This window comes from Gavia stellata, chromosome 19, assembly GCF_030936135.1.
Source record: "Gavia stellata isolate bGavSte3 chromosome 19, bGavSte3.hap2, whole genome shotgun sequence".
Classification (NCBI taxonomy): Eukaryota; Metazoa; Chordata; class Aves; order Gaviiformes; family Gaviidae; genus Gavia; species Gavia stellata.
This window is the reverse complement of record NC_082612.1, coordinates 19157136-19296142: the sequence shown is the minus strand read 5'-3', so window position 1 is coordinate 19296142 and position 139007 is coordinate 19157136. Positions and strand designations below refer to the sequence as shown.

Sequence of the window (139007 nt, the reverse complement as noted above, 5' to 3'; positions counted from 1 at the left end):
TAGCTCAGGCTTCAGGCCGCCCAGAAGTTTTACTAGGCGTAGAAGCTGAGATGCGCCTGCGTGGGTTTGTTCTGTAGAGTAAGCGTGCGTTCGCGTAACTGGGAATCAAGCGCTTAAAAAAATAAGGCAATTGCAAATACTTCTGCACTTTATCGTGTCATGTCCATATCCATTTTTATTCCTGTACTGTGCCTCTGCATTCTGCATGGGGCTGCCGATAGGATTTAAGTAGACCTGCACATCAGATTCCAACTTACGACGAGTCATACAGCCATGCTGTGCTTTGGTTTTCCTTCTGTAAAATAACGATGCCAGAATTCACTTTGTTGATAGCACCCTGAGATTTTCTGGTGGAAAGCCCTGTGGGAGCTCTGTCTTCCTACATTTCAATTTACAACATGTTTTACTTCAACATTAAGTAATTAGTCCTGTTTCTGAAGACACTGCTGGAGCTAATTGTTAGTATCCACATTTTACGCATGCCACGTCACTATTTCAAGGCTGCGGTCGGTGTCATTGTCGCAAGACTGAGGGACCAATATAGTAGAGTCTCTTCAAGTCAACCAGATTTGAAGACACATCTTTGAGAGCATAAGCTCCTAATCAGAAAGGTCCTGTGCTGCTTCGGAAAGCAAACAATACCTTCTTTTGGTGGTATCAGGCCGTTCTCAATGGTTACGGCTCTCTGTGAGAGACTCTCTATGTGACAGCAGAGGAATGTCTTGACGAGCAGTCATTAGATGCTTTCCCGGTTCTTGCAAAGCTCCTTTTGTGGGGTCATGCCTGCGACATTTCCGGTAGAACAGAAAGAATAGAACTTACAGAAATGAAAACATGAAATCTGGGGAGTCTTCACATTCCGTGAAGCAAGTTTTCAGTATCTTCTGAATTTGCAGCCATTCCGGACAATGTAGCTTTGTGGCTCATCTTCTCCATAGGTATTGTCTTGGGAGAAAGGTGCTTACTAAGACCCATATAACAGTAAAAATGAGTCCAAACCAAATCAATTCATATCCTAATTAGCATAAAGCGGAGCCTGAGACATAGATCTGTAACTTGGATCTTAGAATCACCAACAGTACTTAAGCCTATTGTGTTGCGTTGTTAAACTCTGAGAACAGAAAGAATTTTCTACATATATTCGCTGTTATCTTTCTGGCTCCTGGAAAAGATTTGGAGAAACTAAATTATTTATGTGCACAAGAGTCCCTGCTCATATGCACGCTGCAGGGCTCAGAGAAGTTTGATTCATCTTCATAAACATCTTGGGTACTGTTATGTCTCCCCGAGTGCCGCTCTTGATTTAAATATTCTTTGAATACAGCTGCTGGCTTAGCAGTGATGGTGAGGGACTGGCTCCAGAGGCTTATGGAATTCTTCCAGTCCCAGGCCCCCTCCCGTCACCCCATTTGCAAATGCAGGGAACAGAGGCGTTGGGATCCTCAGTCTGCGTTCTCAGGGTTGGCTCCTGTCTCCCACTCACTTTCACTAACGTGAGGCACCTACGTCCTTTTTGAGGACAGGACTCAGGATTCCTGATAACTGAGGAACAAGGTAGATTTCATCACGTGAGCCTGGTGTCCGCGGTCATGTCACAGTCACTGGAGGCCTAGTCGCATCAGTGAAGTAACTGAAAATGAAGACAACCAAAATTAAGGCTCTCTAGTAAGAACTTGTAGTTGAGAAATCATGCAGTCGATTCAGACGATACAGAATTGAATGATTTTTTTTTTTTCTTACTTCTACTTTTTATATATGTTTAATCGTGGTGGGCTTTATTCTTGGTGGGCTTAGGTGTTTGGTGGGGTTTTTTTTAGCGTTTGCCATTACATATGATTTGCCATTATATCTTACATGTGTTGGAGTGTGTTTTAGCACTCTTCACTGGCTAACTTCCTGGCATTAGCAAGCCAAAAACTCCCCTTCCGTGATTCTGACACTCAAAAGAGTGTGAAGGGTCACCAGGAATGGTGAGCAAGAAGCTGCCATCGTTGGTGTCCTTGTCTTAGTAGTGTTGCTGTCTTTCTGCCCGGACGAGGGAAAATCATCTCCCTGCCTTTTTCCTGTTCTCTTTTTGGTTGAGTATTTTTATATACGTCTTAGGCTACTTGAACTCTCTCTTTTATCATGTGTTTGGATGCTGCTCAACACTTTTGAGTCACGGTCTCATCATGACTAGTGATTAATATAATAGAGCAGTATAAAGAACAACGTTGTGCTGCGCTGAATGTCCTCTTTCTTCTGTAAATTGTATTCCGTATTCTGCACCTAATGAAATTCACTTCTGTAGATGTGGCAAAAACCAAAGTAAATGGCCGCCTTTTCCTCAGTGCCCACCTACAAAATGAGTTCCTATCAGCTTGAAGGCCCATTCTGCCTGCTATTTTACTTAGCTCCTTTTTTTTTTTTTAACTACCTGATTCTGAACGCACCATCAAGAGAAGAATGAATAAACTTTCTAATCCCAACTTCAATTTTGCTCATATATATTCTGCATACATAAAAGGAAAACTGACTCTTAGGCTTGATGAAAGGCTAAAAGAGTCGATGAAAATCTTTTCTCCTAAATCCAGTGGGCCTGCATTGGGCTGTCTTGATCTAGAATGCTTAGGTTACAGCAGGGAGAACAGAACAACATGGAAAATTGCACAAAAGACACCAGGAGAGAGTTTTCTTAGGCTCCTTGAGTTGAAAACCATGTGCTGCCCCGTCCTTTCCTGGAATTGGCCTCTACAGAGAATTTGGAGAAATGTTTGTAAATGGAAAAAATAGTTCAGATTACTTTTTTTTTTTTTAGTTTCCAAGTAATAAAATGCATCTGTGTTTCACTTGTCACATGTGGGGTTTTTTTCCCCAGATGCCTGCTGTCCCTTTTCACTTGGAAACTATGGCTATGGTAAATTAAAGTCTTTGTTTAATTTTTATTTGAAAGAATCAGGAAATACTAGCGGTTTAATGATTGCAAAGGATTTGTTATTTGGACAATATAGTGCCTTGGGAGCAGTTGGAATCTTTTGGACCATAGAATAGAGTAGAATCATTGAGGTTGGAAAAGACCTTTAAGATCATCAAGTCCAACCGTTAACCTAACCCTGCCAAGTCCACCACTAAACCATGTCCCTGAGCGCCTCATCCACACGTCTTTTAAATACCCCCAGGGATGGTGACTCCACCACCTCCCTGGGCAGCCTGGTCCAGTGTCTGACAACCCTTTTGGTGAAGAAGTTTTTTCCAAATACCCAACCTAGAACTCCCCTGACGCAACCTGTGGCCATTTCCTCTTGTCCTGTCAAGACGTTGTGGGTAAAAAGTAGTTGTGCTACAGACCAGTGCGTGAAATACAGTGCGTGCAGATCAGAGCTGGAGGGGCATTAGGGGTATGTGTCTTAGTCATTGCACAAAAGCTTTGCTAACCCACACAGCTGGGAGAAATGAGCCTTTTACTTTGAATATATTCAGTGTTAATTGGAATAGTAAGCTGAGTGCAAGGTAATAAGTTAGAGTAAACAGTCTGGCTCAGTTTAAAGGTGAAGAGAAATCTGCAGATCACAGACACAGCATTTATTTTGGCACATTAAACCTGCTTCTAGACACCCGGTGGGTTTTCTATGATGGTTATTAAACAAGAGGGAAACAGTTCATAAAAGCAAACAGTTCATAGTATTTATGCTGCTAGTAGAGGAAAAGAAGCACGACAGACAGAAGCATTACTTTGCCCTGCTGTTTTTTTATGCAAGAGCAAGATTTGCCCTGGAAAAGATGAAAATCACACATTGCAATTTGGTAGCTAGAACTGCCATGGTACAGTGCGGACACCTTACTGGCGCGTAAACTGCCTGTTGTTGCTCTCCGGTGATTCCGTAGGACTGTGTGAAGGGGAGAGACCATGCAGTGTAAGTGAGCAAGGACTGGTGATAACTGGGAAACAGCAAGCTTGTTTGCGAAAACATTTGTGAAGAAATAAATGTGGATTTCTATTTTTTTTTTTTAAATACTGCAAGGGCAAAATGAAATACCTCTTAATTCTCCTCCTAACTCGAGCATTAAGCACGGGAAAATGGGACATGGGAGCTTATCTCCTTTGAAGCAAAATTGCACATTCAAAGCTGAGGAAGTAGAAAATTTTGTAACAAAACTAAAATAATGTGAAGTGAAATTAAGCAGTGACTGTAGAAGTTCAGGCTGGGAAACTGGGCTAGGTGGAGAGAGGCTGGGCAACAGCTATTGTGTCTCTGATCAGTACAGGCAGCAAAAAGGTCCTTTGGGCTTTCAAGTTGGAAATGATAGTGCAGTTTTGCTTCTGAATTCAGTGCTGTTTGATGCTCAAGTCTCTTGAAGGAAGTGGTGTACTGAAGATGAACTGCTCCATAATCAACTACAGGTTAAACTGTGCACCGAAATGACATCATTCAGGCAGTACGTTTTGGTTAAAGAATCTAATGACTGTGGCTTGCTCAGAAAAATGTGAAGGAATGTCGATTCGGGTGCGGGGAGATTCAAAACAAGCAGCTGAGCACGTTGCGTGAGCCAGACATCTTACACTAATCTCCCACGGAAAAGGCTGGAAGCCTGACAGCTTGTTTCATTGTGTGCGCAGGTCATGGAGAGAAAGACGTAGAATATTCTTGTTAATTTGTTTAAATGATATCATTTTTATGACATAAAAGCATTTCATTCCTGTTGGGTTCCGGAGCAGGAGGACAACGCTCCCTCTGGAGACCAGTTAATCACCTAACACGCCGAGACCTCTTCCAGCAAAGCTGTGTTGTAAGAGATTAGACTTTAAGTGCTGTTTCTCTTGCGATTGAAAGCTATCCTAAATAGGAATTTGATTCAGGAGTCCCTCTTTCCACAGAAAAATTTCTGACATAGAGTTGCCGTGTGGCAATCGAAACTAAAAGAAGATTGTGCAGCTGGCAGGTAATTAGAGCGATTGAGCTGCGTGAATCAGTTCTCATAAAAAAAAATCATCTGATAAGTATTTTTCAGCGTAGAGGTGAGCAAATCATCTCCTTCATTTGTTCAGCAAATTAGGAATTCTTTGAATTGATGATTGGTACCTTATTGGTGATCTGTTAATTTTGAAATTTTTTTAGATTAATAGTGTATATTTGACTGAGATGATCTAACACTACATTCACAATCTGATGGGGTTACTCGGGAAGGTGTGCAGAAACCTTTTCTCATATTAAGTCGTTCAAGAATTAGCTGTACTTGAAGAAAACGTAAAGTATCTGTGAATTGTACAGCCCTGCTCAAAGTTGGGTTGCTGTGGTGTTTCACTGGCTACAGAACGCCAATGTAGTTTTATTTTTCTTACTCCATTAATAAAGAATTTATATCTGAACTTCCTGTTGCAAAGGACCCGGTCCAGTAGTTAGCCTATCTAGACTGGTGAATACAGCCTCCTTGCATTTCCGTCACTGCGCGGGCCCACACAAAATGCGCAAGTCGCATCATGTAATCTTGCCGCCTTTCTTTTTTCATTTAATCCCTCTGAGGCTGCAGCCTTTGGAAAAAGAAGCTGCATGACTGGTCCTGGTACTTCAAGGTTCCTTAAATGGCTTTTTATCAGCTTCGGGGCAGGGGGTTGGGAGGTTCTGCCATACAGGTCTGTGCTGTATTACTGCCGCAGCGACATGCCTTTGTCCTGATGTTCGGCAGTGCTGAGTTTCCTCCAACTTCAGCTGGGTTTCTGGAGCGGGCCAGCCTTGCCAACCTGCCCCTGGGTCGCTGGCCCCACGGGGCGGCCCCACGCAGCTCGGCACAGCCCTAGCAACGCCTTTATGGCATCCTGGCTCCCGGGCACGTGGGGACGTAGCACCAGTTCTTTAGGCAGAGCTAGAAGGTATGCATGGCAGTATGTCTCCCCTTAGGTCTTCAATTTTTTTTTAAGCATTCCTTGTCTGGAAAGCCTATTTGTGCATCAGGGAATAGGGACTCCAAGGAAATTGTCTACTTATCTGATAGGGGGGAAAAAAGGGCAGGCACTTAAATCTCATCTCCCTAAATCTCATCTCCCTTCCAGCAGTGTAGATCAACAGGAACCCAGAAGATAGCTGTGCAGCCAGGCCAGCACCTGCAAGTTCCAAGTCAGATGCTCTGTATTTGGTCATGGACAATCCGGTATGAACCTTCAGGAAAGACCATCCACAGTTGTCCGTTGCCTTGGCTTGTATTGTCACAGCATTCATTGCTGTGAGCAGCATAGTGGGGATGACACCAAAGCGTACGTACGCCATCAGGTGCTGCTGCCTGCAGGGTTGAAAGCTAGCAGGGTGAAGGAACTTGGGTTTCTTGGTTTCTCTTCTTGTAGAGAATACAGAAAAGGAAGAAATTTAATGTCATGAGAAGAGGTGGAAAGGATCAGGAGACTGGGGAATACAAGGGCTTGAAAAGGCTTAATTACCTTATGGGGCCGTGTGATGCACTGCTTTGTCAGTACCCCCCTTAAAAGTCATGCCATCGTCCACCTGCCGATCAGAATCACGCAGCTCACTTGAAAATTAAGGCCTCAAAAACAGTCGTAAATGCTGGGTTTGCTGTATTTGCCTACTTAAATTTTAGGTTGTGTTTCTTAGAAATATGGTAAAATCGTGACCTCTCCAGCATTAACTTCTGGAAGATTTCAGAAGCTGTAAACAACTCCCACAAGTTCAGCTGTATCCATCGTCTCAAATATTCCTTTTACAGGCGGCTTGGGAAATGCTCACAGGCTTAGCTTTGCAGTGCCGTCCCTTAGTTGCCATTGACAGAAAAGATAGACAGTATCTTTGACCCGATCTCTGTGCATACAATATGGAGCATAAGGGACACTGAACCTGGTGACTCTTTGCTGTTCTTCCAGCAGTCCTGGATTTCTTTTTTTTTTTTCCTTTTTAGAAGAGAAAAATGCTACGGCAGCTTTAACTCCAGATTCTAACTACTTTGCTCTGCAAGCTGGATGCTGCGAAGCGTTTTCTCTGCAAGAAGTCACCTCACCATACAAACTGTGGGTAAGGCCATTTTTATGGATTTTTTTTTTATTATTATTATTATTTAACATCCTGCAGTGTGTCAAATTAATTTCAAGTGGAGAGGGTAAGGTTCCAGGAGGGCTTGCTGCTGATTAAGCTTTAAACATAAGTCTTTTTGAGGAGTAGGATAGCCATGCAATCCCTCTTGTTTGAGTGCTCCGTAGTGATAGTTTTGTGCTGTAACCCTAAGTCTCTACCGTGTAGCAAGTAGCCTGGCCAAGTACAAATTCTGTGTCGTGTGCATGATAGTTCTCTGTTAGGGGAAGGGTAGACAAAAAAGACTCCCAGAGGTGTGACTTTTGGCAGAAAGAACACATCTCCACCATAAAACTGCCCCTTTTAACTTGGGTTGCCAACTTGGCAGCATCTTTCCCCGTAGAGTTGTCTGGCTGGTGTGAGCAAGGTCGGCCAAGGTCAACACCCGGCAGAGCAGAAGTGTATCAAAGCAAGAGACCAAGGGCTCGCACGTGGTTAGGAAGTAGCGCTGCCACTGGGGCAGTTATTGATTCTAAAAGTAGCTTTTTTGGGATTACTCGAAGTTTTTCCTCTGAATCCGCTGCCCCCAGCAAGCAATGGAAACAAGATCAGACGGAGGAGCGGCATGAGCTGATGCAGCAGTTGCAATGTGTCAGGCCCAGCAAACCAGCATGCAGACATTGCACACACCAGTCACCACGCTTCTGTAAAACTCTTAGAAACAGAAGGCATTTCAAAGTGTTATGATGTGGAGGGCATCTGTCCTTTTCTCCTTCTTACCTCACGCCTTGAGAGTTAGGACAAATAAAATGTGTTCCCAAAATTATGAGCCTGTCTAACAGTCCTGTTAGACAATCTGCTGACGCTTTAATTTTGAACTTAGAATGGAGAGTCTTATACAATCAATGTTTAAATAAAGTTGGAAAAAGCAGCTTTGAGACACTGACTAGCACTAAACTCACATTTTAACTCCAGTGAGTCTGAATTTAGACTTGGAACATCCTAGGATACACAGGTGTTACTAAATGAATTACTTATCTTCCTGCTCTTCCGTACATTCCCAACTAGTAGCTGCCGCTAAAATAGTAGTTGTTGCTAGGAAATAATTTCTGCTGAAGAAATACTTCTCCACTGGAACAAAGGTTTTGTTAGACGTTGTCTTCCTAACTGTAAGACCTCACAGTGGTGTCTTGCTATTATATTTCCTGAAAGTTGCTATTTGCTCACAGTTACTTGACTGTAGGACCCAGGTGCCTAGGCACTGGCCAATGCCTTCGTCTAGTGTTTTCCAGCCTGGGGTAGCTTTGCTGCAGGCTCTGTGATGAGATAAATTTTCTATTCTATTTAGTTATTGGCTTAACCTGTTCAGTAAATCAAGAGGGCCTACAGGAAGCTGTGTGAAGCAGAGAGTATTGTGGAAGTGGTTTCTCCGCTGAGGTTTCTCTCCTGTCTGCAGGATCTGGCACAGCTTTTATGACCACCTCTCAGCCTGCCTGTGTGTGTGTGTGTTGAGGGAGCTCTCTCGTAGTCTGGTATGAGTCACGTGGTGAAAATGTTTCTTTGCTCGTTGAGAAAAATAAAGGAAGATGGCAAGAGAATATTTATGGCCAAGAGGCTTCTCAGTCAGTCAGCTCTCCCAGTGTTTCTGTTGCTACTGTTTTGCTTCCTACACTAATGAACTCCTTAGGAACGCACAACATCTTTGAAGATAAGATAACATCCTCCTCACTTGCTTCTGGAATTTGAGCAGAAATACAAGACAAGAACTCACAAGGCTTGCACACATACTTGTGTGATGATAGGAAAGCACGTCTATGATTTGTCTATGACACTTCATTGCATTTTGCTTGTGTGTATGAAAATTGACTAGCTAATTGGAAAGAGTTTGGTCAGGTAAGGTCGGCATGGCTGAACCTTTAATGTAGGTATCAGGCAGTCGTTGAGGCAGAGGAGAGCATAGGCATCCAGCAGCCCTTGGACTCCACAGCAGCCCTTCTTGCCTGAACCCTACAGTGACATGGAAGAGCCAAGGGGCCTTTTATTTCCCTCCCACCGAGTACACTTCTCTTCCCAGGGAGAACAGCACGTTCTCCCCTCCCCTCTTGGTTTATTTCTTACCTAGGTAACACCTTTCTGAGCTCTATCTTTTCTTTCACAGCCTATTAATAGTGTAGTAAAGGGGGAATGATACTGGCAGCGCAAAGCAGGCTTGTTTCTGGCCTTTGTGCTGCCAAAAGGTCACACCGCTGACAAAGAGAAGGTTGAGAGAAGACAACCCGATACGTGGAAAGAGCAACTCTTTGCACCCTTTTCTGTGACAAGACCTACAGCAGCTCCTCTGTGCTTTTATTAAGCGATGCCCTTAAGCCGGTACCATCAACTTCAGTGGGTTGGAAGCTGGTTAGGAGTCCTGGTCAAGTGTAGAGCTGGGTAAAACCGGCAGTGCCTGAGAATCACAGAATGGTTAAGGTTGGAAAAGACCTGTAAGACCCTCAAGGCCAACCCCCAACCCAACCCCACCATGCCCACTAAACCATGTCCCGCAGTGCCACGGCCACACGTTCCTTGAACCCCTCCAGGGAGGCCGCGCTCCCCGTGAGGTGAGCACCCGTCGGGGTGGCTCGGGGCTGTTGCGTGAGGCACTGTGGGGGTTGCATTGCTCCAGGGCCCGAAGGAGAAAGCGGGGTGGTTAGTCCTGGCAGAAGCAGGGTTTCTTGCTGTTGGGCTGCTGTAACCTTCCTTGGAGCCGTGCTCTCCTCTTGCCTTTTGCTAGGGCGACTGAGGGGGAATTTGCCTTTTCGAGCCCCGAACAGGACGGGAAGCGGGGAGGTTTATTTCGGCCCGCTCAGCAGGATTTCATCTCTGCGGCTCCCCGGGATTTTATGCCGTTTGTCAACTCCATTCCTCACCCAGATGTCAACAAAGCGCAACGCCTCCGGCCTTCGGCTGCTTCCGGAACCCTTCGGGCGCCTCCGGAACCCCTCGGGCGCCTCCGGAACCCCTCGGCTGGGCGGGGCGGCCCGGCGCCGCTCACCTTGCTGCACTGCGGCGGTAGGGGGCGGCCCAGGGCTCCGCGCAACAGGTCCGGGCGGGGGGGGGGGAGGTGGAGCGGCGGCGGTGCTGAGGCGAGGCGGACCGGGGGGCGGCGGCTTCCCTTGCGGGCTCCGGTCTCTACCAGGGACTGCCCGCGGAGAAGGAGCGGGCGGTACCCCGGCAAGCAGCAGCCGGTTCTCCCCTCCGCCGTCTATATTTTTTTTTTTATGGATGGGCCCGTCTCGCGGCTGATAGGCGGGGCGGTGTCCGGGGCGGTTTGTAACCGCCTGCGCGAGCGCTCGCCGCGTCCTGAGGGGCGTCGCGTCGTGTCGTGTCGCGTCGCCTGGCGACGCGGCAGCGTACCGGGCGCAGCGTACCGGGCGGGAAGGTGAGGGTCACCCGGGCGGCGCTGGGTCCGGTCAAGAGGGCGATGAGTCGGAGCGCGGCTCCTTTGCAGGGAGGCGTTGGACCGGGCTGCCTGTACCCGCCCTCCCCGACAGTTTTCCTGGCCGGCCGCGCGGGCTGGCCTGGCTCTCCGCCCCCCCCCCCCCCCGCTGGGCGGGTGGGATCTCCTTCCCTTGGGATCTGCCCGGGCGGGATCTCCTTCCCTTGGGATCTGCCCGGGCGGGATCTCCTTCCCTTGGGATCTGCCCGGGCGGGAGCTTGTCCTGGGTGGGTGTTTTCACTCAGGTGAGTAACACCGCTGCGCTCGCTCGGGTCTTACAGCTGAGCCGCAGCACTCTCCGGCCCTGAGGGAAGGTGGTAAAGCGTACGTGGAGAAACCCCAATTGCAGAAGTACAGTCAAAACTACTGATTTTTTTTTATTATTTTTATTTTTATTTATAATAATCCGAAGCCTTCTGTGACTGTACATCGAGATATCCCTTCATATAACTTTATGTATGCAAATACATCAAGTTTTGCCCCGTAATAATATCACCCCTCTATTAGTAATGACAGGGTTGAGGGGGAGGGAAGCTCTTGAGAGGGGTTAGGTAAGGTTTAACTTGCCAAGCAGCTCCCGTCTTCCCTCAGAGCAGCTCTTTGCCCGTGGCTCGGCGGAGAAAGGCAGAAAGAAGAGGAATTACGAATACGTCCAGCTACAGGATACAGAAAGGAGTTTTGCCAAATACAGCACTGTAAGAAACTTGTCAAAATTCAGATAAGGGCTACTTGGGTGCCTGCTTTCAGCTCGGTTGTGTGCTGCGGCTGGCTGTGACAGCAGCTTTTTAAAAATGAGAAAGTCATGATGAAGAGCTCGGCTTCTTTACCAACAAGCAGCCTTGCACTTCCTTCTGGGATCCATGGGAGGTAGAAACGAATAACGGGCAGCAATAGAAAACCGAGAGCTGCAAATAGCCTATTCGGGGGTAGCACGGGTGGAACAGATGACTCCTACTACTCCTCATGACAACGCTTTTTGCGGTTCCTGGGATACAGAGTCAGAGCTTTCTAGACGCAGCTCTAACAGTCTTTTCTGTTCGTCAATACTAGTTGCAGCGTTCAAAACTATTTTAGATGATAAGGCAGGGACATGTGCATCTCACCTGGTTTTTCATTATTAGTAAATTTTAAGCCATGGTACTAGATGTATGTTTTGTACTTGTTTCTGGATGGTTTGATGGGAAACAGAAAATAACATGAAATTTGGATATGTTTTCTGGTAGATTGGTAGAAAATGACTTACTGGTGGCAAACTTAACCCAATATTCAGCTAAGAAGCCCACCTGCATCCATGAGCTCTGCAATCCATTCAGAAGTTTTGCAGCTTGCAGAACTATGTTGCCTTCGTTTCATAAAAGTCTGAGCTGCAGAGTCAGTTTAGGAGTGTTTCTGTCACCCCTCAGTACATAAAACTACCTTCCACAGCTAAATCCTTGAATCCACACGTCTTTATCTGTTGAAGACGCACAAGGTACGCTTGATCTATCTCCCTGTGGATTGTATTGTTAACTTAGGGAGGCTTCTCTTTTAAAGGCAGTACTGGTGTGGTTTTTATTAAAAAGGGGGGGTTTAATGCTAATGGTTTCAATGCTAATGATCTAGCTAGTCACAAAGCAGTCTTAATCTTGGTTGGGTTGTGATGAGGAATCTAGAAGCTTCTGAATATCTGCTATTTTCCTGACTTTGGGGAGAGTCTTTGGAAAAGAAACTGCTTGGTTTGGGTTTCTGATGGCTGTTTTGCTGGGGTATGCAGCTCAGGTGTTGGCATTTGAGTAATGAGCCCCCCAACTGCCCTCAGCCCCATGGATTAGGAGGCATGGTTGGCTCACCTGGGCTTAGGGGCAGATGTGGACAGTTTCTTCCCCCGGCAGCTCTCCACTTCCTCAGCTTTAGCTAATCTCTTGATTAATCTGTACCCAAACACGTAAACCAGAGCTTGGCTCACCCGGGTACGGTGCAGGTGGATCAGGAGCCGCAAGTTCATGGTCCGGAGGTGGTGCACTGTCTCCACGCAGCGTGGCCACAGAGACAGGGTAATTTTGTTTCATCCTCCAGGTGCCCTCAGGCGCTTATTGGTAGTATTTTCAGGTATGCTCTGAAGTGTAGTGCTAATCTTTCTTCTTTCTCATTTAAGAGTTACGATGTAGCCTAAGTAGCGTTAGAATTGCTATTTCTGAGCCTTCAGTAGAGCAAATAGTAAAAATGGGACTTTTTCCCATCTAGCAAACTCGGTCTGTCTCCTTTTGCATTGCCTCATTTTTTGCATGACTGTTAGTGGCACCATTTTTGGAGGACAAGTTAGCAGCTTGTATAAATGCGCACAGGTATTCATTTCTATTTTCAATGTGGACTTCTTGAAGAATGAAACAAACCAACCACTGAAGAAGCAAGCTTTACAATAATGGTTAGCATTTTTCATATCTAAAAAGCGATTTCCACCAGTCTTTTGCACGGGTGCGTCCTGACTGACTCGGAAGGAAAACCCTGGCATCCTAGAGTCCCTGAAACATCAGGGAGGTGCGTGTGGGGCTGCAGGGCAAGAAGCAACACACGTCGCTGAAAATTTTAAGCTTTTTGAGCAAAAAGCACTGTCAATAACAGAACAGTTGCTTTTAGAACAAGAAAAGGCATCCTAACTAAATTAGCCAGCTAGGCTAATTGACATCAGAGAGGAAAGCTTGTGTTTATAAACATAGCTTGGTTGCAGAAAATAAAAGCAAAAGCATTTGCAACTTGTTGAAGTATGTCAGATTAATAATGCCCGCGCAGCCTTGAATCCATGCTGCATCGGTACGGTTGAAAACCTGGCGCTGTCAAAGGCATTTGCAAAACCTGTAGGTTGTTTAGTGAAATCTAGATTTTACTGCTGGACGCTCAGATGCTTTGTAGCCGTGTTAAGGATAAGCTGGCGACAGAGCAGGCTTCCGCACAGCCCTGTTTAGTCAAATGTGAGCACGCATCTCTACCTGCCTATGTTTTTAAGGTGGGAGGTCCGTGCGTTGGCTGAGGAAACTCCTCTGAACATTTGAAGACCAGGAGCGTAGTGTTAAATAAACAAAAGTTGAAAGAAAATTGGAATGACTTTTTTCAGTACGTGCTTCCTACTTCTCCCACCTTCGTTTATTTTTAAATTCAAGTGGGCACCTTGTTCTTTTAAGGCTGTTTATTTACTAGCAAAGGTTACGGTTTTCATGATCCTTAGGAGGGAACAAATACTAAGGGTTGGTTTACTTTCGGATCTGTACTCTGAACTTAGTATGAGTGTCTATTACTTGGTCTTCCTAGCTGCAGGTTGAGGTGGGTGTCTGACTGGATTCCGTCTTTAGTGGCCTGTGTTTTTCTGTGGCTTGCAGAATGGTTTTCTGATGGTATCTTACCTGGGATTAAAACCATGACCTAGAGGTCAGCTGCTGCTTCTAATCATCAAAGCATCTGTGCTCCTGTTTAGTATCAGTTGCTCTAAGTGGGTTCACAAGGCTTCACGTAATGCTACTGTAGCCTGCCCCCCAGCCATGAATCATTTGCTCCCTCAGGAACGTTAGACGCTGCAAATGAATGTCACAAATGGAAATGTAAACATTTTCAGTCATATTTCTTCTTGTTGGAGATATTTTTTGCTTCTGCTGAGGTGATCTTGCACTTGAATTAATTTAGGCTTGCTTACCGTGTCTTTGTGTTTCCAGGCATGTTTCTTTTCTTTGCAAGTCTTTTGCAGACCACGTCTTAGCCGCACAGGGCACCCACCTGGCAGGCATCACGAAAGCTATTTTGATGCCATCAGTTCTGCACACGCTTTGTCTGCACTACTGTGAACTAAAGACAAGTTTGGGGCAGACACAGGGGATGCTGAGAAATAGGTGTTGGCCATAGAGTGAGCGAAGAGCTTTTTGTGAGAGCGTGCTCTGAGCTCAACTCTTTTGTGTGGACATAAGCAAGGGGAAAATTTTTTTTAATTTTTTTCTTATTGTGATCAGCCAAAATGGCACTAGTTATGTAGTGGCTGAAACTCAGCTGTCTCTGAGGGCCCTGCTAGGTGGAACTGCTGTTACAGTGACACAAATGCTGTAAATGCTGCAATGTCCTTCCCCTTCTGTTTCCTCCTTGATTCCTGAGCACTGCTGCTTTGAATTTTTATCCAGTGCTACCTTTTAATCTATAGCTGTACTTTTAATGCTTGTTTTTTCACTTCTCTCCTTCCCCTTTCCACTAATATTTCCATTCATCAGAGGGCTGTTTGGTTGTCTGAAGGGAGTGCCTTAATGGCGTATTTATTCTTAAAATTGAACTGAATATCCTGGAGCCTGTAGCAATAGCCTGGTTTGTCATGCTCTTGGCCAAGCCTGTAATTCTCTTTAAAAGCCGACCTGAAATGCAGCATCACTGCTGGGGGAAGGGGAAAATGGGTATCTTGGTTCTCCCATTCTTAGCTGCATGTGATCCATGTGTTTGGATCGTGTATGTTTAGGAGCACTGCAGTGACTGCCAAGCGGACGTGCCAGGCTCTTTGCATAGCACGTCCCTGGAGACGTCGACCCAGTCTCCCTGCTTTAGGCAGGTACTCGTCCAGCTGCAGTTCAGCTCCCTGTTTTGAATGCTGAAGAGCTCAGCAGAGATTGGCACGGATGCCAGCTTAGGTAGCTGCTAGTCCTTTGAAAAACCTGCCGTGAGAGCCGATGTCACATGGCAGCTCCGGCAGCCTTGCTCTTCCAGACAGGGGATTACTAAACGTATTTTGTTGTTCCTAGACCGTTAAGGCCAATTTCTGCAAACGCTTATTGCGATATAGTAAGGAGAGTTTGTGGCTCTAACAGGCCTCTTTGAAACCAAGACAAGTGTTTACAAGAGCGTTCCCAGCATTTACAAGCTTTTCCACAACTCAGTTTCTTGAACTGCAAGTGTGTTTGATGCAGAGACTGTACCTCAGCCTAGCAGTATTGAGGATTGTGGAGAAAGCTGTCAACCTAGCGAACAGCAAAAATTCAAATGATTTGCTGCCTTGGGTAAGCAACCTATTCTTTAGGTTGCATTGAACCTTCCTGTTGTGTAGTATTTCACATGATCACCCTGAACGTAATTGAAAGATGATTTAGACTGCTAGGGAGAATTGAGGGATTCACACAACTCTGAAAATATCTGTGGGAGAGTGTTGGGGGTGAGTATTGCATGCAAAATTTAATTTGAAATGGAGATTTCGGATATAACACTCATAAAAACCTAAATGTGGAGTGCATGTACAGGCATACATACAGAAAGGATATAAACATTTAGATTTCACTTTCTGTTCGCTGTCACAAACATTCTAGACATCACTATACTGTAATGACTTGCTGCTTTGGAAACTGAAGGTTTTTCGTGTTTGTGTATTTGACTCTCCCTTTTTTCCCCTCTGCTGACTCTGAGGAAGGACATTCCGGGGTTGGTCTTTGTGACTGTTGAAGCAAAGCTTGGGTGGCATCTACTGGGTACAGTGTGCCTTTTGTAAAAGAGATGTTGAATATCTGTTTTTTCTCTTCCAGATGAGCTGACTCAAATGGAAACATCATAATGGAACCTACAAACAACCAGAGCAGCAACAATGGGTAGGAATTAATTTGATGTAATCCTGGCTTCCCAGGTGCCGTGACAAATTTTGAGATGGTTTAAAAAAAAAAAAAAGAATCCCCCCTTCAATGCAAGAATCGTAATGACTGAGTGGGAGAGGAGGAGTTTCAAATCGAACATGCTGTCTTTTACCAAAGAATTGATGCCTTCCGTAACTTGAATCTGTTGTGAAATGAACAGTGTTTGACACCGGGTCTCAGTGGGGACGTGGTCTCACGTAGGCGTGGTGCTTAGGGACATGGTTTAGTGGTGGACTTGGCAGTGTTAGGTTAACGGTTGGACTTGATGATCTTAAGGGTCGTTTCCAACCTAAATGATTCTATGATTCTCACTGGTGAGAGTGGCCCCTTGTCCTGTGGAAACTCTACTCCTCACAGGGAGGGGAGGTGTTTGCATCATGCCTTGATCTCTAGTGCGCCAGCCCTGTTGCTTCAGATCCTGCCCTGTTCGCAGCCTCAGCGTAGCGAGGAGCGACATTGCCACCCCAGTGATCTGCATGAGGCAACCCAGCCCTTAAAACAAGCATTTCTGCACTCTTAACGCATTTGAATTGAGAAGGGCAATCCTGGCCCGACGCAGGGCTCCGAGTCTTGCAGGTACACATCTTTGGAAGTTTGGGCAATGAGGGTTTTTACACTTAAGAGTCCTAACTTGCAAAATTCATTTTCCCCACCCCCCGCCGGGGGTCGTTTTTCTGCACTTCCCATTTCTTTTTCATTTAGCTCTTTACAACCACCATTTATCTTTATCCTCATACCCCAGGTCAGTGTTCTTTTCCTCTATTATACATGCCATCCTGAGGCATTGAAAGGACAGTGATCACTGCACAATCCCATCAAGGGGGGAGGCGTGGGTGGACAGAGATATTGCAAAGACATCCAAACTCTCTACTGCACCTCCTCTGCTATCGCTCTCCAAAGTACATCTAACTTCATAATTTTTATTGGTTTTTTGGCAATACATCTGCAAAGAATGGACCTTAAAAAAATATCTGTTTTCTGGCTGGCTTCTGATTGGAATACTGTATATAGCAGCCTGATCAAAAAGCAAACCAAAATCACGGACATTTACTTGCTCAGTGTCTTACATACCTCTCTGCCTCATCTAGGGATTGGATATCGCCACAAAATGAACCTGACAGCTGTAGTGAATCTGAAGGGTACATTGTGTTCAGTACATAGATGTTATCTTGCTTCAACTGGAATATAAATCAGGATATTTAACACTCTTCACAGTGTGGTTTCTGACAGCTCCAGTGCCAAAGCCAACAAGGACTATAAACTTCTTTCTGTTGTTTTTAACTGTTTGTGAAAGTTCATACTGGTTATGGAACATTTTAAGGCATTCAGAGTGGTGAGTGAGTAATGCCAAGGAAGATGATGGAAATTGTTCCTGATGGGTGCCAAAAGCTAGTAGGGTGCAGCTTCTAGTGCAGTCTGGTTCCTGGGAGAAGGTGGTTTCTTTTTTAAATCTGTTTCCTTCAGTTTACATATTGAAGGACGAAGGATTGTTTTCCTCTCTTTTCTCAGAAATGTTTGATTCCTAACATCTGTAGAGCAATTGCTTTCACAACAGGCTGCATCCAACTTAGTCTTCTGCTGTTAAAGTCAAATATCCTTTTGGTTATATACTTCCCTGCCCTTTTTTTCCAGTGTTGTACTCGGCTCAGCTTCTTTCCTTTGCCCTGCTGCTCCTCTGGCCTCACTGTAGGTATGCTGTGTGGGTCAGACCCGGTGAAATCTAAGTGCTTTTCATGAATTACCCAGCAAGGATGTGCTGCTGGCAGTCAGCTTTGGTTCTGGAAAGTGCTAAGTTTAAAAAGGTGCTATAAAGCCAGCCTATGGAGAAGCGTTTTGCTGAATCAGGGTCAAGAGAGTGAGTTTTGCTGTCTCAGCCTTCTTCAGGCTTGCCATTGCTTACGGCTTCGTTTACCTTGTTAAACTGGTTTTTGTGTGCGCTTGCCTGTATGGGTTTCTGAATTTTGCTTGCTTTCCATCTGTACTTTAGAGACGGGAGTTTGGGGATAAGATTAATCTCTCTCCTTTCCTCCAAATACGTGGTGCCCTTGAAATTCTTTGTTTTATGGTTGTAGCCTGTGCTTTACAGTAGCAATGTATGTCTTTGTTGTGTGGCTAGTTCCTCGACTACTGGTGGAGAAAGACACGAAAGTATCAAGCCCTTGACAGGTTTGTGTAGGGTTTGGGATTGCCAGAACATAAGCAACTCTTCAAGGATTAACCTCTCCGCAGGCATGCGGCCTCTGGTTTTCTGTAGAGGTAGCGAGGAGATGCAAGGAAGAAGGCTGCTGACAGCCGGGGAGGCTGGTGGGGCTGAGAGGTGTGGAATTGTCCTGCTGGTCTGGGGCAGCAGAGCCTTCATGGAGCATGGTCCCTGCCTTCTGACCTGGTGCAGAAGTCCCCTTTGCAAATGAAAAGGCTACCAGCGCTGTTTCTGGCTGGGAATCACAATATCCATTTGACCCTTTTCACCTCCAAATGCGAAGGGCTCATCAGTGGCAATAAATGGCAGTGGTAAGATGGATTTCTTGTCAACAGAGCTGGCAGAACACATTTTAATTAAAGGACAGCAGTGACTCTTGAAGACTGAAAGTAAGGGTGTGTGTCTGTTTAAAAAACCTGATGCGGTACAGTGCAATGAGATGTTTTGAAAAGCTTGGTAAGGGCATGAATTTGACCTATTTCTGGGTATAAACAAATACAAGTTTTACTTTACAGCCAATATATTTCAGGAAAGCTTACTGGCTGTGTATTTAATCTAATGATTTTAATATAGCTTGGTATCTATTCCTTCTTGATTGGTACTCTATCCTTGATTAATTGTTTCACGATACTGTAAGCTTCTGGGATTTGTCCCACAAGCTTAATGGATTATCATATGTTTACCAGTATAATGTCATATTGCGTTTTTTTCCTGAGTTAAGGGATGCTGTATTCCCCTTTCAACGGTCCCTGATTCGAATTTGTTGGAATCTTGCAACAAAAGCTAGGTACTGATTGCTGCTGTTAACATTTTTTTATTTTTTTACTTAACACTTCTTGAAAACAAAGATGTGCAAAGATTTCTTTAATAATACCACCCCCATGCATGCCCACCCAACCCCCTAAATAGCATTGTAACAGAAGAAACCCAGGAGCAACTAAATTTCATAGCAGGTGAAAAATTACTAACTTAAAGAACGGCTTCCTCAAGCTCTGTGGAGATGTGGAAAACTTTCAGGTGCTTCAGGAGGAATAAGTTGGATAGATGAACAAGGCTGGAGATGAAATACCATATGATTACTTTGAAAATCCATGGGTGTGTGTACTGAGTAGCACTGAACCAACACTCAGGTATGGCAGGCATTGTTAGTGGTGAGCAAAGAGATACCCTCTTCCTTCTGCAGGAGTGCCAGACCCTGTGGTAGGTGCTGTAGGTACTGGCTTTGGCCATGTGTCGGCATCGGCACCTTATCTGAAAACGGTGTCGCTTTATGCTTGAAACTTCTGAGTCTTTTTCTTCCTTGTAAATCTCACCTTCCTTTTGGTCAACATGTTCGGGTATGGGTAGGTATATGGCCAGGCGAGATGCTGCTGCGTAGGTAAAATGCACATGCTGTACCCACATCCTGTGCTTTACCACTGATGCCTGAGGTCAGTAGTCTGGCATTTTCGGGAATTCAAAATTAAGGAACAATGGCATCCAGGTTGCCTGCACACCTTCGTTTGTTTTTTCGGTTAGATTTGCATTTCTATGCAGTGTTTAAATCACAGGCTTAGTCTCGGGAGAGCTCCATTCTCATTCAATGCATAGGTAGATAAGAATGGATCTTCTAAAATTAAAATGCTCATAAATAGCTTAAATACGTTTGGAATTATGATCACCTATAGGAAGCTTTTCCTGTTAGGTTTTTAGGAAGTATTACTTTAGTAATCCTCTTTAGCTCAGGAGTGCATTTCTCGGCTTACGATGAGCTGAAGGGTACAAAAAGCTTATTTTATTGATTCGTTTTGTTTGCGTTTTACTTAATGGAGAGAGTTTTCTTCATTTGCAACACATCTTTCAGAGACAAGGATCTGAAAAAGGGGAAACTTGTATCCCTGATCACTGAATAAAAAAACAGGTGGGAAAAGCTGCAGTCTGCTAATCTTGAAAACAGATGTAAGGGAGGGGCCTACAGCTGACAGGATATATTCTGACCGAAAGCTTTCTTCAGGGAGACACTGATTTGTCAGGCTCAAAATGTTCCACAGGAGCTTATCAGTTTTCATCAAATCTTCCAACAAAAATGGCACAATTTTGTTCTGAGGGCAGCTGGTGAGCCAGAAACCAGAGGCGGGGAACGCGAGGCCTCTTGGCTGTTCCCGTGGTTGTGAAACTTTAAAAAAAGCATCAGAATGGCATTTGCTTCACGTGAAACGTTTGTGGCATAGGATTTCTGAGGCTTTATTCTGGGTGGGATGTTCAATGCTCTGCCCCCGCCCCCTCCTTCCTTTAAAAATGGAAAGTGGCTGCCAGCACAGCTCAGGAATTATTACTTATCTTTGTCAGGAGAAAGCAGGCACCTGCCTGCCTTGGCTCTTTGGAAAACCCCAGTAAGTAAGTGGGATTGTTGGGACGTTTTAGAAAATCTGAAAGTAATAACAGTGTTGTTGTTCAGTTCGTTATCTTCCTTGTTAAAGTTTTGACAGAGGGAATGCTCAGCTTTATTTTAAAATTCCTTTTACATCTTCAGCAAACTTGAGATGCTGTTTTCCACACGTGACACTTCCAGTGTTCTTTGCCTTTTCTTTCCCTGAAGATACCTTCCCAGGAAAGGAGAACAAAAAAAGCCCTGCAATTCAGCCGCAGTATGTTGTTATATCACTGTGAGCAGCACCAGGGCAAACCTAGTCCTAGTGTCCTAGCCTCCCAGTCCTTTCCTGCTTCGATTCCTGATGCTGGTTTTCCCCTCTTCCAGTAGTTGGCAGAATCTTGATATTCTGCACCTCTGTGGTGTGATTTTTTTTTTTTTTTTTTTTTTTTTTTTTGCACTAAGGTTTCAAACGATTTGAGTATTGATTTTACTTACAAGCTCTTTCCAGGGGGTATGGGTAGCATGACGTTATGGTGACTTTGTTCATCTTTTTTAACAACTGATATTAATCCACTTTTTATTTGAATTCACTATTAAACCAAACCCAGTTTGACACAAATTGGGGGAAGCGAGGAGACCCATTAGGTACAGAATACCATATATCAAGATTTAGACAATTTAAGTAAGGTTCGGGTAAAAATTTAGTGACAAAGGCAGGATTTTGCAGGGTGCTTGCCCTTTACCCATCCCTTGGTTTCTCTACCAGCTTCACCACTAAATGCCGTTCTGTAAATACGGCAGGGTCCCTAGAAGTCAGGACTCGCAGGCAGTGAGGCACAGAGACTGGGAGATGAGTAGAAGGTAATGACTTCTGCTGCATTTGTTGCTTGGATACTGTCTAATAAAATAGCCTTTCTGCCAGTACAGCCCTGGGTGTCAGGGGCTGGAGCACAGCGTCACCGCTGCAGGGGCCTCTCGGACCAGCCCCGTGCTTTTCCTGACGCTCTGGGGAGGCCGTGTCTGGGACCCGCTCGGGACAGCGCTGCTGCTGCAAGAAGCCCAGCTGAGCTGTGGACTGAGAGGAATGAGGTAGAAGCTTCAGGAACAAGGCCCCAGGAGCTTGTTATGAACATTAAGTCCCATTCTTCCGTAAGCAGGTGTTTCACTCGCAGGATGGGTTTGTCCTGAGAACTAACAGTGGTTTCTAGGTGGTTCGTAGTCACATCTTGAAAGACAGTATCATCACTGCCTGGGTGTCAGTGATGTTAATATTTCTTAATTTTTGAGTGCTTGCCTCTGCAAAAATAATAGCGTCCTTTTCATCACAGTGTATCTGCGTTTAAGGGGTATGTGAAAAGAAAAAAAAATCAAAAAAAAACCCCCCAAGCCAGCAGCTATTTCTGTGCCACAGTTTTATTTGGTCATCCTTTTGATTTACCTGCAGGTTTGTAACCTCTTCAGAGCCTCGGCGGAGGTCTCTGCTGTGTGCTTTGAAGAAATTGATGGTAGGCAGCCTTCACCTGGCAGCGTGAAGCGGGGTTGGGTTTCCTTTTACTGTCTCAGAGAGTTTTGTAGGCATTTGTGAGATGCGCGCTGAAATACAGAAGTTGAATAACGACATGGAGGTTTGTCTCCTTCAGCCCTGTTTCCTGACAGTCCTTGTTCTCTTGGAAAGCCTCTGTGCTTCCAGTGCAGGTGCCTTGCCTTGGCACAGCCTTGTATACCTTGGGTCAGTGCAGAAGGCCTTGCCATAAAGCCAACACCCTGTTAAACATCAATCCCTTTTCACGATACTGGAATCAAGAGGCACTTGAACAAGTGCTTTTCAAGGGGCGGGAGTGGGGGGAACTGCTAGAAACTTTTGATGCAAACAAAGCATGTTTTTCTTGACATTTTTTCCCAGAGAAAGCTTAGGTGTTGTGGCAAGTCTATATATTTTTTTCCCACTATATTTATTGTTCTGCCTGAAAGAACAGAGATTAATTTTACTTAATCTTCAGGGAGATAACCTGTATGGAAATCTCCAGTCTGAGCTATCTGGATTAAGAAAATTTGTATGATCAGCTGGAGAGGGTTTTAAAACGGAAAGCAGCTCTGCCTGTTATTTGTTTATCCCTTTTCCTTGGCCTTTTTTGCCACTGGACAAGAGCAATGTCTATGTGTTAGTATGTATGGAGACAAGTGGAGCTACACTTGCAGCTGATGTCATCTTAGGCACTGCTGTACTATAATAAACAACAGATATTAAGCTAGTGATAAGTCAGATTAATGCTGTAAGAGGGGGAAAATAATACATTTTGTGGTGACAAGTGACTGAATACCATAGAGTCATGAAAGAGATGGGAGGAGGTAAGGAATGGAAGTGGGTGGTGTTTTCTGATCTTCTCTTACCTTTTTTTCCACCTTGCAAATTCTTTCCAACTGTGAAAGTACTTACATGACCTAGAGAACCTCCTCCTCCTGCCTAATTTAAGCATTCCTAAAACAGAATAAAACCTACATATGTTGCATAAATATATCCCCATACGTTAGGGGTTTTCACTATGTTCTCTCCTTCTCACATCCCAGGGAGGAGGTAGCAGTGATCTCTTACTGCTTATTGATCCTGAAACTAGCAAATAAAAAATTAATTGCATTCAGTATCATATTCAAAATGCTGGCTTCTCCCATGACGACGTGGTTGTGTATACAAGGGAAATATCTTATTAAAGCTTTGAGTCATTAAGAGAATGTGTGTTTAAACCTCAGATCACATAGCAAATGCAAGACTGCTGCATACATCACGTGTGTGTCGATGTATATTAAGTTGGCTCACTGTGTTTCACAGCATAAACTTTTAAATGCCGTGATGTTAGATGGTGGTCCACATCTAGCAATGGAACCTGCTTCCAGCCAGAAGATGACAAATCACATTCCTTAAAGTTTCCGAAGTAGTGTATCTGCGCAGCCTGTACAGACAAAAGCTTTGTTTAGTATTGGAGACGAGGAAGAAGTCTGGAAGTATATAATTCTTAAAGTTTTCTTGAATGGAGAGCAGGTTCCAGCCTGGTTAAGTGCAGGCAAAGGGCTGAAGATAGCCGGTACTGCTCTGTTAGTCTCTTCATACTGGCCCGAAGCATCCAGGCATGTCTTTAGAAACTTTGAAACTGATCTCATGAAAAGGAAACCGACCCTTTTATGTAATGATTTTTCCGGGTGTTACACAACTGGAAATGTAGTCTGGACTGCAGGCCCTGGTCCAAATTAATTTCTAGTCAAGCAGCAGGTTTGACGTGGGGTCAAAGTCTTGATATTTACCCAAGTGCTTTGGGAGCCTGGAGCACTTAGCATTCCCTTCACCGGGGGAGGTGGGGTGGAATTAGTTGAAGTGTAGCTCTTGGAGAGAGAAATGCTGAATATCATTTCTGTCACAGGATTTCTGCAGGGTAGACATGAAGTAATTTGATTGCCTGCTTTGTGCATACGCTTACCCATCTATACAATGGGAGGAGTTTGCTATGTTTAGCAGTATTTTGTAGCAGCTTTGATTCAAGTGCAAAATCTCCTGTAACATAATAGGAAGTAGCTACAGCCTGTGTGTTTGAGCAGCCGTGGAAAACACCAGTTAGCAGGTTCTCAGGGAAGTGTGGATTCCACAGGTCTTGGCAAGATATGGGAACTGTGGGGTAGCCAGAAGTGTCATTCCCCACGTCGGTATTCTGCGTTTGCAGCGCTGGACGTGCACAGTGTTTAACTTAGCAGAGCAGTGCGTTTTTGTCTCTTTGCTTAAACCGCAGAATGGCATGTTGGAGGAACCTTAAATTCGCTAGCTTGCTAGAGCTTTCTTCCTATCAATAGCTTACAAATCTTCGAAAGTACTGGAACGGTCTAGATAGATACAGGGAAAGAAACCCCAAACTTGATGATGGAACTTTGAGATAGAGGCATAGATTTCAACTCGTTTCCTTCCTTTGCACAGTATCCCTTCTTTCAAACAGGAGAGTTTTGTTATTGCTTGCATAAAAGATATACATGAAGAAGACTAAGTCTTAATTACTTTCCTTAAAAATAAGCAGATAGTCTTAATTAAATGCAGATAGTCTTTCCTTTTTCCTTGTTTTCCAGTATCTTCAGTTGAAATTGCAGAAGATGATTATGTACATAACTCTCCAGGGCAAATAGGGTCTTTGCTTTTCTTTGGAAAACCCCTCCAAAATGTTGGCTGGATATGCGGGTTTGGTGCTGGTACTAGTATGTTTAATTATCAGTGCTTTTGGTTATACTTAGTAAGAACTTTCTAGCAGCAGTTCAGTATATTCTCTTTTCTGAAGCTTCCAGACTCTCAGCATTATTATTTTCCACAGCTTTTCGTAGGGAGAAGAATCAAGTTCCTTGGAGCGATGTGTGAGCTTGAGGGAGGATGTGGGATTTTTTTTTTTCGAAGTCATGATTTAAAATGCTATCATTAAGCCCTAAGAAGAAAAGAAACACACATTTTGAAAGCTGCAGTTACTCTTACTTTTCTTTTTGGTACCACACATTGCACTGAATCCCAGACTTTGCTATGGAAGGCAGGCTGAGTGATTCGGTGAACAGTATGAACAGGAGTCACCAGTGTGCCCTTGCAGCAAACCATTGCCTGGGCTGCGTTAGCAGGAGGGTGGCTGGCAGGACGAGGGAAGGGATTCCTCCCCTCTGCCTGATGCTGGGGAGACCGCGCTCCCTAGTAGAGAAGAGACACTGAGATGCTGCGGGAAATGCAGCGCAGAGTGACCAGGACAACCCGTGGAGAGGCTGAGAGTGCTGGGTTTGTTTTCCTGGGCAAGAGAAGGACAAGGGGGAGTTTATTCTTGTCTGTTGCTACCTTCTCTCAGACCTGAACAGCGAAGGGATGGGAGGTAACTGATGCGTTTTGCAACACCGGAAATAACAATTAGTAAGAGCAGGGGCCCAGAGAGGTTGTAGGATCTCCAGCCTCAGTACAACTTGATGTAAGTTGGGTGTGCTTTGAGGGCAGAAGTTGGATTAACTGATGTCTGGATATCCCAGGCACCTAAATTATTCTGTGATTCCGTCTTGCGAAATAAAAAAATGGGGGGGGGGGAAAACCCAAACCAAACACCCAAAATCCACAAACTTTTTAAGACCTGTTGTGAATTTATATTTTGTTTAAATCAAATCTTTGGAAATATTTGTTTAAGAAGCTTCAGTTTCTTGTGCCCCCAAGTGACAGCCTGGTTATCCTAAGTCTCTCTTCCGTCCCTCATCGCTATCTAATAACTCATCAAAATGTGACAGCTGATTAGGAGAGACCAGCAGTGGTCCAAGGACTGGGGTACTCGTCTTGGGATCTGAAACTTTTTTTATAGGGTTGGGGAGAGGGGAGATATTTCACCTGAGAAGACTTAGCCGTTTGTGAATCCAGCTCCAGCAGTGGTAGTCCCCACAGCAGTGGGTTGTGGTTTTTTTTTCCGGACTGTAAAGTGCTGTAACCCTTCCTGCTTAAGCTGCTCTCCTCATGACAAAGGCTTGCACGTCGTGTATCTGCACAGCATTCCTGCCTCGCTATTGCTTGCTTTGTTCCTTTGGCCCTTTCCTGGTAGAAAAGGGGCTTGAGGGTAGGGTGTGTTTCCTTGGGGTTGTGTCTTATCTGAAAATGATAAAAATCCCCTGATTAGAAAATCAATGAGTTCAGCTTCAACAAAATAAAAACACTTAAGCAAAAAGCCCCCTCCAGGTTATGACACGGTTGAAGGCAACAGCAAGAGGATGTAGACAGGAATTTTCCAGCTTGTTTTTCTGTAGTACCTCACAGAAGAGTTTTAATTCGTACAATGCAGTGAATGGCAGAATGGTCAGCTCCAGACCTGGAGTTGAGATAACTGGAGCCGTTCTTCAAATAAAGCCAAGGGGAAAAAAAAGACAAAACTATCATGTTTACCATGTGGGGTAAACTGCATGTTATAAACCTGGCTGAAAGGTCTTGTGGTTACTGGTATCTAGTTATCAGAGTTAAGAGCCTGGATTAGGCTTCTAGGGAAAAGAGAGATGCTCTGCTTCCTTCTTGACCGAGCTCTAATACTTCCCCAGTGCTGTGAATTTATAAAATGCTGCGAAGTAAGAAGTGTTAGCTACCAACGTTAGCAACGCTAATACTAGTAGTTTGCCTCTTTGAAGACCCCCGCTGCAATCGGGATGCTTGTCTTCCCTCCTCGGCCTTGCTGTTGGCCACCCGGGTGATGCTGGGCAAGTCAGGGCACCCCTCTTCCCTACCCCGTTCGTAACCTGATGAGACTGGTACCGGTCTCTTTGGAGATGCCCTTATTAAAAAGTCTCGTATGAGGATTTCATGTTAATCTTGTTACCCTCGCCCCACAGGACATACACAGGAATCATCTCTCGCTGCCTTCTGTACTACCTCATTTACATAGGAAATTTGCACTAAACAGCTACTTCTGCAGGCTTAGTTTTAAGTTAGAAAACGTGTATGCGGGTGAGCGTTTGCGTAAGTGTGAAACGTATGCTTTGCTGGGAGTCGGGGGTTTTGTGTTACAGTTACCGTTTCCAGTGATGGATGTCTGCTGCTTGGATAACTTGTTCTGTCGGTATTTTGTCCAGCCGTGGTGGGTTTCCTGATTTGCTAATCGCTGTGGAATTGTCGTCTTGTCTTCAGAGGTGATAGTGCTTTTACCGGCACTTTCAGGACTTTGAACTATTCCCCAAAATGCTGGGTGTGGGTTTTGGTTTTGATGGCGTGTGTTTGTTTGGGTTGGGTTTTGAGGGTGTTGTTTTTTTTTTTTTCTGGAGTTCATCATAGACATTGTCCGTTATCAAGGTGATGCCTCAAATCCCTAGTCACTTATGAGCAGTTGAGTCCATGATTATCTGATATAACAATGGTATTATCTGCTTCCTTTGTAATCAGAGCCACTCATTCTTTGGCGGTTTTCTATTTACGATCTTTCCTTTTTGGGCAAAGACAAGGAAAAGGAAAAAAAACCCAAACATTTTCTGATTGTTTTTATATTTTTAAACTACGTACTTAAAACTATACGCTTGTAGAAGCTTTATATAAATGGCCTTTTAAAATTATCATTTATTGTGTGCCATGAATGGGGTATAAACTCTTCCCCTGGTATCTGCCGAGTACTTTGACACAAGTTGTGCTTTAAAACAGAGGATTAGGAGGAATGTCATGTTGTTGCAGTGTTGGTAGGAATCTTAGCTATATATAGTCTGCTGAGAAGAGCTGAAGGGATCTTGGATGAATGTTTTTGCCTGCTGAATACCTGGTTAATTACTGGTTGAAAGGAGTTGCAGGAGTAGTTTGTTTTTATAATTGTGCCAGGGAACACCCAGAGCAAAGGACAGGTATTGCTGCTTTCTGAGTGAGTCTACAAACCGCGCTCAGGCCTGGAGCCCAGAAGAAATTGCGTAATATTTTTTTTTTTTTTTAAAGTTTCTTAGCCTGCAATTTCAAGCATGGGCACCTGCAAGTTTAGTCGTACACTCAGGTTTTCATTTGCTACATCTGCGTGGCCAGGTGGGATTCATGCTTACGTCTGGGGTTCTCTATTTGTCTTGAAAATTCTGAAAAGGATGTGAGCCATTTTTTTTCTTGTTTCTCCACAAAACCAAACATAAAACCCCACCGCCCCTGGGAAGGGGCAGAGGGCGGGGGGCTGGTACTCGCAGCAGCATCCGCAGCCACCACATCTCCCGGTTTTCTCACCTGTCTGCTCTTTCCTCCCCCCTTCTCCTGCCCCCTCGGTCCCCCCGAGCCCGGGCAGGGCCTCCCGGGGCGCGCAGGGCCTCCCGGGGCGCGCAGGGCCTCCCGGGGGTGGGGGGGGCGGCCAGGCCGCGGAGAGCTGCGGGCGCCGGGCACGGGCCGTCAGTGAGCGCGTGGGCGTGGTCGCGGGCCGGGAACCCCCGCCCACCCCGCGGTGCCGCGCCAGCGATAGGCTGCGGCGGCAGCGCCCGCGCGCTTCTGAGCCAATCCTGCCGTGTTCCTGCCCTGACAGCACAAGATGGCCATTTAAGGAGGTTGGGTCGTACCATGAAGACTTGGCCGAAAAGGGGTAGGTGCGCGCACGGTGAGGGCACCTGGGGCGGGTGAACGGCTGTAAGACCCGCTCGCTAAAAAGCGGCAGAGGACCGCAAGAGCGGCGGGCCCCGGCGGCGTGCGGCGCTGACCCTCGCAACCTGCGAGCCAGCCCGTGTCTTTTCAGCGGGGCTGTGTCCCCCCCCCGCCCCAGCTGCAAGTGCGAGGGCCGCATCCCCCTCCCCGCCGGCCGGGAGTGCGTGGGGCCGGGGGCGGTCCCGGGTGCCCGGATGTCGATCAAGATGAGCGTAACCCAACCCTGCGGGAGGCAGCCCGGGCTGGGGAGCCTGGGGCTCGGGGAGCCGCGGCCTCGGTGACATCTTGGAGGGGCACGTTCACGGGGACCGGGGACCGGGCAGGAAGGCGGCCGGCAGATGGAAGAGAAGCTTTTGGCAGGGGGGTAGAGCCTGGACAGCTGGGGAAAGAGCTCATGGAGAGAGGACGCTTGGCAGTATAAACTTCACCATGGCTGCCCAGTCGAGGTACGGCACTAAATAACTTTTATCGCTCTTGGTGGGTTTCTCTGAGGGCTTCTCCTGGTCCGGTGCTGTTAATGATGCCCTCGCTCCTTTTGAGGCAGAGTTTGCGGTTGGTTTTTACACCGTGTTTCACAGATACGTGTCCGGAGACGCGTCCTGGATAGGCTCTGTTCGGGTATTTTGTTCCCTGAAGTGTCCACTACCTCCTCTCAGCATAAACTTTCTTCTAACAGGAAAACCAAAGTCTTAATTGCTCCCTGTCAAGTCTCTCCCAATCCAACAAGCTAATAGCAATTTGAAACTGATTTTCTTCTCCCTTGTGGACTTGTCTGGGGGGGGTGTGTGTGTTTATTTTGTTTTATTTTTTCCCCTGTAACCCGCCTAGTGTAAACAGGTTTTTGCGATTGCTTACAGCAGTATTTTAAAAGGTAAATGGTTTATATTTGGTTGGACCGAAGAGCTGGCTCTATAAAATGGAAGCGGGTTGTGTCTGCTTGTGTGCCTGGATGGGGGGGGTAGAAAATGGTTGGAGAGAAGAGTATGAAAAAGGGTGATCCCAAGTAGTTGCTGTCAAGCAAATATACCAATCCTGGTTAAATGCTTTTCAACTGTTTTTAAAGAAACAACTTCTTGCCTGCCTTTTTTTTTTGGGGGGGGTATCCTGTCTAAAGTAAATATCTCACTCAGCATGGGAGAGGCAGCTTTCCTTAAGTCATAGTAGTTGATGAAGCAGTGCTATTTAAGGTACCTGTTAAATGCCTTTTAGCTTTTACGATGCTTTAATGGGCATTTCAGAAATGCCAAAGAGAGAAACTCCTCTTTTTGCTCTTTAGTCCCATACCAAACAGTCACCCTGCTCCCCTTTCCTCCAGGCAGGGGGAAAAAAAAAATAAAAAATTAAAATGGTGGCATATCCTATAGAGAAGTTTGGCACTCGCGGTGTATTTTCACGGTGGTGCGTTTCTGCAGGTTTGAAGCCAAGAGTTGGCTTTAAATTACAAACAGCAAAATGACAGAGCCCTGAGGTTTGGGGAGGAAGGACAGGAAGATTGATTGCTTCGTTAACAGCTGAACTCTTCCCTAGCTCCGACTGCGGACTGCGTGTGGGGCGGCTGGGAGTGCTTAATAAGGAGGCAAAGGTTTAATTTTTCAGCATCTTTTCTTCCTTTGTATGATCACTTATTCGTGTGATTTACTGGCCTGCATTATCAGCGCCTTGCTTTAATAGGCCGCATGCTAAGAGAGCATACAGCATAAATCTTAGTGCTGCTGGCTGGCCTTGAAGCTTGGCTTGGCTCCAAGGGACATGCTTGATGTCTCGGAGGTCGCACAGCCATTTTCTTGGGTGGCAGGAGGGCAGGTGGGAGCCGGGTCCCAGCAGCGCAGCCCCCAGCCTCCGCAAACTGGCCGAGCAAGGGCAAGGCTGGCACCGGGGTCAGCGAACCGCATCCCTAACCTGTAAGGCGGACGGCACAGAGAATAAAGTTTTCTACGTTCAGCGGTTCAAACTGAAAGCAAGGAAGATGGACCAAGGGCTGGGTCCATGGGGCTGAGTACCGCGGGGTAGGTGAAAGGACCGTGCCCCACACCTGCCGTTTGAGACGGGCGCGGAGACAAGATGTGCGCCTGCCATTCCGTACCCTCCCTTCTCCATCGCGTGCGTTGGCTTTTGCGGTTGTCAGGATGCTGTAAGGCGCTCAAGCTGTAAAACTGCGTCAGAGCATTTCAGCATCGTGAGTAAGAAGGTAACCTCCGTATGCTTCAAGATCAGTGTTATAGTCTCTGATTATTGCTCATTTTAAGACATTCAAAAGAGAGTAGGAGTGAATATGAGCAGCAGAAATTAATCTCCTGCAGGAGAGAGGTTACATTTGCCAGAAAGCCTGGTGCTCGTGGTATTTCTGTTTTGGTGGCACAGGTCAGCAGGGGTATCCATATCAGTCCAAGAGATTTGTGCTTTGCGGGTGTGTAGAAGCTTTTATTCAACAGTGAAGGATGAATTAATATTCACAATAATTTAACTGGAGTTATACTGCGTGGGACTGAGAGGCCACATGTCTCCAGAATTCATTTGCCAAAACATGTCAGAGGGTTTACTCTGCTAGGTAGCTGACAAAAGATGTGGGTGAGATTTCTATGTTCTTTTCTCCTTTGTAAAAAAAAAAAAAAAAAAAAAAATTAAAAAAAAAAAAAATACAGTTAATTTCTGCAAGCTCATTAAATTACTGATGAGGCGGTACGATACAGAGCACTGTAGCGTTTTGGGTATGGCTCTGTGCGAGGCCTTCGGGCATTCCTCCATCTGCTTGGGTTTGCTATTTCACACACGCTGTATGTTTCAGCTAGTGAAAGGGATGCGACATTGGGGATGATGCTCGTTTGTAACAAGAAAATCCTGCATCCTTCAGCTTCAGTGCTGTGATCCTGGGCAGCTCACCTAGCATTTGGGTTTCACTGTTTCGAAGGGTGGAAGGGTAAGGAAAACAAGGGGGTTAAAACATGCCTGTTGCTGCTCTTCGGCATTTTAAAACCTGTAATAGTGATGACTGAGAAACTGATGTGCTAATGGATGCCGTAACATTGGTTAAAATAGTAAATCTTAAGAAATGATTACGTGGTGAGTTGGGTATGTTGTTTGAGAATGATCAGCTTCTACTAATGGCTGCTGTAAATAGCTTATATCTAGAGCCATTAGGTGGAGAAACTATCCTCCAGTTAGCGTTGTTTTGTGTATAATGTAGATTTTCTTTTTTTTTTTTTAAAGTTGCTAGCTGAGCTCTAGGTTTGTAGCTGTAGCTTTCTATGCACTCGCTTCTGGAACGCACGGATGATCTGATGCCTGTAGTGTCCCCGGGCAACAGCGCTCGTGTCAGGTTTTTAGGGTATATTCAGGAACGTGCGAGCAGAAGCAGAATCGATCTGAATGAGGACAAGTTTACTTTCTTGTTAAACGTGGTATGATATTCCTCACGTGCCGTTCAGCTGCTGTGAGGTACGGCAGGGCCCCAGGAGGTGTGTGGGGCAGGCTGGCACCTGCGCTCGCTGCCGGCCATCGGTGAGGCATGAGGATCTGGCTCCTTAACTGAGCGGCGGAGCCCATCTCTCTCCTGCTTCCTTCTTCACTAAAACGTGTGCTGTACCGCAGCAGTTGCAAGCTGAGGATCTTTAGATGAATAGCTGCTTTTTTGAAGATGTAGGCTGCTTTTCTCACGCTGGTTGGGATCATTTAAAATCATCTGTAGACCCTGTTGATTACACTTACTTTATTTAAAATTGGTGGATAAATAAATACTTTGTTGTTATGGCTGCTGAGTATTTCCAATTGTGATATAACTTGCCTTTCGAAGTGGTCATGATTGGTATGATTGCTGGTATGCAGAATGAATGCAATTTCCTAATCTTTGTACGTAGGCGAATACAGTAGCACAGTCAGAGCAACATGAAATCCGAGTGTTGTGCTGTCATCTCTGCTGGGATCAGCGTGCTCTTTCTCCCGAGTCAGCCCTGCAGGGAAGGGCGATGATGGACAGCAGTCTGGAAAGCCCTCTGTTTCCACATCCTACAGCCAAGTCGTACCAGCTAAACCCAGAAGTCTTGAAACAAGGCCGTACCGCTCATTTCGGTAGAAAAAGAAGGTGACGCTGGGCAGAAATAAAATGTGGCCCTATCTGCATTTAAAACACGGTAAACGAGCAAACCGGTTTCTTCGAAAGGGAATAACACCGAGGCTTTTCCCAGAGAAGAAGCTACGTTGAATGATGCAGCTTGATTTCGTTCCCTGTCGTTTCACAGCTTTCCAGGCCAGATCTAAAGACAGGTTTCGTAACTCATTTGTTTCGTGGGTCCTGTCGATACAGGCAAATGCCAGTATTGGTGATGCTGCATTCCAGTCAGCTGATGTAGGCGAAGAAGGGCTGAAACAATGTCTTGTTGGAGTTTACCTGTCTATTGAAAGCTAAAACATCCTGTGAACCCGTCAGTTTTGCTCGTACGCTGCTACTAGCCCTGCGTCTAGAAATACAACCCTATTTTCTCCAGAACAAAATGCCGAGCTGATCCACAGCATGTTTTGCTGGCTGCTGGGGATTTTCAGTTCACCGCTCCTTATTGCCTGGAGTCTATTGCTTTGGGGCAGGCCTGCAGCTGAAGCTCCCCCGCAGAGAAGAGATGCTCACGGGGAAGTGGATTTTTCAAGTAGGTTTGTTGGGGTTTGTTTTTGTCTTTGTGGGTTTTTTTGCTTGTGGTTTGGGTTTGTTTGGGGTTTTTTTTTTTTATTCTTCTTTTTTTTCTTTGCAGTGCAGGTTCCAAGTTGTGATAGTCCCTTGAAAACTTTGAAATTCTACTGTCATGGTATACCTGAGCTGATACGGAAATAAATGTTTCCTTAGATCACGTAATTTTCCTGGGTCTGAGTCTGTATTGTAGAGAGAGGCATCTTCTCACTGCTTTTTATGACAAAATCATTTGCTAGTTGAACTGCAAGATGCAGCACGAATAGCAGGAAACAAGCTTTTAATGAAGTGCATAAATTCTCCTCAGCGCTTTCCTTCTGAGCGTAGTCATAGTGAATGACGGCATGAAGCGTTTAAATGCCTTTAAAATATAATAGAAAAGCTGTCTCAGTAAAGTACGTGGGGAATACCATGAAGACATTGCTCTTCGTGAGGCGGACTACAGTGAAGCGAGGAAGAGTTCTCCACCGAGCGTAGGGTGTCTTAGGCCTGGCTCAGGCGCAGGGTGGTCGGGAGCTCAGAGCCTGGTTTACTGCCCAGCTTGTGAGCAACACGATGCAAGAGTTAACTTTAACGTAGAGGTGCGTGAGCCTCCAAAAAAATGCGAAAGTACTCATCCTGTTCAGGCTTGAACACAGCATGGAGATGTTTTGGTGTTTTTTTTTTCCTCCCTGTGGTGTTTTATGGTGAAAGAAGTACTGGCTATGTTACGTTTTGCAGTTTTGGCTGCTGCAGTTCATCTGAGTCCATGATAAAAACGAGGAGACACACGTAGCGCTGGCTGGGGTGGAGCAACTGGCTGGGGCAGATATCGCTCCAAAATGCAGTGTTATCATAGGTGGATTAAGATAGAACTGCATTGCTCCAGCAGAATGCTTTTATGGGGGACAGACAAGAGCTACTGCATGTGCTGTGAGCAGATTTTCCACAGTTGCATATTCACAGACAATTCGGGGAAGAGAAGTTGCATTCTCGAACTGTACAGAATCAAGCGAGAGGCAGAATCCTTCCTGCCCGGCTTTCCTCTCGGCTGTGGTGGCCGCTTTGTGCGGAGCTAGCCCCCAGCTCTCACGTATGCTGCTGAGGTGCAGAAACACCTTATTTTACTGCACAGATTTGAGAAAGTGCATTTCTTTTGCTGCCTGATTCCTGTTAGGGGAAGGGAGAGGTGGCAGGCAGGGAGCAAAAGCCAGGTGTACGGGCACAAACCTGCATTTGAGGAGCCGCTCTGCTGCTGTTAATACTGCTTTCAGCATTGTCAAGCTGAGGTGTCCGGGCAGGTTTGAATAGGTAACCTTCATCACCCGTGCCGTATGCTTCATGAAGACATTTGTCTTCTGGATTAGTTTAGGCTTAGATATTGTTTAGCATGTCGAGTTGTCATTTTTGGTTGTACTAGTGTTTATTGTACAGTTGACCTACAGTTTTCCTTTAGTGCTGTTTTTGCAACGCTACCCATCAGAGAAAAGAGTGTCCCCGCTTTAATTTTTAAAGTTCAACGAGATTGTTAATATTTAACCTCAGAGACAACAGTAAAGCTCATTCTCAGAACTGTAAAAAATGTGGCTTTCGTTTTTGTTCTTCAAAAAAAAAAAAAAGGTGACAAAAGCAACGAAGAACAACAAACAACAAAACACCCCTACCCCCAAATCACCAAAACCTCAGCAGGAAGAGTACGGCAGAAGCCCTTTTTAAAACGAAACAAAAGAGCAAACTCGCAAGCGTACGGTAGTATTTTTATTCTAGGCATTTTTTGCTTAGAATACCGTATACTGTGTAATCTATAAGCAGCAAATGATGTATTCATCGATGTATGAACAGCTCCTTCGTGGCACAGTAGCGTTCAGCAGCTGGTGTGCGTATGTGAGGTATGTGGGAGAGCACGACCGCATGTGCCTCTTCCCTGAGCTGAGTTAGGGGCATTACTGTTCGAAATATGGGTATCTGCTAGCATCTGAAATTGAAAGGAATTATTCCAATGTATAGCAGTAAAGGGATATTTACATCTTTGGAGAGTTGTGGACGTATGGTAAGAAATGGCTTTCAGTATTCTTGTGCTTCTGCGGTTTGATAGATTGTGCTTAAAAAGATACTACCGAGATAATATGTCTGTGCAAACACAGCTTAGAAACTCTCTCTTGTAACTGGTCTGCAGCTATTTCTCAAGAATCCTCTCCCCCCAGTAGGCTGTTTTGGAAAAATCATCCTAATTTGAAGGCAGGGAATACACTGGCAGTTTAGAAGTGCTTTGGTGAAACGCTGCTCTCTTTTCCCTGTCCCCGCAGCCCTCGGCAGAACAAGCTGTTCCAGTAGAAGTTGTTTTCCCGGTGCCAGTAAGCCTGTGGTTCTGCTGAGAACAGGCTGTCAGGCTAGGGACCTATTTCTTCATACCTTTGCTAAAATAACATGTGCTAACAGAAAGATAGCACGGGCTAGCCGCGCTGCGGAGCAGGGAGGTTTGCTTGGGTTTTTTTAAAGGCTCCCGCGGCGTTGCCATTACCTAGAGGCCCCCGTCCCTGACGGCTACCGTGTCTGTTTGTCACTGCAGCTTCGAGGCTTACCCTGAAAAGTTTTGCTGGCATAGCTAAAAGTACAGGCAACAAATATACCGTGCAGAGGTGAGATAACAGCGTTGGCCAAAGCTTAGCATAAACGCCGGGATATCGGTGAATAAGGCTGCTTTTTCTGGCATATGGCTTCTGGGGATGAGACGGTGGATGTAGGCTGTGTTGGCTAAAGAGCTCTTCTGGACCATCGCCACTCCCTTCTTTGCCGAGAGCCTGCAGACCCCTTGTAGCGGGACAGTCTGCTTTGTCCAGCGGGTAACTCGTAACTGGTGAAAGAAAACACCCATCTCTGTCCAGTGGGACCGTGATGTTTCCTGTAGTCCAGCCTGAAAGTCTCTCTTCAATTTTACAGCAATGTTGCACCTGCCTTTTAATGTTGTTTTTAAAGTTAATTCTAGAATTGTCTGTCTATATAAATTAAAAAAAGCACTAAAACCCCCTGTGGTTTATATAGATAGAAAAATGAAGATGCCTCATGCATAAATCATTGGGTTCATAGTATGTGCCTCTTTTGGAGAACCTCATTTTTTCCACTACTAGCGCAATATAGTCCGACACGAGGAATGCAGTTACTTCCCTGTTCCTTCTGGGTGTCCTTTGGCAAAAATAATCTGTACAGCTACTCTTCCTTTTTTTTTTTTTTTTTTTTAAACCGTTGTGTTGCATCTTCAGTGCATGAGTGAGGTGATTGCATTTGGTTCTGGTACTTGGTTTGGGGGTTGAAATGGGGAGAATGGAAAGCAGTCACTAGAAATGATGTGATGACACTTGAGACTTAGCACCACGTTGTCTCTTGCGATTCTTGTGCTAAACTACGATTACTGCCCGAGTTTTAGCACATGAGAAATAAAACTCATCGCCCTTCTCGGAGGAGGCTATAACCCGGTTACGGTTGGTCTGTTTGCCATTTTCTCGCTTGTGCCTCCCTCTAGTATTTGCTATCGGAAAGCCAAGCCCACTTGTAAACTCTTCAGTCGCAGCCCGGCTTGCGGTTAATTCTCGGTCTGTGCTGCAGGGCGATCTTGGCTGGCGGACACCCAGATTTGAGGTACATCCCGGTCTGGAGAGGGAGCTTTGCTGTAGGATGCTTTCCCCATGGTTGTCTCTTGTGCAGGCTGATAGGAAACTTAGGGCAGTACTCGAAGCAATGCTTCTCCCTTCAAACGGAGTTATCTAGTTTTAAAGCTTTAAGGATGGCAATTCAGAAGCATGTGGAGTTTATATGGTTTTTTCCCTGTGTCTGTGAGGATGTTTTATGCACATTCATTTTTGAAAGCTCCTGATTTTCCACTTGCTTAGATGCTCTGTGTCTCAGAAATGTTCCAATAGATGAATTCTTGGGTTTGATTTTAGGTTTCTGATTTAACACATGATATTCTATAACTTTCATTCTGGAAACCAGATGAACGAGTCCCTTAATATTTAAAGGGAATATGATCACTTTGCCGAGGTTTTGGAACACCGTAATGATCTTTATCTGTTTGCAAACCCCTATCCATCTTACATGGGCTGGCTTCAGCAAACTAATAATAGGCTTTCTTTGCTTAGCTAGTGTTTGTGACTCTCCTGAGAGGAAACGCCTGGTTCTGTGTAATGGACTACAGAAGTAAAAAAACTGCCAGTCTCGAGCTTAAGAAAATTCTGTGTAACTGCCCAAATCGGGGAGAGACAGAAAAATAGGTAGAACTGTGTTCTGTTCTTTGAGAAAGTCTAATGTGCTTTTAGAAATACCGTAATAACGAGATGTGGTATTCAGAGACGTGGAGGATTTTTCCCCATTGCATTCTGCGTGAAAAGCAGTTGACTCATACACTGAGGCATTAAAAATAATTGACAAAAAAAATTTCCTAAATTGGCTAACTTGGAAAAATTCAGTAACTCAGTGTTTCACCTTTGAAAAAAGACTTTTGGTCATTTAGTGAATTAAGCGCCACAAAGCTTTCCCTTGCAGTTCTCTATTCCTAACAAAATGACACCAGTGCTCCCAGCCTTTCCTGTTAAAAGCATATGCTGATACAGGAATAATACCTCTGTGGCTTTTGTACTTTTAGGTGTGGGGAATTTTTAATGTCATCAAGCTCTCTGTGGCTTTTGTTCTTCTAGGTGTGGGGAATTTTTAATGTCATCAAGCTATCGGGATAAAAATGATGTGAGATATGAAGGAGCTGGCAGAAATTCTTTCCTACTGGGAAAACTCAGAGTTTGTAAGTTAGATGGTACAATGTAATCAAGAAATAGCAAGTGAGAAGGCTGAGAGAGAACATGGATGACGCTAATAATGCTGTAGAGACGTGCCATCTAGCTGTAACAGATGTTAGTGTTTTTTCCATAAGTTACCTATGGAAAAAAAACCCTTTATTTTTAGCGTATCATTCAGCAAGTTTCATTTGGAGGAAAAATGTACTTTACTTTCTAGACTTTCTTAGCAGGATACCAGTGTTTGTTTTGAGCAGTTTTGTAGCTTACTAGGGAACCATTAATAACAACAGCTGAAGGGAGAGTTACTAGCTTAAATTCCTCTCTCACAAAAATGGGTATCTCTGAGTACAAAGGTGCGCTTAAGGTTTGGTTGCGAATAGCTATACATTTTATCTACAGACTGCAGCCTTTTGTGCAAGAGTAAGCCACACTGGAAACTGAGTTTTTATCAAAGACTTTCTATGCAGATACGTGGAATTGTGCCTACAAGGCAGCCTAGCCAGTTTGGCATGAAGAATTTAACTTGGGAAAGGAGAAGAAAAAACGTTAACAGCTTTTTTCCAGCAAAGCCGCGACTTCCCCTCTGAAGAGGCCCTTAACTTCTTGTTGCTGTTGTTCCCTCCTCCTTCCAGACCAGCTTCAAACTCTTGGTGGGTAAATGGGATGACCTCAACTTGGTTCCGAGCGAACCAAAACGAGACAGCTCCAAACTGGAATTTCTGTACCTGCCTTAGCGCGTCGCTGAGCGTGGCATAGTGCTGTTGCTCGGTGCACGGACGGTGCAACTCTGCGTGAGTAGGACCGCAGCGGATTCAAGTGGATGGATGAATTTGTCGGTCTGCAAAAATGATAACATTAAAACTCGGCTCCCAAGCTGGTTCTTCCATTACTTAAATACGTGAATCAGTCTGGTTCCTTATGATTTGGGAAGTGTGTTTTCTTTCCAAGTCAGTTAAGCAAACTGAACAAATTGACCTACAGTAGATAGGTTTCTCTTACTACACATCCCTTTTTCATATGTCTTTGGAGGGACAGACTGAATTTACGTGCAGGGAGCCTATTGCTGGTCATTTCTCTTATAGTGCAGACAACGGATTTAGTCTAGCACTGCATTTCACAGCCAGAACCTTCTTTCTGTAATTCTTAAATAAATGAAAGCAGTTTGCAATTATAACACAATCTGATAATTGCAACGAAAAGCTTTACAGGCTCTGTTTTGGCAGCTGTATTGGTGTGTGTTGATGTTGTTTCGTTATTTGAACAATTTGTGAGATAATTTATCATGAAAACTTAGGAACTGTGCTATTTAAAAACAAAACGCCCCAAAACAAAGAAAAGAAAACCACACACACACACACACAAAAAAAAAACCCCTCCTATCCTGTAATGCTTATAAAGCCAGATGTGGTCTGGGTTAATTTTTAAATCTAATGAACACTTAGTTGAGATTCCATCCTTTGAGCTGAACCTTCTGTCATTTTGTGGCCAAACACAGTTGTTTCAGTCCTTACGCTAAGAACTGACTTGGTATCTGTGCTGTACTTAATTATAGAGACACATGTATGGAGCGTGCGGTGTCTCAGTCAAGGGTCTTGCATTCAGTACCGTTCCCACTTAGCTCCCTTAAGAGTGCTTATTCCTGTAGCTTTCCGATTTGGCAGTAATCATTTGTGCTAGCCAAAACAGCGGGGAGGGGGAGAAAAAGTCCTTTTTTTTCAGCTACAGCAAAAGAAAAACTCAAAAGTCATGTTTAAAAATATTCCCCCCTTGAAGAAGTCTGATCGAAATGCCGTATAAAAGAAGGCATTGTGAAGAAAACTCTTTTCTTTCTGTGTCCCAACTCCATCTTTTGCTTTTCTTTTGATGGATTTCTGTTTTAGCCGTCCTTTCATTTTTTCCTACGGTCCATTGCTTTCTAGCGGTTAATTTGGTGGGTGAGGTGAGGGGTGTCACGCATGGGGCAGATGAAAAAGTATGCAACTTACGGACGGGGGAAATACTGGGAAGATTACTTCTTTACTTCCCTGTTCCTTCGTACATTGATTAAATGTCAAGTTAATGGTTTCCTTTTTAAAAAATTGCTTCCTTGAAAATGAGCCGTCCTCCTCCCTCTCAGCCTAATGACGGAAATGTACAGATGATATTGATATGAGCTATGTTTACTTGAGTGTAACAACTTTAAAGGTGGTTTATGTACAGTAATCTGCCAAGCAAATAATGATTTGGCTTTGTTTGTTCAATATTTCTTTCTTTCCCCTAGAGAAGTCCCTGAACGCACAAGAACCAGAGTGCGAGGGCTGAAAAACCAGTAGCAGTCACTGGGGTTAATATGATGCATTTAAAAGGTCTTTAATTAAGTCATGCAGCTTTCTTGGAAGGTCCTTGAACTATTCTTTCACGCCTACCTCTTCTCTTTCCCTTTGGTAAGTGCAAATAAGATGGAGTGCAAGTGAGGTGCAGGCACTGACTACATAGAGATCTCGGATCCTGCTGATGCGCAGCGAAGTCTCGATGGAAAGTAGGAAACCAGAGGAGGGTTGAAATGGTTTGTGCGAGTTGGGCCTGTCGAGGGTGTGCTGGAAGCTGAGGCGGTGGCGAGAGGCGACGCGCCGGGGCTCGGCAGGGTGTACGTTGCAGGTGTTGTTACAGCTGCTGCTCTGAGTTTCATGGGTTCCTCTGGGTTTTTCTGCGTCGGTCTCATTCGGGACCAAATTGTAGCCTTCAGCATTTACGCTCGGTTCCAGCTGGTCTGTTCCCTCCACATCTTTTGAGAGGCTGAAACCGTGTATTATAAGGCAATGAACTACTTTGGTGAAAGGAGGAATTTGGACCAGTATCTGGTTTTCTGGTTTCCTTTGGCTTTAAGCTTTCAAGTGCAATTCAAGAAAGCTTCCCTCTTAAAGAGCCGTGCTCAAAATGAATTCTTGACCTGGAGCTTTTACAAGAAGGATGGTTTTTGCATGTGCGTGTGTATAAGCAGGTGCTCAAAAAGGGTTCCTGGTTCACAGCTTGAAACTGAGGAATGACTTCTACATGTGCGCATGAGAGAGAGAAAGAGAGATGTGGGAGAGGGGAGGGAGGTTAACCTTACCGTTTGCTTTGTTCTCTGTTGTGTGCGTTGCTACAAGCGTCATATTTCTAAGCAGGGCTGTGTTCAGTGAAAAAACCTGGGGTGAAGGCATAATGCGCTGGCTGGGAAGGATTCTAAGAGTTGTTCTCGGATGGGTATAAGGAAAGTTTCAGGTGGAATAGGAAAATGCAGAAATAGTGACTCTCTCTGTTCTTTCCTTCCTCCCGTTTTTCAAGTGGCTTCCAGAAATACTTATGCATAACAAGTTTGTTGTGCAAAACATCTACTCTTTTGTGGTTGCATGTTTAGTAACTGTGACAACTAAGCAATTGAGTAAGATGGAAAGGATGCAGAATGTATTAGAAAGTGTGTGCTGAGGTTTTAGGGAGATTGAGTTATCCCGTGGTTTAAAAAAAAAAAGTTATTCCAAATCCCTGTGATCAGCATGTGTTTTCTTGAAAATATCCAGCTTTCTACAGATGACCTGGCTGGATGTTACTTGGGTTATTTGGGTTGTTAGCTGGTGTTGAGGTTGTTATTCATCGTGTTTGTGGACGCTTCATTAATGAATCTCTGGGACAGCCAGAGACTACAGAGAGATGAAGCAATCCAGAGGAAGCGCGTCCCCGTGATGACGCAGGAAGCTGTCTGGTTGGCAGCAGGTTGTTCAAGAGGCTTACCACGCTTGACACTGGACTTAGCTCTAGACAGACAAGAGTCAGGGGGTGAGGGAAAAAGCAGCAGCCTACGTGGAAGAATTTAAAACCTTCCTCAGAAGGTTGACGCAACGATTACTGTAGGGCATCTGCTCGGTCCCTTGGAGAGCAAAGCGCAGACCTCCTGCCTCGTGCTGAGGGCGATGAATAAGTGTCCTTGGGAACACACGTGGGAGGGCAGGGGATGAGGAACCCCAGGGAGAGGCGGTGCTGATTCATTCCCCTTCCAAACTGTCTGTCGCCACTGTGGCGTTGAGGACAGGGACTCGAAGAGGTCCTTGGTTGTTGCCGTGAACACACTCATAAGGGCAGAGGCCCTGATGGGTTTTATCAGAGAAGGCGATGTATCCCTGGAAGACGTCCGGAGTCACCGCTGAGTGGACAAAATGCTGCGTATGCCTGGTGAAACTCCTCCCGTGTATTCCTGCAGCACTTCAGTGTAATTTTCCAGCCTTGGTCGCGAGCTTGGCACGAAATCACCGCCATTATTGTCTGGGCAGACGTGACTTCCTTCAAGAGTGGTAGTTTCCCCAGACAAAAGGACAGCTGGTTGAGAACAGTCTTGGAAAGATACCAATCCTTTAGAAGGTTAAAGCTGGAAACAAAATGATACAGGGCCTGTGGGAGCCAATGGAATTAGAAGAACTCTAGTGTAATTAACAAGTACTTTAACTAGTTGCCTTTTACCAGTTGGCTGTCAGGTTTTGCTCTTCAAGAAGGAAAGAGAAGTTGCTGTGATGTGACCATATACTCTCATAGCTGAGACAGGCGTATTTTTAATACGACTAAAGTTGAGCTTCCTCTCTCTAATTTCCATTTGCATCTAACGTCTGTTCCCTCCACGTGCTTCGTGCCAAGGTCCGAGGAAGAGCGTCTTCCTCATTTGTCACAGCCTTTTTACTTCGCGAGGGCTTCACCGGCACTAATGGTTTCCAAGGGCTGAAACTTAACCCACGTGGTGAAGCTTGGGGGGCTTTCACCAGTCACCTCTGGTTCTCACGGGCTTAAAACACATCAGCAAGAAGGCAAGGACTTGGGAAAGAGCAGCAGAGTTATGCTGCAGAAAAAGAAGGAAGGGGTGGGGGGAAACACGAATAAACCAAAGAACAAACTATAAAATGGGGGATGAGGGGAATCACGCACAGAAACGGCAAACGTATTTCATTGTCCGGTTTTCTTGGTGGTAAATGTATTGGCTGAGGCTGCACGCACGCTGGAGGTGCCCGAAATACTTGAATGCCCGAGCCCCGCATGCCTACTGAAACGTAAGGGACAGGAGCGGTCGCTTTTTACAGAAGTAAAACTTCCTTGACGTTTCTTGCTCTGCTCTTAGAGGCACGAGCAACGATGCCGTGTTTACAGAGGTACTCGTCCCGCACATAGGCGTCTAGCCAGGGACTCTTCCCCAGTTTCACCCTAACTCCTGGCAGGCGGTCAGCTCCTCCAGTGCTTGCTCCATCTGTAGTCATGCTACCTGTTCTGTCCCTGGTTTTGGGACCCCGTATGAGAGGAGGGGGTCTCTGTCGACCCATGAGCGCTGCCTGCCCCTCCTGGGCTGCTTCGCAGGGGCTCTGCCTGACAGGCATCTGCTCCCGAGACTCCTGCGGTTGCGTTACGTTTGTATCTCAGTTGTTTAACAAAGTGCTTTTAATGGAAACCTAAAACCGGGTAGAAATACAAAGCCTAATGGAATAATCTCTTAATTGCAGTGCTGTAAATGACTGTTGAGCACACGATTACTGTACTTGCAGGGGGGACAGTGGGGAGGAAAGAATATTGAATGAAAGATGGTAAACACTTCAGCTGCTAAGAACGGTGATATATTGCCAATCTGAGCATCAGGCTAAGCAGGGCAAATAAACTGACAATAGTAAGTGCTTTTGGAGGTAGAAATTGCCTCATTCAGGGTATTCGTTGTGTGGAACACGTAAATTCTACCAGGATAAATGCACAAAGAGTGATTAATTAATAGTGGCGAGATACTCATGCATGCACTGTCCTTAGGCAACCCAGAAAAAGTATTAATCAGCACATTGCCCAGTTATTGGCAGATAACTCCTGGTATGTAGTAGTTTGCCATTTCAGCTAGAAAATGCATTGTCCCTCTGCCTCCCTGTAAAAATCATGGCTTTTGCTGTGTTACGCGGTTCACAAAAAATACCTCGTGTTTTAAAGCAGCAAAGGAGATGTGCTCAAAGGCACATTGATGTTACTGCTTTTTTTTGTATTGCCGCAAGCCTTTCGGGACGCGTTAGTCCTTACGGAAGCTGTGTCTGTCTTTCGGCTGTCTCATCTAGTTTAGGCAGCAGCAGGTAAAAAAAAGATTAGCTCGGTATTGAGCTGGCAGTTATTTTGGTGTACAGCTGCGTGCTCTCCAGAACAGAGCACGGTTATCGGGGAGCATGTGCTCCAAGAGCACGTGCTGCTCAGGGAGGCAAGGTGAGTGTTTTGGAAGTGGCCTCCTTGTTCCCACCGGCACTCCCCTTTCCCATAGTTTACGGCGTGGTTTCCCCGTGCTGCTTAAGAACAAGGACGCCTGACTTCGCCCGCTTGCAGAAGCCCCTCTGCCGCTCAAGCCTTTGGTTGGGTGCTAGGGACATCCCACGTGCCCGTTGGACTCGATCGCCGGACCCGATCGTACCCGATCTCTCTCCGGTGCACACAGGCGCAGACCAAGCGCCATGCCCGCCCCAAGCACGTCGGAGAGGTTTCCAGCGTTTGCAGTGGGTCTCGGTGCTGCCAAACCCACGCTGCCGTCCCCTGGGAACTGGAGCTAGCTGTTGCTTTTGATCTGAGCCGGAGTGTGATGTTCCCACTGCCTGCGCGCAAGTGTTGCTCACGATGGTAAAGCCGAGCAGTTCGCTGTTTCTCATCCGGCTTCCAATACCGAGGGAAGGATAGGAGCTTTTCAAATAGAGAGAGGTTCAGATGATGTGAGGAAAATGACTTTTTTTTTTGTTATTAAATTGGAAAATCAGTTGTTGAATAAATGTGTTCCGAATTGAAGGGAAAAAGGATTTGTAGCTTTTTTTTTAGTTATTATTCTCTTAAAGGAGTAGCTGTGTGTAGCTGCTAAAAGTAATAGCTTGTGTAAAAAGAACTGCATGTAAATATTTTTAAAAAGCAGGAAAAAGGAAAGATAAGATAGTTCAGAGTGTATTTTGGAGCGGCATATGCTTTGCAATGTGCATTAGGCATGCATCGGTACCTGCCTAATGCACCCTGTCATGGATTATTGCTCTTGCATAGTTTGAACGCTTTCCAAGTCCTTTTGAATGACAATGAGACGCTTTGTTATATAGACATCAGGCTAATATTCGAATGCAGTTTGAACCTCCAGCATAGAGAGGTACCCAGCTACGGAGCATGTGCGCCTCTTAATAAAATTGAGCAACAGTTACAAACCGTAGGAAAACGAACAGGCGCTTGTGTGTGTTGATGGAACAATTAGGAAATACTTCTGGGATAATTATAGTCTGGCAGAGACTGCAGGAAAGATTTTTTTTAAATAGGCTTTTCAGCATATAAACAGATCTTTTCTACAAACATTGCTAATCTCTTTCTGTTCCTACTTAGTCCTTGCTGTGCAGATAAGACTTGTCCAACCTGTTACTCGGTACATGCTGTTATGTAAGTGGAAAACTCAAAAGAATAGGAGACCTTTTCATTTGTGCATGATCTGTTTGCTGCTAATTCCTATGAAAGAATTTAGGTCTTCAATATTCTTTCATTTTTTTCTTAATCTCAAATTAGTTACAGTACTGTCCTGTGCTTGTCCATAGCACATTAGGTCTGATATAGTCAATTGTTTGAGAAGGATTTTGCGCAGAGAGTATGTCTCACAAAAAATATTATAGATTTACTCATGTGCTTAATAGGTTGCAGGGGGTTAAAGATTCAAGAGGCGGAACTGCACGTGGCCGTATTTCTGGGACGGTTTCAAATGCTCGTATTTGTAGGTTTTGCTTTTCTTATGCTTCATAGCAAATTAAACCCCTGATAGCATTTGATGTGTAGTTTATTCTTTAAACAACTTCAGGTCTGCAGTCGCGAAAGGAACAAATGCGAAGGCTGACGTTACGTTCCTTTTTACGTTGGGCTTTATTTGCGTTAAGCTGTAGGGCCTCAGGAGGACGTGTTAGCCCGCAGCTGGGATGGTAGCAGAGGGTAGAACGGAGGAGGAGGACCCTTCCGACTGCGCGAGAAATGCGAGGTGCAAGGCTCTTGGGCTCTGCAGCGGTCTCGCTGCCAGCCTTGCAAACTGTCTGACAGCATTCAGGAAGGGCTGAGTGAAATGAGACCTTTGAAAAACACGCGGGGTTTTTGGAGGTGTTCAAGGGAACAGGCTTACGTGCTCTACAATGGTACGGATGGTTTTGTGGCCGCAGGAGAGGAATTGACAAAAGATACGTTGTGATGTACGTGCGTGTCTTTGTGAGTCACGCAAAGCAAGACGAAGTAATGCTGAAACTGGTGCTCTGCCCGCGTGGCACGGTGTGGGGAGCGTGCAGGGGCTCCGTGCGGAGAAATGGTGCCGAAGCTGAGCTGGGTGTGAAGCGAGGATGAGATGCGCCGTCTGGCAGTGGACGTATGATGTGGCTGGCACCTGTGGACCGCACGGCAATGCAGCTGATGGACTTGGGAGCTGCGTGGCCGAGCGTGGGTGAGGTCAGCTGATAGCAGGCTCCTACGGAAAACCGGTGACGTGTTCGCTCGGCTGGATGTACAGGGGTGTTAGCTATGTGAGGAGGAGTATTATGTGAGAAGAGATTTAAAATGCAGACCCATGAAGCAGCTGCTCACTAAACATTTCACTTTCATTTTTACTAACTATATATCTTGTTAAAAATTCTTCCTTGGTGTAGCAGAGAACAATAATGGGGCTTTTTTTAATAGCGTTTAGGAAGCCAGTTCTATAAAATCAGTGAACAAAAGGCACGTCCGCTTGAATAATTTTAATGTCGTCTTAAAGTAGAAAATTTACTGCGTTTGACTTCTTGCACCTGCAGTAAGCATTTATGGGTACTCAAAGAACGGAGGTAGAAAAATAGATTCTAAGACTTGAATCCTTGATTTCACTTGCAAAATGATTGCACGTGGAAAATTAAACATTGGGGTTTTTCTGAAATGGAATAGCTGTTATAATCTAGATTTAATTTTTTTTTTTCCTTTCCTGTAACCTACTTTTTTCTTAAGACCTTTTAACTGAGATGGTTCTTTGAAAGGCTTATCGTTTTTATGAGGACCCTGGGGAAACAGTAACTGCATGGGGGGGATCATTGGGCTTTGCTTTCCCAAGTACTTCTGTGCTGGGTCAGGAATAAAGCATTTGGAGAGTTGGTGTGAAGAAACGGTAGGTCTAAGCAATCACGGTTTTATTTCCTACAATCGGTAAGATGGAAATCTGTGTGTGAATCAAAATCTTGTAATTGTGTGAAAAAAAGAATTAAAATAGGTCTGGGAAATCAATATTAAAGACAAAAACTGTTTTTCTTAATGCCTTACTTGATTATTTGGCTCTTTCTCAACCAGTACTAGTTTGCAACAGCCTTTTTACCTAATCTCTCAGATGTCCAAGATTTGCCAGTAGAAGGTTTTTGGAGCCTATTTTAACAAAATAGAAACCTGATTTCATTTTTACGTGCCATTTTTTTGTAGATTGCTACTGCGAATGCATGGTTCTCTTGCTGCCTTTAAACTTACTACCCATACATTGGTTGTACTGAACAACAGTAACAACCAAAAAGATACTTCGAGGCAAAAGCAGGTGAATGGGTAGGATAGGTCTTATATAGGGTAGAATGTAGGTTTTCCCAGGCAAACCTGGAACAGTTCATCCGAGGTGCTGGATTTCTGCCGCTGAGAGGGGGAATTCAGAGGCAGGTGGGTACGGTGGGAGATTTCCTGCAGCGCTTCGTTGAAGAAAGCCTTCCGACTGATCACGCAGCAGCTGATAACCGCTTCTGTCTATTCAAGTATGCCTTATCAGCGTTAGAAACAGCAATGTTTTTCTAGCGGGTGGGTGAGTTGATGAAACGTCACAGTCGTGGCCTCTGCGTTTCCGCTGGGGAACACCTTCTCACCGGGCAGTTGTACACACGCGGGCGTGCAGCGAAAGACTATCCCTGCTCTGAAAGGCTTGCTGCTTACCGTGTAGTAGTTACCCTGTTCCTCTGCTCATATAACTGACTTAGAGCCGTAACAGAAAGATTTGGCATAGAGATAATAGCTGAAGCGGTGCACTGAAGCGCAGAGCGCTACAGGATACAGCCGGGCTTAACAAAACTTGAGTTTTGGCGCTCTTCCACAGATTTTACTTCAGTCGCATCATCTTCCTGAGCTGGGGTTTGTAAGGTAACACTTGAGTTAGATTTAGTTATGCGTCTCAGGCTGCCTTAAACAACTGGGAGAAGCGCACGATTGTTGTTATTACGAGTGGCATGTAGATAATCAAGAGGAAGAAACATTGTGGGAGGGGATGACGCTGCAGGGCAGTCGGTTCCTTGGCGGGGAGAGTTGTTGCGCGTGCTGTAATCCTGGTGGAGAGCGGAGGGTGTCGAGCTGGGTCTCTAATGGGTGTACGCACCTGAATTTTTCTTACTGCCCTCATACCGTCCGAACACGGACTTATCCAAACAAATTGCTGCTGCGCTGCTCCAGCGTGGCCCCGTTAGAGTTCATTTATACATTCTTAATTCACGGCAGTTGCTAAGTGCTTTACTTCTGTTTTTCATCAAGTGGGGAAAAAAAAACCCAAACCCCACCTTGCAGCACGCTCCAGGTGCTGCGGAGGCAGGCTAAAAATACCACGAAACAATTCCTTCAACAGCAGCTGACGCGCAGCAGCTTGTTACCTCGCTGCCAGCATGCCTGCGCCTGCCCCGGGGGCAAGTTAGGGATAATGCATGGTTGCTCTTTGTTGATGGGAGACTGTATGATGGCCTTTGACTTTTAAATCCATAAAAATGGGAAAAGGTCACTTCTGAGAAGAAGCAGATCTTGATCTTGTGTTCAGGATGGGTTTGCGTGTGGAACAGCTGGTTTAAAAGCTGAACTCTGGCTATGGGAAGATTTATCTGAACTGCAGCTAAGTTCTGAGTCAAAATCAGACTGTAGGTAGCCCACCGCAGTAGAAGACTGGTTACTTTTTCAGAAGGCTGTCTACTATGGCAACACTTCTTTTGCAACCCTGGGTTAGTAGGGTACATCTGCGGTTACTTAAACGCACACTTTCCCTAGTGAGATTTGATCCTAGGTCACTTCCTTTTCAAGTTACTTTGCGCCGATGTTGTATCGTAATGTTTAGACTGGGTGGAGCAGCATCGGCCCTGGAAAGTGACTGCGCCTTGCGTGAATGTGTTTTTCAACTGCCCCTATCTTCCTTCTCTTTATCTGAGGAAATGAAGGTGAGAATACATCATTAGAGAGAATTTCTGCCTTGCCCATTGATGCTTTTTTTTTTTTGGTGGGTTTCTCAACATCTGGCATTCTTCTGGAAGACGAAACCCTGGAGAAAATCCTGTGACTTAATTCTCCCCGACTTTTTCCTCTCTTGTTTCCTTATTATTTCCTCACATCGTTTTTGCGTTAATTCTATAGAGGCGTGCGTGACGCTCGGTGAGGGCTTTGTGACTTTTTTTTTTTTTCAGGTGTAATTTTTGGCAGAAGTCTGGGCTTTGATCTGGAAATGTGTCATGGCTCTTACGTGGGGAGCTCTGCTGGCTTTAGAAAGGCAGGTGGAAATGCGTTCATCTTCATGGGTATAGTGCCAGTAAGGTTGCTCTCCTAGTGTGCATGGCACTTGGTAGGTAAAAACACAAAAAAGAAATAGCTGCTTTTGTGATAAAGGTGACTCATAGGCTTTTAGGGATATCTTTCCATAGCTATTGATAATACGTTGTTCATAATGGGGGAAAGCTTGCTACTGGGGCGTAGCTTTATGTGAGATGTCATTGTACGTGCGTATGAAGCGTTTGATGAGAAATGACCCTCTACAGACAGTATTTTAAATGCAAAATTGACTGCACCATCTGTGTAAAAGTCCTTTTTCTGCACTCATTTGTCACAGAAGTGGCTTGAAGGAAAAAAAAAAGGAAATGGAATTCTTGTGTTGTCATACTATGCTCTACTGACAAAAATATTGCTTTGTTTTGTGTTTGTTATCTTAGAATAATGAGCACATGTTAGTCTGTTTCTTTAAAAAACAAAAAAGACAATGTCAACTCAGGAAACGTGCTTTCCAGGATAGGAGAAGAGAAAGGAGAAGAATGGAGGGATATAAAGCCATCCACCATGTATATGCTCCTCTGTAAACTAAACAAAACCTATTTAGTGGTGTCTTTTACCTACTTGTCTACTTAACGTCAGAATCTGACTGTTCCGTAGGCAATCCGGATGAATTTCTAAGCAACATAGTATACGCAAAGAGTGGTGAGTTACTCCAGTAAGTCTGTGCATAGCAATTTCCGAGATGTTTGCAGCCATCAGGTACGTCAGCGAAAAGTTCTGTTCTGCTGACATGAAAAGCGTTTCGTGGCCTTGAACCAACAATGTTTCCTAATTGGTTCAGCTCGGTTGCCCTTAGCTTGATTCAACCAGGCAGCTCGTGCTTTTTGGTCACTTGCTGGGGCTTAGAAGGCAGATGAGACGCTGCTGCTGCTTGCTTTGTCATGTAGAGGCTCTCGAGATGGTGGTGTGAATGCAGATGTTCTAGGCTGTGTTACGGGGCATGGCTGTTCGCATTGGAAAATAAGCTAACGTGGAAGGAGTTTGCCGCAGCACAGAGGAACCGTCAGGAAGATAACATCCAAGGCTTGTCCGAGTGGGGCCTAAGCTAATGCGAGATGATGCCAAGACAAATCCAGAAGAAAGAAGAATGATAGAGAAAAACTTGACTGTGATCCTGCAGTCGCTGTGGTGTGATGGGTGGTGCTTAATGAAGGCTACGCTAGGAGTCTTCTAAGAAGTCCTTTCGAAATAGCTTAGGAACTTGCATGCCGAAGCGGGTTTTGGGAGGGGGGCCAGGAAGTGCTTAGAAATGGTGGGAGTGTGGGACCACTTGAAAGAAGACAAGCAGAATGGAGCGGGATAAGAATGCGAATGAGCTGCATGTCCGCTGTGGGGGCAGCAAGAGGACCGGAGTGGCTGGCCTTTGAAATCTGGTTTTCCTGTGCTTTGACGGTAGATGTTTTCTCTCTGAGCTAAACTTCCAAGCAGACCCAAAGTTTACCTTCTGGTAGAAAGGCTACACCCCATATGTTTGTTGATAGTGCCAAGGTCTTGTATTTACTTCCAGCAGCCTTTGATCTAGCAAGGCATGCTCTAAGTACCTTTGAAGGGTAAATGTCTTTTCTGTTTGTGCCATCATTTCCTCAGGCCTTTTTGCAGACAGGTCTTGGAGTGATGGTGGGTGACTCAGAGTCCCCTCCCTGTTAGAGCAGGATCTGCTCAGCAGGGAATGCCGTTTCTCCAAACAGACCTATTCTCGGGAACGTAACGCGCTGTCAGAGGGGATCTGGGTGTGCGTTTCTCAAAGTACCAGCTGAGCTTAACCGGATTGGCCTCGGGTCTGAGAGCGTGCCGTGGGAGCACCTCTGGAGGCACTCGGGTCTATGTGAAAATGTTTGCTCAGCTGCGCAACCGAGGAGCGTAACTGTGTTAGTGGCAGACCGACGTCTCCCATTTTGATACGAAGAGCGGAGTTTAGAATAACTCATTCTTCGCTGCCGCCTCTGCGAAGTAACCCTGGTCGTTTGGGCACGCGTGTGTCTCTGCATCCTGCCCAGGCTAACTTTTCCATCCTGGCTGATGGAAGTGAGAAGAGACACGGATGGGCTCCTCTTGCCTGCAGGAGCTGCTCCCGTGGAAGCTCGGTCTTGCTTGTCGGGTCCATGCACAGTTGGGTCACCACAACCAAGGCAGCTTGGTGTGCAGCTGCGAAGGGGCTCTCGGAGCCTGGGGAGTAGTTCTGCACTCCGGTCCCATCCTAGGCTGCACATCTAGAGCTGCTCCACCAGCGCTACAGCCAAGGCACCAGCAGCTTTGTCTGAAATCTTTCTGTGCGTACTCAGTTACTGAAATAGCACTCGAGCTGCGGGTCTTTACTCACCTACCCAAAAAGACATATGTGCCTTCAGGGCCGAAAGGCAGTCGGACCACTTACTTGGCTTGGGGAAATCCTGAGATGTGTGCCGGATGAATTAGGCTGCTGTATACAGAACGCCTTGTCTCTAAGAGGCAAAGTGGTCGGGATTTTTCATTGCATGTACCTGGTGATTTAAATTTTTCACATTTCCTCCTTTGCCTGCCACATCCAGATCAAACAAAGCCTTAAATTCATCATTGTTCCAACGCCTTGTCTGCTCTCCTTGTAATTACACTTCACGCATCCACACCTTCTTAGAAGCCCTCCTAGTATATTTGCATTTAGATGGAGAATGACAACTTTCGTGTTCCCCGTGTAACTTATAATTAACACCTTTTCTGTTCTATTAACATCAGCGTACATGGGGTGAGGTTGAAAGCGTTTCTTTAGAGGCTTCATTTCTGCCGCATCGCAAGTGGGGAGGCTGCTTTTTGGTTTGTTCGGGTGCTTCGACTACGGCAACAGAGTTAAGTGCTGTTATTGAAGACGACTAAGTGAGGATTGTATAAACTGAAGTGTTGTCACATTTACCCGAATTTTCTAAGTCGCTGCTGTGCGTGGCTGTTACGTGAGGCTGGCCCTCAGCTTGAGCTCCTGCTTTTTGTTGGGACCATCTTTCTGCGAACAGGCTCTGACGGTTTACGTGCTGTATTCCGGCCTCCCGGCGTTGGCCGCTTTGGAAGGGGGTCGTTCGTTTGTGTTATATATTCGTCGTGAGGCTTTCTTGCCTCTTGCAATCGAAAGCTTTCTGCTCGTAGGGTAAATGGTGGTGTCTGTGGAGACGGAGGAACGGTGGACTCGGATATGAGAGCTCCCGTCGCTGCGGAGGGGAGCAGGAATAGGATGCCCGGTTGCTTAGGGGAGCACCGCAGCGTGGAGAAGTCCGATGGGAAGCATTTTTGGCTGGAGAGCACCACACCTTTTTTGAGAGTATCCAAGGCTTGTCTAGTGCAATATAATGGCTTTTGTTTACAACTAAATAAAAGTTAGATTTTAAACATTTCGGCACGTGAGGGAAAATCCAAATCATAAACCTTTCATTTGTTTGCCTTTTTTGAGCGGGCCGAGAAGAGGTTGTTACCGTCAATTCTTTGCATCTGTTGACAAATCCTCTTTTTCCTCTTTCGAGCCTTCAGTGGTTTGTAGACCGTAGGCTGAGAAATAGCGCTCCGAATCCTGGGGTGTGTTTTCAAGCACATAGTCATTTGAGGATTTGGGGTTTTTAGGCTTGGTTCTGTGAAGGGTTTGTCGTGTTTGAAGAACATCTGAGAGTTCCCAATTCCTGCCAAAGTCACTGGGCGCTGCAGGGGCTCAGCTCTTCTCAGGAAATGGTCGGGCTTACTCCTGGGAGCTTTTTGACGAAGAAAGGCCTATTGATGCCGAAAGGAAGCGAAAACCTTTTAGTGGCTGGGTAATGAATATATTTTTAAACTTGGCAACAGCAATAGGAAATGAATAAGTAAGAATTTGAACCCAAAGATTACTGCGGAAGAGGCAGAGTGAGAAGATGCTTAATGTTACGTAGGTAGAACTGATTTTTCTTTTGGCAAAAGCCAACTTAGCTTCTACTTAAGCAAACTGGCAGTTCCCTGCTGCCTGTTACATCATCCCAGCCAGTTTTCAGTTTTTTGGTGTAACCTAGAGGGCTGTGTATTTAAAACATAGGAAGAGGTGTATTCAGCAACGTTTTTTCCGTATGGTTTGAAGGAAAGCTTATAGCAGTACTGGATTTTCTTGGAATATTATTTTTGTTCAAAAATATTTGCCAGGAGGTTTCTTACAATCGTCGTGGAAGTACGGGTGGGCTGGGAGGCCTTGATCTCTTGCTCAGCGGTCTAATGCTGCTATCGTACGGTCAGTAAACGGGGCTGGATGGACTCGATGAGTCGGAGGAGCTAGAGGAAGCAAAAGCTTGAAAAACAAATTCCAGCTCGTATTTCTCCACTGTGAAGATATGTATTTTTGGAAAGCATGTACCAAAGCTGGTTGATGATGATGCAGAAAATAATTGACTAACTGTGCCATCTGTTGCGCTTCTGCCATATGTTTTCCTCTTATCATTTGTTTCTGTTCAAACTGGGTATGTTCTGTGAAATAGTGTTTGATGTGGAACAGAACTTAAAAATATCCAGCAAGTCACAACTTGAGGATGTTTCCATAAAGGAAAGGAAGCAAAGCTTGGGACGAGGCATTTCTGATGCTGTTTGGTATTAACTTTAATGTCGTCCTTTCATCTGCTTGTCTTGCAGTCACCGTCAGGCAAGCTGCTTAGGTGACGCAGGGTGAGAGCCGAGCACGTCTGTGGTGCTCGGTAGCTTTCTGTGCCGTGCGTTTATCCACGCTTCTTTTCAAGCTGACGGGCTGATGAATGAAAACTGCATATTTCATCTCTGTAGACGTGATCCTGGCTGTATAAATAGGTGACGATTCTTCTGTGCAGACCTTTAGAGCAGAAGAGCCGAGGCGCTGCAGCAAGGCTGTTACAGCGCATCCGTGTGATTTCTGTTCAGTCTTTTTTTTTGGGGGCCTTCTGTCTTGCCTTGAAATTAAACAAGAACATGTCTCTCAATCTTGAGAAATGTTGATCAGCAGCTTCTCATGATAAAAAGAGAGTCCGTTTTAATGACAAAACAGCTTCAATAAATTTGTGATTTCCTGCAGTTGTACTAAAAGGAAATGTTCTCTCTTAATGTTTCGGAGGAAGAGGTTCTGCGCGTTCAGAAGGAAGCGAGAGTCGTTTGTGTGTTTGCTTTTTAGCCTTTCTCCACCCCCTTCCCTGCTGCTGGAATAATTCCTTTTGGGAGCCAGCAACAGATCTTATTACAATTAAAACTAAAGCAGATTTTTATTTGCATTTCATTTTCATTCGGAGAACACACAGGACAGGAGGAGAGGCCGAGTTTCTTCCCTGCACCAGTCTATTTTTTGAAAATGCTGTCATGGGCTGGACTGTCACATAGCAGCATTTGAAACTCTGTAGTAAGGGTTGTCATGTCACTGAGAGTGGCTTCAGAGCACGCTGGGTATTTTCGTGGTTTCTGTTACAGACCCGAGCCTGGATGCTGTCGTGGGTCAGGGTGTACGCTTTGCTGAACTTTCTGAACTCAATCTCTTATTACTGGAGCCAGTGGACTCCCTTCTCCAGCACCCGCTGCTTTGAGCCTAGCAGTATTTCACTGTTTCAGTGTGTAGCAAAGCGGGATTTGGGGTATTTTTTGGGGTGGGGCAGAGATTTCTGCATGCGTTTACTTCTTCTGGAGCATGTTTGAAGATGATCAAGACTGAACTAGGGTTTCAGGGCAGGTATTCGGTCTCATCTGCCCGTTGGAACATACGGGGTGTGTGGGTTTTCCTGGTGACACGTCAAGTGTAGCCCAGCTGCCGAGAGTGCAGCGCTATTTTTACCTCTCAAATTTTGACCTGTTTTCCCCCTGAAGACGCACGGCGTGGGACCACGGAGTCCCCCAGCTCCCACGTTCCCCCGTGCTTGGCATGTTGGTGCTAAGCCTGGAGGTCCAGTTCCCCAAAGCATTTACACAAATCGGTAAGGAAAAGCTTGGGGGTGGTTTTGGTTTTGAGGTTTTTAGAGTTCCCGTTCTAGGAAAATCTAAAGATCAAAACCGCTGCTCTGGAGAGGTTCCTGAAGAGCGGGGAGCTGGGGTTCACCCTGCAGCTTTGGCAATAGGGAGGTTCGGGCTCCGGCCGTGCACGCGTGAGGGACGGCTCGCTGGAGCCTGGCGGGCGGCTTCGCTGCACGGGTTTCCTCTGCTGGCGCCTGGCAGGCCGTGGAGACCTCCTCTCCCCTTGGCACGGGTCCCCGCGGGGCCTGGCTGCCTGTGGGTCCCCGACGCTTTCTGCGCCTGGCTCCCTAACACCGACTTTGGGGAAACCGTGCGGTGTTAGGAGTTACGGCATAGCCCGGGTTTTCCAAAGCTTTAAAGAGCATATTGACAAATGCCCTAAATGGCCGGGTTAACGGTGGACAGAAACAGCGTCTCCACAGATGTTGGGACTAGGATAACTACAGGCTTATATTAAAAAAGCGGACATTTCAGTAGACAGCAGACGCTTCTGCTCTGAATTAGGAATGCCGTCTAGTGCAATACAACTTACTTGTTTTTAAAAGCCCCTCAGTACGAGATGAGGCGGCGTGCACGGAAACTAGACACCTGCATGATAAAAAAATAGGAATTCAAGTGAGTTTTAGCTGTTGTCTTCAGGTAGTTTAAGGGCTTGTCTGTAACTTAGAGAAGGGAGGGCTGGTGCTCTGCATGACCAAATGAGTGTTTATTCCCTTATCCTTCTGTTTTTAAAACCGTACCTCCTTCTGTGCACTGAAGTTGGAGGAAGACTCGGGATGAAAATCAGTTTGATTCGTTTCAGAAAGGGAGGCAGAGGGTGGATGGCGATCCCCAACAGCGCAACGGAGGGGAACGACCCCTCGCCTGGCTGAGCAACCGGGGCCACCGGCCACCGTGAGAGCACAAAGAGGTCTGCAGTAGTAACAGCGCGTGACTAACCTCGCTGAGCAGTGCCCGGCAGTCCCGTACGTGTGGGAGCACCCGCGTCCGCCGGGCTGTCCTGGAGAAGGCACGTTCGTCGTCTTTTAAACCTGCGGGAACTGGCATTATGGTAAAAAGGCGGTGTCCCTTCCCCTCCCCTCCATCCGTCCTCTCTTTCTCTTCACACACTCTTTAAAAAGAATTTATTGCTGGGAAGAGAGCCTGGGGTCAAGGAAGGTTCAGGGAAAGAAAAGGCCTTTAGAGGTATTACAGCTGCTGTTTTTGCAGCAAGCGGCGTGTAAGATGTTTTACGTTCTGTGTTGGGATACGTATAGGAAAGATAGCTACTTCTCATCGTAAATATTATTGTTGCAAGAGGCACAAGTTAGAGTTGTTTAGGATTTTCCTTTTGTTTGAATCTAATCAGAACCTCTGAGCAAAACAGCTTGATTGCTCTGAATTTGGATGCTCGCCAGCCTCGGAATAGAAGGATATCCGTAATCCACATGAACGCAGCACAGTGTTTAATAGAAAACAATTTGCAGGGTCATAATATGTGGCTTGGGTTGTTTTGTTTTTTTAATTTTATTTTTTTTATTGCTGCTGTTAGTTTGTTAACTACTTGCAAGTTACAGGATTCTCTTGCTCTAAGTTGAGATCTAGTGAGATGCTTACAACAAGGCATAATGTAAAACAAGAACCCCGATCGGCCAGCGCTGACAGCGGATTTTATCCTGGGAGAACGAATAAAAATAGCCCACGAGGTTTCCCCCAGTTCTTCCAACACGTCAGACTGATGTTCTGCTTGCCTCCTGTCCAATAAATTTTTGCTCGTGCATATATGTGCACATACATGTTCTGTTTTGTCTTAATTATTAAGACTTGATGCTATTGTTAAGAGGGTATGTGGTTAAAGAGGATGAAATATATGAGTAGTAATACTGTGCTAATGCTTTGGTTTATGATTAACATTTAGGAACTCAAATAAACTTTTAATATTTGAGGGTTGTTGATTTTGGGGGGGTGTGTGTGTATTTTTGGTGGGTTTTTTTGGTTTTTACGTTTTGTTTTTTGAAAGGTGCAGAAACTGAACCTTGTGAACTGATATATAGTGTCCAAATGATGACTTCCCTTCATTTTGCCAGAGGTTTGCTCATGTGTGCCCAAGGTCAGGCCTGTTTTGCTGACTGAAGAATGCACTCTTCTTGCCCAACACAAAGTCCGGTGAAACCGATAAGATATTTTTTTTTTGGCTATTTCACTGAGCTTCGGCTCACCATCCTGCTCTGCACATTGAAACAACCGAACAAAACACAAAAACCTCTCGGTCAGAATTTCCACTTGTTTGTTCCGCAGCGGAGTCTCACCGTAGACCGATTCAACCTCTCCATGCTCTCTACAGCTCCCTGAAAGGGGGTTGTGGGGAGGTGGGTGTTGGTCTCTTCTCCCAAGTGACAAGTGATAGGACAAGAGGAAATGGCCTCAAGTTGTGCCAGGGGAGGTTCAGGCTGGATATTAGGAAAAATGTCTTTCCTGAGAGAGTGGTGAAGCATTGGAAGAGGCTGCCCAGGGAGGTGGTGGAGTCCCCATCCCTGGAGGGGTTCAAGGAACGTGTGGACGTGGCACTGCGGGACATGGTTTAGTGGGCATGGTGGGGTTGGGTTGGTAGTTGGACTTGATGGTCTTACAGGTCTTTTCCAGTGATTCTGTGATTCCAGACAGGGAGAGAGACATGTAGTTATGCTGATATTTGTTGATGGTCACTAATGTTTTTCAGTCTTGGTTTACGGCTGATAGTGGCGTGCTGTTTTGTATTTTCCTGCAAAAATAGTAATCCGAATAGTTTACGGCTCCTGCCCTTTTTACCCAGCAACCATAGAAAAAAAAACCTGTTAATACCAAGTCATGTTCTGTATAGGTTTATCATACAAAGGGAGAGCACGGGTGAACATCTGGATCCCCGCTGACTCCCCACGTCAGGCATCTGGCGGGTAGAAATGATACCCAGCTTGTTAACTGGATCCATCAAAAGTATTGCGTGTATTTTTTGTTGAAGAAAGTTGATCTACGTTATCTCCTTGCTAATAAATCTTTGTGAAGAAGCTGATCAGGGGAGCAAATCTTAGATTACTGCTGAAAGCTAGGCAAGCAGGGGGTAGCGAAGTCATTACAAGATCGGATACTTGACTCTAGCAGCGTGTGGAGGCTGTTACTCAAAGTCCTCAGTGCTCTATAAGAATGGCCGCTACTACAGTAGCGCACCCTGAAAGATCTCAAATATTCAAATACTATTGCATGTGCCTTACTAAATAATAATGCAGTGATGTGGTATGGTCTAGTAGCGACGTTAGAGTTTTTGAAAGGTAACTGAGGTTGTTAGGGAGGTTGGGAATGGCTCTGTTAGAAGAGAATTTATACTTTGAGTCTTGCCACTGTTCCCCAAGAGACTTGCGTTCAACCTCGTGGCGTTTATGTCTTTCTCTGTCCCCTCTGAAAGAGGCAAACAGTCTCTTACCGGGAAGATAAAATGAGATTGGCTCATTTTAAAACAGTCTATTTTAAAAAGAAATGGATTGGCTGTGGCCTTTGTCCTTATGTATTGTTTAGATGAGCATTTTAAACTGCTTTCATTTCTTATCGTCCTGGGCTTCAGCAGAGAGCTGTGCCAGCTCAACAGCTTGTCTCCGGGAGGCCTGGATCTGAAGCGTGCCGCAACGATCTGCGAATTGCAGTAGCAAAACCTATTTTGGGGAGAGCTAGCACAGTATCTGCCTGCGCTGTGTGCTCCAGCCAACACCATGAGTAATTTAGTAAGTGCTAGGGAGAAAACAAACAAAAACAAGTATGTATATTTAATGTCGCAGTTGTATTAAAAAGTAGCGTGGAGGTCTGAGTGCTAGGCGTTCACGGTGTGGATCAAGTCAGAAATAATAACAGAGCGGGCTGAGGTGTCGGCAGCGTTGCGCCGTCCAAAATGTGTATGTGCATCAAAAGACATGAAGCGGGAGAAGGAGCTCTGCTGTCTTTAACACAGTTGTCGCACTTGTAAAAAGTAGCTCCCCTTTGTGTCTTTTTTAATCTCCTGTATGTCCCTCTGTCTATCAAATGATAAAAATTACGGCTGAAGAACTGACAGGGAAAAACATGACTGGGAAAACAGCTGGTGCTCAAGGAGGAGGAGTTAAAACTGATTTGAAATTGTCCTTTTGTACCTTCAGCATTGCATCGAATACTGTCGTCAGGCTCAAAAACATACTGGGTGGTAGCTTCAAAAGTGAAGATGGATGGGGGAGAGCTGGAGCTGAGCACCTGGTTGCAGTAAGAGTCTTGATTAATCCGAAGACATCAGAAGAGCTCCTTGCAAGAGAGTGGTATAATTTGTTAAAGGAAGATATTGACTGCAGGGCAAAGAGGCTGAGAGGGTGGCAAGAAGCGAGGACTGCCACCAAGGGCAGTGGTTTTGTTCCTTTACCCTCCCCGTTGTGTTGGCTGGAGTCCTTGTGCAGCCGCGGGGGAAATGGACTGGGGACCGGTGGGAGAGGAGGAGCTGTTGGATCCATTGTTAAATTGTGCCCATCAAAAAAAAAAAAAAAACCAAACCCCAAACAAACAAACAAAAAAACCCCGAAACACCCCAAAAAACCCCCAAAAGAAGTAGTTCTACAGTTGGCGTCGGTGTTCCTGACGCGAGGCCATGGTGTCACAGATTGGTGAAGAAAGAGGTTTCAGAGGTCTCCTTCACGCTAAAAGCCAGCGTCTTAGCTGTTAAAACCATCTTTTGTGGTTTTTCATGCTTGCTGTTAAGGGAATTTTTTTGAAGTTTATATAAAGGATATTTACAGAATCATTTTTACTTCCTGGAATGTTTGGAAAATGATGTTTCATTCAGTAAAAATTTTCCAGATAACTTGAACAGATACATTTTAAAAAATGCTGTCAACTTGAAATGCATTCACTTAAAAAAATCATTGGCACGCAGGCAATTTCAAGTAGTAGATGTAGCCAAGATTGCTTCTGGTTTGCCTTATAATTCCTCGTAATTTTTTGTCTTCTGCAGTCGGTATCTCCTATATCGGGCTGCACAAAGCTTTCCCGGCACACACAGGGCAACTGACCAACTAACTGATGATAGATAGGAAATTGCTCACATGCAAAATAACATCAGATGCACAGAGGAAATGCTTCTATTATATAGTTTGTAACAGAAGGATTGTGTATATTTACCAAATCAGTGATCTGTGATTCCTTTTTTCTTTTTTTTTTTTTAATTTTTAAAATTTCTTGCGTGGTTTGCAGAAGCAGAGTACATAGACCTTACTGGAAACTTCTGGTTTGCTATGTTTGGAAACAGTTCAGCACTAACAAAGTTGGAAACTATTTTAAATGTGCACAGGCTAACCCCTGAATGTGTTTTTCTGTCTTAGTGGCACAAGTACATCCTTGCTGCAGTTCCTTATATAGAAATTTGCCATCAGACAGCATCGTTTTCCAGAGCTCACATTGGGTCAGGAAACCCCCTCTGCAGTAGTCAGACCTCTTGATTAACTGTTCGAGCAAAGCCAGTCCTCTGCCTCTCCTTTGGGGATGATGAAACTTTCGGTAGATGGTTACGTGCGTGGTATTTGAGAAAATGTCACTGGTGGGGAAGACAAGGCTCTTCCCTTCCAAACTGGGACACTTGAGAACTTGAGCAGCGTACAAAGAAGAACGTAGGAATTGTGTGTATGCAGTAGACTGTGCCGTAGAGTAGAAACAGGAGAGGAGAGAAATACCTGTATCCACATACTATGCCTGCATGCTTTTTCTTCCCAAATGCCTATAAATATTAGAGCAATAGATTCCCTTATTTTGCAGTGGTATTTCACAGAGGAGGTGTAGTTTAAAGGACCTGGTTTTCCACAAAGTCATCCTGCTGTGCATGCGACACGGCTTTATTGCTCTTTTGATGTGGGGCTGGTGGAATTGAGTGCGTGCGTATGTGGTTGAGGGAGGAACAGGGGGATTCGACCTGGTGTTTTCCAAATTTCTGAGACCTTCTCTTTAAATACATTTACGTGATTGCTTTAAAGGCAACTACATGGTTTGCCAGGTAAGCAGCTTTCCAAATGTCCATTTAAAGTAATTTTTCAAGCCTGTTCATAAAGTAGGCAAAGTTCAATCTCTGGAAGTGGCAACACCTTCAAAGTAGCGATTCTTTTTTTACTCTCGGGTGAAGAGTTGGGGCGGAAGTCTGGAGAAGAACAAGAATGGTAGTTTTCACATCGATCACTGCAACTGGATTTGCCAGCTCATGCGCTTCTCACCCACGTTGACTTCTTCTCAATTTGCGTTTCCCAATTAAATGGATGGATAGTTTTTCCCTTCCCACCCTTCTTTGATGTATGGTGTCAGGAGTAGAAATCATCGAGAAGGATGCATGATGTACCTTGTATGTTATATTACTATGCGGCACGGCAAATACTTGACGTAACTGTTTTGTCAGCTGTAACCACCCTGTGGATTTCAAAATTACTTTCATGCTGGACGTATATCGTCTGAAAACCACTGTTTCTGCACAAGGTAGATATTTGTTGATAACACTGGTGTAAAGTGTTAACCGTCCTTTCTTTCTCTCTTCCTAAAGCTTGTACAATGAGGACAGAAACTTGCTGCGTATTCGTGAGAAAGAGAGGCGGAATCAGGAGGCTCTGCAGGAGAAAGACAAGTTCCCCGAGAAGACTCCCCTCTTCGCAGAACCCTACAAGGTAATGATAGGGGGGCGTGTGGGAGGGAGAGGAGGAAGGAGGGTTGGGGTGGAAGAGGAGAGCGTCTTCCCATTTGCTTAACTTAAATTCATCAGAGTATGTGCTTGAAGTTCTGTAGGTGGTGCAAGCACAGTACGGATTTTGGGTTGGGCAGATTCATTTGGGGGCCTCCTGTAGTTTGGGAGTTTGAGGGAGGAGTGCTCAAGAGCAGCGTGGCTGCCTGCAGCTGTGGTTGAAACAAGCTGGTTTTGATGTTAGTGTTCCTGAAGACTGCAGGCACACCTGCAGTCTTGGCTCAGAAGAACTAATACGGACTAGAGCGGTCCCACTTGCTTTGGAGAGACTGCATGCAGGATCAAGATGAGCTTGCATAACTTCACTTGTGGAGACGTGCGGTGCTTAAAATAAGATCCTCAAGAATGTCTCTTCTTGAGCTGGATCTCTTGGGGTGGGGCGTCCGTGCTTTTTAAATTGCCCCCTCACTGTTCTTCTGTTGCAGACTAATAAAGAAGATGAGTTGTCAAGCCGAATTCAGAACATGCTGGGCAATTATGAGGAGGTCAAGGAGTTCATCAGCAACAAATCCCATCAGAATCTCATAGGGATTCCAAAACGCGTTGCTCCTCTGATCCCACAAGGAAAGCCTGATCGTCCATACTTCCCTGAAAAGACCAGCCATACCTTACCATCTTCATTCCACCGCACAACCCGCCATCCACCCATGGGACCTACGGTTGTAGCTCCTCCCCCTCCAAGCCACTCCATTCACTATCAAAAGGCACAATCAAGAACAGAACCACCTTCGGGTTTGCACGTGAAGAGTCACAGCTTATCCAATGGTCGGAGCCAAGGTCAAGACCACAATCGTGGCGGCCAGGAAAGTCACGCAGGTTTTCACCACAAGAGGAGTGACAGGCGTGCGGTTGGTGAAGGTCGTGCTAATGAACTGCAGTCCTCCCTTTTGGCGCTTTCTCCATTGCTGTCATCTTTGTCTTCTCCAGTGGCACCCTTGTCACCTCTACATTCCAGCCAGCATATCAATTCCAGGTCACAGAACAGCAGCAAAAGTCATGGGCCGACCTACAGTCAAACAAAATCATCTCAGGACCTAGTGACAGGATCACAGGAGAAGGAAAGCCGGGACAGCTCAGCCGTTAACCTGACCAGCACCACCCAGCCTTCCTCTCAGACTTTTCCCCCACCTTTGCCATCAAAAACCAGTGCAATGCAGCAGAAACCAACTGCCTATGTCAGACCAATGGATGGCCAAGATCAGGCACCAGTTGAATCACCGGAGCTCAAACCTCCCCTGGAGGAATACCACGGAGAACCCGATGAAAAAATCTCAGATTTGAAGGCAAACGCCAAAGCCAGACTATCCAAATTGGAAATCCCTTCTGCGCCCATAGAGGTGAGTGCTATTGTTGGGGGGTTCTGTTGCCGGCAGGGTAAGTTCAGCCGTGGGAGAACAAGTCATCGAAGGGCAGAGACTACCGGAAGCAACGATGGCTGCGCACGCGTTACCGTGTTCAGAAGGCGCATTTTGAGGTTGGCTTTTGCTGACGTGGGTGAGATATCTGTTTGGATGGTGAAACTGCAACGCTTGCCGTGATTTTGTGGTTTTCTCGGTGAGGCTGCAGCAGGTGTTATGGTTAGAGAGACTGCTTCTCTTGCTATGATTTTTGTTTTGCCTGTGAAGATTGTTGAAAAGAAGGGGGAAATGATATGCTGAGAAGGTCAAGTGGTGAGGCACCTGCAGTTAGTACTGCAGAATGTCTCAGTACTCAGTCTTGAGCGCTGGTGGGTAGAGGCCCCAAATCCTCACTGAATATTGGGACAACTGACTGTGCAGTGAGTTCTGTGGCCACCTGGTAGGTTGAAGGTTTTGAGGCTTTGTGATAAGTGACTGCGAACACCACAGGGTTCTCCAAAGTAAGTTTGTGAGATCTCACTGTAGACCCTCAGGAAAGTGTTAATGTGGACAAAAAAACATCCTGGAGATTTCTGCCAGATGGATTTAGCCTAGCTTCCTCGGGAAGCACGACACCATTCCGTCTCCCACTTCATCAAATGCCTTTTGAGCAAGTTCTGAAGGTTTAAGTAAATTTAGTGCAGAGGTGGAATTCTCAATGGTAAGCAAGATCCTAAGAGTTCTGTAAAATTTTGCATTCGAGGAAAGAAGATACCTTCTTTCTTATCCCAGCTGTGAGCAAAATGAGCAGAACTCTGCTATGTGTTTGTTCTTATCAGCGGAAGGCAGCCTGGGCAGTAAGCTCGAGCATACCTTCGTTCCAGTCGCTACACTTGTCCTTTCTCTGCCAAGGACGGACAGGGACGTTGCAAAAGATGTGGGATGGGAAGCTGCAGTGGTCGTGGTGAAGAGGTGGCAGTTGGGCCAAAGACCAAAATGTGTTGCATGTAAACCTTTGGCTATTCCTGCTCGCCTGAGAACAGCTTCTTCCTAAGATGTATTGCTTTCTTGAGAGCGAAACACTCGCTTCTTCATTTGCCCCCCATTTAAAAATGAATAATGTTTTGGGACTTAGATTTCGGTCTTCAGTTAGAACCTGCAGTTTCAATCTGCAGTTAGATTTCTGTCTTCAGGTGCTCTTTCCTCTTTCATCCTGCTCTTCTGCTCGTTTTCCTGGATTGCTCTTTTCCAGGTTGAGACATTCCCATCGGTTGCAGCCAGGTTGAGTGGAGGGTGTTGCAGATTAGCAGGTGCAATTCAGAACGTAACGCTGTTCCTCTTGTACTACTTCAGTGGCCCTCTTGCCAGAGGCAAGAAAACTTCTGAGAACATGTGTATTTTTGTGTAGTTCTCCCTGCATCTTGAGTTGGTTAGAGATCATGTGCAGGGTGTGGTAGAGAGCGGCGCAGTTGAGCTGGGTTAGATTAGTCTGTTCTAGCTTTCACTTGAGAGAAGGAAAGGGCAGCGATCAGAGGGGTTGGGAAGGCTTTTCCCAAGATTTCAGAAAGCATCTCTTGCCTATATTTGCGCCTTGCTGTGAAGTCCAGTGGCTTCACAAGGAGCAAGTGTGTTGTTTAAGAGACTATTAGGAAGCTTTAAGGGAAGGGGATGGCTGGATTTATAATTGCTTCTTAACCAGGCGGTTAAGAAGTAGTTCTTTCCTTTATAATTATTTTGATACAGCAAGATTCCTTGTTGTACTTCATCTGGTTTTTGCTTGACCCCAAGACCGCCTATCTGATTTGTCATGTGTGATGGAGGCAGAAGCCTTGGATTTCTCAGACGCGTGCTGTAGGTTAAAGCAGCTTGAAGCTCGCGCTGGTAAAGCAGGTGGAGAGGAGGAGCGGTGGTGTTGTACGTGTGGCGTTCGGCAAATGCACGCTACTTTTCGTTGCGCCCTTCGAAGCCCGTTGTTTCAGTTTTGGGCTCGCTGGTGCTGCCCTGTGGCTCGGCCTCCCGCGAGTTCGAAGGCACTTGGTTCCCAGGTACCTTCGGCAGTTTCGCCGCGCTCATCCTTCAGTGCTGTCAATATTGCTATGCCCTATGGGATGTAGGATCCCACGGTGCTGACCGAAGGCAGCTGGGCGAGGAGAGCTACGGAGATAGTTTTCAAATTGTGTTTTGCCTTGGTAAGGAAAAGGGGGAGAGTGTGGGTGCGGTTTGCTTTTCATGGGAAAGGGTGTTGATCAGCTGCAAATGGCTGTAGGCAATTTCTTGTGGAAAATGAGAGGAAACCGGCAAAATGACATTGTTAAGAAGTTGTGAAAATACTTTCATGCTGAGAGACTTCATTTGCTTCGAAGGTTTGGCATTGCACATCATGCCTCAAAATTGGAAGTGTGCTGTGGTCTGCATTTCATTATTTGCTTGACCGGCTATTTTACTCCTGGGGGAGAAGGAAAGCAGTGCAGCGCCTTAGCGTCTGCATTACCCATCCTTCATTATCCATTGCCAAAAAAGATAAAGGGCAATTCTGGGTTTAAAACTCTTCGCAATTCCTGGGGTTTAGGTGTAGGGGGGTTTAATTTTTTTTTTTTTTAGCAGGCATTCTTGTTTTTCAGAAGTGCGACTTCCTTGTTCTCTCCCAACTCTCCTGGTCCCATTTCTATTTTCATCTTATCTCTTTTCCCATCCCCGTGCTTTTTATCTCATCTCACGTATCTCTGGTTTAGTATGATTTTTAGATAGGGCAGCATTAGCTCTGATGCTGTATGCTGAATGAAACTTCTTTCTCACTTTCCGTTGAGCACAGGTCTCTGAATCCAAATGCCCATAAAAAAAATCCTACAGCTGCCAGAGCACGAGTAGCCTTACCCGTGCGGGCGCAGGAGTGCTGTTAGATCTGTGGCAGAGTGACAACATAATAAAAAGGGAATTGAAGATAATGAAAGAAACGGTTTTGCACAAACCAAACGCCTGCTTTTAATTATATGCTGAGTCCGTTTTGAAGCTGATAGATGAAACCTTTTGTGAATAGTCTGAATGATCCGCATTTGAGGTAGGTATCTTTAGGCTGTGACCTCTGCCTGTTTTCTGTGCATAGGCGTTATGGATAATGGCTCGGTAAGCTCTAGTGAAAAATCCACGACTTCCATTTTTCTGCTTGTTTCAGGCTTGTCATTATCATATTTACTTCTCTTTGGTTTCAATGATTAACATATATATTTGATGATACAGTCTTTCAGTGCTAAAGCCTGGCGAGTAAAGAAGGAGAAACTGTGGTTGCGCACCTGGATGTATTCCCCCTGTGCTGGACGTGCAGTACGAGAGAGGTGATGGGGAACAGGGCTGGGCTGCTTTGCTTTTAGGAAACATCCAGTGAGGTATGTTGCTTGCAGGTGAAAGATTCACCCGAAGAAAGGATCTTGGGAAGGCTAATCAGGAGGGTCCTTTGGCTGAAAGGTTGGCCCTCCCTTTTGGTTTTGGTGAAACTGGAGCTGCGGGGAGGCTCCTGCCCTCCCACGACCCCGACAGTGAATAGGTCTAGGCTAGCAGAAACTCTGCTGTTCGTCCCTTTTCCTCCCAGCAACCGGGAGCATGGTTTTACAAATTTTGTTTAAACTGTTCAGCCCCACTTTTACTGAACAGCCGCGTGGCAAACACAGTTTTTCCCGTCATCTCCCTTGACATCATTTAGGAAAGCCATTTCTTCTACCGCGTGTTTTTTAGCTAATTGAATTTCTAAGGCGTGTGTCACCTGCAGCTGTGAATTCGTTATTGACAGCTTCTGTTCATGGCGACGCTGACAAGTTAAGCCTTCCAGTCTGAATAGACAAGCAGATTCACTGTAGAGTGAATTAATCCACAGTGGATAACTGTGCAGTGACTCGCTTTGCATTCACATAAAGGAACTGAACAGCTCTTTCCCCTCTTCCCCAAATAAAAACCTTTGCTTTCAAACGTCATCCCCGTCTCTTTAAGGCATCTTTCCAAATTTATTGTGAGAAGACTTAAAAATATAGCACACGTGAAGCTTAGATGTATCCCTTCTCTTACTGTGCCAGGTTTTACCTCTTCCCCCAGCACCTAAACAAAGATGCTTTTAAAGCCATTCTCTCTTTTCATGTCTTTAGGAGCACCAACAGAGACCCTTCTATTACCTCCATTGACAAAGACTGCGATGTCTTAAAGGGAATTGGCTTGACGGCAGGGCCAAGAAGCAGTGAGGCTGGTTTGAGAGAGAGTGTTTATAAAACCTCAAGCATTACTAAGGGCATAGTGTCTGGAGGAATGTATAGCACTTGATGCTCGCTGAAGATTTGGCCGTGTTTTCCTGGCGGTTTCCTAAATGTTGGGGAGTAGCTCCTTTTATCTCATGTAATGAGACCTCACCCGACTATCCTCTTTCACCTACAAACTGGGAAGCAAGCGGTTTAAAAAACCAAACCAACAACCGGCAATGAAGGAGCCCAGACAGGTTAAGTCTTTTTGGTAACGCTGTGTTATCCTTTGACACACAGGACGCACGCAAAGATCTCTGTGTTCAAAGCGGGATTGCTGTCATCGACCTCTGTTCATCTCAGCAAACATTTATGAATGGTCACCAGTTAAAACGTGATTGTTGCATAGTATATAGTAATGACTAAATACCTGGAAAGAAGTTTGGATGACAAAAATAAGTCCATTCTAGATAAATAATTTTTCACTGACTTCTCTCCATGGCAACTGAGCTTTTCTGCTGGCAGGAGTGGTCAGATAGGTGAACCCTGTAAATTAGAAATAAATATATTGCTTTGATCCTGCATCCTTTAAAAATGAAAATCTTTTAAAATATATATATAGCGCTGTCGTTTGGTCTTACCTAATGAATACAGAGTATTCAGCATTAAGCTACTATTGTTGTCTTTCTACCAACCTTATGTTTATTTATCATTTACTGAAGAGGAGGGAGAACGGGCTTTTTTCCCCCTCTCCCCTTTTTATTCCTTTTTTGAGTCTTTTCTTTTTTTCCAAGAGCTGTAACAAGGTGTTACTTCTGTGTGTCCTCTGCTGCCCTCTCTGTAGTCAGAAGTGCCTTATGTGATTGGAGAAGGGTTTCCTTGCTTCACCGCAAGCATTGTGTAAATTTGTCTTTTTGCTGGTGTGTGACTGCTGAAGAAGTAGCTCAAGCACGAACGACAATTGTTACTACTAGAATTTTAACGTTTGCTTACGGTCTCCGGAACAAAGAGTGCTCTGGAAGAGCTGGAGGGTGAGGGAATGTGGGGCAAGGAGCCAGGCGGTCGGTTCAAAAGCCAAAGGGACATCTTGTATTGTTACTTGAGTTTAACCAGACTCTGATGTTCAACGTTCATGTGTCAGACTGCAGAAGCCATAAATTAGGAGTAGTCTTGTTCATCTTCCTCTTTGGATGCTTGGAGAAGGTACACTCAGGTCCAGCATTCAAGTACCAACTCTCAGCTGTAAGGCTTTGCAAGTTTGAGATCCTTGCTTGTTCACTTGGCTCCAAGGTCTGGCCTTGGCTTTTATGCAAAATACTAAATAATAGGGGAATTGTTTTAAAAAGAAAAAATTAAAAAAAAAACCCCAAAGAATGCCTAGTGCTGTATTCAGCCATCAGGCCACCAGAAATGGGTGGCATTTGTTCTTGCTGCTTGGAAGCCCAACTAGGGAGTATCGGTGTGAAGAAAGGAACCGGGCTCCTGTGTCTGCCTGGAGTGTGTGGTGAGGAGGGGAAGGAGGGGATGCCAAGAAACGGTGTTTCTGAGAGAGAGATTGAGTCCTCACCAGCTTCTCCCATCAGGTATGGATGGACTTAGCTCTTTGGCTTACAGCAAACCTGACTTCTCTCCGTAGAGTGTCTCTGGGCACGTTGCAGAACATTTGTCCAAATTCAGTTGCGAAATCCACCACTTTGCAAAGCAATGGGAGACTGACAAACAGTAGTTAGGCGTGGATTTGCAAATCCTGCAGAGAGCAAGAACAGCATAGATAAGATCTGGCAAGAATTTCCATAAACTGCATTGCATCTTTCCAGATGACTCAGAAGTCGGTGTCCAGCCTGCTGTGAGAAACTGCGAGCGTATTAATCACTGGGAGGTTTTTTGGTTGAGGTTTTTCAGGTGGTTGTTCTTCCTATGAAGGGCTTGTGATCAGCTATCCTTACTGGAATCAGTTATGATTCCAGCACAGCATTTAGACCATTGCCTTTCTCATTGACAACTGTAAAGAGTGCTGTGTTTAAGAAGGAGGGACAAAAAACCCCCCAAAAAAACCCAGTGAAAGAAAACGGTGCGGTGCTCTGCAGTTTGCAAAGTCAGCAGTCAACAAGCTGAATTTAAGGAGAACTTAAGAGCACTTCTGTTGTTAGTTACCACCGCTGTGCAGAACAAAATCAGTGCTTGTTAAATGTTGTGTACGTAACCAGCTACTTTTTTTCTGTAATAACCCATTTTGTGTCAGTGCCTGTAGGTTAATGAGTAAAATGACTATCCTGCAATTGTGGGGATGAGTAATTTTCCAAACCTTCACCTGTACAATGGGGACTAACGCACACAAGTTTTACCAAGGTAAGTGAATAAACGTGTGTAGAAACATTCAGCCGTAGTAATGCTGAGAAAGTATCAAAAGGAAATTGATAATTCTGTCTTCAAAGCAGGGTGCTAGCAGTGAGCTCTGGTAAGTCAAGCAAGAAGCAATAGTTTGGAAGTGAGGGGAAAACCAGCAAGCGTGCTAAGCTGCTCGGTAAAGCTCCGTCCGTCTAACGCAGCAAATGGCAAAACGTCTACGTGACGCAAATTCTTACGTTTCTCCTGAGCGCTTGACGTTGTCGGGTTAATATTGTTGAAATGCAGGGCAGCGGGAATGAGTGGCTGGCTTGGGAGCGAGTATGGAAAATGTCAGTGAGATGGTTTTGCTGGATCCCTCGGGTTTCCTAACTCTTCTTCAAGCCGTGATTGTCTAGCGCCAGCCGTGTGAGCTTGTACACGCTGGAGAGAGCCGGGGGGAGGTAGCGTGTGCCACTGGGGCTGCAGTTCCGTTAGGATAGTTGTGGTTGGAAGGACAGCATGGAGTTTGTGGGCTTTGCCGGTGCTGCCTGTGAGTCCTGGGGAAGGAAGGAAAGGAGGAGGCGTCATTTGAAGGCGGCTGAAAACAGTTGTTTAAGGGTCTGCTCTACCTTGCAGGAGTTTCATATGAGGATGCTTTCCTGGTGCTGTAATGGCCAAGCAAAACCAAATCAAACTTGCCGAGCTTGTCCGCAAGCTGTGCTCAGTTTGAAGTTTGCGGTCTCTCTTTTAGTCCTTCGGAAGAGCTCGTGCGCCTGAAGGCCTGACTTGTTTTTTCTGCCAAAGCACTTTGTGTAATAAGTAGTAGTATCTCTTTCTGGGAACCTGGAATCGCGCGTCTTGGGAAATATCATTGCCTCAGTTTCACTGATTGTAACGGTTACATTGACACGACCCAAAAGAGGAGTAAAACCATAATGCTGTGAGTTGTGTGCTGGGTATTTTCCTTCCTCTGAAGGAATTTTTTTGCCTCTTCCGGAAGAGTCCCATCTTCTACCTTGAAGGCTTAACCATTGTTGTTGCTTAAAACCCATGCTGCCCCCCCAGCGATGATGGTGAAGCTCTTTGCCAGAGCTGCTTAGCGAATAAATTTTGGCGGAAGGACCCAGCCTGGACTCCAGCATGAATTACCTGACCCTGACCAGTGTTCTGAATTTGAAGCCAAGCATCGGACTGCACCTTGCAGGTGCTTGCATTTTATAGCCAGCTTTATTTACTTCTCAACAGCAAGGAGTCTAATTTTAGTTGGGTGAATGACAAATGTTACTGCTTCTCTAGAACTGGCTTAGAAGAATCGGGAACTATTATTTCAAACTTTTTTTTTTTTTAATTAATGAAGTTTTCTGCAGAAATCTTTCAAATGCAGAGGCAGCCTATGCCTTTGCAGACGAAGCATAGCTGCTGCGGTAGCAACTTAAGGAAAGCAAAAGTCAATGAAGGGAGCAGACTGCAGAAAAATATTATTAAAAAAATTAAAAAAAGTACTTTGGGAATGGAAACGGCATTCCCCAACTGTCAGATGGGCGCTGCAGTTGCATCAGCATTACCGGTTTGCGAAGGTAAGGAACAAACTACCAGCTGCTGGGCTGGCGTGTCAGGCAGGGGTGGGTGGGTTGGTTTTAACTGTTTTGTTAAGCTGAAGTGGTTGTTTTCAAACCTTGTGTGGTTAGAAATAGTTTGTAGTGATTGCCTGACGCTCCTGCTAAAAGTCCGCGTGGAAACAAGAAAACTTTGTGGCAGCCTTATCTTCGGTTATTGTTCGTATGGGTCTCCAGTGGCGACTGCTGGTACGCACGACTGTTGTCGTGGCATCGCAAAGAGGGAGTTGTCGTGGGGAAGAAACAGCAAGTGAAAATAGAACTTGGGTTCCTTGCTTGCTTCCTCTTACTGGGCATAGTGGTTGGAAGGCGTTAGGGGTGTTCACCCGCATCTTTGTAAGAGAATGGATTGCATGTGTTTCTAGGAGGATTGGGGGTTTTAATTACTTTTTTTTTTTTTAAATCACTTGACAAAACCATTTATTTTTATAGTTTCTTTACGTGTCTGTGTAACGGTACTTTAATACTCAGGCTTGTTGTAATTGCGCTTACTCTGGTCAACTCCGTTTTATTTTTCTGACTCTGTTTTCTATAAGAAAAATTGAAAAAAACCCAAACCGAACAAAATTCAAGGAGGTCGTGATTAGCAGCAGAAGCATTACAAGAGGCATCTCATCCTGCAAAATAGTGAGTGTTACTGCCCAATATTCTGATTAACAGAGAATTGATCTGGAAAGCCCGAGGAGGAGGCTAAGAGCAGATGACAGCCAAACCTTCCAAGAAGGCAACTTCAAAGGCAGCGCTGAAGGCAGGGAGAGGTGGCAGGCGACACGCATGTTAATGAGCTCGAAACAAAACGCAGCCACTGACGGCTTATCGCTGCCCGCTTCAAATGGAGAGCCAGGAATTTATCTGGGAGGAGGAGGTGACTGTGGTGGCCTCAACTGTTCTTCTGCCTGGTCTCCAGACTCCACCGTCCCGCAGTTGTAAGGTCTTGGGTTCTAAGAGGTATAAAAAATTGTAAGGTGGTTTTTTTTTTAACATATTTTAGATCTAATTCTGGAAAGAATAAAAAAACAAAACACGTACCCGCCGTCTTTTGAAAATCGATGTTTCGCTTGATCTTAGGCAGCACCGACAGACAATTTTTTTTTAGCCTGGGGCGATAAGCGTGTTAAAATGAAAAGCTGAGGAGTAGTTTTATTTCTGACCTGATACCTGTTTAAATGTGAGATATGTCTATGGTGTCTTTAAAAATGATTTGTGATTTATTTAAGAATTCCTTTGGACTTACACTAAAGTAAGGAAATTTTTTTGTCCTGGACACGGCTCACTTAATCCACCCAGACTGCGTTGGTTGGGGCATATTTTGGAAACCTTTACGGAAAACTGCACACTTCAATGGAGCCTCGAAGCTGCAGTATCTTACCCTCTGTTTAAGTGAAATGAAACGGGGAGCGGGGGAAAAAAAAGGATAACCAACTCATTAGAGACCGCAAATCACAATTCCATCTCCTCGTCCCTCCTCTCCTCCTGCATTTATGTTGCATTGGGTTTTTCCAGTGTTTTCTGTCCTCCGCCCTTTCCTGCTGGCCCGAGCCGGGGGCAGTGGGAAGGGCACAGCGTGCAAGGTGAGGGGGGTTGAACGTGGTGGCAGCTCCTGTGGTTATTTTTCTGTAGATTAAAGTATACGTCAGCTTTTCACTATATACGGTTAGCGAGCTATCCGTCGGCCTTCCCCTTATAAGCAGCTCTTAACAACCAGGATGGAGTTTGTCATTGGGGTTTATATCGTGGCATAAAATGGGATGGCACGCGCTCTTACACACAACATGAGCCATTTGCTGAGAAGAAACTGAACTTTGCTTCCACCACTATCCTCTTACTGGGCATAGTGGTTGGAAGGCGTTAGGGGTATTCACCCGCATCTTTGTAAGAGAACGGATTGCGTGTGTTTCTAGGAGGATTGGGGGTTTTAATTACTTTTTTTTTTTTTAAATCACTTGACAAAACCATTTATTTTTATAGTTTCTTTACGTGTCTGTGTAACGGTACTTTAATACTCAGGCTTGTTGTAATTGCGCTTACTCTGGTCAACTCTTTTATTTTTCTGACTCTGTTTTCTGTAAGAAAAATTGAAAAAAACCCAAACCAAAAATCCCCAGAACCTCAACTTCATTTTAAGGACTGAAACTGAGCTACGCTATTCCCAGCAAACATCCCTAATAACTTGCACGTAAATAGCCCGAGCTGTGTGGTCCAAGGCCTTTCTCGTAATCCTTAGGCTCTGCGGTAAGCGTGAATTGCGGCCGGAGAAAGGTTAACTACGGGATTCTCTGCTGCTTCTTGTTACACCAAGTGCCCAAAGATGTATCCCTTTACTTGAGTCTTCTCCGTGGCCCTTTTTGGCTCTCAGAAGTGAAAGCGGTTGGTACCTTTTCTGCTCTTACATGAATTTCATTTCTTTTTCCCCTCGTTTGCTGCGGCAGCTGTATTGCAGGTGCATCCAGAGGCACTGCCCCAGTCGCCGCTCCTCGGGGCGGTTTCATGGACGCAAGCGGTTTGGGGGTTTGACAGAGCGCTGCTGGTTATGGGGTCAGGATTACATATAGCTTTTGCGTTTTTAAACGCATAAACAGATTTTGGCTTCTCTTGTTTTCGCTCACCTGATGTGCGTGCAGTATCTTCGGAGAAATCAAAGTCAATCCCAGTGGACAGGGGAGAATTATATGGCAGTGCTGTGTTTTGGTTTGGGTTTTTTTTCCTAAACCAAGCCATAGCATGCAGGTGCAATTATGTAAACAGGAAAAGCTACTTGTTGTATTTGATTTAGTAAGTGAGTCCCACTGGATGCGAAAGACTTTTTTCCCTTGTGTGCCTCTCCCTTGGAAGAAGCCACGCGTTTTATCCAGGCTGGAAATAAACCAGCGATAAAATGCCAAAGCAGCTCTAACAGCTCACGCGAAACGTCCTCCGTCAACCTGTTTGTAGATTTTTTGAAACTCTCCGCACCGTTTCTCGCACAAGTGGAAGGTGCCAAAGGGACAGATGTTGCCAATTTGAACCGTACAGGGGGAAGGCAAATATTGCTAAGCAACCGTGTGCTTGAGAGAGCGTTTTTCGGAGAGGAGCCAAGGGACTTATGCCTGGGAGCGCTCGCGGCTTCTCGTGGCTCGGTGCGAGGGAAGAGATTAAAAGTTCTTTCCTGTCGGGGCTGACGCCGCCAGCACAAAAGACACCATAACCTATTGACACTGATTAGGGCTGACAAGGGAATGTATGAAAACAGGAAATCTCCCCTGCCATGTAGGAAGGCAGTAAGACATGTTCACGGAGGTAAGTGCACCACACGGCCGTGGCTCGGCACTAAGCCGCCTCTGCCAGGGCGATGTCAGGCGGTGGCTTCAGCGGGAGGAGGTGAAACCCGGGCAGGCGGCCGAGCCCCGTGAAATCTGGGGGGACCTTGTCTGCGTCCAGCTTTCGCGTCTGGCTGCGAGCAGGTTGCTGAAGGATGGGCTGGCGGGGAGAGGGGGTTGTTTTCGGCGAGTCTTGTAATTGCAGGCTGCCTCGTGTAAATCCAGTCAACTTCTCGAGTTATTGAAGGATGAAAGAGCTTACAAACAAGGCAAGTCTTAAAACACCTGCGTGTAGTTGCGCTCCTCCCCGGCCAAGCAGCACTTCATAGCTAAGTGCTAGGCTGGGAGTCATTCTTCTGGCGGTCCTGAATGCCGCTGGAGATGTTTCCACAGAGAGTGAATTTGCCTGTTTCAAGGCTCTGACTTACTCTGGCAATATACTTCTGGTGTCTTGTTCAAGAGATGTGTTTTCAGGAATAAAACACAGATTTGTCTCCCTACGTTGGGCATCACGTTAATACTCTTCTAATGCTATTTCGAGTACCTTCTGGTCTTTGGTCTGATTCTTCGCATAGTTTGAGCGAAGGGAAATGGTTAGCACGCGCTTCGTGTTTTATTTCTTCACGGGATTTTTACTGGGTGCCAGTGAACCACAGTGGAAGTGGCACTTGGCAGCTTAAGGATGCTCCGTAGGCATCGTCTGCATCAGCCCGGGGACGCACGTTACGACGAGTCCGGTGGTGCTCCTCTTGCTTCTTGGGCTCTCTTGCGATTGCAGTGCTCTTGCCCCGTAGAGGTGCTGCAGCAATAAGTTGCTACACTGAAGTATTGGTCAGCTCTCTGGTTTTCACTCAGCATGAGTATTAAAGGGAGCAAAGTTTTCCTGCTGTTTTGATGATGAGTAACTTGAGAGGGCAGCTGGTGTAGTCCTGTATGGCAGAAGTCATTCCCGAGGTTGCCTGGTAGGGCGTGAGATTGCCGGAGCTCACCGAAGAAGAAGGCAGCGTGTAACCACTGCCGCCTTCGGGGCAGCGACGTTGGCTAGAGCGCGGCGCCGGCATCCTTGGCAGGGACGGGCCCTGAGCGGGGGTCCAGCTCTCTGCCAGCAGCCCTGCGCGGGGGGACCTGACCTCGGCGGTCTCAGCGCTGGCTGAAGCTGAGGCTTCTGAAGCCGATGACTGGTGCTAAACCGGTGATACCCCGATCCTGAATTCCAGCGTCTCTGGCTGACGTGCTGTAGCGTTTCCAAAGCTTGACTATACCAATGTGGTAATTTTCGAAATGACGTTCGGAAAGTAGCGGTAGTCTTGCCCTGGACTACCACTCAGTGTAGTCTGTTTTCTGTCAGTTATGCTTCTCTTACTGGTTTCCTTCTGTGGTTATTCTGTGCTTCGAAGTTTCAGGTCTCATTTTTCATTTTCACTGATGTCTAATGATGTCGCTGTCTGAATTATCTTGAATATCCCCCTCCCTCCCAAGCTTTAGCTGCCAGTTTTCATCATCATCATGATAAGCATTTATTACTTAGACAATAACTTAGTGCTTAATTGTTTTAAGCAGCAGAATATTTTAATTCCCAGTTGGAAAATGTGATATTCCTACCTTTTTGATCGCCTGCTTTTCAACCCACTGATTTCTCTACCTAAATTGCGTTAACAGTCCTATATATTTTCTTACCAAATTGTCCAAGTGGTCAAACGGTTCATAAATGTCGTTAGATATCGAGGTGCTCTTTTTGCATGCAGGCAGGTGTGGCAAATAGTGCGAGACGTGATCTTGGCAGTCCAGCCTGCTCCGAGCAAAAGGTCCGGGTTCATTTCCCGGAGAGGCTGTGCCGTGGGCCCAGCTGCCTTTGCATGTACCCAACCACACGGAAAACAAACCACAGCTGCCCACGGACATGACTTAGCGCTTGTTTCGGACCCGGCAAGGGCTGGATGCTGGAAAGTGTCCTCTGCCCCATCCCTTCCCCGCAGCTACCTTCGCCTAATAAAAGGCATTACTGCTGTCTATGAGTCCTGCTTCTCCGGGATGCTGCATTTAATCCCTTCGGCCCTTCTGCCTATTCTTAAGATGGAGCTTTTCTTGAATCAAAGGAGGAAGGAAAAAGTGTGATGTTTGCCTTGGCTGCTAAAGGAAATAGAGCTCAATAGTACTGGACTGGCGGACTAATTTTTAACCGGTTAGTCACCTTCGATATCAGTAAAAAAATGAAATTTCACCTAAACTCCCATTTCTTACAGGAACTCCACTTTGGGTGACCTATCCAGATGTGCGCTTTCCTTTCAAGATAAATAGTAACTATTGCTATTGAATACGTTGTTGTATAGCTTGGATGATGCCACGGTCAGAAATATTATCTTGGCTTCATTAAGTCAAAAGAAAAATGTGTCCATTAAAAAAAAACCAAAAAAACCCGTTTTCAGATCTTTTTCCTCTTTCACTGCTTGAATTTAGAAAGAATAGTGACAACATAGCAATACTTTTTCCTTTTCTTGAGAGCTGTTGAGAAAGTTAAGTTTCTGTATTAGCAGACTTGTGAGAGAACTTCTTCCTCTTGAATCACAGCCTAAATTCAAATATTTGTTTTAATGCGCTATTGAATTCAATAAACAAAGCACCCCCAAAAGGAGAAATTCCTAAAGTTTAGAGATGTAACCCACAGAAATGCAGAAAAGTGCAGAGCGAGCACTTCCCCACAATTTTTAAGCCCTAAGTGCTGTATGTATTTACAAGTATTTTTCTGTGTCTCTAGAATGAAGGCACTGGTCGGGTGACTGCATGTTTTAAAAGTCTATTGTAGAATAAACAATGTGTGGAAGGATTCCTTATTAACGCTGTGGTATATATTTCTTTTAAAGCTTGTAGTTTTTTGTTTGGTTTTTTTTTTTTTTTAACATGCCATTGTAACACACATCTTTTCAATATGCCTTACGTGCGTTGCGTTTTGGATAGCAGTGGCTTATGAAGAACGCTATAGGTTTTGGAAGATGGAGGATGAATTCGCGTAACGGGAGACAAAGTCACGTCAGATTTGGATCCTGCCAACCTACTCCTCCTTATACAAGGAATATTTTGGTTTCTTTCATCAGCCTGTCAGCTCGTTGCTGTTCAGACTAAGTTGTAATTCAGACTTGGTCGGACGCCATCTGTTCCCTAAAGGTGAAAGGTGCAATATTTTCAGCCTGAATGCTTTCACGTGAAGCAAGCGTTTTACTAAAGGTGCTCTTGGCTGTCATGTTGCTTGTCTGTTTGCAGTTTTGCTTTGTTAATCCTTGGCTGGATGTGCTGAAAGGATACCATCTGCGCTTTCCCGACGCAGAGGACAGGCTGACTTCCCTTGCCTCCCCGGTTTGCTGTACTGCAGAGCAGGGTCAGCTCCGTTCCTTCCCCGCTCCGCTAATCCAGCGTTCGTGTTACCGCAGTAATGCTACACGCGTTCCCATAACGCAAGCAAGAAGAGAAGCAGTGTGGTATTTATTTTCCTGTTTGCTATGGCAGCGGTAACCCCTTGGGCATGTCCTACCCTTTCCTTAGACGTTTCCTCGGAGTCCTATAGCCCACAGCCTTCTGTGGTGCGCGTGTAGGGACACGCTCGCTGCCCAGCTTGCGGGAGGTTGTTTGGGGCTTGCATGTGAAACTCTCCCGGTGTAAAGACTTTGCCTGAGAGAGCATAAAGAACAAATTGCAGTACACAAAGGTGTTGAGCCCAATCCATCGTGTGAGTACGAATTATTAACCTGCCTGCTCACGTCCCTGAAGTATTTCAAATGGTTCATGGGAACTTTTTGCCATCGTATGAGCAATTGAGTAGGAAGGAAAAGTATAGGCAGTGAAACAGTCATACGGAAAATCTGGAAATGAGCGTAGTGGACGAGAGCCACGAGTGCTTAAGTCTCCTCCGGTTTGCTGTCCCCAAAAGCTGCTTCAGAGAAAGAGGCAGAAAGCTTTTCCTTAGGCAGAGGTTGGCTGGTGTCTTGGTAATTCTTGTAACCGTCTCCCTTAGGTTGGATTTAAATTATAAGCCATTCAGACGGTACATTAAATACGCAAAAAAGCCACTTCTTCCCTCCAGATTAGACAGACAAGGAAAGAAGCCATGAACTGACCCTCTCCTGTCCTCTCAGCATCGCTTTGTTCTCTGGCAGCTACGTGAGCCGGGGAGGCTGATGGCCCGTAGCCTTCCTAATACACCTGACTTAGAGGGATCGCTTCTCAAATGCCAGCCAGGTATGTACGCTCAGCGCCTCCCGCTTCACTTAGCTGCGGGTAAAAATTGTATGCGACAGCTCTGCAGCGCGTAAGCCTGGCCGTAAAGAATTTCTAGGAGTTGGGAAACACCGTCTGCAGTCTTTAATGCAGGGTTTAGGGGATGATAAAAATGTCCTGTAAGGAAGCTTACGTTTCGAATCGTAACAGAGGGGAAGTATCTTCTACATAGGGATTTTAAATATTAATTGTAGACTGGTTGTTCCAGGCGCAGCATGAGCAAAGCGGGTCCTAGAAGGCTGTGTCCAGCCCCGGCCTCTGTACCCACCTGGGCAACGAGCTGAGCGTGCTGCGGGCTTTACCCCGAGTGCGCAAAGCCGTTTGAGGAGAGGATGACAGTGTGTGCGTGTTCGGTCGAGGAGTAATAATCATCACCTAGGAGCAGGTCGTGTCAGCCTTGGGCACTGCTTTTACAGCTGAAAGGTTAACTTAAGCTACTCCAACAGATAGTTTTGTATACTGGAAAGGGTGACCGGGTAACTGGTGGACAGGACTTGCTGCGGCTTCCAGGCTTCTATGGCAAGACAGGGGAGCTTTCCAAGAGATCCATCCAATACTCGTCTCGGGGAGGATAGCTTTCATCTGTGTATACATGACTTAATAATTATAAGGCACTTGGCTGTCCCAAGCCCAAAACATCAAATCTAGAAATATTCTGTTTGCATTTAGGTCAGTTGTAAAACAATGGCGAAAGTTGCCTTTACAAGCAAAAGGATATCCTGCTAGTTCTTTCCCACAGGTTAAGTTCCTTGGTTTGGAAGCATTTAAAAATATTTCTTAAATTTCCGTTAAGGTTTAAAAATAGCACCTAGGCTCTTTCTTAGTTATGAACTTTGCTTTCTTAAGGAGAGAGATAAAACTCCTCTTCTCTCAACACATGCGTTTTCTTCTTTTTTTTTTTTCCTTTGGGAATAGTGTCCTTGGACCCACTGACAAGCATCCCTTTGTTCACATCCCTCCCGCTTGCCTTCTCTGTTGGTGCACCGGTGCTGGTGGCTGGTGCCTTCCAGCTCCCTTCCCAGTTGTGTGGTGGGTCCCAGGCAGCAGCAGGGAGCTGTGCCGGGGGCTTGGCCTGGGGCTGGTGATGCTGCTCCAGAGCTCCAGCCTGCCTCTTCCATTCCTTTCACAGAATCACTAAGGCTGGAAAAGACCCGTAAGACCATCAACTCCAACCACCAACCCAACCCCACCATGCCCACTAAACCATGTCCCGCAGTGCCACGGCCACACGTTCCTTGAACCCCTCCAGGGATGGGGACTCCACCACCTCCCTGGGCAGCCTCTTCCAGTGCTTCACCACTCTCTCAGGAAAGACATTTTTCCTTATATCCAGCCTGAACCTCCCCTGGCGCAACTTGAGGCCATTTCTTCTTGTCCTGTCGCTTGTCCCTTGGGAGAAGAGACCAACACCCCCCTCCCCACAACCCCCTTTCAGGGAGCTGTAGAGAGCGATGAGGTCTCCCCTCAGCCTCCTCTTCTCCAGACTGAACAACCCCAGCTCCCTCAGCCGCTCCTCATCAGACTTGTGCTCCAGACCCCTCACCAGCTCCGTCGCCCTTCTCTGGACACGCTCCAGCCCCTCAATGTCCTTCTTGCAGTGAGGGGCCCAAAACCCAACACAGCATTCGAGGTGCGGCCACCTCACCTTTGTTTTCCACATTTTTATTTGCAGTGGTGGCAATGCAGAGGGGTGGCACGGGGGGTACTGCTGTTCAGAACAGAGGGACAAATAAAAGGTCTCGGTTCAGAAAAGCGGTCCTACTAAGTATTAAAACAGCGCAAGAGCCTGGATCTCCAAGTCTTGTTTACTGAGTCATTAAGGGGAAGGGCATCAAGTGTCACCACTGCCATCATAAATCTAATTTGGCCCGTTTTCCAAGGGGAAATTGGTGTTTGGAAAGGGAAAAAACTTCTGAGAGATGGCAGCAGTTGATTATCTGAGGTGATCCCTAGAACCACAGGACACTTCTCACCACTAAAAACCCCAGTTTCCTTGATGGTCTTAACAAATGTGTAGTTACTGCTTTCTGACCTTTTCGCTGAACTCAAATGAAGATCAGGATTTACCGTCAAATAACTTCTCAAGCTCCAAATAGGGGATTTGGAAATGGAAGTATACTAGCTGTAATAAAATAAGGTCTACTACGTTACTGTTTCCGTGGAAGGGAAACCAGACTAGTGCCAAAATTAGGGTTGACATCAGAAGTCAGCCTGCTTAAAGACTGTAGTTCCTATGTGATTCCAAGTTCACTCCAGCGTGAATGCCCAGGGTTTTGCGATACTGGCACTGAGCATCCATAAGGTATTCAGTAGCGGTCAAGAATGGGACGGGAAAGAGTGGAAGTTTGGGGAGCATGTGTAGGTTTTCAAGTGTTGCTAGATTTTTTTGGTTAAAGCAGTTGATTTGAGAGCCGAAGTTCATCCTTTATACTCACTCGTATTGTTAACAAGTATCTTAATGCACAGATTTATTTTTTTTTTTTTAAAAAAAGAACCAAAAAGTAGCTATGCTCGGCTCAGCTCTAAGTGAATAGAATTTATGTGCAAAATGCTATTTGCTTTTAAGAGCCTAATTCCTGCTGACCTCCAGCAAAACGTGGACCCTCAAATGGTTAAATCACTTTAGGAAGTAAAGCTAGAGCTTCTGAGAAACTTGAAACCTTTGTAATATATACCCCATCATTTGAATTTCCTAACTTGTGCTGCATATTTATGTCATTATGGCGCTTTGTGGTTTTCAAATAGCTTTGCTACATTTGATATATCACTTAGACGTGTGTATGTATTAGCCTTGATACAACATCCCTACTAATGATCAGGTATTAAATTTCGCAGATAACATTGATGCACCCTAATGCGTGATTTCATGCTATTTTTCTTTAGAAACATGTTAAAAATCATTATTTTTCCACCAGGTCTGAGCTGTTTTCCCCTCCAGCCCCCAGAATAATAATACCAAAGCTGTGATTTCTCCTCCTGCCCCGCTCCTTTCCTGTGACTCTTTTATATGAGCAAAAATTCATATGTAAATTTAGTTATGTCTGACAGATATTATCAACAAAAATCTCCTGTGACACGACTTCTGTTTAGTTCTGCTACTTATTCAGCTTCGTCTGTATCGGCTGCAGTGACCGGCTTTTTTCTGGAGTAGGCAACGAGTCAGGCTACTCAAAATACTGTAAAAAGCGTATCTAATAGCGTAAAATGCGACGAGGCGGTGTTGGAAGTGAGAAAATACCTGAAATCGTGGCTTGCTGCTCTTAATCAAATGCTTTTCATACCTTCAGCACTTAATTTGAAAGGCGCCTTGTGTTTGTTCTGGAGGGGCGAGAGGACGCAGACTCAGCCTGTTACGGACACGATACTTACAGATTCACCTTAAGCAGTATTAAAAATTCTTGTCTCTGGAGAGACTTAAAGGGGACAGTAGGCAAGAAAGTTGTGCACGATGAAGAGGTCAAAAATTCTTGAGAGGTACCAAACAGATGGTAGTTACAATGGGGAGGTGCTTTTGTGCGGAGGTCCTTTATGTAGAGCAATTTACTAGTGAAATACTCGGCTTTGGCTGGAGTTGCGGTCTACATGGCTGCATGTAGGTGATGCTGCGCTTAATGGTCATCTTTAGTTTGTTTGCATTTCAATTATATTATTATTAGATGAAGGCTAACAAGGGACGCACGAATTGCTTTCAGCTACTCAAGATTTTTCAAGAATCCTCTATTAAAACATATCAACAGTCCGTTCCCGCAGGACACAAACCCTTTTGCTCCTTCAGACAAAAGAAGACAAAATAGCGATTGTTTTTTTTTTTTCTCTTATGCTGTTTGAACACAAGGAGGAGGCCCATGCATTTATTTTTAGATTGAGCAAAATAATCCATCTCAGAGTTAGAAAAGCGTGTAAAATCTTTAAAGAATGTTTTATTTCCTCCAGGCGCCCACGCAGGAACGCGACAGTGCAACCATTGTTTACTGAGCATTTTGATGTAAAATGCTTGAATTGCCAGGATCATTCAGTGTCAGCTGAAGAAAGCAAGAGTAGAAGTTCATGGAAATGGTTTGATTTCTTTTCAAACCTGCGACGAGGGCGGTACAGGCCGGAGCTGCCGTCTTCTCTTGTGAGCTGGGCTGCTGGGTTGGCGGCGGGGCAGAAGCGGGAGGGTGCCTGGTGGTGTGGCATTGTTTCCCTGGAATAACTTCGGCGTTGCCTTGGAAAGGAGAGGAGCGGACTCACATGGGTTAAGTACGCTTGCGAAACCGTCCACAGGGGATTTGGCTACGTGCAAACTGCTGGTTAAACGCTGGTGCCCACAGAGGACCTGAAATAGAACCCAGAGAAATTATTTTAGAAGGCTCCCGTAGACTTTGAGACTGGTGGATTGGATTTGTAGTCTACGACCAAGTCTTGTGTGTCAAAACCAAGCAAGCAGCAGAAACACAAATGTGAAAACAAATGGGTTTATAATGTAATCTTGAAGCTTTTGTCTCGCTGGATGAGGGAGAGCCCTTCTGCATATTTCTGTGGTGCCTCGGTGTTGTTTTAGTGCGCATAAAGCAAAAAGTAGAACGTGGTTTTTGTTTTTCACGACATACAGAGGTGAAACTTCACGCTGTAAGCGTTGGCGAGCAGATCAACTTGAGCTTTGCTGGAATGATTCCAGTCTCGCTCCATTACCTTCAAGAACTAAGTCGGTGAGAGGGGGGGAAACATAGGATGTGTTGCTTGTTTGAAGCGTAGGGTGTGTTGCTTGTTTCCGCTCATCCCTCATCACTAAACCCCCCCAACCGGCTGCCTGAAAAGTTGGAACAAAACTCAAACAAGTGCGTCCCCAAACATATATTTCTCACAGCCGCTGCGGTGTGCAATGCCGTGTTAGTACTGCGTTAGAACCAAGTTTCGTCTCTTTCCACAAAGATAGTCTGATAACAAGGTTTTTATAAAATTGGTTTTCTATTTTCGTTTGCTTTTGTGTTTTATTTCCTCTTTTTGTTCCTCTCGCTTCTACCTTCTTGTGTCTTTTTTGTTGCGGTGGTTGCGTTTTTGGTGAAATGAGTGAGCTTTCTTCTTCTGTGCTAAAAACGATGCGTCTTGCGGTGATTTGGAACCTCCCGTGAAAATTAATCCTAGTCTTAGGCGACCTGCTGAGAAAATTGCTTTCTCACGGGTTAGTCGTCCTCTGACAGCAGCTTCCTGAATTTCCTGGAACAGCTCAAGCTGCTGTTACAGGGACTCTGCTGCCAAACAGTATCTGTACATTGTTTTACAGTAGTAACGAAACCTCAGGCAATATTCCGCGTAACAAAATGGCCTTTAAAATCTGTAGCTATAATTTATGAAGCCAATCGTTAAGGACGTATTTAGCCCTGTACAATTTGAGATTTTAAACAAATGATATCCGCAAAGATTTCACGACTAGATAATAAAAATCCCTTTTTATTGCAAGTTTCTGAAATAAATGTTTTTGTGCTTAATGCAAAAACAGCACTAAGGAAAACCTAAATTGATGCAAGTATCCCCACGCTAAAGTCAGGGGAGGGATGGTCTCATCCTTAAAACACAGCTTGTTTCGAAGCCTTTGCACGCTCTTCTATCTGATTTGTTATTGACTTAATCCAAAAGGCACAGGCGACAGTGCAAAGACTTACTCATCTCAGTACATTTTAGCTCAAATTCCATAGTTTGCCTTTTAAAAACTTTTTTGTATGAACTTTAAAAAAGAAGCGAACAAAAAACCCGGCTCCTACAATTCCTGCACCTGAAAGAAATCAGAAGAAACTCATGTGTTATCTACCTGCCTGCACCTCTCTCTCTTTGACGCAATTTTGCTGCTTTCGTTTGCTCTTTGTCAGCGTCGCTGTTTCCCCTGTGCGGTCGGTTCTCCTGTGGTTTGTCGGGGTCTTCTGTACTGCTGCAGCTGTGGTAGCGATGTTTTCCCTTCGTATATTCTGGTGAAAACGCGCACGTTTGCAAATGCAGGTAACATATCGTTTTGACTTTCGTGTGTGCGGGTTTTGGGTTAACCACGTGCCCTTTGAATCGCCTTCTCCTGCTGCTCCCGAATCCCCGCAGCGTTGCGGGCGGTGCAGGAATCGGCTAGAGAAACTCCTCTGTTATCCCGAGCGCTTGGCTGCGCCTTCCCCGCAGAGCGCTTTGCCGCCCGCGCAGCAGAGCCGCTCGCTGCGCAGCCGGGATGCTGCCGCTCCGAGCTGCGGTTAGCGAAGCCCTGCAGAGCGCCCGGGGCTTGTTCTGTACTGTTCCCAGCGCTGTGAAGAGGAGCCAGCTGGCGTAAAAAATCTCTGCTCCTTCTGTGTGGGCTCTTCACTGATCTCCATCCTCCAGCAGTGACGTTGGTGCGAGATTTGCTTTTGACTTCAGGTTGCTCTCGCAAGCCGAGGAACCCACCTGCGGGCAGGGAAAGTTGGCATGGTAGCAGACAGTAGCTGTTTGGCTTCTCCCTCGGTAGGTGAGATGAGGTTCACCGAAGCGGTTGGCGGTGCCAGATCTGAACAAGTCGCATGACGTTAGAAGGGGTGCATGCTGATAAAACCTGTGGGTTGGAAACGAAAATGTGGTTTTATGCCCCAGAGAGCTGTTGAGGTTAATAAGTTTCACCAGCATGTCCTGCACTTCAAAACCCAAGTCATCACTTCCTTTTGTTTCCAATCCGTTTAGCTACAAGCAATTAAAAAAGCCCTGATCCGTCGTTCAGAGTACTGAGGCAAAAACTGTGCCTTGGACTAGGTCAGCGCACGCGACAGAACGGAGCGTCATGACGCGGTCTTACCCATTGGCGTGCTTTCTAGGGAAAAGGGAATTTGCTGATAGCAAAACACATATTGATCGCATGGGACGTTTTCTTTGTGTCTTTTTGAAAATCTGAAATACCCAGTTCGTAAAGTTTTTAAAACTCTGATTTCCAAGTTAAGCAAGTATCAGGTGCAATGTGAGAAACACTCCAGATTTGTAAAACACCATGAATTGTAACACTTCTTCCACTGCAGTTCACAGGAGTTTTACCACCGTAGCAGCAGGGTTAAGCTGTGAACTCTGTGCTTCCGGAGATAATTTTGACCGTAGGTGGTCGGCTCTGGATCCGAAGGGTTTACCAGCCCTTGGAAGCTGTGGAAAATTAAGACCTTGGAATCACAGAATCACTAAGGTTGGAAAAGACCTGTAAGACCATCAAGCCCAACCCCCAACCCAACCCCACCATGCCCACTAAACCATGTCCCGCAGTGCCACGGCCACACGTTCCTTGAACCCCTCCAGGGATGGGGACTCCACCACCTCCCTGGGCAGCCTCTTCCAATGCTTCACCACTCTCTCAGGAAAGACATTTTTCTAATATCCAGCCTGAACCTCCCCTGGCACAACTTGAGGCCGTTTCCTCTTGTCCTATCACTTGTCCCTTGGGAGAAGAGACCAACACCCACCTCCCCACAACCCCCTTTCAGGGAGCTGTAGAGAGCGATGAGGTCTCCCCTCAGCCTCCTCTTCTCCAGACTGAACAACCCCAGCTCCCTCAGCCGCTCCTCATCAGACTTGTGCTCCAGACTCCTCACCAGCTCCGTCGCCCTTCTCTGGACACGCTCCAGCACCTCAATGTCCTTCTTGGAGTGAGGGGCCCAAAACTGAACACAGCATTCAAGATGTGGCCTCACCAGCGCCGAGTCCAGGGGCACGATCCCCTCCCTACTCCTGATGGCCACACTCTTTCTGATCCAGGCCAGGATGCCGGTGGCCTTCTTGGCCACCTGGGCACACTGCTGGCTCATATTCAGCCGCCTGTCGACCTGCACCCCCAGGTCCTTTTCTGCGGGGCAGCTTTGCTCCCTCCAGGTGCGCTGAGCATTTGTGGGAATGGGCTCTCCTTCCCCTTTAGCAGCACCGCTGCCCGTGTTCCTCCGGTGCTGTGGCCAGGTGAGCAAAGGAGCTGAATCAACCAAAAGAATACAGTCATCTGCCAGGTTAAGTCCCGGACTGTCTCAGCGCAGGCTCAGGCCAGTGCCAGGGGAAGGGCAGGGTGGCCGAGGGGTGCACATGGCCAGCGACCACGCGCTCGCTTGTCCTGGCAGCCACCGAGGGCTGCATTGCTGTCCCTGCGCCGTCAAACCTTGTCCTTGAGCCTCAGAGCTGTTTCTGCTTCAAAATTATTTTTGCTTCGTCTTCCCTTCTCCTCCCTGGCTCCTGCTTGAGGCAAAAAGCTCAAAAGCAGAGTCCTGCTTTCGGTGACTGCCGGCAGCGCTGTCGCTCGCCTGCCCGAAAGACTTGCAGGGCTGATTTTTTTTTGCCTCGGGGCTACTGGTTTAGGTGGGATTACTTTATAGCACTTTGTTTTGTGTCTTCTGAGATCCATTACTGCTACAACAAATATTGTTTACTGTAAGGTTCATGCTTAATGCTGGCTGAGATCATACAAGACGAATCATAATGTAAAGCTCACAGGCATGATAATGATGTTAGCGTTGCTATCGAATTAGTCTTGGTTTGCGTTTCTGGTCCCCCCTCCGTCCCCCCTTTTTTTTCTTTAGCATATCTTAAAAATTGTTAGGCACGGTAAGAAAACGTCATCGAATTGCATGGATGCTGTTTGAAGGATTGTTAGGGAACAGCAAAATCTGCAAAATAAACCTTTAGCTGGTTGAGTTGGACAAACTTCTTGTTTGCCCCCTTAAGAAAGGGTTCCCCATCCATCCGACACTTTCGGCAATCAGTAAGCGCATGAAAGAAAGAGATCTGTTGAACGAGTGCACTGTGTCTGCAGCAAAACACACACATCTTTTAAAAACATGCTTAATGACCACCCATGCTGATCGTTTGCTCGCAGGATGGTGCCTGTCTGACTAGAAATGATTTTAATCGCGAATGTATTCACACAGTCTTCGTATTTATTCTGAGAAAGGCTCTCCTGAATAGATCGCTAGGAATTGTTGCTTCAGCTTTCCCTGAAAGCAGCTTTGTCACCGCGTCCTTTAAAAAAAAGGTGGATAGAGTAAGGCAGGTTTCAGACCGTCGGACCTGTCTTTGCATCGTATTTTAATCTGTTTTGGGATACGGAACACTTACACATCCTTGGCAGAGAATCTGCTTGGTGTCTGGTGTTCCTCAAGATAGCGTGCGAAAACCTTCATGAATTTGTGTCTTGATGTGTTTGTTTTGATCAACGAGGTAATTGAAGTTTCAAATTTTGGCAGCCTTTTTCAATACACGGCAGAACATTATTGCATCCAGAATCAAGATGAGTAGAGGCTCGGTTAAAATACGTCTTGTCTCTTCTGTTGGCTGGCTCATTTTGGAAACCTGCTCTGTCTGCGTGTGCATCTCCCATCTCTCTGTAGTATGGAGAAGACGGGTTTTTAATGACACGGAAAAGCAGGTGGAAAGCTGCTCGGAAGAGTAAGTTAGCGTGCTATCCCTGGCGTGACTTGTGTGCGAGTCGGAGAGGCCATCTAATATGCAAGGTCTCCTTCTCTGAGCCGGTTAAGCACGTATGGGCGAAGCGAGGACGGGTGATGGTAGGTTTTGGTCTGATTTTGTCCTGCCTCTTGTTTTCAAACTAACCCATCACGCATACGCAGTTTTGTGTTCTTCGCTGCGCTCAAGTGGCAAAAGGCTGTGTAGTCGACACGAAAAAATAAAACTAAGTATGTTCAAATACAGTATTAAATGGGAAGGAGCTGTACATGTGAATTTTAAATTTTTTTTTAGCGCAAACAGGTGACCTTCTCTGCTGATAGTTGCAGTGGCAAAGCTCTCATTAGGAAACAAAGAAAACTGACAGCACAATGACGGGCATGGAACTCCTAATTGGCTTTTCTCATCCTCGCTGCGCTGCTCGCTTGGGTTTTCTCGGCGCTAATAATTTAGTCTGAAATCAGGCAAAGAGCAGTATCTGGCATACTTGAGCTACACACGCATGTTGCAATTGCGTTTCGATTAGGAGGAGATACCAGGCAGCATCTGGAACGCCCGTGTCCTGTAGCCGTTCTCCGCCTGGGTACCTGCAGGCACCAGTTTCACCTGAGAAGAAGAAGAAGGAGAAGCACGGGGCTCCTTCGTGCGTAGGATGTCAGAGGGGCAGCTCTAAACGGGCTCTGACGGCAGAGGCGTGCAAATAAACAGAAATAAGCAGTCGGGTGGAAATTACTGAGATGAGAAGGAACAGAAAGATCTGCAACACCTTAATGCTTGCCTGAAAGGCAGCCCCGTATCCGTTCCAGTTAAGATCTGCTTCCAGACCTCCTGTCCTCGTCCTTTGCGCAATCTCTACGCTGTTACCGCCGCTGGCCTTGTTGGAGCCCGCGCGTCTCAGCGGTGACTTCTGAAATAACGCGCGGCCAGCTCTCTCTTGGAGACGATATTTTTTGACAGCCTGCTTGAAACTATTCCGCCACAGCCTGCTGATGAGGCAAGCTATTTAAAAACCAGGGAGAAAGCTTCAACTCCCCCCCTTCCACGCGAGAGAGCCCTACGGTCCTTCAGCTCCATTTGGCACGTGCGGCAGAGCGGGATAAAAACGTGTGCTGTGATTTTTAATGGAATACCTTTGGGAAAAAAAGAAGCAACCTTAGAAGGTCTTCAAGCCCGTCTTCACTACCAAAAAAAGCGCTGCTTATTCCTTGTAGTATCTACGACGAAGCCTTATTTTTAAGAAGACGCCCAGTTTTTTAGTTTCCCAGCTTTGGCCAGTGTTGATTGCATTGTGCCAGAGAGGAGAAAAGCCGGGCTTTTGCAAGGATCCTTTCAACATCTCTCTTGTTTTCCCCTTCCCCCCCTAGCCCTCACGCCGAGGAACGGGCTGCTGGTCCCTCCTGCTGTGACCGTCTAGCGGGTGTAACTGTGTCAGCAGGAAAAGGGCGCAGCGCCGGGAGGGATGACGCTCTCCCTTCCTTGTGTCACTCCCCGGCTGGGGTACCGCACCGCTTCTGGTTGACGGTTGGGCGTCTGGCCCACGCGTTATCGTGGCATCTCATTTGTGTACCGGGTGGTTCCGTGAGCACTTTAAGTCTGGTTTTGGGTGATTTTTATTATCCCGATTTCCTCGTTCGTCTCTCTCTGGCGTGTCAAACAGAGCCGTGCAAGGCTCGGGGCACGAGCAGAGCTTTGTGCTCATGAAAGTGCGTGGTTTTTTGGAATCGCTCGCAAAGAGGGGACTTGGAGGTATTTCTGAGAGTTTCGTCACACAGTTGCTATGCAGCTTGAATTGAGTGCCTGCGCAGATTTTTAAATTGTTTTCTAAATTAAGAGCTCCCGCTCTTCTTGTGCGGGTACGTGCACCTGTGCATTTCTGCAAGCCTGTTGTAATAAAGGCAGACTAGTTCCACCTATAACTTCCAGGGCTTCTTATGTTTGCGTCGACGCTTGAAATTATATTGGCCCCAATCCTGAAGTCCTTTTCAGCTCAGGATCGAAGTAGTGGCTGGCTTTGGTGGCTTTTAACGGGCAAGGGTAAAGCCCATCGCAGAGTCAAATCAGCAGCTCGAGTGCTACCCTAGTGCGTACGGCGAGGGGATCGCACAAAATCTTTCACAGCCAAATTTCTGATAGGTCCTTTAACTGTTAATTCCGCTTCTTTTCACCTCCTTTAGCGTAAGGAAGACTACTTTTTGTGTGATTGAATGCACCGTGGTACAGGAGACAAACATTTGGCTTCCTCAGGGGAAGCATGATGCTGTAGAGCAAAGCAAAATACTCTTTATCTGGTTGGCTGCAGTAGGCTGTCATGTAGATGGTAATTCCTGCAGGTCTCTAGCCTTTGAGTTGTTTATGCTCTGATAAAGTGAAAGCATTAATGTCTTTATTACTCCGGTACAGAAACCGCATTAAAATTTTGTCACCCAAGCATGTGGTATTTATATACATTTTTGCTTTTTGTAACCGTACGTTGGCTTTCCGGATGCGTTATTATGTTGTGCTGTGCGCGTGTAAGCAAGCAGAAGGGGAGTTGCTGGCATCTGTAGGAATTCCTCAATTCATCTCTCTGAAATTACTACCTCAACTGCATTTTCCCAGAAGGAGAACAAGTATAGCGGTGCTGTCTGAAACGACTCAGCGTTGCCTGTCCTTCCCCACATCATTATCTGGGCAACGCACCTGCGTGTATCGGAGGTTGCCAAAGCATTGTACCTACAGTAGATGCTACGTGAAAGTGCACAACTGCTTTGTCAAAAAAAACCCCCGAATCAAAACAGAACAACCCCCCCAAATCCCTTGAAAACGTACAGTACCTCTTTTTTTATTTTATTTAAACTTTCACGGGTGTCTGCCTAGAGATTTCTTCGTGGCTGAGGTCACCAGTAGCGAGGAAGAAGGAAGCGGGTGATTTTGTGCAACTACCAAGGGGAGAGAGTGGATGTGGGATTTAGGTCATGCTGGTCTGAGCTATTATGTTGAAGTTACGTTGAACCAAAAGGTTTGAGTGACGTTTTTTTCAGACAACTTCAGCTGTACTTCTCGCTCTCTACAACTACCTGAAAGGGGGTTGTGGGGAGGTGGGTGTTGGTCTCTTCTCCCAAGTGACAAGCGACAGGACAAGAGGAAATGGCCTCAAGTTGCGGCAGGGGAGGTTCAGACTGGATATCAGGAAAAATCTCTTTCCTGAGAGAGTGGTGAAGCATTGGAAGAGGCTGCCCGGGGAGGTGGTGGAGTCCCCATCCCTGGAGGGGTTCAAGGAACGTGTGGACGTGGCACTGCGGGACATGGTTTAGTGGGCATGGTGGGGTTGGGTTGGTGGTTGGGCTTGATGATCTTACAGGTCTTTTCCAACCTTAGTGATCCTGTGATATACTTAACAGTACTGCCGGCATATTGCCTTGTAGCACTGTCTTTTGTTACCCTTGAGATATTATGTCTTTGCAAAGGATTGGCCTTCATCAGCCGGTTGTGCAGGGTGGGGAATTGGAAAAATGTGTATATGTGCTAAAATTATAAAAAGGAGAGAATGTGGTGGTGCCTCACCATTTTAATAGCATGTTGCTTGTTCTTTAGTAACTGGGAGGGGCTTAGAAGTCACGTTAATCGTAGTCTCTGCATTTTTCTGTAGTTAAAATTTATTTAATGGCTTTGACTTCGTGTTTTTCCAGCCTTTTGCTCCAAAAACCTTAAAACCAAACTTATCCTTGACATTGTGAAATGTCTGTTGTGCTAATTAAGTCTGTGAATCCTCATCAAAGAGATACTTGATTTTTGTCTCGATGACCTTTTTAAACCTTTCTCTTTGCTTTTTAAGCTTGCAAGGAAGGAAGTCAATCTATTAAATTAGCCTTGCAAAATTTACTATGGAAATGCATCAGTCCAGATTCTGCTCCCATCGTGTGTTATCGTATAATTTTAAATTTGTCCCATTAAATTATTGGACACGTAACAGGCATGAGCCGTGTTGCACAGTCTGTGTCTAGCGCTTCCCTGGGATTTTTGTGGATAAGCACTGCAGATTACAAAGGTGGCGGTTTCTTCTGCCTGTTCTCTTAAAGGAGTTTTCCGTCTTTCTGAACAAGATTTCTTTCCAAGTTACATCCATTTATTTAACCTTTCCAGAACCTGTGGGCCTGCATCAGTAGAGGAGCTGGGCTGGAGTCCCGGGTCAGGCGTGAGTACCCGCTTGCGGCTGGACGCACGCGTCTGGTGCTGGGGGAGATGGTAAATGGAGAAGCACGCTGCCCTGTAGACCTTTTTGGAGCCTGCCAGATCACTGGGAGTTGGCCTTCGCTTGAGCAAAACCAGGCTTTTTGGAACATAACTTACTGCTGGGGGTACGGTTGTGACTCTTCTTGAAACGTGGCATCAATTTGGATGGGAACGTTGGCATTAAAAAGCAAAACCGAAACAAAAACCCAGCGACCCGACGGTTCTGGATGTCCCGTGGTTGCGCTTGACTTTGGCCATCAAAACTTTTTGTGCGTGGCACTCGGAGGCGTCTGCGTCATTGCCAAACTGACAGCCAGTATGAACGCGGCGTGAGGAAATCCCGGCCGGAGATTGTGCAGATGTCGGTGTCCGCCAGCAAACAGGCGCAGGGCTTAAATCGAGTTGTCTCCGGGGAGCGCGTTACAGTGATCCCAGGAAAGGCTGTAAAACTGCTAGCGGGGATCGACAGCAACACGTAGTATTTGATCTTCTCCACCCCCAGTCCTCGGTGGAGCTGCTCTCATTTCAGTGATTTCTTTGGCTTTGTGGCTTTTTACCTCTTCTTCGAACAGCGTCGTATTTCTCCTTTTCCCTAAGCTCTTCTCTTAAAACCGGCAAGGACAGCCCTCGCTGCTGGGCGGTAATTGCGGTTTAATGGTAGTTTCCAGGCTGAAACACAGGCGAGATGTGACTTGAAGGTGGAGGACGGGAAGAGGGCAAAAAACGACTCGGCGTGCAGAAAAGCCCAGCTCCTTCAGGCTCTGGATGTGTAGCTTAGTAAAAGACGAGGAGTCCTCGGACGGTGCGGCTGGGACGGAGTGAAAGGATGCGTCCCCAGGGCCGGTGGGTTTGGGGCGCAGGGACTGCGGCGGGCTGCAGACTCGCGGTAGAAATGGCAGTTGCATTCCTATCTGAGAGACGGGAGGGTTCCCCGGAGCAGTCAAATGGCTCTGACCAGTTTTCTTCTGGTTTTGGCACTGAAAACAAATTTTCTCTGCGTGTCCCGAACAGTCTGTGATTTTAATCTCTAGAGCAAACGTCTCACCATGTATTTGGTACGGGTGTTGTAAGTCCGTTTGCGGGCAGCGGTTTTGTTTGCCCGTTGCACCTTTTACCGCTGGTGAAAGCGTTGTTCAGTTTTTCGGTCTTAGGGTGCAGCAGGATAACAGAACAGGGATTAAAGATGCCGAAAGCTGCCCAGGGAGGTGGTGGAGTCCCCATCCCTGGAGGGGTTCAAGGAACGTGTGGACGTGGCACTGCGGGACATGGTTTAGTGGGCATGGTGGTGTTGGGTTGGTGGTTGGACTTGATGGTCTTACAGGTCTTTTCCAACCTTAGTGATTCTGTGAAAGAGCCGTGCTCTTGAGGGAGCATCTCTAGCGCGGCCATGGGCTTCCTAGCGTGTCCTAACTTAGTGGCTCTGGGATCAAACTGCTAGCCCAAGACGAAAGCAATCCTGAGCACCCCCGATACCTTATGTTCCGTATCTCCAGAGCTGCGCATATTTTGGGGGCACGTACTTAAGCCTTGTGTCTTAAAAAACCCAACCAACCAACCACCAAACATAGAGGTCCTTGTGCTGCTCATGCAGACTTCTGCAGTGCTTGTTCAGTATCATGTGTTTGCTTTCCTTTAAATTTTGTGCCACGAAGAAGAAAGTGGTTTCTGCTAAGCCACCGGACCTGTGAAGAAGAGCAGAGAGTCACTGAAGAGTGCCCTTCGGGCTTAACGATAAATCCCTCTGACAATTGCGCTATAAATACTCATTGTATGTAAACCTGTATCAATTTCAAAGCCTCTTCAGGCTTATCTGAAAGAACTTCAGGAAGGGGTGTGAGTTGTTTGGCAAGGATAAGAGCGGTCCACGCTGGCTGTTGCAGATATTCCCTGATTCTCGGGTTAATTGAATCCCGCTTTTGTCATCGGTTATCACCTCATAAACCTTAAGTTTCTGGACTGGAAGAAGCAAACTGATTTTGATTTGTTGCAACCGGTCCATTGTAGAGAGAGTTTTTGAATAATTCATCCAGGCAGGATCTTGATTCCTTATCTGTTTTGTGGGAAGGGTTTTTACTGTGGTGCTCTCACGGGATATCTCAGGAGCTTTCTGCAGCAATCTGCTAGTTGAACGCTGCTTTTCACTGCAGCAAGATGCACGTTTCTGTATCTGCTGTTCACCGCTTATTAAATCAAGAAGTAAATGAGGTGGTTGAGTTACCAGGTTAAGCTTGCCGGGAAGAAAAAGAGGAAAAGAGGGGATCCCTTTTTGGCGCCGTGAGGGATGAAGCATCCCGATCTCTTGCCACGTGGTAGAAGTTCCCTGCTGTTGGCTCTCCCTCTCCCCTCCTCCTGCCTGCCGTGGGGTGTTTCTGCAAGCCGTGCCTGATCCCAGCCCCTCGCTTTCATTCGTGGGACTCGTCTGGCCGGGCCTCAGCTTCCCTTGGTCTCGGGGTGAGTAAGGTCAGAAGCAGCTCTCCGTGCGTGAGTTTCTGAAGAAAAGTCGAATCTTCGTCAAGTGAGCGCTGCCTCCCTGAGAGCTTTGTGTAGACACAGACAAATGAGGTTGCAGGGAAAGGAGATTCCTCATCTCCTCTTCTCCCTCCAATGTAAATAGTGCAGCATATGGGAAACAGATGAGTGACCTTTCTGCGAGAGTGCAAAGGACGGCGCTTTTTGACTTTGTTAAGGGGTTTGCTTGCTTTGCTGTTTACTTTCTTCTGGGGAAGAGCCTTCTGAGCGGGCACTGTAGCTCGCCGCCCTCTTCCTTTAACACAAGGAACGTCTTCTTGGCCTTTCCCTTTCAGCAATGACGCCGATCGCTGGACGTTTCCATTGAATCTCTTGTTTGTAGGCAAGAAGCTGGTCTCGGATGCGCTTTGCTCGCTCTAACTACTTAACTCTTCGGTTGTTTTTAATTTCAGTTTCCCTTAATGCTCTCAGTTAGGGAAGGATGTGTATATGACAGGTACTTTCGAAACACGTGCCTTGCTAGTAGGGGAGACACCAACCCGTTGACGTGAAGTGGTGTTCCCCGTGGCCAGGCGGTGGGTCAGGGTGTAGAAGCAGCGCAGGTCCTGCTGCGGAGTGTCCCCAGCACCTAGTGCTGCTGGAAGGAGGGCTCTATGCTGCATCCTCTCCCGCCGCGCACAGCCCACGGGGCGGGTGGGCTCTGTCGGGGACATCGCCGCTCGCCCTGGCTGTGCGCTTACCCTCGTCCCCACGTGCCTGGGGAGCAGGCGGCGTTCGCTGTGCTCGTCCCAGCCCCTGCCTTGCCCAGCAGTACGCACGCTGCCGACGCGCGGTGTCGCGCGTGTGTGCAGGGGGGTGCCCTGCCAGGAGCCGCTAAGTGGTTTTGCTGATACGTTAAAAGCAGCTTTACGTGTTTGCACAAGCTGCAATGCCTGCTGTTATATAACTGGCAAATATTAGCATTGCTTTTTGCTTTGTACTCTTCCCCAGGACTGCGGCGTGCCTGGGCTCGTGAGCCTGGTTGGAGGCGGCTGCAGGCGCTGCCGCGGCTGTTTCCCGGTCCCCGTCAGGTGGTGTTGGTGGAGTGCCGGGGCACCGCCAGCGAGCTGACCACCCTTCGGAGGTCCTCACCACGCTTGCGTTGGGGAGCCCTGGCCCCTGCCAGGCGGGTGTGTGGTGGCCGCTGCCTGGGCTCCAGGTTGGGGAGGTACAGGGGCAGTCCCTCGATCCACACCCAGGTCATCTGCAGGCGTTTCCAGAAATCACCATGCTGCCTCTACCCGGCAGTACGTTCAAGGTTTTGTTCTCAACCGCCCAAGTTACAATTGTATTGCTTTTCTATTTTTTAATGGTAGTTGAAGTTCCCATGAGACCAAGAGGTGGCATTCAAGGGCCTGGTGCATGATTGCCCCACTTAAAACCACCTCTACTTTGCCTTCTCCGAGCTTAGGGCTTTGTACTGGCTGCTTTTTCTGCTGAGTGCACATGGGTGCGTAGAAGAACGCCAAGTCGTGGAACGAGGGGAGTCCTGTCAACGGAATGAGCACCATTCTTTAATGAGCTCTGTTTCGCTTCCCTTCTTTCTCAGAATATATCTTCTACTAAAGACTTGGAAACAACGGGCTTTGTAGAAGTGCATTATTAACTGCCCTTCTGATGGGGCTTTTAATTCTTACTAGTATTTTATTATTAATGGACTTCTATGAAATTTATAGAACCGTTGGTAAGCAAATGTGTGATAAGTCCATCTGTTTGTCTCACGTCGGTCGGTAAAAACCAAACAAACTAACGCTGCTTCCCTCTTTTTTGTTGTAGCAAACCTTCCCCAGTGATGTCCACTCCATTGAAGAAATTTTGAAGGTAGGTGCTCTTAAATAATAGATCTCTGCGTTTGCTTATATTTTGCACGCGTTAAAGTAGCGTGCGGGGAAAAAATATCGCCCCGCTGCTGTTCTGTCAGCGGATGTTGCAATCGCTAAAAGTGTGTTTTGGGGTACGCTGTGGAGAAGTAAAGATAAAAGTCAGCCTCGGGTACAGCTGGAGTTGTAAAACCAGTCTTTCTATCAGTAGGGAAGCGTAGTACAGTCCGGTGCACTCCAAGAGCAAGACTGACAAGTCACCCGAAACAGCCGGAGCTGCTCCTTCGTCAGGCCGGGGGGTTGTCGTGACTGAGCGCACTCCCTCCAAAGACACTGTCCGTGCTGCCTCCGGTCCGTGCTGCCAGCCCCGGCAGCCTGGCCCCGAACGGGAGCGTGCGCCCGCCGCCTTCCCACCCGCCTGCGCACGGCACTGCTGCTGGGCTGTAATTCTAGCCCGTTCGTGCAAAGCCAAGCCAGCTCCGATTCAAAACTGTCTCCGTAACCTTGTGTCAGAGCTGGCTCTGAGCGGTGCACAGGCTCCCAGTAGTTGGGTCTGAGTACATGTCGCCCATTCACCGTGCACACCGTGAAAACGCACCGTGATCCGCAAGCGGGTCGTGCTGATACTGAGAAGACAGTTCCTTGATGTCGAATGCTATTCTGAGACACCCAAGTCTTAAGGGAGGTGTTTGGCTTCTGTGATTCGCTTCCCTCGCTGTTGCTTCAGGTTGCGGAATCCCGATGCCTTTGTTGCTCTCAAGAAGCTGCTGTTGGGGCAGCGGGTTAGCCGAAAGGTAGCTGTGCTACCTGCTCCGCCGAGAGTACCGCATCCTTTCGTATTTCACGAGACGTCCTGTTTCCTTGCCTGTTGGTAATGCATATAACACTATTTTCGTAGCAACCGCAGGCAGGCACGTACAAAGACGTGGAGAGGTGTAGTGCGGTACGCTGAGGAGTTCATCATCTACTGAAAGATGGCCCAGCTCGCGAGTGAAGTGAGCGATGAACTGAACGGTGGGAGGGGAGAGAGGAGAGGGCAAGGGCGGTAACAATGCGATCAAATAGTTACCCAAGTTAGGTATAAGCTGCTTCTCGTTCTGGCACAGAAACCCCTGCAGATTGCCCTGATCCCTGCTTATAGAGCCAAAGGTAGCCGTGTGGTTTCATTCCCTGTAAATCTTTGTGTTTCATGTTATTCCGAAGAGATGAGGAAACTAGGGACGCTTCTGAACTTTCATATTTGTGCCTTGATGAAAAAATGGCACTTGTAAATTACAGCACAGTAGAGATTTTCACGCTTCAGTCTATTTGGTGCCAAAAGTACAAAAATGTACTTTGCACTGACACGTTCCTCATGAATTTCTTTTAAGCCCTTGAGCAAACTGCCTGTGGTGCATGCTCGTCGTGAGATGCGTTCAGCACCAACATAATTGCTAATTTTCTGAGCTGAGCCAAGTGCCGGTGTGGCGTTCCTCTGCACGCTGCTGTCTTCGGGAGGTTGGCAGGGAATGTGAGGACGGCCGCTCTGGGTGGGGATGGTGGGTGCACACCTTGAGCACAGAGGTGATGTTGGGCTGGGGGGGACGACACCCGAGATGATAACTGTTCCTGGAAAAGCAGTGAGGGTGGCAGGCCGTATGAATTCACTCGCTTCTTGGAGCGACTATTACGCTCTTCAGGATTTAGAACCTGAGGATCAGGAACCGAGAAAAGTCTGTCTTGTGTCATTTCAACAAGGTGGTTCTGAATTTCTGAGCCCCGACTTCGCCGAGAGCCTCGTCTAGATTAACTCCCGTTCAAGTATTTTAGCGTATGTTGAAGACGAAGATCCCTGTCTGTGCTAGGCTTTTCACGTGTGCTGGTTGCGGCGCGAGCCGAGGCTTAAGCGCGCTCGTCTGGGCCCGGCTGTGGTGCCAGAAGAGACAGGCTGGAGGTTGATCTCGCTCGCCTGCCGAGCCCTACCCCATGGCCATGGTGTTTGTGCTCTGCTTTCACCTGCACCGTGGCTGCGCCCAAGAAGCCAGTACCTGGTAGCGATGGTGGGTGAGAATAAGGGTAGGGGAACAGGGCAGAAGGATTCCTAAAGGCATAGCGCATCGGGCGGACTCTTTCTTGGGTTTGAAACCACCTCCCGGAGCTCTGCGTCAAAGACGTCTTGGTCGCTCGGAGCAAAAGCCAATGTTTCGGGCAGAATCGCACGGGGAACGGCTGGCAGTCAGAGCTCTCTGGCTGACCGCCTCGAGTTATGAAAAGCCTCTTGGAGTGTTGTTGCTGTAAGGGGATATAAGAACTTCCGTAATAGGAAAGTCCTGAGCTTTGAAAAACCCCAGAACTCCTCATATACGGGTTTTATTTACTTTTCCCTTTATTAACTGGGATAGCTGTAAGGCCGAAGCCTAATCCTGCAAACACAGTAAGTACTTAACTCTCTAGAAGCTTCGCTGAGATGGCTGTTACTTGGGCAGCGCACGTATGCTCGCAGAAAAGGAGCAAGCCTTCGCCATGGTCTGGCTGCTGCGCTCGAAGGAGGGCTTCTCGCTGCGCTACCGTCTCTCCGGTTTACGATGGGGTCGAGGAGGACTTTTTTGGTAGATCCGTCTGAATCTCTTAAGCGTAAAACTTCACCTGCGTGTATCAGCAAAAAGACTGTAAGCCGCTTCTCTCAATCTCTTTTCAGGAAATGACCCACTCGTGGCCACCTCCCCTGACAGCTATTCATACGCCTAGTACGGCAGAGCCTTCCAAATTTCCGTTCCCAACAAAGGTAAAACACCCTCTTTTTGCCAGGGCTTCTGATAAATTAGAAGAGAGCTTTCCGGCTCTTGCATGTGTTTTCATCTGATTTTGTCCCCCTTCCATAGATAAAGGCTGTTAGGAGAGATTATCTTGAGGAGAAGTCAGATAAATTAAAGCACAATGGATCTCGCGTTGTATAACGGCTGCTTGCAACGCATCGTTTTACTGAGAATTAGATCAGATTGTGCTTCTGAGGAATTGTTTTTGAGTGGGTTATATGGTAGCGTAATGATCTTTCCTCGCTTTTATTTTTTTAAAGCAAGCTTTGTATTTTTAGAGTTGAAAGATGTTTGAGCCGGGGGGGGACGGATGAATGAATAATGTTCAGTGACTTACACGTTTGTTTTAATCGTGGGCTTCAAGTGTGACTGCTTTTCAGAAACGTTTTAAGCATCTCTGTTGCAGCACAAAAAGCATTTTATGTTTATTGTCAACACAAATATTTGCTGACTGTGTTAAACAGAAGTGTTTGGTAGCTCTTATAAATTTTTTTTGTAACGTGTCTTCCAAAATGCACGTACCACTGATGTGCTAGCAACGCGTTTTTGGTAGCAGTAGCACGTATCATTTCTGTCCGTGCTAAGCTACGTCAGGCCAGCTTAGACTGTTGGCCAAGTATGACTTTGAAGAGTCCAAGTTAGTCAAAGTATTTATTACAGTAGAAAACAAAGCATTGATATGCTGCTATTAAGAGAGAGCGGGTTTATTTCATTCTCAGTTTGCACTTTGTCCTTTCTTTCTAGGAATCGCAGCACGTTGGATCTGTAGCACAGAATCAGAGTAAGTAGAAGTCCAAAGAAAACACAGTGATGTGTGCACTGACAGATAGGTTTGTGTGTTGCGTGTTATACGTTGAGGAGAACATCAGATGTTTACATTAAGGAGCACGATTTCCTGTGCTTTGGTGAACAGCGATGAATTTAGAAAATGCTTTAGAGATTGTATACATTCATTACCTAGAAATTAAGGCAGCAGTTCAGCAGAGAACAAACAGTATTTCATTAGGAAACCCCATTTGGAGTGATGAATAATCTCAATGGCAAACAACTACGTCCGGGAAGAAAGTGATTTTCTAATCTGATGCTCAGAGACCGTAGGGTAAAATGTGCTACAAGTGAGGCAAACAAAACCAACCGATTCATTTTTGATTTACAGAACAGTATGACGCACCTTCAAAAACGTTGCCTAGTTCTCAACCAAGAACATCGTAAGTAACCAGACTCAGTTCCCCTCTCTACTGTGTAGTTACTTAAAAGAACCTGGGATGAATTAAAATTTGGTTTACTTGATGATTCTGAAGATTAAGGTTTTATCAGACTGATCTTTCTCAGAAAATTTCAGTGCAGGGAATTTTCACCAACAGAAGCGTTACTGTTTCATGATTATAATGACTATGTCAAAAACAAAACAAAACTGAAGAAGAAAAGAAACCCACGTATTAATGTAGCAGATTGAAGGGTTTTTTGCTCTTTTAATCTGTGGCTACTTAACGTCTTGTCACACTTAGTGCTATTCAAACTGCTAATAATGCATTCAACTATTCAAACTGCTAATAATGCATTCAACTGACATAAATTATAAGGGATACAAACTGAATCTGATCTATTCTGCATATCGTTTTGAAGCCTGTGAGGGTTAGTAAAGCTACAGCTATGAGAACTCTGAATACTAGGGGTGAAATTTTAAAGCAATCGTATGGTATAACTTTCTGCAGTTGCCCAAGGAAAAGTTTTCTAAAACGTGTTGTCTGCATTTTATTTTTATTTAAAACAAACCAACCAACGAACCAAGGAGTCTTTCACGTGGACTTTCTAAAAACCTCGATTTATATTCTGATAATGCTAGCTAGTTGCGAAGTGGGGTGAAGATGAAATTTCTATAGCTTTTTTTTAATAGTATTTATATATTTCTGCTTTTCTTGAAATGTTTCTTCTTTTCCCTATCATGTTATGTTTTCTCTCAGAGGAAAGCTTCTTAGAATTTGAGTCTCAGTGTAAGATGTTTATGCATAATCACTACAAAAGTTTTACAAGGCTAGGAAGGAGTGCCAACTAATAAATGAATCGCTCCAATAGAAGATTTAAAGTTGGTGGATAAAATAACTTGGTACTGTCCTTGTAGGTGAAAGTCGTTGCCTATTAATTAGGATGATTACAGAAATGGCTTGAAAGTAGTTTTGTGGGGGCTGACGTTAGTCTTTCGGGATTAACCTGGCCAGATGGCAGCACTGAGAGGTTCTGAGCCCCGAGGAGCAAATAGAAATGTTTCCGTGTCTGGAAGGCTGAGGGTTCCGTGTGCAAGGCAATTGCCGAACCATTAAACGCCTATCGGTTCATGTGCCGTACAAAGATCTCGTGTTACTCCGTGATACGTTGTTCCATGGAAGGCTGCAAACGACGGACTACAAAGCTTACACCGCTTGTTTTCCTTTTCCTTATCGTGAACAATTTAATTAAAAAAAAGAAAACCAAACTGGGCGAGTCACAAGTAAGAGGGAGAGCATCTCTCCGTGTTGGCTGAGATTGTAGAATTTTGCACTCAAGCTCTTTAAGATCTGTAAACCAACCTTTTTTTGTACCGTTCCAGCATCGTGCAGAGGAGCCCTCGCTGGCTGGGAGTGCGGGGTAGCGTCTTGCTGAGCAGTCAGCTACTCCCTTAATCCGTTCTTGATTTTGCTCCTCCTTCTTCCACCCCGGCTCGCTGCTCCTGAACGATTTCTGGAAATTTTCATTGCACTATGAAAAACCCCGCTTTCAACTGCCTCAGGCTCTGCCTTCCTCCTCAGCTACCCTACAGCCATCATCTTTATTTCAGCTCTTCTCAGCTGCTTGTAAAAAAAATCCCTCTAGCACTTCAGTCAGTTTTCCAGGCGGCGGAGAGAGAAGACACTTTTACTGTAGACAAGAATCTGAAAATACGCCTTTCTTAGCCCAAAGGGCCAGAATCGTAAAGTTGGCATTGTACGTAGCTCTGTCCTTAGCCAACATCCCCTCTCCGCTCGGCGTCCTTGCGGGCGCTTCAGAGCCAGCGCTCGTCTACCGGGGACGTGCGTACCCACGATCGCCGAAGGCAGTTGAAGCAGGAGGAGCGGCGTGGCTTAGATTTATGTCCAAAATGGAGTCGAGCGAGATTTGCCCAAGGACTTGCCCTACATCTTTCCCTTGAACTGATGCATCCCTTCTTTTTTTGCTTTGTTTTTGTTTCCATTTGCACAACAGGGCTTGCTTTCTTCGCTCTTCAAAGCGCACGGGACTGTGTGAAAATTCAGCCGCCTAGAGTAGCTCGCGTTACAAAGCGTAACTGGCTGAAAACAAACAGCGTTTGTGCTGGTTAATTAGAAGTTGAAATCCCGCTGCATCTGTGTAGCCAAATTAAGCATTCAGCTTTACAGAGCATGCAAGGGTTTCCCAGATGGCTTTCATTCTTGAATACAGCCCCGAAGATAGCACCTGCCTGCGCTGGAATGGATGTAGCCCTTCTTTCAAAAAAGGAGGTGCCGAGCTCATTCTTGGTGATGCCGAGCTCATTCTTGGTGATGCATCTTTAACCTGGCTGGCAGAGAGGGACCAGCCTGTGCTTTCAGTGGGGTTCTTTGGCCAGCAATATTAATTTTAGTGCTGCTTCTCTCGCTGAAAGAGCTCTTATTTAAATAGCTTTACAGGGAGATTGATGGTGTGTCTGTAAGCTGCGAATGAACAGGTCCTACAAATGAAAACTTGGCATCTATTAACACCTGAGCTAATTAAACCATTAACATTATTAAAGCAGATTTATTTTCTTTAACTAGGCTATTTAACAATTTGTTGAAACCTTGTTTTGGGGAAACTGGCTTTGTCCATCCTGGCAGAAGTATGACTCATTTAAAGTTTTAGTGTTCTTCCTTGATCCTAAATTGAACTTAAGTAGTTGCAATGTTCTTTTATGCTGCTGCATTTTATTTACCAGCGGCTCAGCTGACAAAGGCGGTCCTTTTTATTACAAACAGTGAAGTCAGATTTAAAAGAAGATCTAGGTAGTGTTTCCTTGCATTATCCTCTTACCTCTAAAGGAAATGCATCTGTAGTCCGCAATTCTTAAAGCAAAACAAAACACTTTTAGAACTTCTTAGCATCCCTGGAAATTTGTTCGTTATCGCCTTTGAAGGACTACTTTCCCCTAACGGGTTGGAAAACACAATAAAAAGAATTCATTGAGACGCCAGTAGACGTTTGGCCAAACTGCCCAGAAATGTGGAGAGTGGCCGTATTGTCGCTGTTCTTCTTTTTTCCGTTTTGTGTCTCAGCGGGCTGGCAGTGAGCTTCGGCTCTAGCCCACGGGCGAAGTTGGCGCGATCTGCAGGATTGCCGCAGACTACGTGCCGGTTGCCTTCTGTAGGAAATTCAGGGGCCTCCTTTTCCAAGGTGGTGTCTCATAGCGCTTCCCTTCGGTGTTTACTCTAAAAGAAGAGGCAAGAGGTGATTTCCACCCCGAAGGTGTGTGAGGAAATGAGGCAGCGGAGGCTGGGAGACGGAGAAGGGTAGTCAAAGGGGAACGGCAAAGTCAAAATGCCTGAACAAAGAAGAGCATGTAGGTCTTTGAGCGTAATCAGACAGAGCCCTTGTGGCACCGAGAGCCTCTTCTGCGTCGGTCAGAGGGACTTGAGGGCTGTGGGGTCAGTACCTTCGCAGGAGGTGCCCCTGTGAGAGGGTTCGGCTCTGTACTGGCAGACACAGGAGGTCTTTGGGGTTTCTTCATGCTGTCCCGCCCCGCGGACAAGAGCAGATTCATCACTTCTGCTTTGTGGAATTCTTGGTCGTTGTGAGACCGTGGCCAGCTTCGGCAGTAAACGTGGTCCTATTTCAATGAAAGTATCTCCATGCATGTCAAGTGCTTTGGTACGACTGTAAAATCGTTTGTCTGGTTGGTGGGGATAGTGTTTAAATAAGGGAATCATCTCTCTGTTCGAGGTTTTTACTCCTCTGTTGTCACGGAATCATAAAAGCAAACTGCTCAGGGTCATTAGAGGTGACCCACAGAGCCGTGAATCTTTTTCGCTTTGTTCATAATTTGCCATGAAGGCTTGAAAGACTGTGAAGGTTTGTGTAGTTTTCCTTCTAACAAGCATTAGGAACACTAACTCTCTCCCCACTTTTCCAAGGTGATATCGTTCACTGGGGATCTGTCATAGTTGTTTTCTTGCTATAAAATATGTTGTCATGAGGGGTTGGAGGCTTATTTTTCTTATTTGGGCATGAGAAAAATTTCTCACAGAGAGCCCTTCGTAGTTTGAAATGAGCTTGAAATAAAAAGAGTTTTAATCCGATTGATTAAAATCCCTGTCTCAGTTCCCAAGCTTTTTATCCCGTTTTTGGAATGACACTTGCGTAATTCTCTGGGTTGAGGAGTCGGTCTCCAGCTAGTTTCAAGATTTGAATCACTATGCTTTTGAATAGCAAGAGTTTCGCCTGTCTGTTTTCCAACTCCTTTTGGGATGGCTGCGTGATTTCCAAGGAGGGGGAGAACAATCTGGGAGAACTTGGGGTCCCTCCCCATAAATCCTTCCCTTCCAGCCTTTTGAGGACCTCGGTAATGCATTGAAATTGCAAGCAGCACTTACCACCTGTAAGGCAGAGGGCTAAATTACGCTCTTGGAAACATTTGCAGGCAGCCTGCTCTCTACTCTAGCAACAGTAAAACAGAGTTCGTGCCTCCCCACTTAGAAACTGCTTTGAGTATCTGAACCGCTCGATGTTACGGTTACTGCTGAAACGTGCAGGAGCGTGAAGTTCATTGTATAGTGAAGAAACAGGAGGTAGGCTTGACCTTGGCGTTTACTTATGTACGTGTGATAGGAGACTTCAACACTGCTCGTGTCCTGCTCTACAAGGCTCAGACTTCATCCCCCCTGCCCTGCTGTGTTAGCGTACTAGGCAACCTTTGTTGAGGAGCATTCCATGCACAGAACTTCATCTTTGTTGTCTGTAGAGGGCAGCCAACGATACTGCCCTCCACTGCCACAGGTCCTGAGATCAGTTGGAAAAGCACAGTGCAATGCTTAGGTTGTGTGTTATCGTTTTAGCGTTCGTTCAGGTAATGACAGGGTTTAGCAGATTGAGCATGCCAAATGTTCAAAAAGGATGTGGGAGGTTGGTTTGGTTTGGCGAGTGCAAACCGAGTCTTTTTTTCAGTGTCTGCTGCTTGAAAAATGTGTCTGCCTTGGCTGATATTTATCTTCTGGTTGTCTTTCAGAATGCTCCAGGACGACCTGCAGCTCAGTGATAGTGAAGAGAGTGGTGACGACCAAGTCAGTTTTAGATGTTTTATACACTAGGCACACAGACATCCCTTTAAATCATCACGACTTGTTGCCTTGTTCTGAATTCCTTAAGCTAACCTTTCCTCCCCCTCTCCTCTTTGTTTTTGTGAACGAAACAGGTTGTTGAAAAGCCACCTTCTTCACTTGCTCCTCCAAGGTACAGGTTTGTTCCCAAACTACTAGCTAGACCAAAGAAGGAGGAAAAACAAAACTACTTTTTGTGTATGGGGTAGATGGGTAAGGGTTCCTGGTTCCTCTTGTAGATAGATACAGGCTTTGGTTTCTAGTTGTCTGAAGCTGCTGTTGAAAATTTGGCTTTAGTTGTGTGGGGTTTTAGAGAAAGCTCCAATTAGAAATGAATAATCCAGGCGTGCGGGATTTTGCCTATGAACCAGAACTGTATTTCCCCAGCGGTTCCCTTCTTTTCTCCTCTTCCCCCCCACCAGCGTATACGTAGATCACGCTGGAGCTAATGGGATTTTCAGTTGTAGTAGCGATGGGTGAGGTGTGAGTGCAGTTTTAGTTCAGAAGGAAGCCCAAAACAGCCAAGTGGGTGAAGAACAGAAGAGGGTTAGGCAGACTTATTGAGGCTGTCTCAGCTCCTCCTGATACGGCAGCCGATTGTAAGCCGTTCCTGCCGTGTATTGTTAGTCAGAAGCCGTATTCAAGGCAGACTGAACCACCACATGCCAGCATTAGAGGAAGAAAGGTGGAGAAGCCCAGAATTTTTCCCTGTGGGAGAGCACTGACATACATTTTTGGCTTGATACATATATTCTTCAAGCACAGGGTAATGGTCTACAAAGTCAGACTTGCAGAAGGGCACTCTAATTCTTGGCGTGCTCTGCATCTCTGCAAGCTCTTGAAATAGAGTGTTCTCACGATACCAGTCTAGATCAGCAAGGAGCTTGCTTCCAAATCATATAAATGCAGTGACACTGACGTGGGAAACAGTTTTCAAAGGTTAAAAAAAAAAATAATTAAAAAAAAAAATCAACATTTGGATTTTGTAAGCCCATTTCAAAGCAAAAAGAAACTGGGCATAAAAGTCATGGCTCTCCCTCAGTTCCATCCACTCCCATTGTCAGTGCTGGAGGAGAACACTTTTGAGTAGGGGAGGGTGTTCGTATTGTAGCAGTGACGTCCTGCTTACATATTTGTCTGACTGGGTTGGAGTTGAAGGTTTTATTATTTCCCGAGGTGTTTTATTCCGGTGCTTTATCTTTTGAGTATGGCAATGTATTCCTTTGGCCTTCTCCCCTCTCCTCTCAGTGCCAAAACACGGGGTTTCAGTTTTATTTTTGAATCCTGCCATGTCAATATAATAAGTAAGTAACCTTCACCCATGCTGCTTTCTAATTTTATCTCACGGTGGCCTTGCAGTGCCCTACAGTCCCAGCCCAAGAGCGTGGCATCAGCACATTCCAACAGCCCGGAGTCAGGGAGCACCAGTGACTCAGACAGCTCTTCAGACTCTGAGACGGAGAGCAACTCCAGCGACAGTGAAGCAAACAACCCTCCGAGAGCGTCAGCGCCTGAGGTGAATGCAAATAAAATGTAGAGGCTGCTTAATACAGCCTCTTGCCTCAGATTCTCCGCTGTCTGAATGCAATCAGGACAGGAGATCTGAAATACTGTCATCGTTCATGTGTCCCCTTGACATCCTTGCTGCATCATCAGACTTTTCTTGCCCTTTGCTTCCCTTCTAGAGTTTGTCAATTAAATAGCGCTTGGTAATAGCATAATTAGACTTTTACGTGCCTAACCTTGAAGCGTTCCCCCTTCTCCTTTGGCACCGTTGTCTAGCACTCCTGGAGCAATTAGTGCCTTCACTGGCGAGCCACAAGCAAGGCAGAGATGAGAAGCATGGCTTGTTTGGGGTGTTCGGGGCCCACCTCTGCCCGTGCAGCTTTTCTGGGTGCCGAGGCGATGGGCTGCTTCAGGGTGAGACCGGTTTCCTGAGACGTTAAGAGGAGCCGCTGCCTCCCTGCAGCTCCTGTGCGTGAGTGACAGATTCAGCTTCTCCCAGATCTGAAGTGATCAGACCTGCAGGAAGGGCTGGAATGTGCTTAGACTTGCTTCTGTTGAATTTGGCTCGGATAGCGCTGCACTGGCATTTCTGAGGCTTTTATTGGGAAAAGCGGACAAACGGAACTTGGTGCCTTCAAGTTTCATAATTGAGAGCATGCATTTTTTAAAAAATCTGCTGCAGAAGTGCTCATGTCCCATGGTTTCAAACAGTTCCTCCAGCTTGCAAAACATCCTCAGGCCAACGGGAAGCACGTGGTTATATCCTGTGGACCACAGCCGACGTAAACCGGTCCGCTGATGGTTTCAGCGTACTCTCGCAAAGCCCAGAAGCCTTGTAATGTATTTCTCCCTCCCTCCCGCAGCCCTAGCTTTCCTTCCTTTTCCCTTAGAAGCACATGAACAGGGAGAATTTTATGTGCAGAAAACAAGCTTTTGAGAAGGTCTATCTTTTCATCTCACATCCAATACGCTTCACCCTCCAGCAGTTCAGTTACAGACACTGCCCTCTGCAATGTGGGTGTCTTTGGAAGGAAACAGATGTTATACTTCTCCTCTTTTACCAAATCCCGCCTGGTTTGTCCTGAAAACACTAGATTGGAAGATCCTTCTCACTCTAGTGAATAGCTATTTGACATTAACCATTTTATCCATTTTTTTTTTATTCAGTAAACTGTTCATCCGTGGTGCTCCAGGAGCAAGTTAGCGCACATGGCCCTTTGGTTTAGAGTCAGTTCTTCACATGCAAAAGCACAGACTTACAGGGAATAGTTCCTTCTTTTTTTTTTAAAAAAAAAAAAGTCTCTTATCCTTTGTGTTTGAAAAACCTCATTGAAACCCGTATGATGGTGTAGATCACAAACAAGATAACCAGTGGTAGAAGTACTAGAAAAGGATCAGCGTATGCCACTGTCTGATAGCTACCTACATTATAAACCAAAGTTTACTAAGTCTTTGGGCCATGTTTTGATAGTGTTGGACAAAAAAAATGCTCTTCAGTGGCTAATAACTTAAAATTCTAATGAAAATAAAGCAGATTTCTGTTATCTGAAAAGTATAATGGAATCTACGGTTCAATTTTACTTAAAACCATGGTAAAACCAACCTGGTTTTTAAACCGCGTTTCTAGATTGACTCACTCAAACAAAGCTGAAGACATGTCTTATTTATCCACGTGTTCTACAGCGAGTTGAGCCCGGATAGAGAAGAAAACTAGGGCGGAAGGGATTCATTAGGCTTGGAAAACCTTTCGTGTACTAGGTTTTCTCTTTTCGAGGAAGAGTTGTGGCTCTTCTCAGAAGCGAGAGCTGTGACTGGGGAGAGTCGGTGAGGGCGGAAGCGGAGCTGTGCTCTGATGGTACCCAGATAATGAGCTACGCATTTGAGTGATGTTGACACATACGTGGTGTTTTCAGAACGGGCCCCAGAGAATCATGCTCCCCATTTGCAGCTTCTCTGGTCTGTTTTAGGCTTAGTTGGGTTTGCTTTTCTCATAATTTGTCAGACTACTGTTAGATCAGGCAGGACTTGTAGCAACCACATTATGTTATCTGACCGTGACTCCAGAGGCCTTCAGACCTCGGTCGTTGCTCGTGCCTTGCTTGATCCAGAGAGAGGGAAGTGAGTGTTGGGTCGTGCAGGCGGAGGACTCGGAAGAGGCTGGACTTGATGTGCTAGCCATACAATTTCTTTTGGTAAATGGTTTTCTTTTGGTTAAACCACAGGAGCCTGACAGCCTACCTGTCGGACTTCAACGCGATGTGATAGCTGGCACAGCTCCTCGTCCATTTTGAAAGCGGTGCGGCGTGCAAAAAAACTTCCCAAAAGCGTTGCGAGGACAGCACCGAATCCCGTTTTACAACTGCTGCTTTTTTTATATGTTGTCTGATTGTGCAACGATGTTGGTTAGTGGCAAACCAAGGTGAAGCTTTCATGTAGACTAGTCTCTTCCAGAGTGACAGGTAGGGCTAGAAGAGATCCAGGAGTGCTGCGCAACGCATTTGACTGATCCTATGCGAAAACGAAGTCTGTGTTTCGGAAAGCGAGTGTTGCTGCGCACACGCTGGAGCATTCCCACTGTCTCATGTCTTTCACTTCCAAGCTCTTTTAACAGTAAGGGGAAATTTTATTGGGTTGTGGTAAACTGTGCTAGGATGGAAACAGCCCATAAAGGCATCAGTCTTGCATCCTTCCTTTCTCTTTTTGTCTGCAGCCTGACCCACCAACTTCTAATAAATGGCAGCTCGACAACTGGCTGAGCAAGGTGAACCCGCCCGCAGCGCCAACGGAGGGTCTCGGCGAAATCGCCCATGGGGATGGATGCGAGGAGGGCAAGGAGCAGGGGCAGGGCGTCAACAGCAATTCCTCCCACCAGCACGGCGAGCCGAGGGAGCCTCATCTCAACAGCTCCGGCCAAGCGGCCAGGGCTCCTCAGGACACTCATCTTCCGACCAACCGCAACTGCCAAAAGTCTCCTGTGCATGCCGAGGAGCCCTCGCCCAGGCAGACTGTGGGTATCAAAAGGCCCGGCAAGGCCCCGGTGCACGAGGGGCCCAAGGGAGGCCTGAAGGTGGAGAGCGACCCTGGTCCTTTTGAGGTCAGAGACCAGTCTTCCAGGGACAAGCCAAAAGTCAAAACGAAAGGGAAGCCAAAATCCGGTGACAAAAAAGACCTGAAGCCGACACCGCAAGAGCCCCCGGAGAACAGAAAGCACAAGAGCTCCCACCAGGCCAACGCCAAACCGTTATTGGACCCCAAGCTCATGAGAGACGTTCTGTTTGGCAGTGCCCAGGAGCATGCCGCTCTCAGTCCCCTTCCTCAAGGCCAGGGCACAAGCCCCACCAGGACTAGCGGCCACAGGCCTGCCGTCGTGGCCAGAGAGGATTTTCACAAGGAAAAACTTCCCTTGCCTATCAGGGAGAAGAAGTTGCTCTCGCCAGTGAGGGACTCCCCCGCCCCTCAGTCCCTCGTGGTGAAAATAGATCTCCCTCTCCTGTCAAGAGTCCCCCAGCCTCCCGGGAAAGGCAGTCACCAGAAGAAAGCAGAGGGCAAGGAACATCCCGGCGCAGGGAAGCAGGACGCGGAGAGGAAAACCACGGACGCTTCTGACAAGTCCCTTCAAAAGAGGAAGGTGAGAGGTGGGAGGTGGAGGTGGGTTTGTACAAGGACCAAGGTGGCGTTTGAAAAACCCATGCGGAGAGTTCGTTTCCGCTTCGCAGGTTGGGAGTTGGACCCACTACGCTCCTAGAAAGGTGTTACCAAATTTCTAAAGGGAATGGGTATCAAAACAGTCCACAGATGTTTCTTGTTGGTCACAAATCCCCTCCTGAGCAAACAAAAAGCCCTGTAAGCTGTCTTAACAAATGCTTTGGTGTTTTAAAACGGTTTTTTTGCTGTGTTTTCTTGAAATACTAGTTTTCTCAGACAGCAAAGCCCCAGCCCTCCTATGTCGGAGGAGCTTTCGGCAGCAGGCTGTGTCAGCACGTGGCTGGCTAACCCCCTCATAGCATTTTTGGGTTTCCCCGGCGTTCAACCCAAGCAGAGCATTGTCGGGGTCCGGTGCCCCCTTCCCCTGCGACCCCTTTAAAAGCAGCACGGTATCTGAAGCACCTCCCAGACTGTGCAGTCGTCTGCGCTATCCGTTCAACGTCTGTTGTGGGAGAGCACCTTGCCTGCAGCTTGTGGGGGGTGCCCGGAGGGAGAACCCGCCCAGGCCGCCTCGGTCTGTGGTTTTCGGTTTTGTCCGTGTACGCACCTTCTGCTGCCTTTAGCCATGCCACCTCAGTCTGAGTAGTCTAGTCTTTTCCTCTTCGGAGTCATTTATTTCCATCAAATTCTCGCGATCGCTTGCTTACGCCAAGAGGAATGAATTCTGCAGGTGTGAACCGCGTTATTCCTAGGGGCGATGGCAGCAGCCCCGTGCCTTTTGCTTTTCCCTAAATGCAGGCTTTTAACTGAACGGGCTGCACCGATAGTAACGACCGTCACTAAACCCCGCTTTTGATCTCGGCGCTTGGATAAATACGTAGAAAACGTCTTTGGTTTTCCCTGGAGCTGCTGTGGTGCTAGCAGCGATGCTTAAAAGATGCACATGTCCCGTAAGGGGCTTTCCAGAGACCCCTTTGCAGAGTGCTTCAGCTATAACAGTTGCTTTCCCTTGAATTACAAGACAGCCCTTTTATTTAACAGAGATGGTAGTTGCTCACAAGTGGTTTTTGGAAAGCTGACTCCCAAAGGGGACTGTGAATACACTTCCAGCCAGCTGGTTCAGCCACCCGAAGGCTTGGCTGGAGGGCTCACGGTGACGGGGCGTTCGCTGTGGATATTTCAGTGCCTGTACACCTTTTTGGTCCTCCTCACAGAGCAGGTGGCTTAGCGCGAGGGGGTGAATAACCTTGGTTCCCCCGTGGGTTTCATTTAGTCTTGTCATGTTCTGAACTTCCCATAGTTGTGGGGGAGAATTGGGAAGAGCAGGGAAATAGTGAAGAAACTTGAGAGGCGCCGGCAGTCCCCCTCTTGCAGAGCAGCGGGAGGAAGATAACCAGGGAGTAAATCTGTCGCTTCTCCTGTTGCCTCAGAGACGCAGGAGAGGAGCTATTTGACGTTAGACGCGGCTTCCCTTGCAGTCTGAGAGTCTGATTGCGGGGAAAACCCACCTCAGAGCCTCGCCGTCTGTATTATGTCGGCGTACATCGCTGTCCTCGGAGGCTCAGGCTTCGTCGCAGCCAGCCAGGTCAGGTACAGCTGACGTCTTTTGCGGCAGCGTGGAGCTCAACCCGAGAAACACCTTGAGGACATGATCTAGGTGCCGGAGCCTTGCCCCGAGCACGCTGCCAGGGCTCCAACCCACTGAGCTCCATCACAGTGATGTAAACAGGGATGTACTCTTGGGAGAGAGACAGAAAGTCCTGGAATGCTTTTGGCTACCACCAGGCACACTACGGGTAACGCTGAGTGACAAGTGCAGTTTCTTTTACGTTTTCTTGGCTTGTAGCAAACTACTCTGAAATTTTTCCTTCAGGTGAGTTGACGATTTGCACCGTTTGTATTGTAAGATCTGTGGAGTGCAATGAAAAAGTATTATTTATTACCTCTCTGCCGTAATGGTTCCTGTTCTTCTGGAAGACAATGGCAACGATTTTAACCGACTCTTTAGAATTTCACCTATATCGGATTCTTGTTAATAAAACCAAAAACCCCTGCGTATCTGGGGAATCTGGGTGAGCTAACTCTCCTGTGAATGCAGTTTTTTCCTTCCCTTCGATAAGGCGTATCACAAAACACAATTGCTTGCGGTTCATGACTTTGCCAGGAGGAATCTGAATACATTTTTGTACGATTCGTACTGAGTAGGAGAAAAAAGCCCATCCAGAACAGATGAAATGCTTATTTTCAGCAATGGAAAGTGCCTTAGTTTTGATTACTGTTAGCCACAAGAGGTTGAGGAGTTCCATCCCCACCACTACAAAATAATTAATCTATCCAAGCAAACGTAGATAAAATGTCATTTTAGGATATCTTGCCGTGAGCCTGAAATTTATATCCGCTGTGCTCTGGGTTTCCTTTTTGTCAGTTCCAATATCTTATCTTTTCTTTTTTTTTAACCAGAATCGATCAAACTTAGCTGTGTTGGTCTGTACTTTACATGAACTTTCAAAACCTGAGTGTTTTTTTTCTTTTTTCTTTTTTTTCCTGTTAGAGGGAAGTGGAGAAGGAGATTGATAAGAAGAAAATGAAATCAGAAAAAGAAACAAAACCATTGCAGTCTTCAGCTAACAAAGACTCCAACAAATTGAAGTGAGTATACAGCGGTGGGATGGCAGAAAGATGCTTAAAACTGAGTCTGTCTTAAAAAGGTTAAGGCGAGGAACTGTATCGCCTGTCCTTATACTTGTGAGTTTGCTCATAACATAATGTGCCTTCTGAAACTTCATCTGCTGCAGATTTGTCTTTACATCCTGGAACCAACCATGTGGCTATGGGAATGTAATTTATTCGCCTTTTTATTTGTTGCAGATGTGAAATGATGCTTGGGTGTCACCTATCTTCCTCTTCCTCCTTAATGCTGAGGGTTATGGTTTTAATCATGCAAGCATAAGCTGACGTTGCAGTGGCTGGTCGTCCTCCCGTACTTGGTTTACGCTGCTGCAAAAGCGTTGAATGTTGTGGCATTTGTCCTGATTTCTAACAGTTGAGATGGGAATGAAGATTTCACCATTTTAAACACAGAATCACTAAGGTTGGAAAAGACCTGTAAGACCATCAAGCCCAACCCAACCCCACTATGCCCACTAAACCATGTCCCGCAGTGCCACGTCCACACGTTCCTTGAACCCCTCCAGGGATGGGGACTCCACCACCTCCCTGGGCAGCTTATTCCAGTGTCTAATAACCCTTTCGGTGAAGAAATTTTTCCTAATATCCAGCCTAAACCTCCCCTGGCGCAGCTTGTGGCCATTTCCTCTTGTCCTATCGCTTGTCACTTGGGAGAAGAGACCATCACCCACCATACCACAACCCCCTTTCAGGGAGCTGTAGAGAGCGATGAGGTCTCCCCTCAGCCTCCTCTTCTCCAGACTGAACAACCCCAGCTCCCTCAGCCGCTCCTCATCAGACTTGTGCTCCAGACCCCTCACCAGCTCCGTCGCCCTTCTCTGGACACGCTCCAGCACGAGCTGGTCCATCCTGCAGCTTACGTTGCCGCATGCTCTGATCCATATATCCCACGTAGCTCAAAAAAATCTCTTTATGCTGCAAGAAATGTAATTGCCAGCTGCTCCCATACTACTTTTCCTTCTAAGCTGGTAGACTGCCTGCCTGTTGGGATGCAGGAGTTGTTTCCCCTTCTCCAAACTACAGTGGTGGTAGTCTGTCAGCGGATGATTGCCCTAGATGATCTGGGAGGTGGCAGCTGTTCTGCGGGGAGTAGCGTATGCTCGTTCTGCACGATAGTGTCGGGGTTTCGGGGGATGGCAAGAGAACTTGTCATCTAGTTGAAGATGTCCCTGCTCATTGCAGGGGGGTTGGACTAGATGACCTTTAAAGGTCCCTTCCAACCCAAACTGTTCTGTGATTCTCTTCTGTGATTCTAGGTGAGTAAGACTTGGGAGTTCCACGTATCAATTATTTCTGCTTTCACGAGAAATGGAACTAGCCTTGAAATGCTTTTAAAAAGGGAGTTGGACTAGACAATCTTAAGTCCCTTCCAACCCAAACCATTCTATGATTCTATGAACTTCTTTTTCTTTGCCCACATCTTCCTCATTCTGGGTTCTGCTGTCATACTTACTTTGGGGAATTTTGTGCTCTCACTGCATGGGAAGCGGCAGAAAGCTTGTCATCAGATTCGTGATACTTCACGTGCGTTTAAAGCTCTTAGTCTTTGTAAGGTGAGAAGATGATGTGAACGCGTTTCGCACATGGAGAAACTGAGGTGCGGACAAATTGAGTTGCTTGCTCGGACTCCCGCTGCAGACGGGTGAAGTAGCCCAAAGTATGGCCCAGCAGTCGTGACTCTCGTTCCGTGCCTGAGCAATCGTGTCCACAGCAGAGCGAGTTCTGGCAGCCTCTTGGGAAAGGATACTGCGCTAAGTGTAACTGCACGTCCATAAATTTTCACTTGGTGATCGTTGCTTTTTTCTTAATTGGAGAGGTCCTGATGGAAGCAGAAAGTCAGGTGTTAATGCTGATGCTGTCTGCTCCCTCAGCTGCTTTCGCTGTCACCGGTTACAGGCTTGGCATAGCACTTACCGGCTGGCTGCCGGTGCACGCGGTGTCTGTACTAGGTGGGACCTGTCTTCTCCCAGCTGAGAACACAGAGGTGGATGTGATGGATGTTGCAGAGCTCTGTTTTCTCGCCTTGCTGCCGTGCGAGGCTGCCGAACTGGGATGCTTCAGAAGCAGGTGGATCTGCAGTTCCCCCTTCCTCGAACCAAACCGAGATGCCGCAGTGCCAATAGGCTTTTCACTGTGAGTGGCCCAGATTTGTCTAGGGGTAAAATGTGCAAAGCCCAGTCCAGAAAACAGGTTTGTATGTATAGGTGGGTAGGTGTGGGGAGCATTTCCCTTCTCCACTAAAATCATCTTCTTGTCTTGGTCTTTTTTGGTATGTGACCGAAGGGACACACAACCAGCGTGCCTTTTGAGTCATGACTCTGGAATTTCAGGTGGCCTTTATGGCCAGGAATTCCTCATTTATTCCAGCGCTGCAATTCCAGCAGTGCTTCCGGTAGATCTGCTGAAACTTACCCCATAATTTGCGTACCGGTGTACGGCCAGCGTTTTGGCTAGGTCTTTGCTAAAGCGAACGCTTCCGAGAGCGTGTCTTCAGACGGGCAGCGTTCCCGAGAGGGGAGGCTCGTGCGTCAGTTCTGGACTACTGCATGCAATTCCTGCTTGCTTGTGGCTTGAATTTGAGGTATTGACTTGGATTGGTATGTAGCGTTGTGGTTTGTGTCCTGACAATACGAGTAAACTGCTTTTCTGCAGAGACAACTCCTGAAGCGCTGAGACGTTGGGGCTAACATTTAGTTGGGTGAAGGGATATTTCAGCTGTGGTAATGATGGAAGGGCTTTAATTCTGGGGTTCGTTCCTCCCTTCTTCTCAGTGAAAACGAGCACCCCTTTTAGCCGTGTTCTGGCTTTCGGAGTGGGAAGGATAAGGATGCATTTTTGGGGAGAGAGGGCTCTGGATCAGGTCAGGGGATGCTCCTATGCTCTGTGTAAAATAGTCTTCTCTGGAGCGTCAGCCGTACCAAGGTAGCAAAGCTGGGGAGCATGTGTGCAGGGAGTAGGGACTGTGCCATGGGCAAAGTGGGTTGTGGAAGAGGGGAGAGGACTGTCCCATGCACAGCAGGATGAAGCAAGATGTGCAACGTCACGCTTCGGTCTTTTCTCGCTGGGTTTAATTTAATTTCCTCCTCTTCTGATGTCGCAGTCCGTGAGTTGGGATTCACTGCTGGGTGTTTTCTTGGAAACTTTGAGAAGCTGAATAAAAATGATGTAAATGAGCAGTAATGAAAGAAGGTTTAGAGCTATATTGGTGCCGTTTAGAGCTGTTGGAGTTCCCTGGTAATCCTAACATCAGATGATCAGAAATCTGCTACGCCACCGTATTATTGAATGTGATAGTGTCTGCCATTTAAAAGCACAGCATTTTAAGTCTCTCTCACTTGAATCCTCTCAACTTTGTAAGTCTTGTCTAGTTGAGCTGGCAAGTTTTAAAGGAACAACTCGGTTTAATTCTGTCAAAGCACGTACAGGATCAAGTGTCAGGGTGAGTACCTCTGACCGTAGAAGATACCTTCTACCATAACGGGGAGAGAGAGGCAGTGCTGCAGTTCCTTTGCCTTGTTGGGTGATTTGTCGCAGGGAGATTTGTCGCAGGGATTTTAGTTGCTGTAATTACCTCTCTCCCTCTTTCAGTGAAAAGGGGCTGTGTTGGAGGGATGCCTTTTTTGCAACATCCTGATGTTCTGGTTGCAAGTCTTTACTCCAAGGACGGGTCCTGAGGCTTGTTCCTACTTGAGAAACAATTTGCTTGTATGTTGTTGGCAGCTGAAGATGTGGTATCTAATGCACAATGAAGTCCCTGAGGTTTCATTTTGCTTTTGTTGGGTTCTTTATGTTAACAAGTCATCTCACACTTCCAGAGAAATTTAAATGGAATTGGTACATGATGTAACTAAGTTTTTAAAAAATCCCTATGTTGTATGTACACCATACTCATCCCAATTGCTGAATTCACTTCCCATCTCCAGAGCATCAAAAGCTTCATCTGAAACCCAGAAAAAAGATCTCCTGCTACCCCCGCCACTGCCACCCATGTCTCCTGCACATCCCGCACCAAAGTCAACCAAGACGATCCAAAAGAGACCCAGAAGCGAGAGCGGCGAGCTGCCTGCCACGGATAACACTGCCAGGAACAAGAGCGACCACAAGGATCCTTTGTTCTCCAAGCACAAGAAAGTGGAGAGAAATCACGCTGAACTGTCGAAGGGCATCAAAGTAGGTACCCGTTATAACTGGCGGGATGTTGCCTGCGACCCGTGGGTGCTGTGTGATTCTCTTTAGAAAGATGCTCTGAGGATATTAAAAAGGAAGGAAGATAAACCAGCCACCAGAGAAAGCTCTTGGAAGTATTTTTGCCCCTTTAATGGCTATCCGTGACCGTGTGTTGCTAGCCCGTACGCCTGCGTTGTAGCTTCTCTGTTGACTTCCCATCATCTGTTTTCACCTCCCCAGTGAAACACAGTGAGAAGGGGTGACCATGCAAAAACCAAAGGCGAGAGAATCATGTTTATGGTAGTAACTGTTCCTGACTGTAGGCAACTGCAAGTACAGTATTGGTGTAAAAATAAGTGCGTTTACAAAAAGAAAGAGGGGATTGCTTAAAAAAAAGAAACAAGCAACCCGTGGTTTTGACTGCAACCTGGTATAAGGCTTTTATAGTTTGCTTACAAAATTGTTAATGATCCTTGCAGCTGGATCTTTGCGTTTTTGGGTTATAAAATTCAATTATACTGCTGTTTTACTGGTGCCTGGGAGTGTGTGGTCTAGGATGTTGTCATGTGTGTGTTAAGCCAGCCTGTGCACGCTGTATTAGCTGGCTTCTAACGGCTTGCTTTTTCCTGATAATGTAGTTGGTAATGGACAATCAGCAATTGCTGTGTGGTTAAGCTGGAAATAAGTGTGAAGGGATATTACCCGTTCCTGCCTTGGCTAGTGCTCGTGAAAACTGTGCTGCTTGCAGCCTTACTGCTATCTTAGCCATTGTGCAAGGAAACCTGCTACTTAATTTTTCCGTGCTTGGGAGAAGTTTGAATGGTATTAAGCTTTACTAGCAGTCAGGTAAGAAGCCAAGTTTCCATTTCCATTATTGGAGGGCGTGCTGGGGAAGAAGGTGAGAAGAGGGGGAGCGCCTGGAGAATAGACTGTGCCTGGGAGTAATAAACATTTTCTCTTGAAATGTAGGCAAGCCAGGCTTTGGGATTGGTTTAGGTGTGTATCTCTAACCAGCTTTCTCTCTGCTCTGTGGTTATCAGGGATCTGCAGAGGATGTCACAAATCCTTTCCCAGTGCCTTCTTTGCCAAATGGTACCTCCAAGCCAAGGAGACCTCAACTCAAGTTTGAAAAGTAAGTTTTTGTTTTACACCCCTCGTCCGTACTTCCTGAAGACAGCAAGCAAGGCTGGCCCTGCAGCTACCCTGGCTTCTGCGTCTTCATGAGTACTTCTTCTGGGAGGAAAGAGAGAGGGAGAGATGCCTGAGACCTGCCCTGCACTGCCTTCTCGTGTCTGGGACTTACCCGCCCACCGCAAAGCAAAGGTCTCATTACAACAGTTCTTGGTTTGCGGCAAGCTACTCTAGAAATTAGGTACTTTTTAACTCTTGAGAGGAGGCGTCTCTTGTGCCCGCCTACAAGTGATGGGTTTTGATTTGTCTGATTCTTGACAAGTGGAAAACTCCTCTGTGACAAGGCGCTGGGCAGGCAACTTTTTCTGAGAGGGCACAACTCTTTACTTGCTCATTTTGTTGGTGCGCAAGTGGCTGTGTGCCATTTGCACGGCGAATAGATTATCCCAGTGCACAGAAATGTTTGGGGTCCAACTTTATCATCGTTTATGTGTTGATTGAGACCAAGACCTATAGAAGCTTTGGTGACCATATCTCTTGTAAGCAGATAACTTGAATGCAAGCTCTTTTGGTCTGAGATGAGTGTGTGGTACTGCAAAGTTTACTGTACGTTTCAACCAAAATGTATTTGTGGTATCGTACTTGAGGAATGATAGGAGATCACATAACTACTGTCTTTCCATGGGAGGGAAGAAGTAAACTTGGCCGCATAGCAGCCTAACCTCCGCTGGTTTTTTATTTTGAAATGTAAGTTTTCAATGTTATTCTGACATAAATTTTTTAAGAAATCAATTTAAGCAGCATTCAGCTGCTGTGTATTTCTGAACATGCAGACAACATTCATATAGTGACTATCATGATTGTAACGTGTGTTTGATAAGGCTGTAACAGGCTTACCAAAACAGGATATTTGAACTCATAGCATCCTCTAGATATGAAGGTAAAATTGATAATTATCCTACCCTTCTTTCTCTGTTTTCTATTTTTTCTCGCTCTGTCCCCAATTCAGACAGCATCCAGTGGAATACTACATAGAAGAGGCCAAGAGGCTGAAGCACAAAGCTGATGCAATGGTAAGTCTTGGCCCTGTGCTAGAGATGTTAACCAGCTCTTGCGTTCGGACCTGCGTGCGTGTGAATAAGATTCGCTGGTTAACATCAGTTCCATACTCCATACTTGGACTATGTTCAAGTCATATGTGGGGAGGCTGTCTTTATTTGCCAGATGTTCAGACGTTTCCCTTTGTTATAAACACATCTAGAGAATATGCCTAGAGAATAGGATTCAGAACTGACGTTGTCTGAGGTTAGCAGGCCTCCTGGCTTTGCAGAACTATCATGAAGTCCTCGGAAGATACACGGAACAGTTAGTTTTAGGACAGTTGACTCTGAAACGTCAGGATCCTGACGGTAATTGTGTTGCTGGTGAACAAGTCTTGGAAGTGCCCTTTGCAGATGTAACTGGCTTTCTCCGCTCTGTGCCGTTTAACAGCGTGCGTGAATGAACGTAATTTTTTGCTAATTATGGCTCAGTCGGATAATGTAAATTTGCTGCTTGCCGTTTACCTGTGAAAACGAAGCGAGGGAGTACTGCATGGGAAAGGCCCATCTGCCTCTCGCGAGGCAAGCCTCCACGACCAGACAATAACGTCCAAAAAATGTGAAGATAATAAATTACTCGAGGGAAACATTGAGCAAGAGTATGAGATACAAATAGCTAGAGCACACAAAGCTGATGAGTGGGACCGCATTAGGGGTTCTGCTGAGAACCCTTTAATTATCACCCGGAGACCTGACTTGCATCTTTTTCTTTCTTCAAATCCTGCTTAACTAGGGGGGAAAAAAGGAATTCAGGTACACTTGAGAGAAGTAGTTTTTGTCTTACTCTAAAAATGAGAATTTTCTTCCCAATAGACCGACAAGACTGGAAAGGCCTTTCAGTACCTAGAGGCCACCGTTTCCTTCATTGAATATGGGATTGCCTTGGAATCGGATGCGTCAGCACCAAAATCAGCTTACAGCATATTCAGCGACACCATAGATCTCATCAAGTAAGCGGTTTTCAAAGCGTGATGTTTAAGCAGCATGTTTGGAGGGGAAGGGTTAGTTGCATTGCTCGTTTGCAACTGTGCCAGCTCTGGATTCCCACCATGGAGTAGAGTTTGGGTTGCTGTACAAGCACGAGATGGACAGACCACCCAGAGGCACCAGAGACAAATCCTTCGGGATGTTTCAGCGTTGCGTATCAGAAGAAGTAGGCGCCATGTCCTCAGCATTTGAGCCTTGTAGCTGAAGTACACCAGAGGACGCTGGTTATGACCAGGAACGTGTGTGTATGTGGCACTGCGGGACATGGTTTAGTGGGCATGGTGGGGTTGGGTTGATGGTTGGACTTGATCTTACAGGTCTTTTCCAACCGTAGTAATTCTGTGACAATCAAGGACATGAAGGAGTTTTTACTTTATCCAGATCTGAAGTTGCTTTTGCATGTGAGCTCAGCAGGATTTCAGTTAAAAGAAGCAAAGCAGCAATATAGCGTGTGGAAGAACGGTTTGTGCCCCAAAGGTCTTGCAGCTCAATTGAAGGCAGATTTTACTGGTTTTCTCCCACGTGTCTTTCTACCAGTACACTTTATTGGGGTTTCTTTTAGCAGCCTTCCCCATTTAGTTTCACAGCCATAGTAGATGTATGTAGATAGTAGATAATATGACATATATAGGAAGCGCAACCCAAGGAACCACGTGTTGGATAGGAGAGAGACAGGCACCAGTTTATTCATACTGAAATTACAGGTTATGTGAGTGTTTTCGAGAGCTGATTTGAATTCTTGCATTAGAGCTGAAACAGCCGTCAGGTCTGGGTTTGGTTTTTTTTTTTGTGGTAGACTTCAAACTTCTTAAACTACATTGTTTGCTTTCTGGTCTCGATGGACTGTATTTCCAAGATGCTGTTGTTGCTTTGTTTTCAAAAAGGAGATTTACTTGTTTGGTTTTTCTTGCCAAAAGAAACATTTCCGCTAAGATGTCTGTCTTGTCCAGAAACACTTGAATTAATATTTCACCTTCGGTAGCGGGGGCACCTCTTCTGGGCCCCAGACCTGTACCTGGCCCATGGCAGGGAGCATCTACTTGTAGGGATGCGTTGCCCGTTGATCAGTGTAAGAGGAGAGGGAGTCGCATAAGGGGCCAGATCTGTTCCCGCTGTGTGGAAAACAAGGCATTTTGAGACGCCGTCCTCTGCTCAAGATCATACAAAGCACTCGGTGCCAGGGCTAAGAACTCGGGGCAGGTTTCCTGACTTCCGGACTGGTGTTTGAGATAACGGCATGCACTGGTTTTTCATGAACAGTGGGACTTCAGAGCACTGATGGCTGACAAGATTCTGTTTCTTTTGTTTCCTTAGGTTCATCATGACATTGAAATCCTTTACGGACTCCTCAGCATCTTCACATGAAAAAATCTTTGCCGTGTTATGGTGCGTAACTTTTTCTGTGCCTTCATATTCTGTTTTTAGACTTGATAGAGTGAAAGACCTGTTACTCTCAGGGGCGAAGGAATGAGTTAAATGGGAATCAAGAGTTCTGCAAGGAAAAAAAAAAAACACAATATAAAAACCAGAATAAACTGGAACATCTCTAAAAGTGAGCCGGGATATCACAAGGGACCACACGTGGAAGGCACAGGCTCTAAAATTTGATCTGCTGGTAACTTGAGAGCGCATAAGGGCTTTCACCTAAGGTGAAAGAATGCGATTTGGCTGCCCATGTTTGAGCCGTGTAACTGAAGCTGTAGCTGAATATCGCTGAGGCACTTCTGGACGGGGGCTTACTCAGCCTGTGGCACCTATAAGAGGCTGGGCACCTCTTTATATAAAAGACCACACGTGGCCCTTCCTCGTTTGGTTTTTTTTTTTTCCCCTTGTGATTTTTTCAGAGTCTTGTTTTTTAAGATGAACAGACGGAGGAGAAATTCTGAGCTTTCTTGACTTTGCAGTACAGCTGATGCGTACCTGCCCTTGTCCCCCAAGGCTGACCACTGCTGAGCAGCCAACAACGAGCGTGAACACTGACCTTTGGGTGTGTTTCTGTTCACAGCATGCGCTGCCAGTCCATTCTGCACATGGCAATGTTTCGTTACAAAAAAGACACTGCAATAAAGTATTCCAGGATCCTGAATGACCACTTCAAGGTAGGGCACGCGTATTACTAAGCTGCCAGCTGGATGGCTGCGGTGGTTACTGACGTCGGCTGAATAGCCCGAACCTAACAAGAGTTCTGTTCCTTGCTGCAGAGTTCTTCCAGAGTGACGCAAGCACCTTCTCCATGTGTTGCAAGGTAAGGTTTAAAAATACGTACGTTGGAATGTGTCTATAAGGTGTGAGTGAAAGCAGGAGCCGGAGTATTTGAGTTGCAAGCTGCATTTGAGAGTGCCTCACCACTCGCTCTTTCTTGCCACCTGGAATCATACTGTTAGGGGACATGAGTATGTTTCTGCTCTCTCTTCCCTGTCTTTTCTCGTTGGAAAGGGGTTTTTTTTTTGTTATGAGTCCCAGAGTTACCGCGTATCAAGCAGAGCAGTTCTCCACCAGAGAAGCGGGTCAGAGGAGCAAGGGAAGGTATCGTCACTATGCTGTTTCAGAGCCCCTGTTGTTGTCATCTTTGTTCTGTTAGAGATCCCCTGAGACTTAATGGGATATCATCCCCATCTCCCTGGCCGCTGTCCAGTAGGATTATGCCTTCACCCTGCGGTAGCATGACTTTGAGACGATGCTTTAATATTTTTCTCTTTCGCTCAGTCACCAACTAAGAAAAAGAAACTCATTTGCTAATTTGTGAGTTACTGAGCATTTTGTCCTTTCTGTGTATCTGCAGCTACGTTGCTGTCTATGTGGCAGCAAAAGTAAAAGGCAGGCTGTCACATAGCAGTGTTTGACCCCATGCCCAGCAGACTGGGCCTGTGTTTTAATGACAACGAGTAAGAAAGAGTTTTTCTGTGTGCTGTGGTAATTGCATTTGGCAGGTAGCTACCCGGCTGCACGTCCGTCCCTTTTTAACTCTGTGGTTGAGAGAAGGTTGTTTGGTCTTTAATAGTGATGCTGAAATTCCAGGTATTTTTCTGCCACCTTGCACAGTGTAGTTTATTGGGAAGTAAATGGTCTCCCAAGAGCAGTGGTGGAAGCCCTCTCATACCAGTGACTAAAATTAGGCTGGGTGAAGTGGCGGGGGTGAAGCGATGCGACGAAGCCAGCCTGTGTCTGGAAGGCAGGCAGCTGGCCGCATTTAGCTTCCCTAGGTCTATAAATAAGTGTGTGTAGGCTGACCTGGCTGCTTTGACTAGCTGTCAGAAAGCTCCAGCCTCCATAGGTGGGGAGCTTCAGCATGCCTGAAATGGAAGTCATTAGGAAAAACCACCTAGATAATCTGGTGAAGGCTTCCCCAGGTAGGTGTAGGTTTTGGAAAGCGGTTGGGTGGCCCTTCCTGATGTCCGGTCCCTCATTTTTCTTTGTCAAGAGGAGTCCTTAGAGTCGCAAATGACTTCAAGAACCTTGGCCTTGCGCTCGAAGGACAATTATTTGTTACCTAACTGAACACACCTCTTTTCAACACTCCACTCCGTACTGGATGATAGCGGAGAGCTCCCGGCATAAGACGGTCTTGAGGCAAGTCTTTTAGCTCTGACGTGAAACATTCATGATGGTGTTTCTTTCTCCTGCAGAAGCACAGGCATGCCTTCTCCTCTTTCTCCAATGCCCTCTCCTGCCGGTTCTGTGAGTTCTCAGCCGGGATCGAACGCTAGCAGCGGCAGCAGCATTGGCTCTTCAATCACTGTCCCCTATAACATCCCAAGCATCACCTCTTCCTACGTCAACATCACTTCCTATATCCTCTATGCGTATGATATTTGGGAACAGGCTGATGCGCTGGCCAGGAAGAATAAGGGTAAGTTTTTTGCCCTCTGGCTTTCCCGTCTTATGTGGTGTTGTTATGTGTATGTACTTGCTTACATCCTAACGCTCAGCGTAGCAAACGCCGTACCTAAAGATCAAAGCATTCAATATGTTGAAACAGACAGCTATAGCATATTGGCAGGTTATTGGCACAGATACTCGATGGCGATACATTAACGAGTGTTCCAATTAAAAGGTTGTCTTGGCATCCTCAAATGCCTAAGAGCTAAGGGATGAGGGTATCAAGTGCAGGAAACCAGCCAACTCACTTCGTGGTAACACAAGAAGCATAAAGGGGCGTTTTTTGCTGTTTGTTTTTCCCTTTGGGGCGCTTAGCTTTTCTGAGTTGGTTCACTTTCTTTACAAACAGCTTTTTGGCCTGTAGCCTTGTGTTTTAGTTTGTTTGTCAAACTTGCAGGTATTTTTGTCTTGAAAACGGTGAAGCTGGCTTCTCTCCGTAACGGTGAAGCTGGCTTCTCTCCGTAACGGAGAAGCTGAGCAGCACTTGAATTGGAGTCCTTGCTGGGCACGTGACCAGTATTTCCCAGTAGCGCTTTCGAAAATCGCTGCTACATTTTTTTACTTATTTTCCAGTTTTGTGGTTAAAACTGTTGTATTGCCCTGTGGCGCAAGCAGTGGTGAATAAGCAAAAGCCCTAGAGTGGGTGCAGTTCAGTCTGTAACCTGCCATCCCACGTGGCAATTGTAGCATCATTTTTCATAAAACGCCAAGTTTTGCGAGCTGCTCTGGGCGAAGGGATGTATTGCCACGATCTGTTGGCGAACTTGCAAAAGAAAATAAGCACGATGTGCCTGTCGGAAGGCGGTAAAAATACTCACGCTAATGAGGCAGCTGCTGAAATTCAAAAGGCTTTGCAAGTCACCTTTGAATAAAGCAACTCCAGTTGTTGGCTGTCCTCTGAGCAGATCTGTGCTCGCAGCAGCCATTCACGTGTAGTATTTTGGATTCTATCCTCAAAAGGCGGAGAAAGGACTGTCGCATAGAAGGAGAGGTGGATGCTGCTGGTAAGCCAAGGGAACGAGTCATGGAGGAGAACCTGTGGGCAGCCCGAGCACGATCTCGCATCGCTCAAGACTAAATTCAAAACCTGCTCTGTGTTGCCGTTTTAATGCGGGGGAACGATGAGTGGAGTAGTAAATACTCTCAAGGGAGTGGATCTGTGCAGGAGAACGGTAGATACGTAGGCTTGGCAGTTGTTGGCAGTGTTCAGGACGGTGGGGGAGTTTCAGAAGCGGAACTTGTTGATATTCAGTGTAACGCATAGATGCGAAGAGGTGCAGAGAGTGAGTACATAAAACTGAAAAAAGAGGCCACATCCTTGATTCTTTTATGCGTTTCATAGGGCAGAAGAAGAAGAGGAAAGAGGAGTGGCCCTCAGCTATCGAGTTCCCTTAAACAGGGGAGTCATACGTTAGGGGAAAGCAGTTAGTTGTAACTGATGTCCGAGTCACTTGTGCAGAGCTGAAGCGCTTTCTGGCGGGTCCGCAACCAGGTGCTTCCAGCGCAGGACCCAGCTCCTCGCCATAATTCAGAGCAGCGCCGTGGATCAGGAGGCTGTAACGGGTTGTTTTCCGGCTTCTGATCTCCCAAAGCGAGGACGAGCTGAGGTCGCATGCGTGCGTGTGAAGCCGCTCTCCTTTCACACGGTGCTGTGGTCACAGATCAGATTATCTTCTGTTTGCTCGGGCAGGACTCCTTGTCTCTGCTTAGAGCTCTTCTGTTCCCCATGGAGGGAATGGATACCCATTTTGTGAACAAAAGCAGGAAAATCAGGGGAAATGTGTTCTCTGCTTCTGAATTGGAAAGTATTAGAATGAAAGCATTGTGCTGTCTGCTTCTGAAGAGTTCCTTGCACAGCCAAGCAGAAATTTTCAGCCTCCAGATTCAATCCTTGTGTGTAAAAAAAACAAGGAGAGCTGAGAACGGCCGGTTTCCGAAAAGGTACCTGGCAACACCATCGAGGCTGGAGGGACTGAGGGACTGGGACAAGCTCATGTCACTGGGAGGCAGGTCACGCAGGAATGTCTTGGCAAGGTGACTGGAAAGGAAGAGGTAACTCACTGTCACCTGCCTAGACGATTGCCCGCACGGAGCAGGGCGTGCAGCCTGCCGGCACCTCCCGGCAGGTTCAGATACGCCGCAGGAGCCACCTCCTGCCCGTGCGGGAGGAGGAGCGCGGTGCCTGAAGTTGGTGGCAGGACAGGAGGACTCTCTTAAATCTGCCTGACGTGCCCAGCTATAAGCAACCCAGATGAGAGCTGCGTAGCCTGGCAAGCTATATACATTTTTAAACCTGTTCAGTTGAGAAATCGTGATGTCTCCAAGGTTTGCGGATGGATGGAGGAAAGGGACCAGTCCGACGACGGCTGTGTGCGCTTCCGGGCATCGCTCAGAAAGACACTCAAATTTGGCCTCTTTAAAATCTGGGGGAAGCGCGCGGCAGGGACTGGGGTGCGAACACCCAAACTTTTGCCCACCTACCGCGGACTCTCGATGTCCTTTTAAAACCGGCGCTTGGGGAGGCGGTTCAGCGTGCGTATGCGTGTGTGAGTGCCTTTTCCTCTCACGTGCCCTGCCTCGTGTGCTTGTGACGCTTCCCAGCCTTCCGCTATTGCTGAGCTCCCTGCGCTAACAAAGCCTTTAACGGGACTCGCTGTTGTCGCCTGTCAGACGTGCCTGTTGTGTGAAACCAACCAAATGTTTTCTCTCTCCCTCCCCTTTTTCCAGAGTTTTTTGCTGAACTCGGCACAGCGACGTGCGCTCTGGCACTGAACAGTAGCATGACCGAACTGGTACACTACACTAGACAGGGTTTACAGTGGCTGAGACTGGAAACAAATACGCCTTAACTGGTGCTCAAGGTGGTTAAGTACCTTAAACTTTTTTGCACTTTTGAAGCCTCAGAAACAGTCTGACTTGTTGAATCGTTGGATACAAAGCACCTGCAAGGGAAAATAAATCAAGGTGGAAGGGATCTGGTTACACTGGAAAAACTTGGAACTGTGTTTTTAAGGTAGCGCTTTGCTGCCTTGAAAAAGAAGAGACGGAGGAAAGCCTCAGCGTTGATGGCACCTTCCTTTAAAACGACGAAGTGCAATGAATTGTCCGAATGGCTCAATGTATTGATGGTCTATAAACATTTCTATTACGAATAACCAGCAGGACAATAATCACACATGAAGAAGTGCCGACAAGAAGGAAATCTGCCTCCAGAGGTTATTATGCAACATCCCCCAGTCTGCAACAGCTGTGTGCCCAGAAGACGTGTCAGAGAAGTGGTTTTGCGAGCACGGATGCAATCTTCGGTGTCTTTGTTCCTCAGGCGGCAAGTAGCAACCTCATCAGCACCGAACAGCGTTACGTTAGAATAAAAACAGCGAAGCGGTCTGCCTTGCCTGCTTTCCAACCTCACCCTCTTGCATTTGTCAGCCAGCTGCTGTCCTGAGAATCGGGGGAAGCCGCTGCCTTCAGTGCTGCAAGGTCGCTTTCTAAGTCATCGCTGCTTTCGTCCTCCTCCTTGCCGTGCACTCACGCGTGCGCTTAGCACCTGAACTATGTTACTTAAGAGTCTTGCTCGGTTTAAGCCTTGTACGCCAAACACAGCCGGGGTGGCAAAATGACCAGGTATGGTTGGAAACAGCTCTGCCTCTCTTCTGCGCTGGAAGGACGTCGCTCAGGCCGAAGCCTCCTTTGCCGGTTGCTTTTTGTCCTTTCGATGGGTGGGGGTGGACAGCTGTACTGGGGCACTGTGATTGCTTGGACATTGTTCTGAGTCTGAGAGCCTACGTGGGGAGGAATCGCTTCGATTAAGGAGGGACTAACTGGCTGAATGCGGAACATAAGACAAATTTTGCCTTTGGATATTTGCCTGCAACCGTTGCTGGTCTCGGTGAATATCTAAGAGCAGGATTTGGTACCAAAGTAGGGCATCCTTCCCGTGGGAGATAACTCATGTGCTCTTTCTCAACCAAACTACAGGATGGGCCCAACGACTTAGAAATCTGTCAAGGGAACACGAAAGGGAATAATTAGCTGTTTGCAAGCATTTTTTTTCTTTGTCGGGAGCTGCGTTTTTGAAATTGCGATTTTGCAGGTGACGGTAACGGCGAAGGCAGCATCCGCGGCATTTGTGTATTCAGTAAGAGGACACCCTTCTCTACCCAAAGATTCCTGTTGTGTGACAGCAGCGTCCTGCCGTCCTCGTATCTAATAGTGTGCCTTAGCTCTCTGGTCCCCTCTCGCATCCCTCGCCCTATCTCTGACAGACCCGTGGGAGAGGCGAAGAGAAGGATGGTATCCCAAAATAATTGTGCTTACAGGAAAGAATTAGCTCCCTTTCCCACGTAATTTCAGGATGGAGGAACGGGTCTGCACGAGCGCAGCGGTACCCCCTTCGTAAAACACCCTGCTCGTGGTTTTTGAGGCTCACGAAAATGGACGGTAAAGAAATACCGGCAAAAGGTCTGCATTTCCAAAAGCAGTTTCTGTAGAAATGGCCCCTGCCAGGGGGAAGCCCGGAGTCCTCTCACCTCTGGGAGGAGGCGGCGGGAGCCTGCCGCGGCTCTGCCCTAGTCCCGAGCCCAAGGGAGCTCTCCGCTTGCCTCCCCTGGCAGCGCCGGACCCCCGGCACCCCGGCTGGGTCTTCCCGCACCTTCAAGGGACTGTCCTTTTATGTTCACTTTATTAGAAGCCTTAGTGCATTTCAGGGATAAGCTGTCCTAACCAGTGGAAGGAAGGTCCATGTCCCCCCAACCCATCCCCGTTTTACTTATCAAAGTTCACTTGCGCTCCTCCTCGCGGGAGGAGCGACTGCTCTGAGTGAGCCAGGGACAGAGAGAGAATCAGCGTTAACTGTTTTGTTCTCAGGAAGCGTGGGGATAGCCGGCCGGCCTGAAGGCTTGACGTGCACTTTGGAGCTCGATTCCAGACTTAAGGGGTCGATGCCGTCTTCTGACTTTGTCTTTAAACAAAGTTATTTTTAGGATCACCAGCTGAGGAGGAGGAGGAAGGAAGGAAGCTTTACTGAACCTGAAAACCGCTGTGGGAGTCTGCAAGAACCGTAGCAGAGTGTTAGGGTTAAGCGTAAGGTGAAGCAAGGACGCGGGTGTCGTCCCCGTCCCCCCCCCCCGGTACTTTCATTTCGCGTACGCCCATCTCTCTCCCTGCCGCCAAGCCGGCTTCCCGTCGGAAAGCTCACGCGAGGGCGTCGGGCGAGCGAAGTCAGTAAGAAGTGACCCAGAGAAGGCAGATGAACCACTGCCCTTTGCTGCTTTACAGTTGGGAAAAGGCAACACGCGCTCCGCTACCGTGCGGAGGCGGCCGTGCAAGGGCTGCTCCCGCTCCCGGGGCAAACTCTCCCGGGCTTCGGAGGGAAGGAGGTGGCGGGCAGTTGGTGTCACAGGCGTGGTGGGGGGGCTGGCTGGGGGCTCTCATTTCAAAAGCCATCTGTGGAAGCATCAGTACTAAGCTACATAGCAGGAAGCTACGTTTTGTTTCAGGTCATGGAGAAGACTGTTTAAATAATAGGTAATTTTTAAAAAGCCATCGTATTTCGACCTTGAGCCAGGTCAAAGGCCTGCGAAGGGTTGGGAAAGATGCTCATCGTTTTCACTTGGGCCTGTTCAGGCCTTTAAAAAAACAACAAACAAACAAAAAAAAACCAACCAAAAAACCCCAAACCAATACGTAACAGTGGAGGAAATAGCATTTGCCATTAGGAAACAAAACCACGAATCCAAGGAAAAACAGAGGTGCTGGTCGAGTCCCAGAAGGAGAGGAGGCAGCTGTGGTGGCAAAGCAGCATCATTTCCATGCAATATTTATTGAGAAGAAATAATACATGTGTTGAAATTGTCAAATGTTCTATTTTTAAGATGCCATTTATTTAATAGTTGAAAACCCCACTTACACGGAGACGGAGATCTCTTCTGTAACCGAAAGTCGAAGTCTGACTGCAATGTCCTCGGTTTTGGTTTTGTCCTCTCCCCTCCCTCTTGGTTCCCATTATAAATCTGTACATCTTAAACTTATTTTGGGGGTGTACGTCCCTCTTGTAAATAACTTTTTCTGCCCTGTGTGCGATGGAGTTTCCGAGATGGGTGATTCATTCATATGGGGAAATAAACAATAAATGAAGTGGCCTGTTTGTTATGAGTTGTTGCAAGAGTCCTCATGTTCTCAGCTTCTTGCAGAGAAATTGTGATTTGCCTTTTCTCTCTGAACGGTCTCAGTGTTCCCCTTCTGAATGAGGTTTAAGTACGAATTTCTGTACAAGGAGTCTCTGTTTCAATTCCTCCCCTGTTTATCGCCCCTTGCCCTTTCCTTTAGGAACAAGAACGGGTGCGAATCTAGATGCTCCGAGTGGCAGGAGGGTCACGACTCAAGACATCTGCCTCCTACCCTCCCAAAACGGATTCGGGGAAGACTCTGCTGGGGCCGGCCGCTGCCATCCCGCAGAGCCTGGCTCCGGGCGCTCGCTGACGGGGAAAAGCCCAGGGCTCGGTTTCGTGCAGTCGAAGAAATTAAATCGGAAAACCAGGAGGCAAGGCGCGGCAACGGGGGGCGAAGCGTGCTGCTCCGCCTTTGCCGCGGAGGTGTTGCCGGGTGCGGTGCTGGGAGGAGGGTTTGCTCAGCTCTAGCTCACGGATGGATTTCCCTCAGGGAATCCCGCGGGATTTCATGTCCTGGGGTAGCTCTGCTTTCCGTAGGTTGTGCAAGGCGATCTCTTTGCGGTGGCCTTACGCTTCTTGTTTGGGGCTTTTCCCACTTTTTGTTTTGTGGCGGGCAATGTAAGCGTTCCTTGGAAGAACGAGTTTTGCATCTCTCTCTGCACTATGCCTATAGAATTCGTGTGTATAATTCGGGTCCTTTCTTGCAACAGGCATTGCACCTACGATGTTTGCTAATAACGGATGTGGTTTTCTGATGGAGTATGTAGATTGTAGAGGATACTGAAACCTGGTTTTATCCCCACTAGATATGTTGCTGTTACAGATGTTATATATAGGAATGTACACGTGGGGGTTTTTTTGGGTCAACGCACTTTTTCACCGCACGCTTAAAACCCCAATGGCAAAATCGGTGTTGAAATAAGACTAAAAGGGGAAAAATATCCAGTTTGTCCAAAAAAATGAAATGTGAAACATCCCCAGATGAGCGTCCGGTGGGATTTTTAGCTGCCGACTGGACAGCGGGAGCTTGGTGGTGCGTTTGCTCAGGCGAGGTGGGACCGGGACTCGGGTCACTGCCGTCAACCAGGGTTTCAAGTGGCATGAAACCAGGGCGGCCCCGGGCTGGTTGCAAGATGCACGGAGGGTAAGAAAAGAAAGAGCGTGGGGGGGGATAGCTTGTGGTTGCGGCCACACATACGTGGATGAAGCGCCTGTGAATTTTGTTCTGGTTTCGGTGGGGTGCGAGGGGTAGCTGGACACGGGCTGTCCTGTCTGCTGGCCGGGGTGGAGCTGCTTCTCCTGGGTCACTCGCGTCCTTTGTCCCACCGTTTCCTTCCCCCCGCGCACCCCAAAAGGTGTGTTTCCCCCACTCCTTGCTTGGGGCAAAAGCAAGGAGGGTTAGATTCGGAGCGGGGATGGAGGTGGGGAGCGGAAGGAGGGACGCAGAGGAAGGAGGCGCGACGTGCCAGCAAGGGAGGTCATCCAAAAGCCAAGGAGGGCGAAGGGGGAGCAGGCGGCCGTGGGGCTGCGGCGGGCATCGACCGCCCCGCTCGGCTTTCCGCCCGGGGCAGCGGCCCCCTGCCCTAAACCACCCAAAAATATTTTGGGGTTGTTTTCCAATAATCTTTTGTTGTTTGTTCATTTATTTATTGACCAAACCTAACTTTGCAATCGTGTTTAATTTATTTTGCAATGTGTTACACGTTACAGTTTAGCTTGCTGTCTCTCTTAGGCTTACCCTTTTCAAAGACACGTCTTATTTTTGGCAAAACACCTGCATTCAAGTTGATTGCGGTTTCTCAGCCCTATGCTGCTCTCCGAACGCTAAACTAGCCCCTTGGCAGCCTGTGCTTGCCTGATATTAATTGCGCTTTTAGTAACCCCTACCCAAACCCAACAGTGTCCCTGGGCCATCGTCAGCATTTCCGAATGTGTTTCCGTAAACTTTGCGTTCCTGAAACGGGGACTTGTGCGTCTCACAACGGCAGCGTGCGATCGCTGCTGGTTTGCGATGCGTTTTGTCGAGGTACGGGGTTCCTGGAATTCCCGCGGGGTTTTTCTCCTCTCCTATTCAGTATTGCTGAGGTTGAGTTTTTCTATGGGTCCAGCGTTTCATCTCGTAGCCATAGGGCAATGTTGTCCGCTCTGTTGAGCCAGCAAAACTGCCTCCCTACCGATAGCTTTTTTTCCGCTCTTTTTCAATATTTGAAGGCCGTATCAGCCCATATGTGGTCTGTGGCAGCTGAAGGGTATTTCTGAAAGTTGCTCCAACCTGTGCGACTTTTTGCTTGTTACACAGGAGGTGCAGAAGGCTCTGAACTTGCTCATGAGGTCTCCTCGCTCTTCGGCGAAGAGCTAATTAGGATTCGGGGTGAGGCTTTTGCTTTGTCTTGGTTTTTTCCAGAGGGCCCTGGGAAACGGGGTTGAGCAAGACGCAGCCAGCGGGGCGGGAGCTGAAGGTTTCGTGGGTGGCGTTTTCTTTGCGACGTCAACGCGTACGGTAGCGCCGTGGGTGCCGGCAGGGCTCGGGTCACCCGGTCTCCGGGCAGCACGTGAAATGTGGCACGCGGGTCAAAGCGCTGCCCCTCTGTTCAGCTGCCAGCCACCCTGCCCTTGCATTTCTGGGTCGTTTCTGCGGGATTTCTATTTGGAGTGTTACCGTACAGGGTTGGGTTTTTTTTCTTTTTTTCACCCCGCTTTCCTCATCATCTTAGAGCGTAAATAAAATCTGCAATTCTCAGTGAAAACGTCCTTAAAAAGTAACCGTCGGGTTTCCTGAACGCGGAACGTCGGTCTTTAAATCTGTCACGTGCTCCTCGTCCCGCGAGGAGTGCCGCACCAGTCCTCCCTCTCACAGCAGCCCGTCACGGGCTGGGACGCAGGGGTGGCCTGGGCGCGGGAGAGACGCGATGTCTTACAGCCCCGTGGAGAAACGATGCCAAAGCTCTTGCAAAATGGAGTGTCCGGTGGGAAAAGATGTGCAAATAAGTGAGGGGAGGAGACGGATGCGTTTGACTTTAACTGAATCCGCACTCTGAGGCTTCTGCGAATTAGAAGTAGCTGCCTTTGCGAGTCCTTGAAAAAGAGAAAAATCGGATCTGGGATACAGCTTAAAAAAAGGTAAAAAAAAAAAAATCCTCCAAAGAAATTGTGCCACAGATCTTTCGTTTGTTTGTCTTCTGTATTGAGGATGAATCGCTGCACGTGTGTGTGTGTATATATACATATATAAAATTAAAATATAAATTTTGACTTGCTTGTCTTCAAGTTCTTCAGAGGAAAGAGATGTTGATCGCAATTGTAAAGGTGACATGAAAACCAAGCCGCCTGGGGAGGGGGAATTTCTTGGTTTGCTGAGCTGAAGCCGAGATGTCTCGCCCTCCCCTGCGCTCTGCTCGCACGCGCTTGCGGAAGCCCCCGGGCGCAGCTTCGCCCCGAGGTGTAGGGGCGATGTGGCCGTGCAACGGCTGATTGCGCCGCGCACCTTCTTTGGTAGCTGGTTGAAATTTCTTGAAATAATCGACAGCACGAACTTGCCGCTGCCTTCGCCTCATTGCCACCTTTGGAGGGAAGACGCAAAAAGGCGTTTCAAGTTTTTTGAACCTCGAAGTTTGAAATTCAGGTGTCCATCCTGACGAGACTGCCAGGCTGGGCTTCCTTTGTAAGTACTACTTTGGTAAAATATTCCAGCATGTTTCCAAATCCCATTTATTTTGTCTGAGCCTGGCACACGTTTTACTGGGCCAAGTGTCGTCGGGAGCTCTGGATACCTGCTACGTACGTATTTTCCTTTTTTCCTCTCTCCTAATGACTGCACGCAGCGTGGTCCGGTGCTGCCTCTGTCTTTTGGTTGATGACGTGAAAAAGACGACAGAATTAGTCTTCCCTTTTACCGCTTCGTTTTGTCTTGACAGCTTTGACCTTCTTTCAGCGAGGAAGACTTTAATTAAGGGCGGTAGCTAACCTTCTGCTAAAACCCAGTCGTCGGTGGGTGTGAATCGGCACCGCGCACGCGCAGAGGGACGGATCTCAGCCTGGCCCCGAGGCGCTGGAGGCAGCAGCGCCCGGCTAACGCCGCAGCGGGGCTGTGCCGTGTGTTTCTGTGGCCACGGGCTTTACGGAGCAGGGCAAGCGTCTGCCCACATCAGCTTTCCTTCCTTGCCCTCTGACGGGCTCCGGTGGAGGGAGCGTTGGCGTGCCTTAGGGCAGTGGTGGTGGCCGGGCGAAACGGGCTCCCTCCGGAAGCCGAAGCGCGTGCAGGCGTTGCGAGCGGGAGAAGCCGGAGCGTGGAGCAGAGGGGCTGGCCCGCGGGGGAGCGTGGCGTTGCAGATCTTTGGTGGTAATTAGGTAAGATGGGTTCTGGTTAGCTGACCTAGGGATGCTCCAGCAACCCGTGTTGGGTGGGGAGTGGTAAAAAGCAAGGAAACCAGCCGGGGGGAAGCCGAGCCGGGTGCGAGGGGCTGGGAGAGGAGGAGGCAAGAGAGAGGCAGGCACGGCGGGCTCTCGGAGGTCGAAGGAAGACCTTGGGGAGCCAAAGGGCAGTAGCGAGAGCAGCTAGGATATCCGCTGAGGACGGGAAGGAAGAAGGGCTGTTTGGCTCTGCTCTTCCATTCCTGTCCTTTCTGTCCTCCGCTGCCCACGGTTTTGCCCGGGGAGCTGGCAGCCGCTGGTACGCAAGAGAAGTGAGAAGCGGGAGGAGAAAGTTGCCGCGTGGCGTAATGCGCGCTGACAACGTGACATCTAAATGCAGTCGTATTGGCAGCTGTAGTTGTGCCGTTGGCTTCGTCTGGCGGCCGTTCAGCCGGGGATCTGACTCGGACTGTGTCAGGACAGTGCGTGGATTTGCGATTTCTTTCTCGCAGCAGCCCATGCTGAGTTAGGTGTGCTGACTTGCACTGCCCTATTTTTTTTTCTTTCTTAGAAAATGTGTGTAAGGGAAGAGAATTTGCTTATGATTCTTGGCCCAAGGTAAGTCTTACCCATCAAGCAAACAAAGACACAAAAACATTTCTCGTTGGCTATGTCGCCAGAGCCAAGCCCCGCTGCCACTCCCAGGAACGGCTGTAGCTGCGTAGTCGCCTGCTTGGAGTGTTAATTTTCAGGACCATTAATTTAATAAGTATCAGAGAAATTCTCCTGCGGGATGCTGCCGGGTTGCAGGGGCGCTTCAGAAGCCGGGCAGGCAGCCGTAGCCACGCGTGCGTTCTCTGCGTCGCAGCCCGGTGCACGCGTGTCTTGTTGTCTCTGTCAGGCCGCGGGTTGCGTGCGCTCAGTGAAAGATGGAGCCACCCTTTCGGGGGAAAACTTATTTGCACAAATACAAAACGTATTTGCGCGGGCTTTTTGCTTGAAGTGACGGAACGCGCCGACGCCGTCAGACCGGGCAAGTCAGATGGCAGAAATTACATAGCTGCCTGTTGGCTTTTCTTTTTTTTGTGCTGGAACAGCTTTAAAATGAAACTGTCTGGAATCCAAGGAATTGCGTTAAAATTCCACAAAGTGGCAGCAACGCCAACCTTGCTGACAGAGCCGGGAAAGAATTACAAATACAAGTTTCATCTCCTGGCCAGGAGCCCTTTATTTGCTGCCAGTTGCAGTCGAGAGAACACGCAAAGGTTTAGAAAACAAACACAGGTGTGGTAAAAGCAGCCAGCAAAAACTTCAAGTGGCGCATCTGGAATAAAGTACTTGGCTTTGCAAAACTGGGCACTGCAGCAATGTTGAAAATAGTTTTAAAAGCAGTTCCAGCCTAAATGAAGATAGGAAGCCCCATTTCACTGTGGGAGTAGCCTGGAGTTGCGGACTTCCCAGGCATTGGTTCTAATTAAGCTTGAACAGGTTAATTGGCTGAATTTTTATCGCCTGATGACGCCTTGTCTGTAAAATAATCTCAGTGGCGTTTGGCGTCAGAGCCGCAGTCCCATCGCGCACGATCGCGCTGAGCATCCGGCAGCGCGCTCGGCAGACAGAGCGGGCACGCAGCAGACGAGGGAAGCGCAACCCCTTCTCTTTCTCACCGTGGTTCAGGGCGGTTGCGTTGGGCTGGAGTTGTTGGGAAGCTGCGCGATCAGGGTTGCGTTCTGAGCACTTGATTTTTAGCTTTACCAAACCTTTAGTTACTCAGGAGTTTCCCTGCGTCGGCGGGGCCTGGCCCCGTCCCTCAGTGTTTGCCGTTTGTAGGTGGTTTTGCCTGTTGACCTGAATCGTCTCATGCAGCTCGTTTCCAACTCCCAGAAAAGATGGAATCGCTCCAGAGTCAAAACGTCGTCACAAGTGGAGGTAAGACACAGAACTGAGGTCATGCAGGCAGGACGCGGGAAGGCAGCCTGATTTTAGGTAAGTGCACGCAAAAGTTCAGAGCAGCAAAGCGATCTCGTCAAATTTCCTGGGGCTTTGATGGCCTTATTGCTGCTGGACTCTCGCATCGCTTGAACGCAGTCGGGTCGAGCATAAAGAAGCTGTTCGGCCCGAGTGTTGGTTTCGGAATCTGCTGGCAGTCATGCTGGCGGCAATTGTGCTTTTATTTAATTACCTTCCCACTGTTCTAAAAAAAGAAGCGTTGTACCAGACCACAAGCAAGAGAATTTCCTTGGTTTTGATGAATTAAATGGCTTCTGACGTGTTCAGTCTGCCCTACGTGCGTGCATGCGACCTGTCTGTCTCTAGGATCTTCTTTCGGATGCGGTGGGATCCCACCGCATCCAAAAGAAGATCCTGGAGACAGACAGGGATCCCTCCAGCGCCTGGCTGGGATCGGCGTAACCTCCCGCTTCCGTGCAGCGGTTCGGTGGGTCGATTATTGCCTGTCGGTCACGTTGCATAAGTGGGCAGTGTGCGCAAAGCGCTCTGCCAAGGCTTGGTTATCTGCAGGGCTGCATCCCCCTCTGCAGGCGGACGCTTCAGTGAAATCATTTTCTCTCAGGCGGTGTTTAAACAGGAGGAAAGGCTGTCGTCCGTCAGATGGGACTAAGAGGGCGTGCGTATGTTTTGGTGACGTTTTAAAATACGTAAGTAGCGCATGCGTTGCCTTCGTAAGTCTCCTGTCCACATCCGACGTCTAATCCAAACAGTTTTGCTGCAGGCGTGGCTCTATTAGGAATGAGATGCCTTTGCGGGAGAGCAATATTAAAAGGTGTTCAAAGCTGTGA

General features: G+C 46.7%; 1 protein-coding gene across 1 annotated transcript; it reads left to right on the top strand.

Annotated features, from left to right (window-relative positions):
- The first annotated feature begins 29106 nt into the window (after positions 1-29106).
- On the top strand, positions 29107-131072 carry AFF1 (ALF transcription elongation factor 1). Its single transcript, XM_059826794.1, has 21 exons — positions 29107-29206; positions 62257-62377; positions 62877-63788; positions 97428-97472; positions 100149-100235; positions 101011-101047; positions 101423-101474; positions 106496-106550; positions 106682-106719; positions 107946-108102; positions 110803-111720; positions 114289-114386; positions 118349-118595; positions 119633-119724; positions 120733-120796; positions 121637-121773; positions 123125-123196; positions 123816-123909; positions 124012-124055; positions 125437-125660; positions 128417-131072. The coding sequence occupies exons 1-21, from the start codon at positions 29190-29192 to the stop codon at positions 128536-128538; spliced, it is 3633 nt and encodes a 1210-aa protein (XP_059682777.1). The 5' UTR covers positions 29107-29189; the 3' UTR covers positions 128539-131072.
- Positions 131073-139007: the final 7935 nt, after the last annotated feature.

Coding starts and splice junctions, on each gene's coding strand:
- AFF1 (XM_059826794.1), top strand. Junction 62,378..62,876: donor TCTTCGCAGAACCCTACAAG/GTAATGATAGGG, acceptor CTTCTGTTGCAG/ACTAATAAAGAAGATGAGTT. Junction 100,236..101,010: donor AATTTCCGTTCCCAACAAAG/GTAAAACACCCT, acceptor CTTTCTTTCTAG/GAATCGCAGCACGTTGGATC.